The sequence below is a fragment of the Nothoprocta perdicaria genome, unplaced genomic scaffold (assembly GCF_003342845.1).
Source record: "Nothoprocta perdicaria isolate Ctin4 unplaced genomic scaffold, notPer1 scaffold_104, whole genome shotgun sequence".
Classification (NCBI taxonomy): Eukaryota; Metazoa; Chordata; class Aves; order Tinamiformes; family Tinamidae; genus Nothoprocta; species Nothoprocta perdicaria.
The window spans coordinates 538,488-682,666 of NW_020454139.1; the positions used below are offsets into that span (position 1 = coordinate 538,488).

At 38.0% G+C, this 144,179-nt stretch overlaps 1 protein-coding gene across 1 annotated transcript; it reads left to right on the top strand.

Annotated features, from left to right (window-relative positions):
• Positions 1–21,949: 21,949 nt before the first annotated feature.
• On the top strand, positions 21,950–79,133 carry LOC112951300 (coiled-coil domain-containing protein 171-like). Its single transcript, XM_026043963.1, has 5 exons — positions 21,950–22,091; positions 24,529–24,583; positions 35,985–36,116; positions 56,649–56,801; positions 78,843–79,133. The coding sequence occupies exons 1-5, from the start codon at positions 21,964–21,966 to the stop codon at positions 78,882–78,884; spliced, it is 510 nt and encodes a 169-aa protein (XP_025899748.1). The 5' UTR covers positions 21,950–21,963; the 3' UTR covers positions 78,885–79,133.
• The last annotated feature ends 65,046 nt before the right edge of the window (positions 79,134–144,179 follow it).

Sequence of the window (144,179 nt, forward strand, 5' to 3'; positions counted from 1 at the left end):
ACTGAGGTGAGAGTTACTTGCTGGAAAGTTTGAAACAATGTATAGACTGTAACATGTGAGGCTAATMCTGCTGGCCTGATGTGTTAGGCTGAAGATGTACTTTCTTCTTGCATGTGCTAAATGTTCATAATTACTCATTTATGTGGTTGAGAAGTAGCAATAAGCAGATGGGAACAGGGGGAATCTGAAAAATGGGTGCAGTAACGGGAGTRAAAGAGGGGCAATTCCTTTCCATTTCTTAACAATTTCAGAAGTTGAAGACATCATAGTGTGTCATTGGTTGAGCAGCACCAGCAGGACAAGTTTAGGACAGGTCTCATACTGTACAGACTTGCTCAGCTTCCTTGACACCAAGTGGCGACCATGGCTCATTGCAGATTATGATCTGCCCCAAGTCTTTCTGAATTTCTTAAAAGCTCAGATGTAACATACTGAAATAGATCTCCTACAAAGTTGAAATAATTCTCTAATCTCCCAATACCACTTTATAACAGTGCACTGACATTTTATTACTTTGCTATAGAAGTGGATTCAGTTTGAATCTGATGATAAGGATGGATGAATATTGTTATACATGGTCTGCCTTATTAGCTTTTGTAGAGGAAAGAGGTGGCTACTCTGCCTTTCCAGGTGTCAGAAAGAAATTTGGGTCACATATCTGGTACCAGATCTGCTCCTCAGATATAAAAGATAGACTTCTGGTAAGGCGAGTTATAATTGAAAGTGTTTTATTTTATTTTTTTATTTCTTTTCTTCCCAGGACTATTTTTTTGATGGACAGTAAAAATTATTTCACAGATTAAAAAAAAAAAAAAAATAATAGCAACAAAATTGACACTGATAGGTACAACTAACTTCATCAGGTCCATCAGGACCCCTGTAAGCTCTGGACTGGGCTTTCACAGAATGGTTAAGGTTAGAAGGGACCTCTAGAGATCATCTAGTCCAACCCCCCTGCTCCAGGAGGGACACCTAGAACACCTAGAACCTGTGACATAGGGTGGCATCCAGGCATCAATTTGAAGACCTCCAGAGAAGGAGACTCCACAGTCTCCTGGGCAGCCTGTTCCAGGGCTCTGTCACCATCACAGGAAAGAAGTTCTTCCTCATATGGAGATGGAACTTCCTGTGTTGCAACTTACACCCATYACCCCTTGTCCTGTCACTGGCCACYACTGAAAAGAGTTTGGCCCCTTGCTCCCCACATTCCCCCTTCATGTACTTATACATGTTAATCATATCCCTTCTCAGCCTTCTCTTCTCCAGAGAAAATAGGCCCAACTCACTCAGTCTCTCCTCATACAATAGATGCTCAAGTAACTTAAATAGCTTGGTTGCCCTCCGCTGGACCCTCTCCAGAAGCTCCATGTCCCTCATACCGGGGAGCCCAGAACTGCACACAGTACACGCAGACGCTGCTCTTCCACAGTTCCCCAAGCCGCACAATCTGCCATCCTCACAGCTGCAGAGAGTAGTAACAGAGGGTGGAGCCGAGTGAAGACACCAGAGCTGAGCCATGTTGTACTCCCTGTGCTGGGCTGCTGCTAAGCACCACAGTACCTGCCCCACTGGGAGATATGTCCACATGTCCAGTGCTGAGCCAGCCAGGGTTGCAAATCACTCCTCTTGCTTGAACTTTGCTCATTATAAGCTCATTATAATGTCAAAACACACCTCCATCCCCAATAAGCTCATTATAGTGTCAAAATACACCTCCATCCCCAAAGTGTTCCAAGATAGGAACACTCCTCACTGAGCATGTGCTCTAGATTTTTGATTGATCAATAACAACATTAAGTTACTCACAAGGTGAATTAAGGAGGAAAGAAGGGTGAAGGGAAGATTCCATTGTAAATTTTGGATCAGTCAACGGGCTGAACCCTTCCCTGGGGTTTTGTTGTCATCTGAGGAGACTTGAGACTGAGAGCCCTCTCCAGTCTTCTGGGGTGAGTGATGCTTGCACATTTGTACATCAGAGCTAGCTAAAAATCCCATGCTGTAGTAGAGAATTTCCTGTACTGACATCTAAAACCTGCTTTGTAAATGTTGCATTTGAATAAATATATTTGTGACCTCAACTACTTGTTTGAAAGGTGATTGCACCTACAGTTGACAGACTCTTCGTGAATTCATTACAGCCAGAGTCGAGCTTATAGCTAACACAGTATTTGATATCTCCTTCACTTCCACCACCAAAACTTCCAAATAGCAACATGTAGGAATTGAAAATTGTACACACAGAGTTTTACCAATCAAACAACACTCAATATACTATAAAGGGGAACCAACCCATAGGTAGTCCTACCTGTTTGAGGCACATGTTATTGTAGAAAGGGAACATCGAACATATTGTAGCAATGTCCATTGATCCCTTTCTTTAAAACTGCTTTTACTTCCTTCCTTGCAACAGTGCTATATTTTCTGAGGGAATGGTCTATATTTATTCTTAAAAGAGTTTTTAGTGTTGTATGTAACTACCTCGTCATGACAAATGGCCATATCTGTATGGATAAGCTGAAGAAATTAGTTGACATAGTTACTTATTCAGAGGGTGTGCACAGATAAATGCAGGGATACAGATCTCCTTTATTAAGAGATACATGCTTCCAGCATTTAATTTATGATGTAGGTACTTTAAGCAAAAAGGAATTATATATCTGAATGAAGGTAATGGCATACAAAAAGGAAAGAGTGAGTACTGCATTACTGTTGCTTTTAGCCTGCTGACTGATGTTTCACAGCAGAAGTAACACAACACAACTCAAAGCCCCTGGTGACTATAGCGGAAATCATGCCCAAGACCAGGAGAACCTGCAGCTTCAGAAATTCCAGCTCAGAATTCTGGCAGGGATAACTACAGCACTAGGTACATGTGCTGGGAGGGATGCGACAACTTGTGTGCACAGAGAGCAACATTTGTGAGCTGCATGACTGATGCTTCAAGCAATGACTGGCAAGTGTCAGGGAGCTGGAACTGCATTCAGAGACTGCAACAGTCTCTGCCATTTGCTTTGGACCTGTCACATGTCTTAAGGTTGAAATTCACAGATTTCATGGTACTGACATGCCTTCCTGCATCTGCAAGGCACTGGGAAAGATATATCTGAAATAAAAGTCTCAAGCACGGACCATTTTTCCAGATTGTTTCAAAATGGCACTATATTCTTAGCTTATTTCAGCTACACCAAGACTAACAATTTGTTGGATTCCATCTGGGATGAATTAATGATTTCAACTTCTACACTAGGCAATCACTACAATACTGGGAATTGAATCAGCAAGTGATTTAAGACTACATATTACATAAGAATTACCTCCTATTAACTCTACATATACCTGAGCTATAGTCTTCCTAGAATATTTGATATGAAAATATGATGTCTTTCTCATATATATGCATGATAGCATAAAATCTAGCAACTAATTTTGTTTTGGTCTGTCTATATTTGGAAAAATAACTACTATCTCTAGGCTATGAGAATAGGGAATGAGTAATTTGACACATCTCTATCAAAAGCTATGAATCAAAAGGTATGCGGACATACAAGCACTTAAAATACTGGCCTTAATTTGAAAAATTGTAGGTGCTGAAAATCTAGCCAGAGACCCAGTATAAAGTACAGCTACATAAGGCTATCATGTGGTATAATTAATGAAAATTAATGATATAATTAATAATAATTAATTAATTACATTACAGAACAGAAAAAACATGAACGTTTATTGTAACCATTGCAGCAAAAGTTTCATGTAATTTTTTCTGATTTAAAGTTTTTTGTTATAAATTTTATCTGCTGAAAGGAAATAGCCAAACCTGGAATTCAGATTTTCTTTCTGTTCAAGAAAAGTTATATTTTACCCTGCAGAAGCAGAAGAGAAATCAAGCTTGCTATGTGAGCAAGCTTAACCATTGAGTTAACTAGTAAAAGCCCAAAGAATTCACACAATTTTATTCAGGGTATTTATACAAGGCATATGCATTAGTATTACAAAYTCCACAATTTTTTAATTTCTTTTAAAGAGATATAGGAAGGAGACAGTCTTGCCTGTGACACCCATGTAGCATTTGCAGCATTCCTGGCATTTCCAGGAATACATGAGAAAAAAAGACAAGATTTAACAAACATATGGACTATATTGGCTAATTTATGAGGACTCTTACTCAGTATAGTGGCTTTCCTGGATCTTATTYTGTACTAGTTAAACTTTCTCATTAGTTTAACAAGTTTAATATCCTAGATATTTCTTCGAAGAGCAGGTACCAAATATTCAAGCATCTTAGTATCTAACATAGCAGCAGAGAATTCTCTTCTAGAAGCTGGGCTCAAGGTATGACACCAGAAATTTCACATTTCTGAACTGGGTTTGAATATACGTTCAATTTAATAGAAAATTGTGTGAAGCAGGGTTTTCAGCAGAAATTTATATGAACACTGAGATTCTTGTATATGCCTCCAAATTCTTACTTCTACTTTATTTAATCCTTTTTTTCTTTTTCTTTTTTTTTTTTTTCAAAAAGAAGACAAAAGAAGAAATACAAGTCATGTTTGCACAAGCACAAACTACTGGCATCTTGTTATGTTTGCATATTTTTAATGGCTGTGGGAATAAGAGAAATTACAAAAGTTCCCTCACTCTCCCAAATCAGCATATAGCCATTTGTAATGTTCTCCCCATATAGAATATTTATGAATTTACAAAAATAATTAAAAGGCCTACTAAAACAAACAATCCTTAGAAATTTCCAGTCTGTTAAATTGGAACCATTAATTTCCATGTTTTTTTCCAGATCTGTGGGTTTTTTTTTTTCACAAAACATCACTTCAAAATTAAAAARTAACTACCAGAATATCAGAATATCAAAATATTATTTTAATTATATTTATTATAAAATATGATTTATAATTCATATCTTCTCTATTTGCACTGTACTTTTTTTTTTTAAATCTCTTTCACACTCAGTGTAGGCAGAATAACACGATAGCAAACTATAGGCTTATTCAAATAGTAATTCAGACTTATGATAAATAACATTTTTGCCCCTTACCTATATATATATATATATATATATATAATTCTTACCTGAAAATAATATATATATATATATATTATATTATATTATATTATATTATATTATATTATATTATATTATATTATATTATATTATATTATATTATATTATATTATGTTTATATATATATTTCATTTTCCATTAAGAATAAAATTTCAGTTCAACTATTGTGAGAAGACATACGTAAAAGTTTATATCAGTTCAGTGTTAGCTGAAAAAAAAATGCATTAGAAACATTATGTCTTCAAGAACCTTCAAGAGCCATTTAAAACTTACAAGTAACACGATTACCAAAGCCAAACAGTGATCATATATAATTCATTCAAGATAATGAATGTTACATATGATAGAATCAATACCAGTGAACATGTATTTTAAAATGATGGCTGATGTGGTAAATGCTTAAAAATATTTCTCTACTTATATATCAAATTAAAAGAAAGACATCTGAAAATGCGTAATAGTAGTATCTTATAAAGATATTTGTCATTAGCATTGTTTTAAATATAATATGACACATTTATATATACTAAATCAATTATACTTTATAATAACATTATAAAAGATGTGTGGTGAGTACTTTGACTTATTAGTATCTTTTGATCAATCTAATACATTAATCCTCACCAATGAACATGAATAGAAAACAGAAGTAGACTACTGAAAAAGATCTATAAAACTGTCTACATCTCCGCCACCAGATTAGAAAGAAAAAATTAATTAACTTTTCTATCAATCCTTGGATAAATACAACTATAACAGCAAGCAGGTAAGCATATTACAAAAATCTATAAAGACAGCAAATTATTTTACCAATTAAAAATTAATGCAAACAGATATTACCTGATTTAAACAGAAAATGTGATTTTCTAGCCTATTTAGAGGAAAATGATCTGACTTAGATAAGTGGAATTCTAGGAATATATTAAGGCTGTAGATTCATAAGATTTAGGAGTTATGGGAAACCTTGCCTTCTGCAACCGGCATGCCTTTTCTGCTCAGGCTTTTCTTAAGAAATATATTCACAGCTGTCTTCTGGAATTAGACAGCAAGAGAGAGAAAAAGATCAGATAGTAAAAGTCTTTCAGAATCATATTTAGATTCATTTTTGTGGCATTCATTCAACATTAGTTTAAATTTAAGCTATGCATACAGGAAGCAGAGATCAAGCTAGTACCTGGATACATTAAAAATGCCAAAGTTCTGATGATGAACAGTTGTTCCATATATACAAGATATGCCAAATTTTATTTAAATTGTTTTTGCAACAAATCAAACATGGTAATTTATGTAGCAGTAATATTCAGGCTTGACTAAGACTCTTCTCCAATCACCTTAAATCTAGTCAAGTGACAGACTTTATAACAGTGCTATAAAACTGCATGTGATACAATGAACATCTGAGAAAGAAAATCAGTCATAACATCATGCTTGGCCTCATCATTTTGCATGTAACGCCAAAATATGTGTTGAGCTTTTTTTTTTTTTTTTTTTTTTTTTTTCCCTACAATATAAACAACTATGGAACGATCTGATTTTAGCAATCTGAGATGGCAGTTTGAGCTATTAAGATTTTGTTGGTATATCTTTTTTTTTTTTTTTTTTTTTTGCCAGCAAAGTACTCATCTACACTAGGAAATTGGAGGATGCAAGGGAAGAGCAAGATGGAAATGATAGATAAGATGAATTCCTGTTATTAAAGACATGTACCAATACAATAGTTTAAATGGCACTCTCAGCAGTAGAGGTGTATTTCTAGTATTGTGCACTGCCTTGGTAGATTCTACTTATTTTATTTGACAGCTAATGTTCATTAACTACTGCAAGCATCATCTGCTGTCATTTATCTCTATTTCATTGAAATGATTTTGCAGAAAAGCCATTTCCAGCCATGATTGATTGTTTCCATATTTTTGGCAGCTATAGGACAAAGAGACAGCATTAACACCATAATTACTAGCCTAGCTGTAACAACGACACAGGTGTGACAAATCTTCAGTGAAATTTCTGCCTGAATAGTTTACACAATGTATAGTTACAGAGACCTTAATAGTGGAATTCATTTCATTTTAGTGTCACTTAAAAATCTAAAATGTATAAGAAGTCTTTCTAATTTCCATAATTCCAACTATCTTATAAATTCTTCAGGACAAAGTGTGATAATTTTAGGTTAATTTCTTGGCCTTCTCTTGACCATAGGCTAAGAGAATTTTGTTGCCAGYTTTTGCACATCTGAGCATCCAGCATACACAAACTCAGCAGACAAATGAATAACTATGAGCATATTCTGGGTTTTATCAGAAGTGTTGCACAACAAATACAAAGATTTCCTTCAGTTATTCCAAAGGRAAGTTAAATTATCTACCATTTTAGAAAACTGTAATACTTTTTTTTCAAAACATCAAGTCATATCAATGATAATTGATTATGTAGTTCTTGCACAACTCCTTAATAAAATATTGAGTTTTACCTTACCAATGAAAATGCAAAAACCTTAACTTCGCAAATTCTAAATATGACACTTTTCTTCTTAGTTCATGATCTGTAACTCCACTGTCCTAAAACATTTAAGCAGCACACCCGAGCTGTTTGTGACAGATGTACATAGTGTCTTTATTTGCGAATTAGTTTATTTTGAAGATCTTAATACACATTATCACAGACATTTAGTGACCAGAAATTAAATTGTGAGATAGCAACAAACAAGATGGTGAAATTTTATGTCTTTTCTGCAGATTGTGAGTGAGCATTATAGAGCAATTAAGAGGAAATATTCTTCAGGGATACTCACAAATATTACTTAACAAACATGATGAAATAAAGTACAGCTATATATGAGAATGGCTCATTAATGAATTATATCTGTCATTTGAATACCTTGATATTCAAATAAAAGCTGTATGTGCATGCATGTTGATTTGCAGGTTTCAGACATCTGTGGTATTCAGACCTCTGTCAGATATGCATTACACGACTGACAGACCATAGACTTYGAAGAAATCATATTTAATTGATTCTTTTCCATTGTGCTGGACATAATTCATCTCTGTCAAAAAAAAAATGGATTCTTTTTATTCTATAGTGATATGAAATCTCTTGGTTATAAGTGTAACATACTGCAAGATATGATGTATTCCTCCTGACAAGACACCTTTCCTATTTAGAACAATGTCACTGACCAGACATATCCAGAGTTTATTTCAAAGACACATGTCATCCTCGATTAAAAGGCAGTCTAGGCATTTGTGCCTAGGCATCCTTCTACATTTGTGCTTATCCAACATGTCTGGAAAAGTCTAATTCCCAAAACTGTATTATACCACCTAAAAYTCTGAATATTTTAACTTCTAACAGTTATACTTGTCATTATATGTTGTCTTGATATCAAATTTCACTTAATGAAAATGACACTTCACAACTTTCTACACTAGTGTTTCTTAAGAACAGCTTAAATTAAACAATAAACTTAATAGAACACTTTGTGATTTTTATGTCATAAATCACTTGTCATAGATTTACTCCAATCCTTTCGATTCTTAAATACTTGATAATTGTAAATACTATTTTTCTTTTGCATCATATTTAAGGTATAACTGCAATATTTGAAGATATTTCAGTTCTACTACTAAGAAGTGTTAAATTTTAAAATGAAAGAAGAGAGAAATTTTGCCAAATGGAAAGCAAATATAAAAGCTAGTGAAAGTTTCYTTTCCTAATATGAAAGGAAGGGGAAAAATACAAAGTTTTTGACATAAATAATAACGACAAAAAGACGCTGGGCAGCTTGAGTGGAAAATAATTTAAAAAATGAATTAATGAATGAGAATTATGAAAAAGGACGCTTGATTTTGTTTATCTGACCATGGACTATTTATATACATCAAAAAGTTGCCAAATAAAATATATCAACAGTTATTAGTAGAAAATGTTCAGAAAAGAAGGCTTCTTTCTCAGAAGTAAACTAATCATTAGGCTAAGCCAGATTTTGTGTTATATTTAATGAGGTTCCTCATGCAAGATGAAAATTTTTATCAGCAGAACATTAAGACCTCTTAAACCCTTCTGTGTTTAAGGTAGTATCTTCAGACAGGAAAGCTATAGTCCGGATTTCTTTCAAGCATGGCAAGCATGGTAGGTATCTAACCTTGGACCTTCCACTTTTCACACATTTGACAAACCACTAAAGAAAAGTTGGGTTCATCTGGAAAAGACAAGCACTTTCTCCTCTAGTGTTTTTCATAGGCTATAATTCGTTAGAYATTTGTTGTACATTTTATACATAAACAAACATATTTATGTGTACAYGCAGATGGAGATATATAATCAGCCAAAGTTTCTGCCTACCTGATTTTTGATCGAGATTTTAATTAATATTATTATTGCACATTATTCTATTAAATGTAAGAAAATTATGTTTTAAACTCAAGGTAAAGATTAATGAATATAAAAAGAAGACAGAATGAATTGAAATTATATTGAGTCCTGTTAATTGTGCTAACAGTACTGCAAAGCTACACGTGCAGGAGCAATTCTCCAAGATCAATCATCTTCTGTGAAATTTCAAGTGATTTGCAGCCAAGAGCACTTATTCCACACATATTTTGCATAATAATTATAAGCACAGCTGTTGGAGTATGGCTTTGTGACCCTCTCTAGAGTGGACTGCTGTAATTAGTTATTCTTTGAGATACTTAGAAAGGAAAGCAAAAACATCCAAGCATAGGCATCATGCTGTGACCTGACTGCTCTGTGAACTTTATTGTCTGCCTATTGACTTTCCTGTGCAGCTCAAGATGTTAATTTTACTCTCAAGGATTGTGCAGTTAGGACATTAATTCTCAAAAAGATATCAGCAATCCATTCTATGTCAATTCATTCAAAAACAGATACTCGCAGTATCTAGATTTGATTTTATATCAAGCTATTATTAACCAGAGATATTTGCCTACTTATTGGTCAAAAACAAATGAGAAGGTAAAACATTCATGTGGCACATTTGTATATATACGACTCATTTACAAAGGGCATAAATATTGATTCTACTGCATGCTTTAATTTTCTTACACCTGAAGCTAAAACAGGTGAAGACATAGCATCATCTAACCATAGCAAGCGTATTATGAATTTATATGGTCTCTTTTACTAATTTACCCATTTTATAAATTTCTCTAGCTCTGAAATTCAGGCTTACAAAGGTTGTCTTTCTGTTAAATGCAAATATTACCAAATTTCATGGCATACCCTCCATATCACTGCATTTTTTTCATACTGACACTGGTGTCAACATATAATCCAAACATATATCCAGAATCAGCTTGCTGGTTTCTAAAAACAAACACAAAAACAAAAAAAAAAAACAGAAGCAATCAACTGGTGTTAGGTAATGACGTCTTTCTTGAAAACCATCTGATTTAGGTAAGTAAATGCTACAAGTAAGAAGTTACAATAGCTTAATAGCCACATTTTTTTTTTTTTCTTTTACCATTCCCCTCATTTCTTTACTGAAAACTTGAAAAAAAWTAATAATAATAACACAAAACATTTAAATGCCATAACTAACTCCAGAATATCATAAATATATTTGGAACAAAATATTTATTTTATCCTGAAAAGCCTTCTGCTGCAGCATGGTTTGAGGTGAGAATCAACAGGATTTAGGTTTTTTGGCAGTCAGATGGATTGTATTTAGAAAGTACTTTGAGGGTGTTTTACTGAAAGAAACAGGAATTGTCTAGACTGTCATGTCCTATATTCTTGAAGTCCTTATGTTCAAACATACTGGCAGATTTCTCTCAACTGCAAACAAACTAGTTTAAAAGCCAACAGGAAGCACCTTAAGTACACATGAAGGTGAGGAGTTAATTTAAAGAGCAGTAATATCAACAATGTACTAGAAAATGTTTTCTAAAATCCCATTTTATTCACAATAAAAATACTATTAGACCAATTTATATACTATCGTAGTAAAAATAGCTGTATTTGAGTAGGTATCTCTTTATAGGCACCTTGTCATTTTCCGTATAGGCAACCTCTCTAACAACACAAGGAAAATAAAGAAAGCTTAGTCCATTAGCCTGGGGAAAGGAAGGACTCCTGTTCTGCAGAAGGACCATTTAGCAAGATTTTTGTTTCCAATTCAATAGGTACTTTTCATCATAAGTCTTTACACATTACCATGTGGATCAGTGGAATAATTCAAAAAGAGTAGACTCAAAATAGCTGTAATGTGAATAACCAAAGAAAATTCCAATGTATCAGAAAGCTGTAATCCAGTAGTGTAACATGTGGGGTACATAGAGATTTTTTGTTACAGTGAAGTACATTTTACTCCTAAATTTCATTCACTACATATCCTTGGAAGAGCATTTATCTTAAATTTCAAAGAGGATTTTTTTTTTTTTTAATTAGGAAGTAATTATACATAAAACAATTCTACTCTAAAGCATAAGAGGATGTGTATTCAATTTCTGGTAGTTTTGGTCTTATAAATTATGTTTAAAATATAAGCAACTGTTTTTTCAATCTAAATTTAGAGAGAAAATCATTTTCTTTGATAAAAAAAAGCTCAATCAAAACCAGATCTCTCCTTGTTATAATAACAACAAAAAGTCCTCTCAACTTCTTGCATACATACATAGCTATCAACATGTTAATTAGGCTATAGTATTTAAGTTCACATACCAAATCCTCAAGTATTCTTAGAGTTAAATTCAAGAAAAAAAAAAGTGATTTTATGTCAACCTTTACAATTAGCTTAAACCAAGTTYGCACTGAAAATTTCCTAACACTAAATTCTAATAATCTGTAGTTCAGAYTTTTAATCCCTTAGAGCCACGGCAACCATCTCATCAAGATCTATTATGCTGTCCAAAAGGATAATGTCATAGGTAAAAGATGGTACATGAAATGACCTCTAAAGATCTTACAGAATTTTTCTGCCATTTCCTAGTTGAAATCAAAATAAATGTGCCCATTTCGTATTATTCTCTCAACTTTATATCTTATTTAAGACTTATATCTTATTTACATAGTGCAAAYGAGCTCAACAATGCAGGTGATTCACCTTCAATACTAGAGATCTAGCAGACTTAGTAACCTACTATTAGCAGTTTATTCTTTACTGGTAGCAGAGAGCTACAGCCAGGAAGAAACCAATTGCATTAATTCTTTCAGGTAAAAATCTGCTTCAGATATGAACAAAGTCTAAGGGAATAAATCAAAGTTAGAGTTCAGTACAATCATAGATATTACAAAATGCCTACCTTCAAAAATGAGATGAACAGAGTGTCCTATTTCTCTATAGGTAGAAGAGGGAAAGACAATCAATCTTGCTGTTTCATAACAGCTGCTAACCAAGCCAGCAGTGTGTACCGATGAAAGGAATGAGACCAAATTTCTTTACATAGCGTGACTGAAAGAACCTTTCTCAGAGCTGCAGATTGCACAAGTACAGGACAGAGATGAAGAGGCACAAATACTTTCTGGGCTGGTAATTTTCTTAGTGCCTTTGAGGACACTAGGAGTCCTTAACAGCACGGTATTAAGAAGATCATTAAGAAGTTCRTGCAATGGGACTAGGTTCTTTGGTTGTCTATCCTGATGATATTTGCCCCTACTGTTATACAACCCAAGAAAACTTTCTCTTCATTTGATTACATGTGAAGAGAGGTTAGAAGCCCTTTCTAAACATCTAACTGTGCCTTACTGTGTATCTAGAATGCATCAGCTATGGGTTTAGAGGAGATTAGGTAGAAGAAAAAATATCAGCTAAAGGCCAGATACAGCCTTAAACTCAAAATTTAATATTATATATATGCAATATTAATCTATCTAAATAGAATCATAGAATCATAGAATGCTTAAGGTTGGAAGGGACCTTTAGAGACCATCCAGTCCAACCCCCCTGCTCMMGCAGGGACACCCAGAGCACAGGGAACAGGGCTGCATCCAAGCGGGTTTTAAAGATCTCCAGAGAAGGAGACTCCACAACCTCTCTGGGCAGCCTGTTCCAGGGCTCTGTCACCCTCACTGTCAAAAAGTGTTTTCTCAAGTTCCTGTGGAACTTTTGGTGCCTCAGCTTGTGGCTGTTTCCTCTAGTCCTATCGCTGGCCACCCCTGAAAAGAGGCCGCCCCCTCCTCCTCACTGCCTCCCTTGAGGTATTTATAGACACCGATCAGGTCCCACCTCAGCCTTCTCTTCTCCAGGCTGAACAGGCCCAGCTCCCTCAGCCTTTGCTCATAGAGCAGATGTTCYAGGCCCCTGATCATCCTCGTAGCCCTGCGCTGGACTCTCTCCAGCAGCTCCCCATCCCTCTTGTACTSGGCAGCCCAAAACTAGACACAGTACTCCAGATGGGGCCTTAAAATAAAAACAAAGCAGTACACATTGCGTGGGACTATTTCACATTGCTGATTATTCTTAATCTTTCAACTATAAAGTTGGAAGATGAAGAATTTATATTTATATTATGTATATGTATATTGAATATATTTAATTTATACTTAGTAATTTATATTTAGTAACTTATATTTTAATTTATATTTAATTTAATGTATTTATATTTTTAATTTATATTTATAAAAATGGCCATAGCAAAAGCCTAATTCAGTGCATTTCATATCACATTTTCCACTGTACACGTCTGATAAGAACTCGTAACAACTATAACAACTTATAAAACAACTTATTTTTTATAACATCAAGGACAGATTTAAGTTAACATAATTCTCTTCCAAAATATATTGTGGAAGATTTTAAAATTTTAAATAAACTGCTATTACAGCGTCTTTTCACCATATCTATTTTAATTTTTTTTCTTGACATTTTTGTGCAACTGGAATTCTTTCAGATTTTTTTGCTTTGTATACAATGTCGTGCTTATTGCCAGCAGAAAAAAAAAAAAAAAAAGAGAAAGAAGGAATGAAGGAACGAAGGAAGGAGGGAAGGAAGAAGGAAGGGAAAGCAGGAAGAAAATAATATGCACATACACCTGTCCAACTGGCATATCTCTTTTCAAGATCGAAGATTACAAACAGTGAGATTTGTTTGTTTTTTCCCCCTTATGATTTCACGGTCTGTAAAAACAACGCCTTAACCATCATTTGACTGGGTTTATTTTGCCCCAGCTTTTTATGTGTTTTTAACAGATGTTTGTTTTGGATGCTCATTTCATGTATATTGATGAGCTGTATATTCTAAAGGATTCAAGCTTGTATTCACAATTAATCTCATAAAGCTCTTTAAGCTGTTCGGTAGCATCTTGTCAATAGTAAACATATCTTTCACTGAAACAATTAATCTAACTCCATTTACAAATGTTGGAAAGACACATTTATTGTTTAATATACTGCATATATTTAAATGTCTTCTAATCCATTTAACCATAGACACTTTTTTCCAATGGTGTTTCTTCAAAGCTATCTACCCATAGCAGATATGGCTTAGTATTTACCTTTCAATACGGCTGCCACATTACATGTACATTTCTCTCTTTGTTTCTGTCTCTCTTTTTAACTATACTACATTAAATTATTCTATACTCTTAAACCAGCTATTTCAAAAACCTTAAGATTCATTGTCAGTGCAAATGTTACATAGCTCTATTTTATGACGTTAATGAGTGGGCTAGAAAAAAATAAAATAGGCAATTACAACTTTGAACAAATGTTGAATGATGTGATTTAGTATCAACATATCATCAAAGGCTAAAGATAATCTACAGCAGTGATGGGAATGTCATAGCTGAAGAGTTGCATCTGTTACCTTCATGTTCTCTTTCAGTGTGCACCCCTCAAAGTGCAGCTCTTTTATTATATGCTCTTGTTCAATAGGGCAAATTGAGCCAAACATTGCAGACATTAAGTTTGGGTATTGTTACTCATTGAAAAAAAAWGYCCTTTTTTTAAAAAAAATGTTTATTTCAGCAAAAGAAAGGAAAAAAATAGGTGAAGAACTTTTATAAAGAGTCAAAACTTACAAGTATCTCTTGACTCATGCAGATAGCTTATATATATATATATACACACACTTTAATTTCTTAACGACCTCCTATGGCTTTTTAGAAGATCTAATTACTCCAGTCTCTTTCTCTATGGCTCCAATATGAACAAGGAAACAGTTTATATTGAACTATTTTTCCTTGCTTTCTTCAGTTTGGGACAAATTTTAATTAAAAAAAAATCACACAGTACGCAGCAAAAAAAAAAAGTAGGTCAAAAACAGCACTTTAAACATATTACAAATTAGCTTCAAATTCCATTATACAGTTTAATCACTGACCTCAGTTTTAGTAGTACAAGACTTTCATTCTATTTTGTATTTTTAAATACATTTAAAATATAACTATATTTAAGTAATTAATTATCAAGCATAATTAAATATAAGTATATTCAAATAGTACTCTATTTTCATGATTTGTTCATATGTTAAAAAGTGTGATGATATGTCCAAATATATTAAAAATAATAAAATGCTATTTTAATTGATAAATTAATAATAACAATTTGTTTGAGGATTAATAAAAGACACTCACAAAGGTAGTTATTACCAGAATAATTAACATTTATACCAATACTTCACAAAATTCTTGAAGTTACCATCCTGTGGATTACAGTTCTCCCTCCCCTAAAATAAGCTTAGCTGGAGAAGGAATTAGAATTCATGGTTGCATATATACATCAGTATTCGTAGTCATATCCTAAGCAAATCCTCTAATACAAAAAGCAGAAGCAAGATCTAGCTGCTCAGCTCTGCTTCTAATACAACTACCACTTTCTAGATATTTTATCTCCTTTTCATTTTAATAATAGTAAAATYTACCAAAATGTTAGTAGCTTATGAAGATGTAACATCATAGTTCTTGCTATAATTAGTACATCACAAACAAATCTCAAGGAGCCAACTATCACTTAGTATAAAAATAATGCCTTACGTGAAGCAAAATGCAAAGATAATTAGAATATCTTTATGGTAGAAATTATGTGAAAGCATTGAGATTAAATGGGTTGTCCACAGAATTTGACTGGATACTTAGGTAAAGCCATGAACTAAGCTTAAATCTCCTGGGAATAAATGCAGTGCTTTACTTACAAAACCATACTTTCTTTTCAGTCAAATCTAACAAAGTATCTCATAATGGTAACTCAGCACAGATAAACATAAATAAGCCTAACTAAACATTTTCTAGAGTCAGAAAAAGAAGGCACTGTCCTTTAAGGTATTGTTGCTTGCAACCTGAGTCTTTTGTTGGTGTTGTTAAGCATATTGTCCTGTAGCAAATGTATACAAGCACAAGAGATAAGATTTTCTTTGTGTGTTTCTTTGTTGATGTTGAGAAAAGGCAAATTGAAGTAATGCTAATACACTTCAAAGCTCAAAGCTCATTACCACTCAGTATATTTGATACTGTTTAAAACACTTCCTCTTAAGAATTTTTTCCTTCTAAAAACTGTATATCAAGACAGAAGGAACTTGGAAACTCAGAAAAAGAGCAAACAAATGTTTGTGCTCTTTTCACATTATTTCATTCCTTATTTTATATATTTTACTGTATTAGAAAAACTTTGTCTATATACTGACAGTATAAATAATGCTTTTTGGCAACAACAGCACAAAGCCAATTAATTACTGTTGCCGCAGTATGAGAAAAGTAGCATAGATTAAGTATCTTAAAATGGAATAAAACTCCAAAGTATTTATTAAGGCATACCTTTTTTTTATTTGTGTGCATGTTTGTTAGGGGCATCTGACCAGGCTCATAACAGCTTCCTTGACTACTATCACAGAATATTCAAGGTTGGAARGGACCTCTAGAGATCATCTAGTCCAACCGCCCTGCTCAAGCAGGGACACCTACAGCATGCGGCACAGGGTGCCATCCAGGCAGGTTTTGAAGACCTCCAGAGAAGGAGACTCCACAACCYCCCTGGGCAGCCTGCTCCACTGCTCTGCCACCCTCACAGGAAAGAAGTTCTTCCTCACATGGAGATGGAACTTCCTGTGTTTCAACTTATACCCATTGCCCCTTGTCCTGTCACTGGCCATCATCGAGAAGAGCTTGACCTCTTCTTCCCTACATTCTCCCTTTATGAACTTATACATGCTAATTAGATCCCCTCTCAACCTTCTCCAWGCTGAACAGGCCCAACTCACTCAATTTCTCCTCATACGAGAGATGTTCCAGTCCCTTAATCATCTTTGTTGCTCTCTGCTGGACCCTCTCGAGAAGCTCCACATCCCTCTTATACTGGGGAGCCCAGAACTGCACACCAGTACTCCAGGTGCAGCCTCACCAGAGCTGAGGAGAGGGACAGGATCCCCTCCCTCCACCTGCTGGCAACACTCCTCCTGATGCAGGCCAGGATCCCATTGGCCTTCTTGGCCATGAGGACACACTGCTGGCTTATAGTTAACTTGTTGTAAAGCAGGACTCCCAAATCCCTCTTCATGGAGCTGCTTTCTAGCAGATCAGTCCCTAATCTGCACTGATGCCTGGGGTTTAAAAGAATCCTAATAGCATTATGTCATTTAAAGAGACTTAGTTGCATCCAATTCTGCCTCTCAAAGCATCTTGCCATGAAGTGAGTAGCTGACTGACATAATAACATATATTTTTTTTTTAAAGTGTTAGAAATTTTACAAGTATCAGTGTCTTTAAAATCAGCACGGAAAAAAAAAAAAAAAAAACCCACTTTCTTGTGTTCATAATAAAAATGTTTATTTCCAATTACAGTTTTTCTGATCYTGAATTTTACCTTCATCTTCCTTTAATATTCTTGTCACAGGATAATCTGAAGGTGGAATATAGAGAAGATGAGGGGAGAAACGTAAAAAAAAGAAAAAAAAGGCTACCACAGCTAATCTAATTTTCTGGAACAAGCTTTAACTTACTGAAGTATACAAGACTTCCTTTATGTAAGATTGTAGGATTGTATATGTTGCCACATCTTATCCCCTAACAGGGAACTAAGAATAATGACTTAGACTGGAACTGAGTTTTAAGTGTCTTGAAGGAATGATTGCTCAATTTCTTCAGATTTCCACAACTAGATGCTGCCTGTGTATCTTTTATAACACAACGATATATTCTCTTATTTGTCTCTGTCTCTTTGTGATCTTCTTACTTTGAAAGATTTGGAAGGCTAAAGGTGCTTGTGAGAAAAGACTCAATTTATAACACTGAATTAGATGCATATAATGAAGCTCAGATAAATGAGATGACCTGGAAATACCTATCTTTTCCCACAGTCATTACAAGAAGCTGCTATTTTCCTTATCTTTATGCCTCAACTGGATGCCTGAACAGAGCTGTAGTCAAGGCTGAAGAGCCATGAAAGGGCTCCTTTGTGGTCATAACAGGGGGATATTCAAGAAGATAATTATTTTATTTTGCACTTGTATCCTTATTTTGCAAAATGAATAACCTCATTCCTGTTTTGGGCTCTCAAACTTACATGCACATTTAATTTTACTTATTGACAATACCATAAATTAGTTGTACTACTTGAGCTTTTTTATGATAATAAATTCAAGCTATATATTCATCAGTTTTCTCTGGTAAAGTCTTATTTAGGTTTTGTTTACAGAGCACTCTAATCATTAGTGCCTACAAAATTGTTATTATAAATTCACACAATCTAWTATTTGTTGAAATTTTTACATTACTGTTTTGCAGAGCTTCCATGAAGAAGAAAGACCGGAATTTTTAGTTCCATGGTTGTTGTATGTTGCAAATAAAATATTTTTGATTGTTGTTTTCAATAATACTGCCAGTGTAATTTTGTAAGAATACAGAATAGAAAGAAAAATAAAGCTTTTCATTTGATGATTAGCAACTCAAATTGATACATTATTAATATAAGCTTCTATTACAGAAATCAAGTACACTATTACCTAATTTCGGGGACATATATGCTAATTTTTCAGCAAGATATTTCCTAATTCCTGCCCTTTTCAGAAAAAAAAAGGCAACTTCAGCAATGTTGTGTGGTGTCTTCTGATTTATTTTCATTGATAAATTTGATAGACATAAATAGCTAGCATTAATACAAAACAAATGCTTTCTAGAAGGGAGAGGAAATGTTGGAATTTCACCTGTTGGAATTCACAGCCTATGAATTTGTCTAAAACACAAGAACATTCAGATGTTATTAGCAATTATAACTATAAAGCAAATTTTCTTTCTTTTAAATAATTTTTAGTTAAGAAGACAACTTAGATTACACTCATTTCAGCAAGCAAAAATATTTATTTACACATTGTAATGATGTAGTGCAGACTTCTCAAACTTAATGTTGTTTAAATCATCACTGACAAGTTCATATGCTTCTTAAAACAAAAATAACGATTAGATTGGCAAATCAATGAGTACTAGGGTAGGAATAAACCTAACCTTAAAAGTGGAGAAATGTCTCAGTTGAGCATTGTTTTCCACAGATCTACAGTTGCTGCTCTCCTGGGTATACCATCCATCACAAATCCCTTACTTGTAACCTACAAGCTAATAAGCTATAGTAAACCTTGAAGTTAAATATCAGGAACTTTCTATAGTAGAAAAAGAAACTTCCCGCTGAATTTCCTAAGCTCAAATAATCACTTCTCAAACAGAATGGTCCACAGAATATCATTAAACAGATAGAAATTAAACAATTTCTATTAGAACAACTAGAAGGAAACTGTACTTTCTTTTCTTTTTTGTTCCCATAAATCTCTATCATTTAAATGTCTTTACTGTCACTCAGATGTGCACACTGATCACTTTTCATKGACCAAACACACTATTTCAAAGAATGCAAACATATGTCAGTGAGTTTCAACAATCCTTACAATATGTGGAAGGCCTTTCTAACAGAGCAATCGACCAATTCCTTTCAAATGGAATATATTCCATCTAAATGGCTTCAAAAAACTGTGTTGGTGAATCCAGTTCAACACCTGAGAACTCACACAACTGTTAAATAGGCAGAATCTATCAGTTACAGAGAGACAGCCTTCATAATAGTTATTTTTTAACTCTCACTCTTAATCCTCACCTTCACAGGACACCTAGAAAAAAAATTCAGAAGGCTAATTTGAAAGTAAATCTGAAGTATTCAGTACTAAAGATTTGAGAAATGAGTTAGCTTTATCATAATTATATTACAGTTTTTCTTGTTACTTGTTTTATAGGTTGCCCCTCTGTTTCATCTTCCTTTTCATTTCTCACTAGGATGAGTAATTTCATCATCTCAGATACTTTGTTCCATCACAGAATCATGGARTCACTAAATAGCTGGAAAGCACCTCTGCAGATCATCCAGTCCCACTGCTTAAGTGGGGTCACCTAGAGCATGTTGCATATGTGGGTTTTGAGGATCTCCAGATGAGGCTCCACAATCTCTTCGGGCAACCTGTTTGAGTGCTCTGTCACCCTAACAGTCAAGAAGTTTTTCCTCAGGTTCCTCATGTTCATGTCCTCATGTTCAAGCAGAACTTCTCGTCCTTCAGTTTGGGCCCATTGCCTCTTGTCTTATTGCTGGGCAACACTGAAAAGACACTGGCCCCATCTTCCCTTCAAATACATATACATATTGATAAGATCTCCCTTCTTTCTTCTCCTCTCCAGGCTGAACCATCCCAACTTCCTCAGCCTTTCCTCCATCAAAATTTTAATCCTTTCTTTCTTTTTTTCTTTCTTTTTTTTTTTTTTTTTTTTTTTTTTTGGAGTGCTTCTGCTTCTTGATTCGATCTGGAGGTTTTTCAGAGTAGTCAATTTGTAAGTTTTCAGTCCCCTGCAAATGTGCAGCAGACATTTGTTTATACTAAATTCACAGTAAAATGCATATCCTCAGTGTTCCACAGTCCAAACCAGGTACTCCTCAGTACAAATTATTCCGAGCATTCTTAAAATTTAAGCAGAAAGTATATCCATACATTTTGAAAACAAGGTGCAAGAATTCAGTCTAGCAGCTATGCTGCCTTCTGTATTCTGTATCCTTCTAAACTACTTCAGTATTTGTCAGGAAATTTGCATCTTATGTTTACAGCATCCTATTATAATTTCCTTTTAAAGAAGATAAAAATGAGCAGGTATAAGTAAAATATAAAATCTAGCAAAATAAACACATCATGAATGCTCCAGTCACCAAAGCTAATGATTTATCCCAGCAGAAAGAAGTAGCTACTGACCAGGTTCTGTATTAATTAGTTCTGTATGCTATTTGTCATCTATTGAATTAATCTGAATTGATTTAATGCATATTGTGTTAATTCTAACCCAGAGATAAACACTAAGTAAAAATAGATGTACTGTTTTGTATTTTGGAAAACGTATGTTAAAACAGTGAAAATGCTGTAAAATAGTGATTTAGTTTAACAAGAATTTCAGCAAAAATATATTTACTTCACTAGCAGATAACGTTGGGTTCTTATTTTCTTATACCCTGAACTGTCTGGTTAATAGTGCAGAATATTCAAATAGATACTACTTTGTTATTTTCTGTGGTGTCTTGTTTTCTTTTGTTTTTCATATGAAATCTTTTATGTAATTTAAAAGGAACATTATTTCAGATTTTTTTATTAAATATTTCATTTTTGATTATTTTCAGTGTTTAGATTTGATATCTGTAAGTAAGGTAGCCGTAGCATAGTATATTTACCTATTGGGTCAACAAATCACGTCATTATATCAAATAGATTTGTGAATAGGCAATATACCAAAACTTTGGGTTTTGTGAGTTCATAATGTTTCTGTTAGAGAACTCATGAAACCTTAGTATGCAGTGGCCCAAATCTACTTCACAGCCAGTCTGTATTCCTCTTTGTTTAATAGCCTATGGCATAAATTGAAGTTAATTATTGGGGCTGACAAGTAACTCGGCTTTCTGTCTGCTTGCAGAGTCTCTCCAAGGCAAAGATGGAGCTGAGAAGAAAAGATCAATCTCTGCGTCAACTCAATAGACTTCTTACCCAGCTGGAGCAGGACAAGCGTCGACTGGAAGAGAGCATCCACGATGCAGAGAGTGCCCTCTGCATGGCAGCCAAGTGAGCACTGGGACCTTGGGGAGATCACTTAAAACAGACAAAAGATCAATTCTTACTTTCATGCACAGGGTTTTAGCCCTGGCTAATGTAAGGCTAAAAACAAAAGTACATCTGTCTTTCTTTGAAATTCAATGATAGTCTTATAAAAAGAAAACTCTTACTTCAAAATACTAAATGTGTGTTTTCTGTAGTAAATCTCCTAAAGTGTTCCGAATTCTGTGTCCTGAAAATAGCATGGGAATTATTTTTGCCCAGTTGTTTTACAGTTTTGACAATATGTTACACAGAACCTTGTATTCCTAATTATTTGAGAAATAAGATGGTTTCTTTCACCTAATGCCATATAATTTTACAGAATCATATGATTTACTTACAATACATATCTCTTGTACAGAAATATCAACTTGGGGACATGTCTTAATTGCAAAATGCATTGAAAAGCATTTGGGACCTGGTCCTGTCTATGGAATAGTGAAGATTTTTTGGATAATTTCATGGGAATTAGGCATAAAAACTGTGCCTATTTGTATACCATAACATGAAAAGTGGAAAAAAGTGTTAAACATGAAAAGATATCTATTTAAAAGGTGCTGTATTGATTTTAATGAGTTTAATCCTAACTTCTTACAGTCACGTAGTTAGATAAAAAGATGAAGCTTTGCAGGCTCTGTGTTTTAGCTATTACTGTTATTGTAGTATGTACTGCAAATATTACTGGTCACATGAGTAGGATTTGTTAACTTCTAAAATTTCTTATTACACCTAGGATCCATTTGACCTGTGAAAAGTGGTAGCCTAGAAACTCTAAGGATTTTATGCACAAGTAAAATATAATAATTACTGCAGGAATTTATATGAGATGCTTAGTGGGATAATTAAAATGACAAATGTTATTTATTAGGAGTGTATAAAAGCAGACCTGAAAAAGGATTTGTGTTCCCAAAAGCTTACCGATCTTTTCCCGGCCTTCAGGTGTTTTACCGACTCCAGAGAAGAACATGCCTTCTAGCCCTTCTTACATTCAGAACTTTATATTTTTCTTTATATAAAATGTTTTTAGCAGGTCATTTCTCTATACAGCAATCAAATATTGACCAAGGAAAAAAAATTGCKCTTGCTGTTCTACCAACTGTTTATAACAAGATTCTTTTTTCCCCTTGGTATATGACTAGAATTGGTTGAATAGATTCAAGTCTTGTCCAGATGATCTTATTTTGTTAACTCCTCCACAGCCTGTGTCACTGAAAGCAATACAGATTTATTTCCATGTTATCTTTTTGTGAAAATAAGAACTTGCAGTTGACTTTGTAAAGTTTCCGTAATTCTATTTAAAGATACTCTTCTTTTTGTGATGAAGAACACCTGAGAGTATACATTAAGTGCTTTTCTATATCATTAACTAACTTAAAAATCAATGCTGTTGAACTGACTTTTTGGTACTGTTTTTTTACACATAAAACAGCAGTTGCCATATAAATGAGGCCAGCAGAGAAAGTGACCAATGTGTCCCTTTCAATCCAGTCCAAAAGACGACAATATCCTGAAAGACAAAATCTGTGTGGCAGCCTTACTAAGAAAGTAAAGAACAATCTTACTTTTCTGTGCTTTTGCCATTGGAATAGTGTAAGTCAAGCTAAAGGAGGAAGCAGTTGTCATTCCAAGTAGAACACAATGGTTTTTATATCTATTCTAGAAAGTAAAATATCTAGAACAAAAATTTCAGATAGCTGCTGAGATAAAGGCATGCATTTCCTTGACTATCGTGTTGTTATTCCTGCTGCCTCACTTCCTAGAAATGTTGTCTTAAACTACATTTCTTTCAGTGCATCAGGTGGCGTGAGTATTTCTTATGATAGCATAACGCTTCAAAGCTATTTTTCTTATGGAATTCCTGAAAAAGCAATGASTTGTAGTCTGAACTTCTGTTTCATAAAGATAAGATTCCTGACTTTTGTCAGAAAAGACCAAGTGTTACAGTTCATGAAAGAAAGTTGTTCTTAGTATACAAGAAGACTTCATGAAAAGATATATTCTGTCATTCTTTTCTAGAATGAGACTCTCTTCCCTTTAGAGTCTGGAGACCATTCCACATGTTCTTTTTATGCAAGGCTAGAGATTTTTTTCTCTTAAAATAGAATGGTACTARACATAGTTATTTGATTATCTGTTGATAGTCCCATAAGCATACCTGGCTTAATGCATAGCCACAAGAGAAATATCTTTAAATGGAAACCTACACCAAAGGTTTTTTTAAATGGAAACCTGCACCTGTTGTTACACAGTTCATGTTTGGAGTATAAACAGAAGAGATAAAAATATTTCTGAGTTGCCCAGTATTATATTTAAATACGTAATAAAGTTATCGGTATAAAATGAATTTCTACATAAATACTGTTTCAATTTTACTAAAAACAATGTTTTTTTCCTCTTAAAATAGAGATAAGGAATTAATTGCCAGCCATATGAAATCTGTGGAAGCCACTCTTCAAAAGGTAAGAATTAGAAGTGTTCCCCCTGTTTCGCTTTTATTTCTGTTCACATCACACTTTTATAGCTGCTTGTTTGCAGGAAAGTGAGAGGTAGAAATTGTTGCAAAGCAACTTCTCTTTTTCAGAGTGTGAGCTGTCCAACATCAAATTCTTCCGAACTCAAAAAATTTTCAGATATAGAACTTAGTACAAAATTCTTCTTCCTTACGTCAATCACTGAATACTACTTCTGTTTACTAAGATTGTTGATCATCCAAACAATTTTTAATTGTTACTGTGTTATCTTTGTGTACTAAGGCAGAGATTTTCCAATGAGATCATAAGATGTTTGACTTTGTGCATGCTATTTTGATCTTTGTTAATTAAAAAAATAAAATAAGGGGGGATGTTAAGTTTTAACTCATAATCCAAGAAAAAAAAAGTGTATTTTTAAAGCCTTTTTTTCTTGACTGAATAATAGTCTTAAGTTGATGAGTGGCTTATGCATTTGGCTGTGTTACAGTATTCTTCCACTCTCCAGGAAGGCTGAATTTGGGAGGAACTATAGCTGTAGGGACTAGTTGTTCTCTGTGTATTTTTAGTCCAGAGCTGCACAGAGGAATAAAGGGTTTATCTCTTGTTTGCTTGGAATGCTTATTTCGCTAAAAATATCTTTAAATTCCAGAAATAGGTGAGTCTATATCCTTATTTGAGTTTCTGTAGCCATCAAAGCTGCTGTTAATTTTTATATTCCTTTCTGAAGCCTCCTTCTCAAGCTTTTCATTTTCCATGATGTTCACCAAGAGTCACACCATGTAAATAGCTTTTGTGTTATAGCTGCAGCATGCTGTGCTGATAGATAATGTCTTCTTGTATTTCTCTGTCTTATTCATATATACCTCTTTAACTGTGGGAGATCTATCTCTGTGTTTTTTACACTAAGTAGTGCATGTAGTGTCCTTGATCTTGAAAATGTATTGTTCTGGTTTAAGAGTTTACATTTCAGTGATTTAGAAAGCAGTACTGGGTATCCACAAGGACTGAAGTGTTTGGGGCAAGATAGATAGAAAGGTTGTATATATTTTCATTCTGCCTTGCCTAATGAAGAGAGAAAATCAAGAAACCGTCAGCCTTCTTTGAGAATATTAGTTACCACAACTGTTTCACATTTCTCAGTGTTTGTTAGAATTGCATATAGTTGCTAAATAACTAGCTACTAGCTACTGAGTAGCAGAGTCATTTCTCTTTTCCTGTCTGTCAACCTGAAGAATGAAGAAAAACGTAAGAAATGTCAGGACGCACCTTTCAGAAGGAATATAAACAATTGATTGTAAATCATTCAAAATTTGACACATCATTTCCCAACAAGAACAAAAGAAAATGATTGATCTTTGGGAAGTATAGACTCTACATCATAATAGTATCTTATTATCTAACATTAATGAACATGGCTTATTTGTAGGCTATCATGTTTACATCTCATTCTCATGATTTTTTTCCCATGCAGAATGAAAAATTAGAACATGATGAAGTAGATGAAATACTAGTAAAGGAACCAAGAGCCTATCTCTTCCCAGCTTCCCCATAGGAATTTGGGGGGTTGCATTTATTTTTTTACAGAGGAATCAAAGGAAAATGAATAAAGTTCTGAACCATCTTTAACCGAAGAAGTATTACTGTTAGTTGCAAATATATTGTGGGAGTCTGACATTGAGCATTCTGGTATKGATGTAGTCATGAGCAAGTATCCACAAAATTCCACTGCATCACTTGTAGGATCTATTATCAATGCATAATATTAACTTTTTGCTTATAGAGTTGATGGATTTTACAGTCATAGATAGTAATCAGTTAGTAAGAGGTTATACGTCTATATTTGTTCTGAGTTCACTCATTACAAGAGTTCCAGAAGGAGAAAATATATGCACTAGGTAATCTCCCTTTGCGTGCAACTTTCAACAAACAAGGTAGAAGATAGTAGGATCTGGGGAAATGCACTTGCTGCACACGTTTCTACTATAGTTTTGGGSAAGAGACTTCTCCCAGCGTTTACTGCTCTCTCCCAGGGGCTGTTTGGAAAGTCTAAGGTCATACATTTGACTTGCTGATGTTATATAGAGAGTTTAGTGTCTGGAATGGTTCTTCGAACCTGTGTTATGAGCATGTGCTATGTATATGTTAAGAGAAAATAGATTTAGCAGCTTGACCAACTGTCCAACAAGTCAGTTTGACACTGTCCAACAAGTCAGTTTGAAATCTTATCCTCCCTCTTTCTGCATTAGCTGTTTTCTTCTGAAATCTGACTCTGGAGCTAGATTGTTTGTGCAAGAATCCATGCTTCAATTGAAGTAAGGGAAACTTACATTTTAGACTTTTTAAGTATAGAAGAAAAAAATGAAAAGGCAAGTAGAATGCTGCATGAAAGGGATAGAAAGCAACAAGGAGCACATCAAATRCAAAAAAACTCACCTGKWTTTTTTTTTTACTTTTTCTTAATCACAATGTATTTAAGAAGACCAAAATATAATCCAGTCTTCAAAAAGGGCAAGAAGGGGGAACCCAGGACACAACAGATGAGTCGGCCTCACCTCCATCCCTGGAAAAGTGATGGAGCAGCACATCCTGGAGAGCTTATCTAGGCATGTGAAGGAGAAGGAGGTGATCAGGAGTAGTCAGCATGGATTCACCAAGGGGAAGTCATGTTCAAGGGGAAGCCGATAACCTTCTATGATGGGATGATTGGCCAACTGGACAAGAGGAGAGCCATGGATGTTGTCTGCCTTGACTTCAGCAAGGCTTTTGGCACCGTCTCCCGTACTATCCTCATAGGGAAGCTCCTGGAGTGCGAACTGAACAGGTTGACAGTGAGGTGGATTGAGAACTGGCTGGATGGCAGAGCCCAGGAGATAAATGGGGCCGAGTCCAGTTGGAGGCGTGTGGCCCGTGGTGCCCTCTGGGTGGGGGTGGTACTGAGCCCAATGCTGTTCAGCCTGTTCACCCATGACTTGGACGAGGGCACAGAGGGTGCCCTGAGCAAGTCTGTGGACGATCCCAAGCTGGGTGGAGTGGCCGACACTCCGGAGGGCCCTGCTGCCATCCAGAGGGACCTGGACAGGCTGGTGAGTTGGTCAGAGAGGAACCTCCTGAGGTTCAACAAGGACAAGTGCAGGGTCCTGCCCCTGGGCAGGAATAACCCCAGGCCCCAGCACAGGTTAGGAGCTGACCTGCTGGAGAGCAGCTCCGCAGAGAGGGACCTGGGAGTCCTGGTGGACACCAAGTTAGCCATGAGGCAGCAGTGCCSTYGTGGCCAAGAAGGCCAATGGGCTGCTGGCTGCATGAGGAGGATGTTGGCAGCAGGGGSAGGGAGGGGATCCTGCCCCTCTGCTCAGCTCTGGGGAGGCCAAACCTGGAGCACTGGGGGCAGCTCTGGGCTCCCCAGGACAAGAGGGACGTGGAGCTTCTAGAGAGGGTCCAGCGGAGGGCAACATCCGGAGTGACAGGAGAAGGGGCAATGGGTACAAGTTGAAACATAGGCAGGAAGTGAGGAAGAACTTCTTCCCTGTGGGGGTGCCAGAGCCCTGRCACAGGCTGCCCAGGGAGGCTGTRGAGTCTCCTTCTCTGGAGATCTTCCCAACCCGCCTGGATGCCGCCCTGTGCCCCGTGCTCTGGGTGTCCCTGCTGGAGCAGGGGGCTGGACTAGATGATCTCTAGAGGTCCCTTCCAACCTCAACCATTCTGTGAGTCTATTATAGCCAATTTTTGGAATCCTTAGGTKGGAAAACATATGGAAAAGTTTTTACTAAAATCTATTGGATAATCTTAAACCAGAGCAAAATAGATGAGGCTTGTTTGGCTGCTTATTAGCAAAATGGTAATAGAAATAAGCTAATTATTTTCRAACTGTTCTTTGAAGAAATTTTGTGTGCTCAGAGATGCAAATACATACAAATATTTTTCTCATTGAAGGAAAAAGCAGTTAAAAATATCTTACTATATAACTTACCTACAGGCACTTTTTAGTGTATATGAAAAAAAAAATATTTTTTAAAACATTTCCCTCTGAGAAACATGGTGAGAAGTGATTTTTGGTATAAATATAAACCAGATAAACTATACATCATTATTAWTTTTTTCTGTACTTCTTCAGAACAGCATCATGTCTTCATAAAACACAGTAAGAAACATCCTTTTAATGCAAGTAGATTCATTAGTGTGTGTTGTTAGTGACTTACTAGTCATGATTTCTTACATCAGTGGAAGAAACAGCTGAACTCTCTCTGCTAAAATTTTAAGCAATGCCTGTATATACTGCTTCGCAGTTTGAGTGTTGCAACTCCCTTTTCAACCTCTCCAATTCCTATTCTCTAGGCTGTGCAAAAGACTGCCATGGGAAATTATCCCAGTGAGTCAGTCTGCACAGAGCTATAAAATTGTTTGGTTTTCCCCTTGTACTCTTAACCATTAAAATTCTGATGAGCCTTATGAGTAAAATTATGAAGATTTTTTTTCAGCATGCYGCAACACTAACTGCTTAGCATTTGGCCCTGTTATAAACTTAATAAAATACCATTTCTTGACAGGCTTAGGCTGATACCTGCTATCAAATGGGAGGTTAATGATCTATGATAATAAGTTAGTTAAAAAAAAAAAAAAAAGCACAGTGTGCTGCCTTCCTTCTGGATTTAGGATTAGCAGGTTTATCCTCATCTCATTTTCTTCACWTCCTTTGCTGCTGTTTAAAGGGTTCCTTAGCCGTTTGATGGAAGTGCTTCCGCACRGACCCATCAACAGTCATTTCTCAGAATCTTGCTGCTGTTGGGTTGAACTGCCCTGTTGCTCCTATACTCCCCTTTTCCTGTTCTCTTCTCCCAGAAGGTCATTAAATGGCTAGGGTTTGGACTTCGTAGTATTGTCAACTGAAAAAATTCTTGGATGCTATACAAATAGTTCTATTAAATTTGCCAAATATGAAGGTGAAATCATCTTTACTTTTCCAATTGTGTTTTACAATGGTATTTTACTACCGGATAAAGGAGCAGTTGTAGATAAAGTGAGAGTATAGAACTCTTGAGGATTAGCAGCATGGTAATGTCAGCTTGCTGTTTCACATGTCATCCATAGCAAGAAAGAGCATTTCCTTGTGGTGATCTTTCTATGACTTGTAGAAAACCTCTTTATATATTTGCAAGTCTACCAACAAGTGACCACATCAGTAAAAATTCACTTTGTAAGTGGAATGAACTCTTAGTTTCAATAGGAAGATCATAAATTGGTCAGACTTGGAAAAATAAAATAGTTATGGTGCTGATGTTAGCTGCCACAATGAGGCTTCAGTAGGCATGAGAAGTTTTTTAATGTGCCCTTCAGCCCCATTTCTCACTTGATTGGGATCAGTAAGAGTCCATCATATTATTTAGGTATCTCAGTATTGATTTAGGTGGCCTTATTTTATAAATTGAAATGTGAAAATTTTCTCTAAGGCTGATTTCGCTTCTAGAGCTTGTGATTCTTTTAATGTTTTTTAGATACATTGACAGAGTGAAAGCCGCTCATGTGTCTTCAGGGTCTGTTTATCACTGTGGTCCTCAGTCGTTCTAAACTGGCCCTGTCACCAGTTTGTTGAAATAGTGAGTAAGTGCATATGAAAAGAAAGTACAAAGAAAASCCAAGTAGAATATCAAAATTCGCACTGACTGCTGTGTGGAATTKGTAATTGGAAACAGGCTATTATTTCACTATGATAAAAAATGCAGTAAGAGTTTTTTTTATTTTTCCTCTCACCCATCTCAAATTAACAGTTCTTCATTTAAATGTTTTATAAATGACTTCTGTTTTCCCCACTAGTAATCTGACTTTCTTGAACCCTGTTCCTAAAGATCAGTTGAGCAGGACATACAGGTGTTAGCACAGCTGGCTTGCTGATGACAACTTCGCCCATATAGCTGTCTAGTGTGTCATCACTCATATTGTTCAGTGTCATTCTGACCTAGCCAAGCTAAAAATGGTACTCCAGCTCAAGAGGGATTTAAAAACCTTGACAAACTAAAGATAAGACATTGCCGAATGTCATATCCATGTACTTAAGTGTTTTTAGCTTAGACAGATCTAAATAACTAATTTCAGAGCTCATCTTTCTCTGTGTGTGTGTGTTTTTTTTTTTTTTTTAATGCTAAATACTTTTATGTAATTTGTCATCAGTAAGGAAAAGTCCTTGTTTGGAGAATTGGAACTAGGGAGTGCATGTTATTTTCTCCAGATACTGATTCATTTTCAGCCCAAGGTCATTGTAATCCATTTGTAGGGGGTGAATGCGTTGTGAACTGCATCAAAGCTTTGATACAGTGGTCAGTGCTTGCAAAAAGAAAACAAAAACCAAACATACATCTCATCAAAAGGGCATGTAGAGTGTGTCTGTATGTGTCTGATTTGTAATATGTGAAAGCTTAAGCTTAACTTTTAGACAAGATCAAGATGGTATCGTCCTGCTCTTCTGGAAATGAACTTCCAAATTCTTGCATGGTCTTTTCTTCCAAAACACCAGCTTTATGAGTTATACCTCTTTACCCAACAACTGTTTATGYAGTAATTTATGTTCTTCTAATGAGGTTTTGTTTCTTTAAGTCTGTTTTTCAGTAAAAATACGCATTTTCTGGGTTATTTTCATAAAATTCAGGACACACTCCTTGGTGATTCTCTGCAACTGTGGTTAACAGATTGTGTTTTGGATCTGACAGGATATTCTGGTATATACTTACTTGTGTGTTTCTTGTGCCARATCTTTCAACAAGGCTTTTTGGGTCTATGTCACCTTAAAAGTACAAAGAAGTCAGGTGTAACTATTGTTTTCTAGTGTTCTGAGAGTCAGCAATGATTCTATGCGGATATCCTTAAAACATTGATCTGTAATGGTAGGCAACTAAAAGAACAGCAACCTACATATCCTTGCAGGGCCTCCACTCAACTTGCTTTTCAGGAGCTGTGGACATTTCTTATTGCAACTTAACCAGCTGCATACTTGAAGGACTGTGGTTAAGACTAAGATGTGGTTTGAATTCTAACTGCCTCCTTCCTATTTTGCAAAGTTTCTAAAAACATTATTGTTAATTATATATCACGCACAGAATACATGATGATGTGGTAATAAGGGTTTGCTGGCGCTTTTTTAGAATGATATGCACAGCATAGGCATAGCTTCTAATTACTCAGCAATATGGTCATTTCAATGTCAAGCAGACTAAATCATGTGTCATTCACTAACACCAAATCATTGAGCCATTGTAGGTTTTTGTTCTGATATTTTAATTGCTTTTGAAAGTAATGATAGGAAATGAAAGCAAAATGAGCTCTCATTACCTGGTAGGAACTATTTTTTGAATATGACTGCCCAAATTCAAACATATAAAAGTTTCTATTGTGTAGCTCGTATAGTCTTGTTTATCTATAAATAATATATTTTTTTCTTCAGTATGAGAAAGCAGTGGAGAATTAAGCCAAAAAAGAGGGAATATAATCTTTTATTTTTATTTATTTATTTTTTTAATCAGAGTGAAACTAGACAAGATGTTAAAGAGAAATAAGCACATCCTAATACTATTTACAACTTGCTAGCATTCAGCACCACGTCTCCATGGGTGTCATAGGACATACTAGCTCAAACTTTGCAGAGATAAAGCAAAGGAATTAGGACAAAATTGGCCAAAGTTATCTCTATCTCAGATAAGTAGGGAATTTCTAGTCATTTTTGGACATACAGAATTAGTACATCAAATGCATTTGCCTTTATTTAGTCAATAGTTTATTTTTTTTAGTATAAATTTTCCAGTTTCAGCTTTGATTTTARTTTATCAGCACTTTATTGTTTTTGAGTGATTATAGTGTTTTTTCTCTGTTATTTTCCTGGATATGTTCCACTGTTTTGAAAATGTTTTTATTATTACAGTAGAGTTGAGTGGATCCATTTATGGTTTTACCCATTTTCAGTTAGTAGTTATATAAATAAACTTGCTGCTGTGGAGCATGAATACTTTTGTGAAATTTCCCTCTGTACTCATTTTTGAGTATATGAAATTAGAACTTGTCTTAGATATTTCTAATCATTGCAATAAGCCTCATTATTTATTTAAATTTTAACTTCAGGTCTCTAGCCTCAGATTATTCTTAGATATAATAGTCTCATTTCAGATTTTATGTGCAGGGAAAAAAAGAAGTATCAATAAATGTAATAGAAGCTCCAAGATTCACTACATAAAACATAACTGTGTTGGATTTTTTTTTTCTCCTCCGAAAAAGTTTTTTTTCATAGAATTAGCTCACGCTAACAGTTTTACCTTTGACTAATAGTTCTGTAATGTAAGTGTATGTATAAATGCTATGTTTATTTGCTTAGAGAATGAGAAAATAATCACTGTCTCTCATCTACAGACCTTATCTTTCTAGCTGTCAAAAAGCCAACAGGCAGGAAATAATTAGAAATTTTAAATGAAGATTTCATGATATGATGTATATGTGGCTGTAATAACTTTGAATTCTGGAGTAAGTAGCCAGTTGGGAGGGAGAGGCTACTTCCATTTTTAGTGAAACTTGCAAGGATATTTGTGCAATGTGCACGTGGTCTTTTGTTTGTAGTTTTTTTCCTGAACCTTTCTGAGTATTTCTGAAAGGAAAGATGCAGCTTCATTTTTTTTAGGTAGAATTTTCTCTATGATTTTTGGTAATGAGATTCACTCATTAATTTCTAAATACTTCAATATCTGTATACTTAAAAAGAGAAAAGTTATTGCAGGTTATGTGGGGTTTTTTTCTCTTTTTTTGGGGGGGGGAATCTTCATATCAAATGTCATACTTTTTAAGGGTCATGTGTGAGTTTCTGATTTTGTGGTAGTAATATTTTACATTTAGCACCGTTAGGGCATTTATTTTTTTTTTCTTTTGTATTTTATTGTTCAGTGAGTGTCAGGCCCCTTACTGAAATGCAGAGTTTGATACTAATAGGGTTAAAAGGACCTCCACTGTCTGCATTGTGTGTGTATTATACCTACATTGCTTATACATTGTTTTTTTCCCCCTAGTATTAGCAATCTGCTTTTGTACTTTGACATAGGGATTTCCCTTGTGAATTTTGTCACAGAAAAAAGAGAATCATCAATATCGCAGTTAAACTTGACTTTCAAAGCTAATAGTATCTCATTTGGGGGCTCAAATTTAATAAATTTTCTTTGATTCTGGGTGAGTTTTTAAACATCAAACAATGAATTGGCCAGGGTGCAGTAAAATATTTAGATCTATTGACTACGGTTCAGAAGGGTAGAAGGCAAAACACTGGTGGTTTGATGTTGATAAATTCTTAGTACCTTAATCCACATTAATGTTTTCTTTTATCTGTGTGTATACTGGCAATGAAAAGACACTGAAAAGTTGGAAGATATATACATGTATTTTTACATATAAAAATGTAAATTGTGTGTGTGTGTGTAGGCTGTATGTGTGCATTTATATATGTATATTTAAAGTTTTTTTTTGTTATATTCGGCAAGGTTAACATCTGACCAGAATTACATATGCTGACTGAACACCCTGGAGATTGTGTTTGTTCCATAGGACTGAATATCCTGAACATAGTACACTATGTGTGCAAAAAAATGTGTAGAGGACCCTTCCTGCTATAAAAATTGCATCATAGTGCATATGTTTGGCAGCCACAGGTATTGACAGGAATTCTTTAGGTCAACCTGGGAAATGTAAGGCTCCCTATTCCCACAGAACAGGGCAAAGAATAAAATAAAATCTTTTCGTCTTTATGTCAGTAGATTTCAGTAGATTTACACATGCATACTTTTTTTAAAAAATCAGAGCAGATATCAAAGGCTGTGCTAGTATTTGAAATACATTCACTCACAATCAACATTAAAAAAAATCTAATTTTGTAAGTGGTTACAAAAAAGTAATCTGGGATTTAAAATGAATAGGCACATATTTTAATTCATGATTGATGAGTTCTTTTGAGCAAGAAGAGCTCTGAGGGAGAAAAACTGTCAAATTTATTTAAAATAGTATTTAGTAAGTGTATCAACTGATTTTTTATATATAATATTTGTAGATATTTAGTTTATTTTTCTGATGTTTTCRTATCAGGGTGTATATTGTTAATGGTAGTCTAATTATCTTTGCAGTACTAGATGTTTTTATTCTAAACAGTCTGTTATGTGAATGTTTCATCTATTCATTCACAGTAATATATATATATATATTTGTGTGTGGCTATTCATCTGTATTAGAATGTAGTCTGACTATGGGGATATTCTGGTGGTGGAYGTGATTTTTTTTATTAAATAGAACAAAAAATGGGTATTTGAAACAATGTATACTGTACATGAATGTAAGTGATCATGTAAGTGGTATGTATAAAACGTGTTTCACATCCGCATTGATAGAATAATTACATGTTGTAGTATGTGAAAGAGTGCTGAATTTCAGCTAATGATCAAAATATTCGTTTCAATCTAGTTGTTTAAAGAGGAAGGCGTTAATCGTTTCGTGTTGCTGAGAGTTTCTACTGTTCCGAAGGCAGGCAAGACTTTATTTTAGAAACAATTTCTCCCTTAGTCAGCAGGTGGCACTGTGACACCAACTGCACCTGGTTGTGTTCGTGGACATACGTAGAAAACGGTGGTGGTGTTTGTGGGTTTTGTTTTATCCTTACCTTTTGCACTGTCTGAGAAATTAAATAAATAAATACCAAGCTGTTTGAATACTCTACAAATTATATTATATTTGTCTCCAATTTGGTGTTTCTAAAAATTTTATAAAAAGTTGATCAATATGACGTGTGTCTTTTTTACATGGAAGTCTGCAATAGCAATTTTAAAGCTGTGTGATTAATAGCAGGAGGAAGAAATCCTACTACAACAATTAGTTTTATTTTGGTTGAGGGTTATTCATTTCATTCAAGGATTTAATTGAACTGATACTGAAGGAACCTTGTTGTGAAGGACTGGTATGATCCTCATGCAATAGACTGAACTCGCTTACCGGTTTCGTGTTTATGTGGCTGTATAGTACATCTTAATTTCACAGTTGATGTCTGTTAAGACAGAAGTACAATTACTGTTTCTTTTCTTACTATTTTTTTGTGGGGAGGGGACAGGTCTAAAAATGTATACACCAGTTGGACTTGTGATCYCTTAGCAGCTCTTCTTTCCTTCTCATTTCAGATCAGAGGAGGATGCTTTTTCTTCTTAACATTCACTCCCAGCACTCTGAATTAGAGATTTATTTGCAACGAAAAATCAATTAGTCCTAAATTTATTCATGGATTTCAGGTCCAGCGATCAATGCAAGTCCACTCAGTGGGCTCAGGGGGACCCAGTTCATCCCAGTTAATGTGTCTGGAGGGGAATTACCATTGATGCTGTTTTTTTCCCTTTAGGTCAGAGATCAGAGCTTGCTGTCACGGACTGCGGCAACCAGGAATGACTTCACCCTGCAGCTACCCAAACTGCACCTGGAGACCTTTGCAGTGGAAGGGCTGAAAGGCGGGCCAGAGGTTGTAGCATTTCAGGTTAGAATCTAAAATAATCGTGTTTCGTTTTTTCCTTTTTCTGCCTCTGAGACAGAAGGAGAAACTAGACTGTTCTGAATGTATAGAGGACAAAAAGCTTCAAAACTATTGTATTCAACAGTTGAAAGAAATATGTATCACTGAATATCATATTTCAGGGATGAGARGACTTCTAATTTTTCAGTTACAATGTAAAAAAAAATGACAGGAATGTGACCATGGAAAAATGCAAATGTTMATTTTCAAAATTAATTTCAGTGTAACCCATATTTGACTTGTTAGGCATGCAAAATAAAAGTATTTGTATGCTGCTTCTGATCATCACCAGGTATTTTTCTTGCTATGCTTTTTGAGGTYCTAGTGATTTTAGAGGATTTCTGATTTAAATGCATTTGCAGATTGGAATGATCAAACACAAAAGCTTCTCTGCTTGTGTGTTTAGACTGATTTGTATCAAAATAATTAAGTAAAGGGGGAACAATGCGGAGAAACAGCAGTGGACTAAAAATATACATATTTTCAGCTCTAAAAATGAATTTTATGCAGTATCTACTTTTTTTTTTTTTCGTAGGAGCTATCCCTGTGTCTTTTAATAGCCATTGAAAATGACTTCATTCTTGTGGTACATTATTGCTAAAGGCAGAACATTTTGTTTTCTCAATGAGTGAATGAAAGGGCTAGTGAGTAAATGTTTCTTTCATTGTGCTCTCCTATGTAGATGGGAGAGAAGAACGTCTGTCGCAGCAAATGTTGCATAACATGTATGCATTTCTGTAGCAATCCTTTTTTTGATTCAGTGAAGGTTGCCTGTTGTGGATGCAGTRCATCATTGCAGGAACAGGACCACAAAGTCAAATGTTCAAGAAATGTTCAAGTTCCTAGCTGGACAGTTCTCACCTTTGTTCTCTTGTATACATATGTTTTACTATGATAAAGTTTTAAATTTTGTGTTTATTGTYCTGTGTTCATAATGATTCTGTAAAGTGTGACACTTGAGTTTCTCCTGAACTTTAATTATGTAGAATCTTGTCTCTGCTTTATAAGGATATTGGCAGAGGATAGAGTTGAAATGTCTCCCCAGCACAGCCTTGATCACTTCAATGTGTATAGGAAAGCTTCTTCAGATGGTTTCTTTTGAAAGAAGGTGTGATGGCAATCGGCAACTTCTTATATACTGCTTTGCTTATTCAGTCGCCTGTTACATAGTACCTGCTGCGTCATAATCCAACTCACACTCATTTATTTATTTATTCATATTTGTATTTTTTTTTTATTTTGGGAATATTTTGGAAGTATTTGGAAGACAACTCATTCTCTTTTCCTTTCTAAGAAGATGAAGAGAAAAGGGGACATAAAAAGTTATGCTTAACATTTGTACAAAGTGCTTGTAACAAAGGCWAATGCACAGCAAGGAGTGCTCTGAGTGGCTTACTGGTGGCGCYGTGTTGCAAGATCCTTTATTTTCACCCAAAAGTTCCATCGCACCTGGTTACTCTGTGCATATATAGGCAGCATTAGTGGCCCACAGTCTGTCTCACCTTTTTTTTTGTTTTTCTTTTTTTTTTCCCCTATTCTAGTTATTCTCTGTCTGTTTGAAGAAATACTACCTSCATAAATAACTTTCTAGGTAATTTATAAGTTTGTTGTTGTTGTTGCTTATAGTTGGGAGCCAGTTAATTTATTTTAATTTTACTACTGTATGCAAAACTATATTAAGGGCAAGTCTGAATGAGGTAAGCAGCCAGTAATCACTTTATGGTCCCCCTTTATTAAAAATAATGGAACTGTTTGCATGTTTGGTCTCTGTAACAGCTACACATGTGTTTTGTAGCTAGTCTGTGACAAATACCTTTCAATTAAAGGCTTTATTGTCTACAAGTGTTAGACTAAAGGAGTTATTTTCTGAGCCAAGATATATTGATATTTGATAGTTTGATATTTTTCTTTAAAAATGCAGAAAAAAAAAGAAGGATGAAGCACTAGCTATCAAAACTGATGAATACTCACAAAAGAGAGCATTGTTTTATTTCAATCTATRTCTGGTGACTGAAGTTAGGAATTAATCTTCATTCTCTATCCAACATTTCAGTTTATTTCCCTATTTTATTATGTGAGAGGAATAAAAAAAAWTTTGCCCATTTGTATATGCATGTACATAGATAGGAAATTCAGTCCCATGAAAGTAGAAAAAAATTCTGACAGCATGGGAATAGCAGGTTATATTTCTACCAAATTTTTGTGAAAGCAAGTGTCACTTAAGGAATTTGACAGGGTGAAATCTTCTCCTCTTAATGTATTTGATAGGCTCTGAAGCATCAGGGAACTATATTTCTTGCCACTGGGAGTATATAAGCCTTGGAACTTTTAAATTGCAGTTATCTCTGTGTGAATATTGCTTGGGAAATATAATGCTTTCTTTTCCTGAAACAAATGCAAAGAAGATCTACATAATAAACTATGTTGTTTGAATGTGAGGTAGGCAGTTTGTTTCTGGCACACTTAATTGTCTTGTAAAATTTTTTTTTTCTAGCAAGTCGATTCAGCATTGCACAACCATGCATGTTTTACAGTGCTGAATAAATAAAACAAAACCCTTGCCATTTCYAAATGAAATAATTGTTAAACTGTATATAAGTGAAGTATATCTAATAAAGTTCATCATGCTGTAGTGGAAGACCTGTAGATTAGGAACATCAGGAACACAAGCTTCTGCAAAGCCTGGACTTTATGTTTTTCTATTGCAAAATCACATAATAATGAAATGCAAGTTATTCAAAAAAATATTGCACTGAAAGTCTTCTAAAAACTCATGCAAATAGTGAGATGAAAGACRATATTACATGCAGTTAACAATGAATATGACTTAATTTGTAGACATTTGTTGAATTTTTGGATGCCAAAAGAAGTATCACTGCAATTTGAAAGTATCAGTTGACACATGGGTAGTTGGAAGAGCTGAATACCTTCAAGAATAAAACCATACAAGAGCTATAGCTTTAAAATATATTCATTGGTAAAGGATGTTTAGTCATTAAGTTACATTTTTGGCTATGTAATTAAGTCTGAAAGTGYAAGATGCAGTACTCAAGTTACTGAAACTTTTGCCAACAGGATTTTAGGTCTGCTTTTCTGATCATGACTGAATGTTTCAACTGAAGACAAAAAGTGGAATTGTATGTGAAACTTGCAATGAATACAGTATATAGAGTGCAAAAGAAAACTGAAATAACCAGAAAGTCCTATATTTGGTAATCTCATTTGTCAGAACCAGTAAAGATTACCAACTCCTAAATAAAACATAAAACTGATTTTTTAAATGCCTTCACTAAGAGGAAGATAATATTCTTTAATTCTCTTTTTTGAAAGAGGTGTTGGGTCATTGTTTGATTGTTCAGAAGATTCATGTTGTGCTGTTGCAAATACTCTTGCATCAAATACATAATTGATACTCCTGGCAAACAGTTTGATCAAAAACAAAAACCATGAAGTGACCAAATGAATCAGATAAGATTCAAAGGTGTGTGCATGTAGAGTAAGGCACTGTTGTACACTTGAAATAATGCTGTTCTGAGATGCAGACGGATATAAAACACTGTTGAAGTGTTTTCTATGTTGAACCTAACATAGAAAAAATTCACTCCCATTTTCGGTGGTATCAAGTGCTTGAATCCCAAGTAGGCAAAGGCTGCTTACAAATCCATGCCTTTACTCAGATTACCAAGGCTGTGCAGTGTGCTTGCTGATGCAGAGTGGTTTTACAGGAAGTATGGGGACACCTCAAACAACCTGGAGGATAAATACTGTCTTTATGGAGGATGCCCCAATAGAGATGTTCTGGTGCCTCAAATTCATCCAGGTAATGACAAAGGACAGTAGGAATAGGAAACTAGCAGCACTTATCATATCCATATCTGCTGCCTGTCCAAAAGTTACTGTTTAAAGAATGGGTGTACGGCTGAGTGATGAGACAGCCACTGACTTGCAGATGTTCAATTAGAGAAAGAGTAATCATCATCTCTGTCATGGGAGCTACCCTGACCTCTTAAAAAATCCTTAAAAATTTCCATTTGCATATTTTATTAATTGGTTCTATTAATTTGTGGTGTTTTTGGTCAGAATTTTGGTGGGAGAATGAGTCATAAGGGGTCATATTCTGCTCATCTGTGGTTGCTAGAGGACATTATGCAAGTTCTAGATGTTGGTTTGAGAGAGAATTGATGTTTGCAGATGACATACTGTTACTATTGTTTTGTTGTTTTTTTTTTTTCTTTTTTACAACGTTTGTGTGAGGCAGATGTGCTGAATAGATTAGTTTTGTGGGTGGTTTTAATGAAGATGTAAATATTTGATATCCTTATGTTGTGTATGGAAAAGGCAGGTATAGGGAAGAGAGTATAAGCAGTTTTCTGGTGTAAAAAGGGGAGCACACAMATTTATCTGTACTTGTCAGCATTTATAATATACTAGTATGTAGATGTTAGGAGAGGTATGTTTATGTGCTGGCTTCTACCTTGAATGTGAGGTTGCTGAAAATCCCATTGCGTGTTTTGTTTTGTTGGATTTTGTTTTAACCTTTTGTTATGTGTGAGTTAAGTATGTTTGTATATATATGACATTGTATATATACAACAATGTGTATATTTATACCCAGTGTATAACAATAAGTTTTTCCTTAATTCTGAAATGSTTGCTATATGTTCCAGTCTGCTTTCTATCCTAGAGGTACCTGGAGATGGATCCTTTTATGCTTTTTGGTTTATTGCTGCTATTTATGTTTATCTGTTTATGTAGGTTTAGGAAGTTTGCATGGATTTTATATACTTCTTTCTGTTTCTTAAGTGTTTTGAGTTTATTTGAAAAGAGAAATGCAGTGTTAACATAAGAGCTAATTTACTAAGTAGAAATAGGAATATAGCTGAGTTACTGACATATCTTCTAGTCTTAGCATATAATCATTATAAATTCATAAAGCAGTAGGTTCTTACCATTTATTTTATGTAAATCATGTATTCATGTGTGATTTAGTCATGTATAATATGATTGTGTTGTAGGTCCATTTTTTTCTAATTAATTAGACAAATACAAATGTAGTTTAAAGAAATCGGAGCTTTYCAATTTGCATTTATTTTAACTTGCCCAWTAATTTTAGATTTTTTGATAGATTAGAAGATTTATGTATTAAAATATAATACATAATTCTATTTCTTTCACAAAATAATGAACTGTTTTTCATTCCCATGTTTACTTCCTRTCAATAAAAAGAAATCTTACCAAATTGATCAAGCAAGTGATTTCAAAGTTAACATTGCAATTCTGTCATCAGATTTTATTTTCTACATAAGGCAAGTCATTCAAACACTAAAAATCAAATTCTGATAYGAGGACTGAGTGGGATGAATGACTTGTGGAATAGCTGTTTGAAACTTGAGTTACTGTCTTTTAAATCAGATACTTCTGTGTGGGGGTCTTTTGTTGTATTTTTTTCTGGCATAGTTACTAAAAGAACAAATTATTATGTCTTTATTTTGCTCTTAATGCCTTGGAGATGAGAAATTTGCRTTGTGTAGTCTCAAAGGGTCTTTGCCATTTTATTTATATATGTATATATACCCTATATGCACACTGTTACATTTCTCATTTTTTATCTCCTGTTTTAATCACAGAACCTCCCCTTCTGAGGAGCTACCCATTTTACTAGATTGAAATACCGCCTTCTCTAGAATCCAAATATTGCTTATTATTGGTTAAAATTGAGCATTTCTCCTAAAAGCTACTTTCAACAGTGTGAGTTTCCTTCCCGCTCTTYGTTCTCCCCTCCAAAGCAGCTGAGTGCTGTCTTCCTAACTAGTATCAAATTGTGCTGCTTCTGAATGGACTACCACCGTATCTACAGTCATTGTGTTAAAAGGGAAAAACACTTGTTTGTTAATATACTGATACCTTGCATGTGCACCTTGATTTGAAATACTCATAAATACATAAATGTTTTAAACTCGTTAGAATTCTACACTTTCTACAAGCCTGGTGTTTTTCAGAATTAAATTTATCAAATTCATCAAAAATAAACTTTGTGAATAAACAAGGATTAAGAGTTACAGCAAATCTGAATTACGAGGTTAAGGAGACTTAATGCAGTGAACTCTTACATCTTTGAATGTGTTGCAGCTGATATTTGAAGATGTAGAAAGTAGGTTATATCATGATAACAAACATTTATTTTTACCAAATGTTTTAGCATGCTATATTAACTATAATTCTTTTAAAGACAGTATTACTTGCAAGTAGGTATAACTCATTGTATAGATACATATTTCCCCAGTGTTTCCTCTTAGTTATTAGACTCTTTCCCACACTTTGTCACTCATCTTTGACTTTTCTCTTTTTCCTTTCTTCATTCTAAGAAATAAATGGAGAGTACATGAATTTTTATTGGCAGGCTTTTAATTTAGAATATAATTTATTGTACCCCATCTGAGTTGCTGGCACTGAAGTCGCTAAAGTTGACTGAACTCGCTGGCACTGTGGCCCGGTGTGAAATTTAGTGTCTGTAATCACTTGTTAGATCATGTACAGAAATCTCTTTATGTCTCAGACCCCAATCTAGCACCAGTAACTTTTGTACACCTTCTTTCATAAGCATTATCAGTTATATGGTCAAGATATGATAATGATTTTCACAAATTTCAAAGCTAGTATATATTTATTTAACCTTTCCACATCTTAATGSAATTCTTTCTTTCTTGACTGTTTCAAGTGATTTTGTAATGATCTGTCTTTCTTCACTTTGAATTTTACATACATTTATATCCGTAATGAGGGTAATTTGTAACAGTTTAGTAGGTGTAAGATTTGAAGAAAATAAAATTAGATCCAGTGAAATGTGAGGACAGATAGAATTCAAGCAAACTTGACAATGAATGAAGAGAGCGCTGAATCAAACATTGAAATACCTCACAGTATTTCATTTTTGCATCTCAGGTGCAGAAGCTRTAGATGGATCTCTACAGAAGATCTTAACAATTTGCTTTTTTTGTTGTTGTTTTTTTCCTCCCATACATTTATGTACAAACACAGAATCTCAGAACAGTTGAGATTGGAAAGGACCTCTATAGACATCATCTAGTCCAACCCCAGCAGGGTCACCCAGAGCACGGGGCACAGGGCGGCATCCAGGCGGGTTGGGAAGATCTCCAGAGAAGGRGASTCCACAGCCTCCCTGGGCAGCCTGTGCCAGGGCTCTGKCACCCCCACAGTGAAGAAGTTCTTCCTCACATGGAGGTGGAACTGCCTGTGTTGCAACTTGTACCCATTGCCCCTTGTCCTGTCAGTGGCCACCACTCAGAAGAGTTTGGCCCTTCCTCCCTAGATTCTCYCTCAGGTATTATATGTATTAATCATATCCCCTCTCAACCTCTCCAGGCTAAACAGGCMCAGCTCACTCAGTCTCTCCTCATACGAGAGATGCTCCAGTCCCTTAATCATCTTTGTCGCTCTCCGCTGGACCCTCTCGAGAAGCTCCACGTCCCTCTTGTCCTGGGAGCCCAGAGCTGCCCCTAGTGCTGCAGGTTTGGCCTCCCCAGAGCTCCCCTCCCTGCCCCTGCTGCCAACATCCTCCTCATGCAGCCAGGAGCCCATTGGCCTTCTTGGCCACGAGGGCACTGCTGCCTCATGGCTAACTTGGTGTCCACCAGGACTCCCAGGTCCCTCTCTGTGGAGCTGCTCTCCAGCAGGTCCACCCCTAATCTGTGCTGGTGCCTGGGGTTATTCCTGCCCAGGGGCAGGACCCTGCCCTTGTCCTTGTTGAACCTCAGGAGGTTCCTCTCTGCCCAGCTCTCCAGCCTGTCCAGGTCCCTCTGGATGGCAGCASRGCCCTCCGGAGTGTCGGCCACTCCAGCCAGCTTGGGATCAACCGCAGACTTCCTCAGGGTGCCCTCTGTGCCCTCGTCCAAGTCATTGACGAGCAGGTTCAACAGCTCTGAGCCCAGTACTGACTCCCAGGGAATACCACTTGCCACAGGTCTCCCACTGGACTGGGCTGTGTTTATCACCACCCTAATACTTTTCTCTTTTAGAAAATATCCTTTCATATATGTATATAGGTGTTAGTAACTAGTTAAGTAATTATTTTTTAACATTAAAGAGCAAACATAATTATCCTAACCTACTTTCTGTCTGCTCTGTCAGAAGACAAATCAAATTTAGTTTTCAAGAACTTTACTTCTGGATAGACAAGGTCAGATAACAGAACAGTTATTACAACTTTGGTCCACAAAGTATTCAGTCTCTGGAAGTAAGTGGTTAATTATAATGGAAAAAATCTTTTCATTATTACATTCTGGAGAAAAGGAGAAGGGAATGAATCTTATTTTTCCTTTCATTTTCTGATGTCGTATGTTAACTTTCCGTATAACTCCATTTGGCCTCTGTTTGTAATCTTTAATTTTTTTTTGTTCCCAGGTCCTTCTACCTTTCAGCATAAGGACAGGTGAAAAATCGTCTTTATTATTTTCTAGCTGTTAATTCTTTCGTGAGAAAAAATAATGAAGTGCTGGTCTCAAAATACGTCCAAGACTGCCTAAGTCTGTGACAGCAGTCTCCTAAAGGTTTTATTACAAGACTTAAACATTGTCCAGTGTAGAAGATAACAAATACCATTAAAAGGTTTCTTGGCTCTTTCTGAAGTGCTAGAATTTTTCTTGCAGTTGAGAAATCCCCGTCTCAGAAATGATGGAGTTACCTATGTGTAATATCTTCTGAAAAAGAATCACTTTATCAGATAACCACTTTGGATGTAACTGTAATTTTTCTTGTATTGTTACATGCAGTGTACAGTGTTGTAACAGATAAGGCAATTATCTGTTGAAATTGTTGAACTACTGTAAATCATAAAATAAATATTTATGAATACAATAAAAACTTAGGAATTGTCCAGGGTCTTACTGTTTTTGACTGGTTGATTTAATTTCAAAACCTAGCAAGAAATGCTGAGCAAGCAGGTTTATGCAATAGGTGTTAATAAGGCTTTATTACACTGAAATAATATTAGGGGGTACAGAATCAAACCTTTTCCTGTTTTTGCTTATGTTAATGACAATTAAAAAAATGCTGAATTTTTTGTTAAGTCCCTTTTCATTTAACCACTTGCTWTGTCATCCTTATAAAACATCTTGCTAGATGTTTGGTTTATAGTCATATATATAGTCTGTGGGTCTAAAATTATGAAGAAATGGACTATATTAAAAAAAGAATTTTGTAATGGAGTCAAAGGAAACATTTCTGTCCAGAGCATTGGACAGAGTGCTCTGGTCCATGTAGTTGCAGACCTGGAAAAGGAAGAGTTATCTGCAACTTCAGCAAGTTTATTATGGTTTAGTGATTTGCTGATTGATTTCATTTGCTGTCAGTTAAAGCTCTCTTAATGTCAGTTTTCTTTGCATAATGCTTGAAATAAAGACTGATGAAGTTTTTCAGATTGATGTCGCTTACATAAACTGACCCTGATTTGCCCTATTCTTCATGACAATATAAGTGACAGCAGCTACAGGAAAATAGAGCAATGAATATGCAACTTAAGGATTAAGCAAACTKCCACAAACTGTTCAGAATATAAAACCAGACATAAAAACCAGGCAATTCTGTTAATTTCACAGTTGTCATGAATTTGAGAAAGAGAGAGTAGGATAGTATCCCAAGTGGTGATCTGATGAAGTATAATTCAAACAGAGTAATTCCATTCAAATCCTGAAAGGATTAAAAATTAACCTTTTTTTTTCTTCTAAATTCCCCAAATTTGTCACTAATTAGTCAGAATGTTCTTTTCTTTCCATAAATTATTATAGCTTAGAAAGTCAAATATCTTGCAACTTGAGATTTTTCTCTTTCATATTGTAATCTTGTGGGAGTCATGATGAAGTACTTCGAAACTGTTTTCTTGATTTGGGAGACTGTGAGTTGATTGTGGTCCTCTAGTGATAGAGGTCTGAGGTCACAAGTTCTAGCACTCTTTATTAGATTGTGAAAGCAGAAGTTCTTATGGTTGGTAAGCTCCCCTCCTGTAGGCATTCTGGGAGGAAGCATACTTGAAATGGGACAGTGTTTTTAACAAATATCTTTCATTAAACAAACTTTTAACACGTGTCCTTTGCAGTACGATTTCAGAATACTTTGACTGAAATCAAATGAATAACTTTACTCATTGTTATTTATAAATGAAAAGGTGATAGGAAAACATGACGAGGAAGGGAGAGAAAGGGTTAGGAATGTTTATGGAATGCTAAAATAATGGAAAGAGGGTAAAAGGGATATTGTCTCGTAAATGGAATAATAGGGAAGACTGTTAGGAGGATTGTAAGTTAATCAATGAAAGATAAGGTGCAATGGTTTCAAAAAATCCTAATATCCAATAAACACTGCTGCTTATTTATCCTGTTGATACTTGATACAATTTGTTCTTAGCGTCCTTCAGATTGCTTCCACATCATGCTTTTTCTTAAAAAAACCTACAATTTTAAAATAAAGATCAGGAGAAAAAAATTCATTTGTTCCATCTGTGAGGCAAATTTTCAATGTTCACTTCTTTTAATGCTTGAAGACTGCAGTTCGATTTTAAGCCAGTTTGTTCCTCCTCAGAAGCTGGGTTTGTGATCTTTACCAGTACCCAATTGTAGTAGCTCTTTCCTGATCCTAAGACAGCTGAAAAATACAAAAGAGTAGAGAGCAAAGTATTGTGCTCTTGCTACAGGCTACAGTGTCAAACTTTCTATCTTGCTTCCTATTTTCAAGGAATCRATTATTTTATAAATGACTTATGCAAGCTGAAGTTTGCAATTTAAAGTTGAAATTCTGAAATTTTTATGAATAATTACAAAGACTACAGGACTGGATTTTCAGCAGCGAATCTCCTGCATGTCAAAATTTGTTTTTTACCCTACTTTGGCAATGTTCATTATCCTAGGTGCTTGATTTCTTCTGATTTACTCGATGACAGATTTCTCTCTTTTGAGAAATAGATGTTGGAAATAAGTAAACATTCAGTTACCAGAGGACCCATAGAATTGCAGTGAATGTCTTCATTCTATGGCAGGATATGTCTGCTTAAAAAAGTTGTATGGGGGAAGTAAACAAYGAAAGAATGTAAGAACGAAGGATCTCTTCCAGCCTCTACCATTTTAATTATATGACCTCCTGAACCAAAGCCGTATTTTGTTATTTCACAGCTTTCAGYGGATTTTTTTCCATTTATTTATTTATTTATTTATTCCAATTACTTTTTGAACTCATGTATACACGGCCTGTGAAAAGCCCTCCCACAGTCTAATTCCTTTTCTTTTGCTTTGAATATGCTGTTTATTCATTTAATAATATCTGATTGTTGTATTGCAAGGACTGAATAATAATTACCAATTCATTTTCTTGAAGCTGCTCATTCTTTGGGATCATCTCATAACCTCTTMCATTCCACCAGCAGTTGTTTCTTTTCAGGTTACTTTCTGTTACTATCAAACTACAGAAAGTCAAATACCCTAAAGAACACCTGTAGCTTATAGATTTGATAAGCAATGGAAGTGATCTCTGTCTTCTCAACATAGAAGTTGAGCTCTGTAGGCAGAATGACACGTAAATGACCTGGCTGCCAGTAATGATCCAGCTCTCAATGAGAGACTCAATGAGCTCTCAATGAGAGTAATGTGCTGATGAGACTGTTACCTTCATTTTCATACTTTTGAAAATGCTGTTYTCTACTGTATTTTTAACTTTGGTAGCCTCAGCGTAAAGAGGATTAGAGCTAGACTTCCTTTTGGATACTTCTATGAATTTGTCAAAAATATGAATGATATTACCAAAACTGGTGAAAAATGAAGGCTAAGGTGGAGGCTTTCTCTATCAAATAATGACACTTTGGCCGGTGGTATTTTTCTTTTAACAATATTACCAAAGACTGCTCCACGCATTTCAGGCAACATCATCCCGTCAGTGTGTATCTTGCTTATTTTTATTTGATTATTCATATRAGCATCTAGTTTTACAAACATTTTTTGTCGTCTGTCTTGCTTTTAAAGAATTGGACACAACTTTTGACTATTGGCCAAATAATAGGAATTTCCTTATGTTGTTCCTTATATTTCAGTCTCTCAACCTAATCCTATCCTGCATCCAATTGTCTGTTCCATTTAATGCATAGGAAAACAAAGCAGTCAATTGATTTTTTAAAGTTATTTCTCAAGTATTATTTTTAAAAGCTCATCAGTAAACAGCACTTCATGATGGTTGGTCTGAATGATGACAACCAGAGCTCTGCCAGCAGAAGTGTTAGCATTTCTTYAGTTTGTATTTCACATTGTTCCAAATGAACAGCATTCTCATTTAACTTACTGAAAGAATGTTGCTTAATTTCTTGCAAGAAACAAGACTTCAGTACAGTGAGGTYTCTTTATCTACCAGTTCTTTAATGTAGTAATTGGGATTCGTTCTTTTCTGATTTGAGATAATCCATCTTCTCTGAAAAGACAGACTCAGATTCTCTAAGAAGAGTTTTCTTCAACTCTGAATTCTGTGTTAATAGGAGAACACTTCATTCACTTTTTTTTTCCCTGCCTTGATTATGATCTTTAAAAGCAAGGCTTGAGAAGAAACTGTTACTTGTTCTTCATACTCACCTCAACAATGGCAAATTCTCAAGGTATATTGTTAATATTGTTGCAATATTAATGCCACTTTTGGCTATATTCCCCAAATCTTGCTTTGGACAAAAGATGCTAATCCTTTGAATAAAGGATTCCTGTGCATTATGAAGGCTGGTGGCAGGTGTAGTTGGCTCTTACCGTTGCCTTTGAGTGTTCAGCAGACTCTACAGCAAGAGCTGTTGTCTGTGGAGTTTCTAAAGAAAGCAACTTAAAAGCTTAAATCTGGTCTTGAAAACAGTTTAATTGAAGATCCATCAATTTGAATTTTGTTTTAATACAACTTTTGATAAATTCAAGAACATGGGAARCAAACCATGTATTTGGCTAATATCCAAGTTTAGACAGATACTAGAGAAAAAACTCTGCATCCGATATGTGGCAGCAGACATTTAATTAAAGGTTCTACCATTTTGTGATAGAATGTAATTCATTTTTTTCTACATCATTACTTTCTCTTAAGAGACTGAGGCTTTTTCCTGTATTCATATAATATATGTGTTCATGTGTATGTGCACATAACTGACTTTAATTCAGAAGCCAAATGACAGATTATTTATTATTCAATTTAGTAACAATATTTTGTAGTTTTCTTTGTGTAGGATTATGTTGATTTATATTGCTGTATGTGAAATTAAATATTTCTGTTGGCAGTGCTATCTTGAGCATTGTAAGAAAAGCAAAAACAATGAAATAACTATATCACAAAACTTTAGTTTTTCAGCCCCTGAGCTCCTTTAGACTTGAGTATTCACCTAGACTCTGATACGAAGCAGGACTTAGTAGTGATTATTTATGTCTGAGCAATGCAGTCATATACAGTAGTATATTCTATCTAGTCAACATGATAGTGCAGATCTCCTAACAAATGGCAAATACCGCTGGCTTTATTTACTGTTGAAAAGCACAGTACAGAAAAATTTCTTCTTCTGTCTTACATAATTTGGTTTGAAAATAGTGTAAATAGTTAAATTTGAAAAGCTTCTTCCTGTGGCTAGAAAGTAATAATATATATCCCTTTATTGACAGGATATTTCTTACCCTGCTGAACCCCGATATTGGGGGGTGATCATTTCCTTCTGTTGGATTAGTGACACACCTTTTCTGCACTATTTAAAAAAATAAATGATTCTTTTTAGCAAATTTGTTAAAATATTCATTATAATTCTTTATAGCCTCTGTTTGTCTGCAAAGGATTTTTCCTTACTATAAGGTTTTGAAATGTGTATTTAAAAAGCTAAAGAAGTATCCTTAAAACAAAGAAAGAAATATCTTTAATTTTCCTTTAAAATATTGTTACTGCATTGCCAATTGATTGCCTTCAAATAAATTACCCATGTTGGATAGTTTGTGCACAGCATTTCTGAACGAAAGTTTTCTAGATATTACTAACCTTCCATGTAAAGTTAATTTAGATGTTTCCTTTTTACTAACTYGATAGATCAGTGTGTGCTTTTCTCCCACCCTTAAAAGGTTCTCAGATGATAATTAATCCATGAGTTTTTAGACAGTTTGGACTTACTGTTCAGATGATATTTACTTTTAAAGAAATCTTCTGTATGTTACCTGCTACGCTTTCTTTGCTCCCTGTTTAGAGGACAGACTGCAGGAGAAGGTCAAAGGAGCTGTAGAACAAGAGGTTCCTTCCATTTCTTTTTCTTCCTTGTTCAAACTGTTTTCATAAAGATTCTCTTATCCCTGAGACACTAAAGAACTATTTTGTATGGGCACCATTAAGATGAAATGAGGAGTGGGGCACAACATTTTCATTGCATTTTCCCCTCGTCTTTTGTGTAAACTGAAATTGGTTGGGCAACAATTTCTTTTCAATCACTTGGGTTTTTCAGTTGGTTGTTTTTTTTGATGGATTGTTTTTTCTACCTCTTCCATGCAGCATATGTGCAACATACAGTGAGAATAAGCTTATATATGTAAATATTATTTGCTTATAAAAAGACACATTTCCTTTATTTTCCTAAGTGGCGATTTCTTTGCATGGTCAGAGGACAATCCTGAGTAGGAGAGCTGCAGTTGACTTCTTTGCTATAAAATTCTGGGGATCCTTTGTACTTTACTGTATCAACAAAACCATTGTTTCATGATCCTCTATGTATCATTTTCTGTAAGATCAATGTTATTTTTTAAACTGTTACACTTCTGTAATAATTTTTATGGCAATTGTTTCTACCTACTGTGGTTTCCAGAAGAAGCACTTTTGTTTCAGTCTCTGTCAATTTCAATTCTCCTTTTCCAATTTTCTTGTAGGAAGTCATGTCATTACTTCTTGCGGAGAATCTAGCCTTTTATTTAGAGCTTTGTTCCCTTGGGCTATCTCCTTTGAGACCTTTGGGGTAAAGTAATTGTTATTGAAGCGAAGGGGATAGAGTTAGGCCCCAAGTGTGGCACTGAGTCAGCTTTGGTTGGAAAAAAAAAGTTGTAACAGAAGTGGCCTGCTTTTTGGCACATTTAAATTGTGCATGCCACGCTTCAGTGGAACCCAACAGAAAATGTAGTGTTGAAACAAGATACAAGGAGAATAGATCATTAAAGAAGTGCCAAACAGCTGCAAAACTGCAATTTTGCTGAATGTTGTTTCCCTTGAGGTTTCTTTTTCCTGATGCCTGAGAAGCTGCTATATTTTACATCTTCCACTGATGTTGCCACTAGACATTTTAGACAATGGGACACAGAAGCCAGAATGGATTTTGAAATGATAAAATAAGAGGCAAATAAATTATAGTCATTCTTTTCCCAAAATAATAAATACCTTTAAATCTTCCTTCTGAAAAATATAATTATTGGCATATAATTTTGTTTTTGTGAACTTGTTTTAACTAAACTAATTTATGTCAGTTCGAGRCACAGTAGCAATGATAGGCAGCGATAGGTTTTCCATTAAACATAGGTTTCTATCAAACACCGCGGAGTGCGGTTTTCACACCAGTTGCTTTGTCCGTATTGCGCTTCAGCCAAACTCTGTGCCAGATATAAAATCTTAGTCTTTTCAGATTATCAGTTGACCACTTTGTTGTACAAAAGTTAACTTTTCATTCTTCTGAAGTCCATTTGTTATTTTTTCTCTTGCTATTTTGTGTCTCTTTGTTTATAATGCCCTTAGGTAAATTTACTACCTGCTAACATTCTTTCTAGTTCAGGAATTTCCTGAAGCAAGAACCTAACACAAAAATGTTAATTTTTCCTTTTTTATGTATACTTTTTTTTTTCTGTTTCTTGAGCACATTGTGCAAGTAGATGATCCTGTTACTTTGGCTGCTGCATTTAATGTTACAAATTTAATACTTTTGTTGTTAGGCTKTTAACTCTGATGCTTTTTTTATAAGCATCATTTCACACCAGGTTTCGTCCCTTTTTTTCTGATTCCCTTCTAAACAGGCAATGCAGCTGAATGACAATATCAGGCAAAATAAGATCCATAGATGTAAATATAAAGAAACTACTTTTTAATCATTGAAAATTTTCCTTGTGATATTTGTAACTTGGAAATAGTCTAAGGTTTTAAATGGTTGCTTCCATTTACAATTATTGATAATTTATAATCAAAATAAAATGGTTGTTTTGAATTGTATTCATTCTGATTGCCYAAGTCTTGAGTGAATGGATATTTTTGGTAAGAGGAAAAGGGATAAAAAAATCTGTCATTTTATTCTGTGTAATGAAACAGACAAACTTTCACCAGAGGTCTGCTGCTAATTTGCATATACTCATCTATATATTTATTCTGACATGTTTCTACTTTAAATGAACTGAGAACAACTGAAAACCGAGTAACCTTTGGTAAATTAGTTTTAAAAATAAGGGCTAGTTTTCTTTTTATGTTTCACATTCCTTATGTGTCATTGTATTCTTTATCAGTACCAGCTAGTAAAATACCCTTCTTTTTGCATTAAAAAAGAACTCCTAAAGTTTTAAGTCGCCTGACAAATTTGTAGCTAATAGTATATAGTATAATCTTAGCTAATAGTATATGAAAATATATATAGCTAATAGTACATGAAAAAGTGTTTTAAAAGATCATAAGCACTGTGCACCTAAAATTACTGGTTCTAGAAGCACTGTAAAGCAAAAGAAAATCATGGATTATTCATAAGTAAACAGAGGGAATATGCAAAACTACTGTTCTTACATGTCCTGCAAAGACTGCATCTAATTTTTACGTGGTTTTGAGTTCTTTTTAAATTTGTGTGAAGAGAGGAATCACGACTTGCAAGTTTCTGTTTTGCTCCACAGTTCATTGGTTTATAGCCTATGAAGAGCACTAAATTAGCTTATCTTGACTGTCTTCCCAAATTTCTCAGCTTGACCAGTCTGTACCTTAAGCCAAAATTTTTCGTTAGTTACCTTGTACCACAGATGTGTCATCTGTAATCAAGGAAGCAGCTATTCCTTCCTTATGCCCTCCTCATCTGTTAAACCTCTTAAATTTCTTAAAACAAAGGTTGTTTAATTTTGGTTGAGTTTTAGGTAAGTTCATATATCTAGTTATGTCCCTCTCTACTTATCTTGAGGTTATTGGAGCCCACTCCAGCAGCTGCAGCAGAAAAGCCTTCTTTCTTCCTGCCCATCTTCTGAATACATTTTTTATGTTATGTRTTGCAGCCAATTATGTAAGAAGGTCAGGCTTCTGTTTTCATGAAGCTGCTTGTGGCCTGGCTTGAAGTGTTGAGCATGGGTCTGTTCTCACACTAAAAACATTTTTGACATTGAAAATACTTCTGACATTATAATTTGCTTCTACTATATCAGTAACACAAGATGTAGAACTTTTTATATACTATTGAAATCTTTTGTAAAAGAAATCTTCTATAAAATCTTTCATGAAACTGTCCATTGTAGGGAGCAAAGGGAAAAGGGARGGGGTGAATGGAAAAGCAGTACGGCTGTTTCCCTTATTTCTTGATGAATTCAGGATAATCCATTACAATTTCTGTTCTTAAAATTGACAGTCCTCTGTAMATTTCAAACAGTATTCAATTGCATCCTTTGCTACATCATTAGAATGTATTTGTAATGATTAAAATCAGTATTCTCCAGCCCTCAGAATTRCTCTGGCTTCCTCAGCTAAGTCTTCTCCTCACTAATATTCCTATAGTAAGTTTTCGTGTGTTCAAACATGTCTAAGGTTGCAAAGATAGGATCCCTGTAATGTTTAGGGATCGCTACGTCTGGCCTCTCTGAGAAGAAATCAATTTCTGGTGGTAATATTATTAGAAGTTTTTTATTAGTAATGAAAGAAAACTTGTTATTGTTTCAGATGCTGTTTTCCCAGTTTTCATGTTATACTACTATAAATATATTCAAAACTAGAAGAGCTCACTAAAATGTAGCTCCTGCACATGTGTCTGAATGTTAAATTTTGTACTATAGAAATTATTCAGGAGGGTCCTGACATATCTTAACTCTGCCTACTTTATCGGCTCAAAACAAACAAACCAACAGTCTCTAGCGAGCAGGAGAGGAAAAAAAGTTTCGTCAGAGCCATGTGTYTCTTGAAGTTCTCTTAGCAGGGGCTGTCCATCAGAACAAGTTCAAGAGTTGCAGATGTATTTATATCTGAAACTTGCCAATAGTAATCTAAACAAAAATACTGAATTCCTTTAGCAATTTGTTTAATTGTTATTTGACAGATTTTATAATATGCAAGTGACCTGATGTTATCCATTTTTTCCTCTGTACCTAGCTCTGTAATGGATGGAACTTTTGCRAGATGTATTTGTGATTCAGTTTGTAAATGACATGAATTGTGTAGAACCTAGCAGTGGCATCTCTAAATATGTATTTACCAAGTCCCAGACTATATTTAAAATCCGTGTTCTGCATGCTCATTGTCAAAGATTCCATAGGTTGTTTCAGAAGGTGAAGAAAATGTTGTTCTCCCTGGGATGAGTGAAGAGAATCTTGAGTGGAGTTTGGCTATTAGCTAGGAGATTGGAATATGCTGGAAAGAATCTCAGGTTGTAAGCTATCCAAGAGTRCATCTGAGACTACCAAGGATGTAAAAATACTACCTTATGTACTGGTACTGAAGAGTTAATAATGGATAAAAGAATTCTTCCATACTAAGAAGAAAAAGGAATCTACAAGCCTTAGAAAAAAATGTTTGCCATATTTGGAAATTTGTAGAATGACTACGTTTTTCCAATGATTGAAAATATTTTTCAACTTGTTTAACTTATATTTAAATTTGAACAAGGCAACAAATGAGCTGAGTTGAGAGAGCTTTAATACTCTGTAGAAATGGATTTGGTGAATGAAGCACAATTTTGGCAGTTTTCCCACAAGGAATTGCTACAGACATTTCAGATATCTGGATGGTCTTCCTCTGGCAGTAGCGGTAAAGGATGAATCTGTATAGCTTAAGAGTTCACTAGCTCTTTGGTGCTGGAAAAGAGAGTGAGAGGTAATGAATCCTCTCACTATATTCTAATTTAGAGGTGCCTTTACATTTCTCCTAGGAAGTATCAAATAAAAGTAAAGAGTTGTTTTTTCCTACCTATGAGCTTTGAGGTGTAGCTTGTTGTAAGATATTGGTATGATCCTTATTTATGAGTTACAGCCTCAGTCCACTAACGTATTTCAACRTCTGTGTAACTTTTAGCATGTGGGCAGTTGCCATGTGAAGGGTCCCATACAGTTTKATATGGGTGTGATTTGTATCCACATTCTTGCTCACTATTGCCCGTCAAGAGCTGTGCCATTTTAGGCAAATTGAGTGTAAATATAGTCATTTTAAATATAGAGTGAAATTTTAAAAGTTGAAAATGAAAATCATTTTAAATATAGAGGCAAATTTATAGATCCATGTGGATCCACTTTCATAGTGTAGATCTATAGTAGATAGGATATTATAGATATTCTTTCTGATGAGGGAAGATATGGTGGTAATGATTTGCCATGTCTGTTTTCTGCATTTGGTGGTGAGTTAACTTGACTGACTTTGGCCATGTTACTTTTATTTTATTCTCAGAAGTAGTAATGTCTTTGAAAACAAAGAAAGGAAAACTGTAAAAATCTTTGTGAACATTCCGTTATGGTACTAAGGGATTTTTTGACTATACAAAGGCTTTACATTAGAAGGCCAATTTCATATTATCTGTAGTATGTTCTTGCAGTAGAGACTTGCTACAGGTCATTTCAGAAGGGAAAACTATATCCTGTAAAGTGTGATTAACCAGTTGTAAAGAAGTCCAATAATCTCAACAGTGTTAAACTACTTAGGGTAGATATGAAGTTACCAGTACTGCCAAATCATTTGTACTCTCTCGTGCTGTTAACTTTATTATCAGTCTGATCAATATTACACAGTTGGGACATCCTTCCACTGTATACATGAAAACAATTATATTTTCCTAGCTATATTGTAATCTCATTATTTACTTCCAGATGTCTATAGGTTTACACTTTTTCTTTTATTTCTGCTGATTTTTTTTTTAATATGGAATGGGAGAATTAACAACCTGACTGATTTGGAAGTAAACTTTTACCTGAAACTGTGTGGTGGTTCTTTATAGATAGAAAGTGAACTTTGGTGCAGAGTCCTTTATTTAAATACAATAAAAAGTTGTATCATCTTTTGATGCCATAAAAGGACATCAAAACACCTTTTGCTTTAGAGCACGGTCTTTTGCTTTTCCTTTAATGCAAGATAGTAATTTCAATAATAGAGGGAGTACAGAAATCATTGCTAGACTTTTGTAGGACCAGAGATTGAAATATAGCCTGTTTCTTGAGTGGATAAAAGATAGCTGCTGTTCAGTAATGATGTATGGTTATATGCTATGTGACATTTAAGAATAGCATCACTGGCATTGATTATTTATTTTACTTTTTAAAGGGTGTGATTAAAAGTTTTATGGATGTCTACCAACTTGCGAGCTCCAGAGTTGGCATGTTAGAGAGAGAAATAGCATCTCATCAGCTTCACATTGCAGCCTTGAAGTCCGAGCTCCAAACAGCTTGTCTGCGTGAAAGTGAGAGCTTACACTTGGTAAGTCTGCTTTTCAGGTCTTCTTTATCATTTGCATATACAGCTTCCTAGCTAGCATCTCCCTTCATGTTGCATAGTTCCTCTAGGGAAATGCATAATATTTCATTATAAATATAATAAAGCAATAAAAATAGTATCAACAAAAATTGTTTTGAGATTTCTTCAGAAGTGAATGTGGGATGATAAAAGTTAGAACTATGATAAATCTTGCTGCTGTATCTTTACATAGACGTTGCTGCTAAAAGTACTGCATTGTGATTTYTTTGTCTTTGGGAGTACAGCCAAAAGTTGGATTTTGACCTAAAGAATTCAACTGTCTAAAGATAAAGAACAGTGCCCCATTAAAACAGAATGTAATTAATTGTACATGTAACCAAAACATTAGTTAGGATACATGATTACTTTTTAGGCAACTGTGCTTACAAATAATACATCTCATTAAAGGAAAATACTATGATTGAGTTATAAGGTAAAAACTCAATTTCAGAAATCATTTCTTTTCTATAATGTTGCTTCCCGCAAAGATACTTGGACTTGCTTAAAGCTAATAAGGTGATTCTTCAGATCTGGGATCCGTCTCTGGGGGGATTATTGAATGCAGATGTATTTGTGTCACACAGGCAGGAGGCCAGGCACATAAATTGTCACAAATATGTAGCCAAGTATGTCTAGAATGAGACTGTCTATGCAAGYTGCATAGCTGTTTTTTTCTCCTTCCTTTACTTTTCTACACAAGATAAAGAGGAAAGCCTTGGAGTTTTTTTGTTTAGTTTATTTTAGTTGGTTAGTTGATTTTCTGTCCTTCAACATTTTGCTTCTCAAGAAGCAAAAGAGTGAAAGAAAATACTATAAAGAAAACAGATTTTTTTTTGTCTTTTTTTTTAATATAAGGGAGCAATAATTTAAGACAATGGCATAAATATGAACAAATAAGTACTGGAAGGCTGTGACTGTGACTTTGGTTGTGTCCCAAAGTATTGCATTAATTTCTTGTCATGCTTCTAAATTGATCATCACAAAGGGAGATTAGCACAAATTGAAAATATTTTCCTTGCTGCTGAATTTCCATTTTAAGACCACTAGATGATAGTTGGTGCATGAAACCATTGTTTCATTTGGGACTTTGCAGGATCTTTCTAAGAACTCACTGAAATTGCTTCACTGAGATCTCATCTCCTCCAACCATTTATTTTTTGTTCTCTGCTAGGTTTGCATGTGTCCAGCTGAGCTTCTGCCCAGTCTAAATGGTTCTTCCTTTGTCTGCATGTTATAATTGTTTTTGTTGTTCAAATGAAGATGACCACATTTATACCAAGGGTTGAGAAATCTGCCACATTTCCTGCAGTGAGGTTTGCTTTCATTTGAACTGAGAGTGCTTTCAGCAGGGACAATGCGAGTGCTGTCTTTGAAGGGCTGTGCTGTGGCTTGGTGTGCCACACTGGAAAAAAAACAAGCACCTCTCCACTCACTCTCACTAATTAATTGCAACTCATTGTAGGTGATCTGTGTCTCTGTTTGCAGGATCAAGGCAAAGATTATACCATTTGGTGTTGTAGGATCTGTAGGCTCACTCTATGGCCTAGTGGGGTTGGGAGGAGGAGGAGGTGCAGCTTAATTGTAATGTAAGCATAGGTATTAATAGAAATTGTAAAATTTATTTAGATTTTTCATAGATTAAAAAAAATCTATGAAAAGATTTTTTTAAAAAAAATCTATGAAAAGCAAAAAATAATGTATTTTCTTAAGTTTCTTAAAATATGACAAATATTTATGGAATATTCTGTAATATTTACATTTTCTGTAGAGTTTATCCTTAATATTGCAAATGTATCAGTTTTAGTGGCATCATAGCTTCCCAGAGTGGCTTTTACCTTTTTAACCATTAGTCCATATTGTTCTGTTCCATTTCGGAAGAGGAAGTCTTGCAGAATTTCCTTCTGCATGATACAAAAAAAATACAACTTTTATTTTCTTGTAATGGCGGCACTCTCTTYGATTATTTTTAAAGGGAAGTGATGTCTTTTCCCAGGCATCTGTCAGGTTTCAAAATTCTACATACTTGGTTGCTTTCAATACATGTGGTTTAATCACGTACAGAATAACACTTGTTAGACTGGCAGAATGTTTTGTCAGGATGCAAACACTGCGCACCTGGACTGTTTTGGTTTATCCTGTATGTCAGTTTGTAGAACTCATATCCTATGTCATGTGTTCCTAGAGTAATACCTATCTAGAACAATTACTCAGTGCTGAAAACATTCTGTGAAGTCCTTTGTGAACAGATATGGTCTCTTTTCATGTTAGTTCTGGCTTTATCTTATCATGTCCTGTTTCCTGATGTTTTCCATGCTGTTTGCATGTGATTCAATGCCTTCTCAACTGCCCGTTGCATCTGCATCAGAGCCATTTCCCAGCAATGGTCTGTTCAGAAGGTGCTCTTTCCCCAACTGACCTCTTTACACTGATACCTGCTAACAACRTGACCTTTCCTTCCACACAAACGCCTTGGTCCTCTGCTTCTGCATAGGGTTTTGCTCATTATTTTACAAACAAAACTGATGCCATAAGCCAGTGTCAGGTCTAAGYCTCTGAAGTGACATCTCCATCCTCCAATCTACTTCTAGTGCTACTGCCTTCCTTCTTGTCGATAGTGTTTAAATTGCTGCCTGTGCTCATGCTAGTGCCTACAAAGGCACTAGTTTTTGTAGACAAAGACAGGACAAGACAGACAATGGTGAGGCAAACCATGGTTACAGAGAAGAGAAGAAGAGAATAATTATGTGAGACTTCCCTATATTCTGTGTACATCTCTGTCCTTGCACCTTACACTTTCCTTAGGAAAKCTTAATGCACTTAAAGTTGACCTTAGTAAAAGCAAGTCACCAATAATATTTGTGCACACAGTTTGTGAATCTTTGTGAAGAACAGAACTAGCAAAGATGTTAGCTGAAATGTTTCCATATTTCTTTTTCTCCTGCCTGTTTCTTCAGCAACATCTASTGATGTAGACATCACAAATGGACTTCCTACTGATGCTTCCTATTAAAGGACACTTATCATTTACTTCAACAAGTCCTTTGATTTCTTCTTCAAATATACTGGCTTATTATTATACTTAACTTCTATTCAGAATAGCAGTAATGAGTAGTCTGAGAGAACTGAGAGCTTTTGAGTGGTCTACTGTGCAGTGCTACAGTCATAAGCAATTACTTTCAGGATGCTTTGGGGTAACCTGTGGCATCATATAATTCCTGTGGCAGGCTTGTGAATCCACGGTATCTATCCTGCCAGGGGAGAGTCTGTTGCTGCAAGCACAGTGTTGTGAGGAGTGGATATAGTGACACTGTATTTTCCAGTGTGATCTCTGACACATATGAGGAAGTGACAAAATTCAATTCATTATAGTAGTTATCCAGAAGGTGTTGTTTTCATAGCTTTCAGCTTTGAGATTTCGTGCACTGGTGTCAGCACTAGTGTCAGAATTTTAAAAACTTAAAATATCCTGGTATCACTTTTGGCAGACAAAAGAAGACTCTGTTATTCTATTTCAGGTAGTGAGGTGTTTCTCTGATCCTGAATATGCTGCTTTTTCTCTCTGTGGCCTTTTCTCTTCTTCTGCATTGTCTACCTTTGGGCAAACCAGCATAAGAAGAAAGAAATAGAAAGTGATACTTAAGTCAGACAGAATCATTTGGCTGCTCTGTTGAAAACACTTTCCTCCTCTGCTTTAACTTAAGAATGAAAGGACGGTAGAAAATGAGTGGGAAAAGARAGTAATGTACAAAGATGATGAGGAAAGAAAAGTCTTGTGTCCAGTGGAGAAATGGAAATTCAGGAAGCCAGAAGGAAAACTTTAACTGGAAGGCAGGGAGGGAAAGTGAGTGTAAGATGTCTGGAGGGAAGGGTGAAGTGAAGATCTGTAAGAAGAGCAGAGTTCTCAAACTGACCATGAAAACARGAAGTGTTGTTTTTGGATGCTGATCCTAACTTGGGTTGAAAATCAAATCACTCTTTGCCTTATGCGGCTTTGCATCATCCTCACCCTTCCTTTCACCACATCATGGCTGTGATTGTCCCTTATCTGATAATGGAACCATTGTCTGATAATGAGCTCCTGAGGTTCAACAAGGACAAGGGCAGGGTCCTGCCCCTGGGCAGGAATAACCCCAGGCCCCAGCACAGATTAGGGGCTGACCTGCTGGAGAGCAGCTCCACAGAGAGGGACCTGGGAGTCCTGGTGGACACCAAGTTAGCCATGAGGCAGCAGTGCCCTCGTGGCCAAGAAGGCCAATGGSMTSCTGGCTGCATGAGGAGGATGTTGGCAGCAGGGGCAGGGAGGGGATCCTGCCCCTCTGCTCAGCTCTGGGGAGGCCAAACCTGGAGCACTGGGGGCAGCTCTGGGCTCCCCAGGACAAGAGGGACGTGGAGCTTCTCGAGAGGGTCCAGMGAAGAGCGACAAAGATGACTGAGGGAGTGGAGCATCTCTCGTATGAGGAAAGACTGAGTGAGTTGGGCCTGTTTAGCTTGGGGAAGAGAAGACTGAGAGGAGATCTGCTCAATATTTGCAAGCACCTGCAGCGGGAATGTAGCTCTTCTCAGTGTACAAGTTGAAACACAGGCAGATCCATGTGCGTGTGAGGAAGAACTTCTTTGCTGTGAGGGTGCCAGAGCCCTGGCACAGGCTGCCCAGGGAGGCTGTGGAGTCTCCTTCTCTGGAGATCTTCCCAACCCGTCTGAATGCCACCCTGTGCCCCGTGCTCTGGGTGTCCCTGCTGGGGGTTGGACTAGGGGATCCCTGAGGTCCCTTCCAACCTTAACCCTTCTGTGATTCTATGAATTGCTAATGATATCCTGTAGAATATTGAAAGACGAGGACTGTAAGTTTTGGCAAGGTGAGAGAAGTAAGTGGAATGATCTAATGTGTGAGAAAGCCATATTTGTTGTTGAGATGCTGGTAACTGAAATATACTTTCATGGATTTTACTGAAGAGCCACATTAAACACAATGCAGGCTTTTCTTCCTACCAGCAGTCAGCCCTCAGCTTTCATGATGTCCTTGAACCCAGTTAGTGGGGGGACGGGCGAAAAGAAATGTTTTAAACTCAGATTTATCAAGTAACTTCACCACTGGCAGGTCCTTCAGGCAGTAGCCACGCTGGTGCCTCCGTGCCTTTACATGCGTCTCTGCCATGCTCCTGTTTCCCATGTCACCAGCCTTCACCAGCCTATCAAGGCTGTGAGACCTGCTTAAACTGGGCAGCAGTTTTAAATGTGTCTTGCATTTAGTGTTACGAAGAAGGAACAGGAGAGCAAGAAGGAAAAAAATGCCTTTTAACTTTCGGTCTGGGAGAAGGGCGCTCACTCCATCGGTGCGAGCGTTAAATGTCAGGGAATGTCTTTCATGGGCAGGAGCCATATCTTTTGTGTTAGAACATGGAATGACTGATGTAGCTGCGAGAATTCTTCCCAGATGTTGCAAGAGCAGATAGGTCCTGGATGAAAACTCTGCTTGGCTTTTCCACTACTTCATACTATCCTGATGCACAGTTGAACTGAAAAGCTTTTTAGAAGCCTTTGGAATTTTTTTTTTTTTTTAAGGCCTGGAATTGGTTCCAGGGACCAATTTGGGTGTAAGAGGTACTGGTTCTTAATTTGGCCTGCAGAAAATAATCAGACTTAATATTTTCATTGTTACTTCTTTTCTTGCAGTGTTTTTTGGCAGTAGTCCAGGATGGAATTCAGTAAGAAGTAGACTTCAAATAATTACAACTTTTATTCAGTGCTCAGTTAAATACCAATGCAGGTTTATTTACTGTGAAAAATAGGAATGTTCTTAAAGTGATAGTAAGTAAAGAAAAAAATCTATAGGTACCAAAGGTGAATTTCCTTATTGTTGACACAGTAATAGACATGAGGGACTGACATTCCAGTAAAAGCAAAACTAGAGAAACACATTAGAAATGTTTACTTGAATTTAATCTCCTACCAGGATAAATCCAGAAAGCAGTATTATCTGCTAGAGAGTTTATTATTATTATTTAATTGAAAAGCTTGCATTTCCTACCTGATTGTAAGCAACTGTCCATCAGTTGCCAGCCTAACAGCATGGGCAAGGAATACTAGTGTAAATGCCTTGTCATGTGCTATTGCTTACCTAGGTAATACTTGTAACCAAACAGTATGAATCATGTAATTTAAACTGTTTGCTTACTATATAGTAAATGTAATGATATGAAAGTGATAGTATAAATCATATAATATGACCTGAGGCGTAGTGTTCAAAACCAGTTATGGTTATCCAACACTGCTTTCACTTTTTTTGTAAAGAATACTTCATTTTCTACGCAAAATGTTTTTGATGTCAGTATTCTAGGTAGGTGAACTTTTAACTCGTTAGACTATTGTAACATATTTGAAAATTATAGTAATTTGATTAAAATGTTGCCTATAAGGCAAAAGGTTCAGTTAATAGAATCCATATGTAATTAAAATGCAGAACTAAATGTAATCAGACCCCAGTGACTGGTGCCTTCATATTGATAGTTTTACAATGGCCTCTGGGGTTGAAAGTTTATATTAAAGTTACTAATGTAGCTGTGCTCCAACAAATGAGGAAGACGGTGCAGCCATTTCAAGTATGACAGTGCAGAGAAGTGATAGTCACAGACGCATAGAAAAATCCCRTCCTCCGAGTTTCAGGGGGTTCTCTCGTTGGCAGGTGGTGGAAATGCAAGACTGCGTTAGTTGCTAGTCAGAGAACTGCACTCAGCGGCAGCACTCTTATATAAACATCTCTAAATGAAGGATCATGCTGTGAGCAAGTGACGGCGTGTTTTTTTTAAATACTATAGTTATTTAATTTGTGTGCATTCATGTTTGAATCATCTGAAAGTTATAGACACAACACTATGTACCAAGCCACACACACACACGCACAAAAAAAAAAAAAAAAGAAGTTTTTTTTTAAAAAATCTGAACTCAAAAAAAAAAAATTATTTTCTCTGGACAGTTTTAAGAGTCGACATCCTGTGTTAGAGTTCTCTAATCATCACCAGCACAATTTACAATCAGAACACACAGAGAGCCAGTTCAGACCAGCTCATCTGTTGACTTTGGCAGAAGCCCTTAATCTCACTGTGTGCAGCTGCCACTTGAGAGATGGGGACTCGGCAGAGAGCCCGAGGAGGGTGGGATACAGGGCTGGTCAAGGAATGAATACATAGGCCTGCTTCATTTCAGCAGTCATACACTGCTTTTTTTATAGTCTTTTCATTTTACTGCTGCTTTTTTTTTTTTCTTTTTTTTCTTTTTTTTCTTTTTTTTTTTTTTTTTAACCTGAAATTAAATGAGGACTTCTCATGAGCCACTGCGCTCCAGGCATAAGAAATTGTAATGTCTGGCTTCCAGAAACTGTCCCGTCAAAATGTGCTTCTGATTAGGTGGCTTAATTACAGCTGTGAAAACAATGTTGATTTAGGCCTCAAGATTCCAGTGCATGTCAGCCGTTATTAGCTAGCCTTGGAATGAAGCCACCATTTTAAAACTCTGTACCACTAAAGTCACACACTGCCTGACAACTTTTTATTTAGGCAGAAATGTTGCCAGAAGCAACACATTTTATGCAAAATATTTTTCATTGCACAAATTTCAAATGTGACACTATTGATGGACATAAAATGGGTAGTTACAGTTGGACTTCACCAAGTCCAAAGCCTAACTTGTGCAAAAATAAAAATAATAATAAAAAAACACAACTATTTCAAATAGTTTTTATAAAGTTTGACTGACATAATGCTTAATTTTAATTCCTTTAATTCAGTTTTATTCCAAATCCAGCATGTTGGTTTAACCACCCAATTTTATTGCATCTAAATTTTCCTGACAGTTTCATTTGCTGTTGGGAAATAAAATTGCCATTTTTGCAACATGGGAAATAATGGCTAGTTTCAAAACCAATATGCTTGAAACTTCCTTTGCCTGAAGCAGGTTAAGGCACACACTCAATTTACTTAAGGGGAAAAAAGCTCATTAAATAGTTTTTAATATTTTAATATAATTTAAGTAACTGCTTTCACAGTGGGAAGGCTTATTAGGCCCATGTATTTACACCTGCAGAGAGGTAAATGTTTGGGTAATTAGGTGGTTTCCAATACTTGAGCTTTTCAGAGCAGCTACAGAGTTAATATTGTAAATACTGCAAAAGCACATAATGCATTCATTGCTTTTAAACTTCGCATATCCACTGACAGTAGTTTGTAGTTTGCTTTCAAGTGCTTAAGAAAAACTTTTGKTTTTTTTTTCTCTTTGTTTTGTCTGTTTTTGAAGTCTCCTTAATGACATGAGTTGGCTAAGGAATGTGAATGAATGTGTGTGGGTGTTAGCTCAAGGCAGAGGCTTGTGCTTTGGAAAAGCAAGATCTGCATTCTCACTTCACAGTTGCCATGAAATTCAGCATGTCCACGCTGTGCGGTTTAATGGAAACCATGAAGTTCCTAAATGACCGCAGGTTTGTTCCAACCTTAAGCACAAAACAAATCTTTCAAGTCATTGGCTGAGTCGCGGAAAAGGAGGGTCGTGTTTTCAGGAAGCTAATCTCCTTTCCCTTTCTCTAATCTCCTTTCCCTTTCTCGTTCATGGTTTGCATTTCTATGGCATTAGAAATGTGTTTCTAGTGAGGCACTGGAACTACTAGCGCACACACAACGCTCTTTAGTTCCCAGGACAGAAAATAAGCCTCTTGGAACCTAAAGTTACATTAAATGCTCAGGCCAGTGCAATAGCTAGACCTCCTAGAGTAACTAATTGGAAATTATTTTGGAAAGACTAATGATTTGGATAAGGGAGCAAGTCTAAGGTTTAAATTCAAGTTTGCCCCGTAGGAAAACATCATGCATTCATTCCGTTGTCTGGAGCAGATTAACAGAGCAAAAGGAAGTGAATGCCTATACTTCATTTTGTTCAGCTTTTGAAGGGGAAAGATAGCAATGAACTAGCCTTTTATTTTATTTTCTTTGCAGAATGGTACTTGGAGTTTCCTGGAATTGAGTGTTTCAGAAAGGGCCCAGTGGCAGTGGAGGGCAACCTGGAGTCAAGAGACAGCTGCGTGATACTGTTTTCCTTATCAGACCTTTTTGCAATAGTCTTACAAAACATTTCATTAATATTAAACAATAAGTTTTACTCACCAGCTTCAACATAGTGATATGTTTGCTTACTCTTTTCTATGGGCCTCCATTTCTTTTTTGCCTTCCTCCCATGCCTCTCAAAGTGCCATTTTCAGCACATGAAGACAGAAGAAATTTTTGTATATTATTACCCATACTGTTAATGCTGCAGTAGAAATGAAAGAGTGTTAGACAGGCTGTTATTTTGAGAAGCGAATATTATAGACCAGGACATTTAACCCCGAGAAAAAGTTTTCACAAAAGAACAGAGCTAAGGACACAATTTTACTGGCTTTATAGAAGAAAAGGAATATTCTCTACAAAGGCAGCCAAATTCACTTCTTTCCAGACTCAAGGACTTTTACTCGGGCCATAAGGTGCTTCCTCCTCCCTTTTGAAGAAGTTATTTCAAGAAAGGGAGCYGGGAAGCTGCTATTATTCCCTGTTAAACTGTGGGTTGAACATAAAGGGAATGCCTGTTTGTTCTGTGACTGTGAATCTGCTGAGAAATTTTTGGAGGGGATTAAAGCATCGCGGTGCCTGAATGAGTCCAGCTCAGATACTTAAATGGCATATAAATCCATGGAATCCAGATTGTTGTCTTCCTGATATTTTCTTGACATCCTTAATTTGGATCATACAAAGTATACTGTTATGAATAATTTTCTTSTCCTGACACCTGTTCGGTTTTGCATTTCTGTCCATTTTCAGCTGACTGTACAAAGTAACATTTATAAARAGAAAATTCAGTGCTTATCTTCCTTCATTAGCTTTAATATGTAGCGCAAGATGTGTATGAGCTACCTCTGCCTAGTGATTAGCCTTACTGGGAAAGCAGAGAGAGGAATTATTGCTTTCTTTCATGGCTGTTTCTGCTACCCTGCTTCATAGCTCACTGTGCAGTATGCAGAGAGAAGAGACAAGAGAGCTCCAGGACCCGGTGCATGTTTGTAGAAGGGGTGTGTGCACTCCAGACAGTCACAGGAATGCATGGATGTGCAGCTTGCTCCCTTTTATAAACGTGGCGTTGCGTGACACTTCACCAATCCCTTAGGGAAAAAAAAAGGTAGTGCTGACATTTAACCAAATAGTGCTGGAGAATATACTTCAGTATAAAACCACATTTTTAAACAACAAGGAACAGAATTTTTCTCTCAAAAGAGACATTTTTAATATTTTATATTGAAATCTCATGTTTACTTCTTAGTTATTAGCCCTTTGGATGGCAGGGATAACACTGCCCCGGAATTAGAGCATTCGGTACCAGCAGGGTGGCAAATATTTTTTCAGAGGAGACAGTTCATCTCCGTAATGGCTTTATTCCTCCATACTTCCCCTGGCCCAGCTGTRGGAAAGGGCCAAGGAGCAAAGGCCTCTGTGTCACCTCCAGGCCTGGTCCTGCTGTCGGGAGTGGGTCCTCCCATGGGTAGCAGCGCGTCTCTCCCCAGGCCAACGAGACGTGATGGGAGAGTAAAGAAAGGCAGCAGGAAAACGCAGCAGCAGTTCCTTCACTTTGTGCTCGTGTGGAATCAATAGAATCAAAGTATTTCTCTAATAGTTTGCCCATGATTTTGTTTTTTCCTGCCTTTTCTTATAAGCATGATCTCCTCATCCTTTTCTATTGGTGGAAGGGGTGAAATAGAAGCAAAACAAAACAAAAAAAAAGCAAAAAATCTTCACATTCTTTTTTATGATACTTTTGTTATGGAGTAGTATGTTTTTGTAGAAATGTGTTTGCTTAGATACTTCCATTACTTAATCTTTTGCATTCTGTATTTTAAGCATAAAACTTAACAGTAGAATTAAAAGCCCCTTCAAAATACATGACATTTGGATTTACAGATTAAAAGACAAATACATACAAATACCTGAGGGGAGAATATAAAGAAGATGGGGCCAAGCACTTTTCGATGGTGGCCAGTGACAGGACAAGAGGCAATGGGTCTAAGTTGACACACAGGCAGTTCCATGTCCACATGAGGAAGAACTTCTTTSCTGTGAGGGTGCCAGAGCCCTGGCACAGGCTGCCCAGGGAGGYTGTGGASTCTCCTTCTCTGGAGATCTTCCCAACCCGCCTGGATGCCGCCCTGTGCCCCGTGCTCTGGGTGTCCCTGCTGGAGCAGGGAGTTGGACTAGATGRTCTCTAGAGGTSCCTTCCAGCCTCAACCAGTCTGTGAGTCTGTGAAACTCAGCATTAGGTCATAACATGGATCTTCGCTTACAACTTCTTTCCTGTAATGCTGACATGATTTAATAAATCACAACTTATCAAATTATGTTTAATGTCTTATGTCTTAATAATAGATTTTACATTTTTTAATGATGCTTATATCAACCCAACATTTATTTATTTATTTATTTATTTATTTATTTATTTATTTATTTATTGTTGCTGTTCTTAAATATTAAAATATTTCACAGAAGTCTCTGAAACATGCATTTCATAGTAGGCATAGATTTTCCAGTTGATCATAGTGGGGACCCAGTTCCTCTAGAGCCTGGGAAGGCTCTGTGAAAGAATTCGGCCAGATAAATTAATTGTTACTGAAACAGATTTTTGAAATATCAAATGAATCCAGTGTAGCATAGAGATCTTAATGTCAGTGAGAATGATATTATCATGGTAGGAGCAGAGGAAATGGTCCCATGTTCCGCCAGGGGAGGTTCAGGTTAGACATGAGGAAGGATTTCTGCATGGAATGAGTGGTGAAGCCTTGGGACAGGCTGCCCAGGGATGTGGTGGAGGCACCATCCACCATCCTGGCTGTGTTCGAGGAACGTGTAGATGAGGCATTTAGTGATGTGGTTTAGCGGGTGGCATTTTGGAGGGCCTGTGGTTGGACTTGATGGTCTTGAAGGTATTTTCAACCATAATKATTCATAGAATTGGAGGAGGTCTGTGGAACCTTCAAGGATAGATTGTTTTAAGAACTTTTTTTTAATTTGGTTTCAAATGCAGACTATATTTGGCCYGTAAAAACATAGTTCGCCCATTAAATGTCACTGTAAAGAATCTCTTTGTTTAATCTATATGCTTTCCTCCAAGCTTAGGARACCTTTTGTCCTATCTAGTTATTACAAATATGGTTAATTTGATGAACTAAGCTCATTTAGGCCTGAACCACCATACTGAAATAGTTCAYTAATTTTCCAGCTTTTGCTTTATACTGAAGCACATTTGACCACAAAGCAATAAACTTATGCAGTCATTATAGACTCATGGTAAGGGGCCATGCTCATCTTTCAGATTGAGTGAGACTTCAGCTTTTTCTGTTCTTTTTTTTTTTTTTTTTTTTTTTTTTTTTTTTTTTTTTAACAAGGTCTTGTAAATGATTATAATTTCTTTTGGGCATATCTTGCAAATTAATCAGAACATTGCAAAGCTTCCTGACACTAGAAGTCTTCCAGTTGCATTTTAATTTGAGTATGTCAAAACATCCTATTGCTCTAAGAATTTCTAGCTGCATTGAATAACTCACAGAGGTTCACTGTAAGTAAGTGATTTTTAAAAGAGCATAATCTAATCAGGAGCTCTGAGTACCAGGAATTTAAGGTTTCATTTTGTGTCTTGGAAGGTACACCAAATTACTGAAATATCCTTGAAGATTTTTCAAAGTTATGCTACAACTTCCATGCTAAAGAAACAAAAACATTGAAGGAACATCCTTCAAAGTTTCCTWTGTGTTCCTCATGAAATTTCTAATACTCTATATGCCTGGTAAAAGTTCCTACTATCACATCTGGGGTGATTTTCTGTTTTTTTGTTTTTTTTTTTTATCTCTTCTGTGGTTTCAGAACACACCCTTGGCATATGAATGCCAAAGGATGAAGTTCCATTAACATTTTTTAATGTTGATTCACATAAGATATGACTGGTATGCAGGAAATATTAGTTCCTTTTGTGTCGTAGTCTTACCCAGGCTGCATGTTCAGCCTCACAGAGGGTGATGATCTAGTATCTAAACCAAGAGCAGTTCTAAAAGGCTGACTGTATTCTTGAGTCTAATAAGTACACAAAGTTTTCTTGAAGTAATAATTTTTTATTTAATCTTAGTATGAACAATTACTGTATATAAAATTGGGCCAAGAACGATACAGACAATAACCCTAGCTCACCCACACTCAAGCTGTTTGTAACTGATAAGCTGGATTCCTTGCCCAGTTAATGTATTTTAGTTCTTGCATTTACAAAAGACCTACATGTTAGCCACCAACTGAAATTAAGCCTAAAATATCTTTTTGGGCCATTCAAATAGAGAACTGATACTTTTAAGTCATGTTGCAGAAAGGCCAGTGCTCTGCCTATTTTCTGATTGGAAAACTCACAAATGGTGACGAGGTCTTAATTTCTCAGCACCAAGTGTCAGGAACCACGTGTCATTACTCTGCTAGAGTAACAATGTGAGTAAGATCTGAGTTTGGCCCTGTCAGCTGAACTTTTCGTAACRTTTTGTTTGCAGTTTGGGTATACCAGGGGCACTTCAGAACTCAGTTTTCTCTGTCACTTTAAAATGGCTCTGCACTCTTGATTGAAATCAGATTGAATGAAATGAGCTGATACAGTTTCCTTAAATGATTTACTAGGTGCCTTTCTCCAAAATGTTCTGCTGTGTTCCCTTAGCTTACTGATACACAACTACCCCTTACAGCTCTCCARTGAATACACACTTCATCAGATAAAATATATAATTGGAGGTAATTGGTAAAAATTATATATTTTTCCAAAAAAATGATAAACCTCCCAAAGTAAGTTTTACTGGACGTGAATGAACATCAATACATTTGGTTTGGATAAGCAAACAGAAGTGTGAAAARTGTCTTAAACCTATGAGGAGCCAAAAGGTGCCTTTTCCTGATGAATCGTTCTCTGATTTAGCTTATGAAGAGAGGGAGAGGGATGGAGCCCTAATCAGGATTTTGAATGAGAGTTTTCCCTAGGTAGTCCAGAAAATGCACGCGGCATTAGCAATAGTAGGAGAATGTRTCCTCCTAAAACAATGATGATTTCCTTTCAAGAAAATAAGATAGACATCAACAATAGTTCACTGATAAGCATGTGGTGTAATTGTGCCGTTTTTTGTTCTACCATCCAAGCATTTTCTAAGTCTTTAAGTCCACACCATTTAATACTGAGTTATTTTGGATGAGCTGAGTTGTATGATGACTGTAGCTTAATGCAAATGCAGATTTTCTTATTCTACATGCAGATGCTTAAATAACAGATTGGAATCAGCCTTTTTTTTTCCCCCAGATAGGTTGCATTAACCATGTCTGCATACAGTTTGATCCTAATTCCCTTGGTCCCTGAGAGCTACCTTCAATCTACAATTTATGATGGGATGTTAATGGCTATCAGTTTATGAGATCAACATGTCCCTTTTTGCGTCAGGTTTATAGACAGAACAGCGGGATTGCATTTTCACAAGCAAGTGCAAAGAAATCATTTTTTGCTTATCTGTGGGTTTTTGGAGAGATCTGCAGTTATATCCTCCACAAAAAGGCATTGTATGTCCTTAGCACTTCAGTTTAAGTCTGAGTAATACCATTTTCCTACTTGAAGCCTAAGTGAGATGTTTGCTACATTTTTTTTCATTCTCAAAAACTACCCATTTTAGCACCAGTTACATCTTCTGGAGGTATGTGAATTCCAAGTCCTTACGACTTGCTTCTTTTCACCATGTTTCATAAAGAGAAGTCGGTTCTGTGTCCTTGCTATAAATTCCTGTTGAGAGAGGTTTCTGCTGTACACTCAGTCAATAAATTTCCTTTTTGGTTTTCTTCTCCTATGTTTATAGCTTTTTTTGATCATCTGCTTTCTACAAACTGGATGTCTGCTTCTGTTCATAGAAAATACATTCTGGGTATGAAAAATGCTCTTCCTGTGTTTTTAGAGAACATTTCATTGGGACTAGTCAGTGTAAATATGCTGGGAAAGCGAATGGGTAACATAATCCATCTGAAGTTGCTGTACTTCACCAAACACGGAAACTGAAAGGAGTTGATGGAAAATCTTTAAACTCTTGCCTTTCTGAAGTTATCATAATTAAAACCCATCAGGTTACCACAAAGGTGTTCACTGCAGCTACTCTTGTAATCGCACAGTACAGATACCAGTGCTCCCCTACACTGTCCTCCTTTTGTTAGTTGGCCTCTTCATCAAAAGGTACTCAATTTTTTACCAGTACATATTCACCTACATACAGGTTTTCAGGGCCTTTCTGTACTAATTCATATATTTAATGAAAATAACATTTGAAAGAAATCAGGAAAGAAAGCAGGCATATTTTCAGTGTGTCTGTTTGCAAAGAACAGCACATAAGTTTCATGTTTGAGTAGGTTACCAGTGGAATCCTACAATATTTTCCCCATTTTAATAATTCTTTTTTTTTTGTTAGTCACATGAATTCATTGCTCTGAACATTATTCTTTAAAAATACTATGTTTTGGCAGATATATATAGCAAAAAATATTTTTCTGAATGCTTGAAGATTTTTTAATGCAAGAGACTGAATCATAAAGAGGCTTTCATGGTTCCTAGACCTTTTTGCCTTTCTGCTATAAAATATTACTGTCAGAAATAATTACTTTTTCTTTCTTTCTCTTTATATCCATATATACTTACACGATATCTTTATTAATTATAAACTGTTCAAAGCATTTTACTGAATCATGGTAATATCTTTTTTTTTTTTCCAAAATGTTTCTGATGATTAGCTGTAGGATTTTGCTTTAAAATTAGCCGTCAGCGCAAGATACATTAATGTACAGCTGGCAAAGCTCAAGCTTCCTTGTCGGGCTTAGTTACGGGATGACTAAATGGTAGTTGCACCGGTTCTGAGCAAACAGACAAAAGGGAAGGTAGCTGAGCATCTTGCTGTGCGTGAGTAGTTAGAGGGCAAGCAGACACCATGCACCTTGACCACCTATTATGAAGCTTTTTGCTGCAATGTCAAGTGAAAGCGAGTTAATTGGGTGAAGCTGTAGAGCATGTTAGGGGCATGGTAAAGGGTTGCTGTCTGACAGCTGAATGTCAGCAGAAGCCAGTCAAGTGTGGCTGAGAGACAGAGACCTGTCACAAAGTTCATGTGGACTGTAGCACAGTTAGGGAGATGAAATGTGGTTCTGTCTCACTTTCTCCCTCATTGCATTCAAGCACCTTAAGATTTCACACTGTATGTGTCAACCCTTGTTCTCTAAGCTGTTTTCTTCTAACACTTCTGCATTCAAATGATTGGACAGAAGATGCTAATGTTTGGCAAAATGAATGTAAATACACTTTTTCCTCTTTTTCTGCTAGAACGGCAGTATACATGCAACTTAAGAAACTTTGAAGGCTTACGTCAGACAGTCACACTGCCTAGGAGTTCGGCTGATGACTGAATATATTTCTCAGGAGAATATGAGGCTTGACACCTTAAACTGCTAAATAGGGAATGTTTTCCTGCTATCACTGTCAGGAAAAAAGGCTAAGTGGAGGGGATTAATCACAAGCTGTTTGTGCCTCAGCACTGTTTTGAAATCATGTATGTTTTAGCCTTTGGTTGTAGTCTTTTTCTCCTCTTCTTGCTGGAAAGAAGGAAGGCTGAGAAAGCAACCATAAGAGATGCACCTCCTGGTCAGTGAGAATCCATGGGAAAGACTGTGAACAGGGAGAAGCTTTTCTGGAACTCAGAAGAGCATTGGTTGGTGATGACTACAGTCTCCTACACTGATGCAAAGCACTGAAAGTGGCTCAGCAATGTAATAATAGTGCAGTATCCCCTTCAGTGTTTGTTGCAATACACAGCATAACTAGACCAACAGCTGCTCACGTTAGCTAGTCAGGTTGAAAATCACAGAACCACAGACTGGTTGATGTTGGAAGGGACCTCTAGAGATCATCTAGTCCAACCCCCTGCTCCAGCAGGGACACCCAGAGCACGGGGCACAGGGCGGCATCCAGGTGGGTTGGGAAGATCTCCAGAGMAGGAGACTCCACAGCCTCCCTGGGCAGCCTGTGCCAGGGCTCTGGCACACAGACACACAGAAAAAAAAATCAGTAAAAGTTGCCTTTTTTTTTTTCTTGAGAAACTGGAAGGATACTGGTAAGTTATATGGACAAAATGTCTGTCATTGTGATGAGGCTGTGTTCCATTACTAACCCATTTGGAAAGTTGGATTGAAATCAAAATGCAGACCATGCATTCCACTGTGAAAATAGTGCACCACAGAATTTGCCTAATGATTTGATGTAACTAAAGTGCAGTAAGAGAACTTGACCTGAAAACTGGAAACTTTCATGTACTTTGCCAAGACAGTATTTGGAAAAGAAACATACAATGTAGGCTGTGTCATGGATTTTTGCCAAAATATTTGGAAATTATGAAAATTAGCAATGTAAAATCAAATTCTTACTCAKACAGTCAACAAAATATTGAATATARGGCGTTCATCTGTGATAATTCATCTAATTGCATGCATTCTTCAAACATACCAAGCTTGAAACAGAACAGGTTTGCATAAAGTAGGAGTTTCTTTTGGAAAAATAAAAACCACAATTTGCTAACCACCTTATAATGACACTGAGTAGCTGCATTCCCATTCGAAGCACAAGTTCGTAGCATTTCCATCAATCTGCTGTTTCTGTTATCTGACAGAGAGAGAGAAATGGCTTTTGACCTACTTCCAACAAAGGAGATTAAGCAACATCCAGGGGATGGCCACTGTGCAGAAAAGGCAACTCAGGGTCGCTAACAGAAGTCTAAGAAGGAGGTTCTGAGCAATCTGAAAGTTTGCACCTTTTTGTGGGGAAGAATTTCCACCGTAATGCTGCAAAATGGCTATTAAAAACAAGCTCTGTCTCCAGCATTGGTACAGCCCAAAATGAGAAGCTGAAAAGAGCATGACTTTGGTTTGCAGTTTGTCCATATTATTCTGTGTGTAAATATGATCAAGGGAAAGAGATGAGAAGGAAACACTTAAATCGATTATGGAGAATTATACTGATTCTCCCTCRCTCCCCGCTATTGGTCTCTCTTTCCTGCTCTTGAGTGACTGGGCTACAGGCTCCTYAGGAGTTTTAGGGGATACTGGAATTCCAAAGAATACACTGGAGTGCTGCTCCTCTGTTTGCTGACAAGCATCCTCATGAGCCAGTAGACATCATGTGGTCTGCTCATTTTTGGTAGATCAGCCTTTGGCCATTGCATTTCAGCAAATGATGAACTGAGCTCATTAGTAGCCTCTTTGTTTGACCTGCCCCATAACTGATTCTTCATTATATTTATTGTAATTTCAGTGTTCTTTCTGCCCTTGTATTCTGTTCCTTTCCACTGTCATCGTCTCTTATGGCTCTCTGTGGTTTCTTTTCTTACTTTGGTCAAAATGATATATATAAACTTGTTGTTCACAGCTCAGAAATCTTAACTCTTTAAAAAGTGCATTTTTTTTAATAAAATTAYGTGTTATAAGTGTGAATGTTAAGAAAGTGGAAGGAAGCTGTAGTGGTATTCTGAAAACAAATATTTGAAAGCACTTTAGAAGAAGTGACCAAAATTAATGGTAGGAAATCACCAAATTGGAAGGAGGTATTGTAATATACATATACTAGAGGAAAATGGAGAAGTTGCAGACAGTTATTGTAACAAAGATTATTATTCAGTAAAATTTTACTTGCATAGACTTTAAAGGCTGAAACCATGGTATCTAGTTTGTGGTTTCAATTCCGGTTATAGATTTTGTGCTGCTACAATTGAAGATAAACAATATACTACTTTTAGTGGATTGTACTTACCTTCTTGCACCACTATCAAAATGCATGTAGTCTTCTAATTCCAAGTGTCAAACTGTGTATTTTATTCTATAAGTATTCCTATTTATARGTGAAGTGGGGAGCTTTTGATCACAGCATAATGTTTTTGAAGAGACTGACATTTCAGTAAAAACATACATATGGGTATAGTATGTGACTATATAATATTCCCKCACAATATCGTGCATACTAAAGCAGCACATTACACATCAATTTTAACTTTGGTAAAACAGCTTATATATCATGAAGCAATCTGTAAACTACTTTCTAAGCRTGATCACTGGCTGTTATATAACAGTAGAGTAGAATAACAGTAGAGTGTAATTGTTTTAGAAACCTTTTTTCCATGTCTATTACTAAAAAAATGGCTTAAGTTAAATCCAGTTCAGAGAGCAATTATTTCATAATCTAGACTAACCTTTCATATTTCGGTGTTTGGGAAGACATGCTTTATAACATTTGACTACTAAACTTTGAAAAATGACCATGAGACATGACCAATCACTGTGTCTCATAAATATTTTGAGAGACTGTTTTGTCTGGATACATTGTGTCCTAAATATCTATTTACCTCATGTGTATTACCTCAAAAGTAGCAGTTTAGACAAAATCATTTACAACTTATTGAGTAAATAAGTGCTAAATCCAAGATTTACCTGAACAGAGCCCTTGCTTAAGATACATAATTCCTCTTCTAAAAATTACCTAAATGCATAATGTATCATCATCACAGTTCTGGCATAGGTATTTGAGTTTGTCAGCTTAATACATGTTTTAGAAAGGTATCCAAATAAATAACGTTGAGAGGGGATTGTTGTGGATATTATAACTGCCTTTGAAATTTCTGTATTCCTGTGTTTAACTGATGTTTATTTTAACATTTCCAAGTACATTCTTTTTTTTTTTTTTATTGACCTGTAGAATAATTGAATAAGAATAAATCTTATTCATCACAAATGTGCATAATAGTATGGGATCAAAATAGCTCTTATCAATAACAGCCTGGGTATTTCTACATCAGTCACATTGCTGTAAGATCCTTTTCCCTTCCGTTCAATAAATAGTATTCTGTTCTTGGTATGAAGTACAGCATAGAATCTGGGCAACTAAAACAGAGCTTTTTCCCTCTATAGTGAAGCTTTTACTGTAACATAGTCTATTGACTTGCTGCCAGTCATTAAGTTTCATACTTTATTTTTTTTAACTCTCAAAGGAAATCTGATTTTTTTTATCTCCTTACTTAGGTTTTTGATGACATGTTCTTAAAAAAAATCACTMTGCTGGACAAAGCGTAGTGTGAGAGTGCAGTTGTAGCAGGTGATTCTTAATCATCATGATACTCCACTTAATTGAGACAATGAAAGCAATGCAAAYCAATATGTGTCAATTAATCTTCAATATTTATTACCCAGAATGATACCAGTTTATAGCTTATGGCTTAGTGACCTCATTTGCTTACACACAAAAAGGTCTTTTAGAATTACACAAGTTGTTTGTCTATTTCAATATTGTCATATTTTAGATAGAATTTTGTTTATGTGGTCACATAATGAAATCATGTGAACAACAAACTGTTAATTGGTACAATAGGTGGATATTGTTAATGAGACCTCATCTCAAACGTGCAGATACAAATGCAGCAAGGCTTTATTAACGCTTTTAATAAGTGTGAGCACTGACTGCTCTAGTGTTCTAGGTCAGTACCTGTCACCAGCGTTGATATCTCATCCTTGTAACCACCAGAGTTCAGCAAACCCAAGACACTATATCCTTTTAAATATCTCCCTGAAATGGTCATCTAAATCTGCTGCCAAGTGGGTTCTTCCTGCTTTCATGAAGTCAAGCACAACCTGCCTGCTTTGAGTAGCTGCGAGAGAGCTGGTGGTGTATGAGGAAATCAAACGAGTCCATATCAAAGGGAACTGTTGAAGTAGATGTTAGAGGCAACCATTGATTTTTCTCTGGCGATAGTAACAGAGGAAGGGAGAATCTCATGTGAATATCTGCTTATACATGTGACTGAATGTTTAGATATGTTGAAATATGCATATGAAATACATGTGAATATACACACACACACACACACACACACACACACACACACACAGTCTCCTTTTTGGCTGTATGTGAGTCTGTATATGTCTGTGTATTCATATCTGCCTGGGGATGTATGCACATATGTTCTTGAAATGCAAAGGAGTGTTTAAAAAGTCAAATATACAGCAACAGTCTTTCAGTATCTTAATTTTTATCTTTCTCATCTTTATGTTTTTCATGTGAAATTTTCACAAGTTTATGACTTGATGAAATAATTCTTTGAATTCATTGTAATTTCCACAGCCATCTAACACATTGATTAAAATACCCGGGTAGAGGACAGAAGAGCCATATGATTTTTTTTTTATCAGTGGCTATTTGAGGCAATGCAGCGTGTCTTTATTTAGTATTTTAGACAATTATTGTTGATGATGTACTGCTATTATATATAGTCTTTAAAGGTAGGATGCAGAATGTTTTGGTACTGTGCTAGTTCTTTAATGATGAATTTAACTGGTCTAACCTTTTTAACTGACTGAATGTCTAGWCTTGTGGAAATGTGAGTCGTGCTCCCAAATAACATACACTCAGTGCATATTCCCTTAACACATTCTAACAGAACAACATTGAAAAGAGTACTAAACATKTAAGTAAAGGTAAAATTTGTTTAAGATAATACCCTTCCTGGTGGGCATGGCATATTCTTCTAACAACAGTGATATGGAGTTGGTAGAATAAATTTGTTTACTTGATTAAAAAAGCACCCTAAAAGTGATCATGATGAGGGAAAGAAGTTTTCTGTAAATATTTGAAATATTGTGGATAACATAACATAATGCTCTTACTAATTCAGAATTCACAACTTCATATCCTTTTCTGCTGCTTATCAAAGGATAATACAGATTTTTAGTATCATGTACTTGAAAAAAGAAACAGGTCCTTGCAAATGTGTYTATATACATACAAATGTATAAGGTGTATAAGGTATAATTAAATTATTTTCCTTGCTTGTTTCTTTTAAAAATATGTATATATATTATTTTTCTCCAGGAATCAAGAGACAGTTCAAACATCACCATGGCTTCAAGCTAGGAATCCAGCTGGACAAGAGTTATATCCCAGATTTTTTGGCATTGCAAGCTGAACCTGACACATCCTACAGTTGTATACACAATGTAGCCAATTCACAGTCTTCAGACTATTTCTACAGTCTGAATGTCACATCCAGTCCCAAAACAACAATGGAAAATGGATTTTAAGATTCTTTTTATCAATAATCTTTTCAAAGGAAAAAATTGTATTAATGGAAAATGATGCAATTAAACTGCAATTTTGTTGCTACCTTTGAGTTGTAGTCCAGCATATGCATTTTTTACATTAATTTTACATTTTTATGAAAATGTGAGTTCATATGTTCACATTTCTATGCTTCTCATTCCCTGCATACCAAAACAGTTATTTTTTCAAGTTTTATTTATTGCTGTTGCTCATTTTTTATGTAATATATTTTTAAATGTTAAAGAATGACACATTTTGGGTAATTTTCCTCAGACTTAAAAAAAAATCAATAAGCCATTTTAGTCTCTATCTATCAAAGTTGTTTCATACTTGTCTATTTTAAAGCAGGACTGCAATACTTTAATAGGATTGAGAGAGCTATTTGAAATGTATGCCAATGATTCCTGTCATTTCATGGCAGCCCTGCCATGGTTCACTGAGCCCCCTCTTTTCTCTTGTCAGCTCAACTGAAGACAAGCATTTAGTTGCAAACTTTAAGCAGGTTGTGCAAAACAGAAATGATGTGACTGCTTCTCTTCCTGCACAATAATGTCACTGCTGGTCAATGTGAGAAGGTCAGGTTGCTCCTTGTAAAGCTACATGATACCACTTGCCTATTTGAACAAGTTAAGTTAACTGCTGAATCTGGTCCCTGCAGGCGTTGAAAACTCACCCTTTTATCAAGTCTGCATTACATAAGAAAGAACAATTGTGCAGGGAGGATTTCTGATTATATGTTTATGTACTTTATAAGGACAGTTCCCAGACCAGTGTTGCAGGTAATGTATTTAGTTTAAGCGGAAAGACTTTAAAGTAATGGCTGTTTTGACCTTCAAATAGACTCCTTTTTTGTTATTGTTGGTAGGACCCAAGAGTGACGCCCATCTTTGATGCTGACAGAATTTAAAGCAAGGCCATTGCCCTGCATTTTCTGCCTTGTAGCACACAAAAGTAAAATTGTATGTCAGGCCGAGATGTCGGGGAGCTGACAAGATGCCCCAGTGACATTTCAGCTGGAAAGAGCAAGTGTCTTGCAACCAAGTGGTCAAATATCAAATAATAGGTCAAGCAGGAAGGAGCTGAGTTCTAACCACAAAGAGGTTTCTGGTAACTTACTTGACAAGCTTTTGGGTGCTTTGTGGCTTGACAAAGTGATGTTCTGTTGGGTATCGCTAGACAGACTGTTCTTTATCGCCTTCAGAAGATCAGACATTGACATTGATTAAACTCTTTAACCCTTAAAGGTTAAATCCTAGCAGTTTCATCATTGTGAATGAAGAACAAAAGAAAAATTGTAATATACCATTTGTTTTTGTATTAATCACTGAACTCCCCAGTGTTATTAATTTTTGATGTGCTATGTTGTTTTTGACAAAAAGATTGAATGCAAAATCCATATAGTAGATTGTTTCTCATTATGGGCCAATGATACATTAGAAAAATAATATTATGTATTATGGAATTTGTATTTTTTTCTGATACGTCACTAGCAGCATTTTATTTTAAGGAGTTCAGAATTCTGAATTACCACTTTAGCTGGAAAACATTTTTTGTGTAGATAATAGCACTACTTCTAATGATAAAAGTCTTGCTAATACCCTTCCTTTCAAGTACTGAAGAGGCTAGCATTAATCCCCATTTTAATTAATTAAATTAATCCCCAATTTAATAAAAGATAAAATAACTTTAATAGAAAACACTTTGAAGTTTTTCAGGTATTTGTCTATTTTTCCAGTCTATTGTTTGTAGCCACAATGTACATGTATGTATATATGCTAAAACAGAAACATACAAAAAATTCTACATCAACAAGAACTCTCAAATGTGAGAGCTGCTGATACAGGAAGAACACTGTTTTCTTTATGGTAATGTATTTAATCTCATTGCTGACATGACCTCAAGCTACTAAATAAAATCACAGGCTGAATCTTTGTGTTCTCTGTCATCATTGGCACTGCATGCTGTATAGTGTACATATGRGAGGATTTTTTTCTGAGTTATGTTTCTAATCCTGAAACCAACATTTCACTGACAGTGGATCTTACCTCCTTTAATTACCATTGACTGCTCCATGCATTAACTTCGTTATGGTTTCACAGGGGCCACAGCTATGGCAAACTGCCCTAGTTAACAGAAATAGTCTAGTGGTCTGTCATTTGTTATGAAAACTAGTTTGAATGCTTTTACTGAAAGAAGGCTGCCTACGTCAGTTACTACATTGAAGTACTGACCAGCTGAGAGTTTCAGATTGTTCTTCTGAAACCAGTCACTTTGAAGAGAATTTCCAGTTTCAGACACCCATTTGAAAAGGGAAGCCACTCATTCCCAGCTGGTGAATAAGAAGTTGAATACCRGATCATAATTAGTAAACTATTCTTACATTGCTTTTCCAGGCATCTAATAAATAGGAGTTTGTGATAAATTCCAAAAGAACAGAAAAAAACAGCTGGATGGATTCTCCATTAGTAGTCTACAAATGCCCCTACCAGAGCATTTCTTTTGAGGGATGCAGTGGAAATCATCCTCGTGTAGAATGTGACRACACAGGAGCTACCAAAAGAGCATCTTAACTGATCTTAATTTACCCTCTCTGACTTCCAAATTCTTTTCTTAGAGAGGAAGCCTCTGCTTGATGGGTTTATTTTCCCTGTTTTCTGGAGCACAAGGCAAGTAGTAGGTCACAGATACTTTTTCAGATAGGTCTCAAAACAAAGATCATATTCATCTATTTTCTCACCAAGCAAGTTTCAGAGACACCAAAATGTTTCTGAAAAACATTTTTTTTTCTCTACATAGACTGCAAAGTATATGATTAACTTTGTTGGAAGAAGAAGTTTTAGAGTARTTAGTATGAATCATATGTGTGCGTTCTTCTTAGCAAAGAGCTTGTGTATTGAGATGACTGTACTATAAAATTACTTCTCATATTGTTAGCAGTCAGTACTGCAGCTGTAGACAGGAGCTTTATGGCTCTCCTCCTCCCCTATTTGCAAATTCAGAACACTTTTGACAAAAAATTATGGGAATCTTGTCCATTGCTGGAAAAAATCTTGAATCTCCTTAGTAAGGTGATGGTATGAATATTTACCTATGGATTACTGCTGCCTACAGGACTCTCAGAACTCAAAAACTCTGAACCCCCTCTATTAAATGAAAGGCATTATTTTATATTATGTTTTTGAATTTAGTCAATTTGATCATTTGGTCACTTGCTGCAGTGTTTTATATAATTCTCCTGTCATCCAATACTTCAAAGTTTATCCAATTTTTCCCAGGCTTTTGTAGGTCTGCATGTTCAGTGGTATATCTTAGCTCCTAAGAATCTGTTCTTTAAAATACGAAGTTGCTTTAGGGAGGTTTTAGAGAGATTTTCTATATTGTTGGTGTGTTCTTTGGTGCCTGAAAGCTAAGCCCTTGGACAGTACTGACTGCTGGATAGAAATCTGTATGTAAAAAGCATCCTGCTTCCACTGCTGCTAATGAGCACCAGGCTTACTTCTGCCTATTTATACTTGGCCTTAAAATCTAACTTCATAAAAATAACCTTTCCTGCCCTTCTTGCTTTCATCCTGCTTAGTAAAGTTATTAGACTTTCACTAATTTGGCTTTACTTTGGCCTTCATTAGCCCTTGGTGATCCATTTTGAACAACCATCTCACATCATGTCTGCCCCTACACGCACCTCAGTTCCATTTGGAAATATTTAAGTATCAGCTTTCCTCCATGCATGAGGTTCCTAACCATCTAAAGTAATGCAATCTAAAGGTATCTTTTTTTACATATAAGTTATCTTACTGTTTCATGTGCAGTACTTTTGGATTGAAAGTGATGTAAATGCGGTCTCAGATAGATTCTTCACCTTTATTTTGACTTCAGTTTCATGAATGTAGACTTGGATTTCAGTTAGGTCTCTGCAAAAAGACCTTCCTTCTCCAGTGAAAGATGGAAGGTGACATGTTCTTTGTTACACTAATGGGGATCTGCTTGCTGTCATGGGGAACATCATGTAAGGTTGTATACAATTTTATGTATTGTAGTTGGATGTTGATGTTTAAAAAGAAATTGTGTCTTGCTTTATGAATCAGTTGTTCATGATTACTGCATATGAAATTAATCTTTGACTACCGTTTCTGGTCTCTTTGACTACCATTTCTGGTCTCTTAACTGCCATTTCTGGTCTCTGGTAGTATGATAAATCTGAAAAAGGACAAAGGCAGAAAAATGAGAAAAGGTCTTCAGAATTAGGMAGATCCACTTGAAAATTTTCCTTCATCAAAGAGATGTAATAAAAATAAATTTACCACTTATTAACGATACCTGCTGTTTCTTCATAGAATAGCAATAGTAGTGATCATGGACATAAATCTCCAGCCTTCTCATGTCCCCACTATGCCCAAGCTTCAGTTCTTGAATTTTGTTTACCTAATTCAATAAAAGAGACTAATTTTGAAATACATTGAGTTAACTTTAAGCACAAGGATTACAAACATTACTGTTGAAATATTTGATCTTGAGGGTGGACAGAGAATTTTTCTTTAAACCTCTGCTCAATGGTAACAAAGCAGATTGTTCAAAGTGAAAGCAACAAAAAAATTATGGATAATACATAAGCATTGCTTTCATAATTGCTTTGCATTCATTTGTGTGTCGTACATAGCAACTGATGCTTTGTTTTACTCAAACAGCAGTCCCATAGCTGTTGGTTTGTAGGCACTTTAATACCTTAGTTCACAGTGGTGAGTCGGATTCTAAAAAGTCCTGGCCACAGGAACCATARAATCATTAAGGTTAGAAAAGACCTTTAAGATCACGGAGTCCAACTGTAAGCCCTTCAACATCCTGCCTGCTAAACCAGGTCCCCAAGTGCCTCATCTGCACATTCCCTGAACACTGCCAGGGATGGTGACTCCACCACCTCCTTGGGCAGCCTGTCCCAAGGCTCCATCACTCTTTCCTTGTAGAAATCCCTCTTAATGTCTGACCTGAACCTCCCCTGGCAGAACTGGAAGCCGCCTCCTGTTGCAGAACCAGACTATATCCTTGTGAACAGTAGTTTAAGTGAACCATGCACCTTTTACACCACACAGGGAAAATGCCTTCTGCTGTAGGAACCTGCAACAGCAGCAGTGCTGTCATGTGAATCAGGGAAGAGTTTCAATGATTTTTGGTGACTGTGGATTTCCCAGCCCCAGGCAATATTGACCCCATCATGGCTTCATAGAGAAAGTCTTTATAATGTGTTGGGATCCTGCAGACATAGGCTGAGACCCAAAGCAGTGCCCCATTCTGTAACCTTCTGATAGCACTTTAGATTTTTACTTAGTAATAATAAAAGAAACAAATTAAAGAGAAATATCAGAAWCCTGTGTCTATATGGTAGTTAACCATAAAGCATCGTAATTAGTAATTAAATATGGAGCTCTTTTCCTGCCTCTGTGCTATGTGAATATTGATAAACTTTGTTCATATAAACAAGAGCTTGGAAGAAATCTGCTTTGCAGCATGTTGGCCGCACAAGGTAGGTCCCGGTTTCAGTCTTGATTTTCAATTGGCTTTTGTTACAGGTTTAAGTCAGACACTTGTGGTGGGAAGCTGTATATATTAAAGCACTGACCTTAACGAGAGTCGTGCAGCTAAAATCCTGCACAGTTCTTTTAAAATGTCAGGGGTTAATGTTATTTAAATGCAGTATTTGATGGTTTAATTGAGTCATGGTTCGTTGTCTTTTACTGCACATTAATGCCAATGAAACACTGATTGTTGACAGAAAGTTCTCTTCAGCAAAGTATCCACTGACATATTCTGCTGCTATAGAAAAATAGTGCAGAAGACAGAGCCGTTTTACTCTGCTGGAGTAAGAGACAATCCTACATTGTCTCGATGGTGGCAACATTCATTATACATTGACAAGAAATACGAACTTTTTTTTTTCTCATTACATTTTCAGACTGCCTTTTCAGAGGACAGTAAGACAGTATTTTTCTGCCTTTAGATGAATGCATTCAARATTTTGTGATGAGTGTCTTAAGTAAGTTAGCAAATAGACCTTGAAAAGTGCAAAGGCAGCTTGAGAAGGCAAGTTTGTTGGAGGAGCATTTTCTGATGGCTCCTCTAACTTGCCTTAGGACAGGCAAAGGGTCTTTGATTTTATCTTTGTCTAAATTAGAAAAAAAGTAATTTAATGTCCTTTCTTTGCGTACTTCTCAATGTTAAGTCTCCATGATAGTGTAAAAGGGAGCAATAGAGACTAGCACAGCAAGTGAGGTACAGAAACACATATAACAGTGCACTTAAAGCTCTTAAAGAGGTACCTGGGAGGTGATACATATTGGTGAGCATAGAAGGGTGGGGGCAAGACTGGCATAATATTTCATGCCGTGCTTGTGCACAGTAGAGTAACTCTTCCAAAACAACAACCCTCACATAGACAGCTGCTATATATTTCCCTATTTTGGCTGAAGTAGAAGCATGCTGTTTGTCTATTCCCAAAGAGCTTTGTTATGCTTTTAGGTTCTGTGCTTTCCAGGATTTTTCTCATGACTGCAGGTTACTTTCTGGAAGTCATTAGATTTCTGTGTCCTGGAAATAAGTTTGTAAATGCTCATGAGTTATGACTTCTTCGATTTTTGCAAGCCAATGCCATTTTTCACATTGATGGCAGGAGCCTGGTTGAAGCTTGCAACTGCAGATGGACCTGACTTACATGGATGTGCACAGCACATTTTGATGTGCTGTGYGAACTTCCCAGTTCTAATACCATCTTATTAGATCACATCAGGAACGTTGACTTTGGCATTTGGGTTAGTCAAAGTGAGTGGTAAATCATATAAAATACCTTGAGTGTCAGCTTGTTCTGGAAGTAGCAGCTCACGTAAAGTTCCCCTTTTTTGTGTATTTAAATAAATACATTTAATTTTCCTCTTAGTGTGCAAGATCTCATTAAAATGTTTCTAATCTGGTTAGCTGCTTCACAGTCTTAGTTCAGTTTGCAGCTGTAGGTATTCTTTTTGAGTTCCTATGTGCTGTGGACATCTGCAGGCAGGGCATATAGCACATTGTCCTGTGGGAATGGGACCTGCATCTTCCACCTGCCACTGGCCCAAGGGAAAAACAGTTAATCTGTGCAGATTCCAGAAATGCTGCGTTCTCCTGAAAGGAGTACTGGGCAGTAGAGAGGGGTGAGCTCGTAAGCAAACGTGGAGGATCCTACGGTAGATCCAACACACTAACATGCAGTGTGTTAATGCAGTGTGTTAGCACATGAACATTTTTGCTGAGCACTGTCTTTCTAAACATGTTAATGCTTTATTTTATTTAACATGTTCTTTAGCACTCTTTGGTTTATGTGCTGTTAGATATRTTGTATACATTGTGTTGAACTTGGTATTTTTTTACCCAGAAGCAGTAATGGCAAGCAAGTAGAACCAAGCGTTGCTTGGTGAACTTCCGAACCTCTTTTCAGGCAGAATGTGTTAAATTGTTAGCAGGAGRGTGGGGAGAACTTGAGTACCAGCAAGCTGAGAAGTTTACATTGTTTGGCATTGGAGATAAMCCCATTTTAAAGCCTTGTGAGCCAAATAACACAGTGCTAGGCCAGTGGCAAAACACTTCTCGTCAGTTGCTCAAAAAGCTGGAAAAGGAAGACATGTAAAAACTAGCCAATTAGAAAAAGTGTGCTAGCATTTTCCTGACTGACATCCTAATTTACAGAAACAATGCAGTTATAATTGTGAAGGATGAGGAAAAAGAACCAGGAACCTTTGGATGTCTTCAGAGGACATTGAGTACTTTTAAAAACCCTCAGATAGAAATGTTATTTTCATGCAAAGTTTTATATTATCATTTGTTGTGTATTAATGCCCTGTAGTCTGTGAAGGTATTCTAATTTACTGAAAATTCAAATATTCTCCAGTGTAAAACAATCACTTCAGCAATTTTAACTACATCTAGTACATTTGTTAAGTATTTGTTGAATATTTATTTTGTTTGCATTTACACTCCTSTACGTCCACAATACATTGATCACTGCACTGGGAAAGGTAGGGAAATCAATAAACATTACTACTGGGGTATTGGGTTTGCTAGAATTTCAAACAAATTGCTTGAAAACTAAGGGTGAACACCCTGACGATCTGACTTTGGACTGTCGCTAAGAGTGCATTTAAAAGGAAGCAATAAATAAGACTTATTATTACCAGTCATGTTTTCCTGTAAATTAAAATCAGAAGTTTCCAGTTTTCTACAGAAATAAGATCAAATAGCTATGTTAATGGATCTACTTTCCACTTTCTTTGCAGGAGAAATTTGCTCCCTGTGGTCACAGGTCCTGACCAGGCTACTAAAGTATAAAGATTGATAAGCCTTATAATGCCATTCTCTGCAAAGGAAAATTAGGTTCCTTCCCCTGTCAGAAGCAGCTAGTTTCACTGTGGACCAGGCAGAACCATGAGATTCATCCTATTTCAGCAAAAATGTTTCTCTCTCACGTACACACACAGCTTGACTTCGTGAAGGGTACAGATTAAACAGCTGGGGTTATTTGAAAAAGTGTCTGAAGTCCTCCTCCTGGCCAGAAAGAATTGCACTATAAAGATTTATAATTTGAAAGGGAGGAGTTTCCCCTTTCTGGTGCTGCACAAAAAGAGTTGGTTTCTTTTAATAACTGAAATGATTTCTACCTCTGTCAGAGTCTGCAAGAACCTCTTACAAAGTTCATAGAGTAGTTACAGTTCGCCATGTGAACTAGTAGAATACAAACTTATTTCTTTGAGCAGCTGCTAGTGATCTTTGTTCATTAAACCAGTTGTCTAATTCGCATCCAATTCAGAGACTATAATTTTGTAGTCAAATCTGAAGCTCTCAAGAAGATATGAATCTTAGAGACAGGAAGATGATATACGTATAAGTTATTTGGACTGATTTTAAACTGGAATCTGGGCCACAGTCCTGAGGAAAGTGTTGACATAGAAATTTCTGCATAGCTTCCAGAGTCTTTTCTGTAACTTTCCCTTCTCATTTTGCTCCGTCTGCCCTGCTCCTTTCATTGTGTGTATATATATTTATATTTTTTCACTTCAATAATATTGTCTTTTCTGATCTTTCTTTTTTCTTTGCCTTTTCCAAAGTGAAAAAGTCTCCTATGAGAAAAAGAGAAGAAAGAAAATGATTCTAATTAGTGCAATTTTAGGAGTTTCTAGGATAGCTGCTATATTAAAGCAGAGTTTAAACATTCTGTGAGAAATATAGGCTAACTCAATTAGCTTGTAAATTTCATATCCTTTTCTTACTATCAGTGTAAGAAATTTCTAAATGATATTTTATTTTCTTTGCCTCAATTATGCACACCATGAAGAGTCTGCCTAAAAAGATGTCCCGTCCCTAGGGACAGCATTATTTCATCATGATTACACAAACTCAGCTGCTTTTATTAAAAAAAAAAATTACATCATTTAGTGTTTGGTCTGTCTTGCAGCCATTTCTGGTTCATGAACATTACCTCCACAAGGTAATTGTGCCCAGGATATTACCACGAGGGTGATGTGACTAAAGTCATCAAATTTCTAAAGTCTTGCAGYGAATAAAGGCAAGCAAGCCTATGGCAAAAAAAATTAAAAATGAATGAAATTATGAAAATGAATGTAGGAGATGAGCACGCTAAATCTCTGGTCCAATTGAAAATAAATTGTGTGAATAAAATGGAAATAATGTTCAGTCAGAATTTTTCTCCTAAATCTATTTAKAACTGTTGATTTCCTTGATTAACAGAAGGAGAGAAATATCCAGTCATGTCCACAATTATCCTGTGCTACATGTGACCAGCGATCACCAGAATATGGCTATTTGTTGACACACTATGAATGGACAGAATTTCAAAGACTTTCATTTTGATGTATTTAATTATAACCTAGGCTTTTTTGAGTTAGTCTGTGTCTGAAATTGGTTGCTTAACAGTATTTGTGGCAGGAAAAATTAGTATGTTTTCATTATCCATGCCTTAAGCAAGTTTGAAATTTATTTTAACTTCCTTTTCCATGTCAAACATAAGAAATTCTGAGAGTAATAAGGAAATTTTATTAAAAAATTATTTCATGTTATTTCTTAATAGAAACTCTCTGCAATATAAAAATATACTTCAGAAGTAAGTGGTGAATAAGAATGGATAATATACCACATGGATAAAAGTGGAAATTATAGAAATTGCTGATGTTCAGAAAATGAAAGGGCTGGTAATGGCAATTAATGATTGTGAAGTCTGCTTCTCTGTTCTGTGCGATGTTAAAACTGTATCTGAAAAGGGGAGAAGATTAAAATACATATTGATTGGCTGATGGGCAAAAGGTAAGGTTTAAAAGCAAAGAATTGACTAATATGCTTTGTATTAATTAAACTCTTCTCATCATTGTGAATAAACAAGGGCTGATAACCTAAATCTGTAAATTCCTGAATTGATCCCAGATTGAGTGTACTTCAAAGGTCCGGTGCTGTATAAACCAGAAATCACCTTCAGAAGGTTCTTTCCCCACAGCTCTGAGAAACGGTGAGATGCAATGTTTTCTGCTGCACCATTTGCTGCCTGAGTTCTCCTACTGATTTAACAGGGAATATGTGGTAAGTAGATAGAAAAGGTAAGCCCTAAAGTGTACTAGTTGTCCAGAAAATAAGCACTTCCTAGTAAACATGACTTTTGTGATCATAGAATAGAATCATAGAATGCTTAAGGTTGGAAGGGGCCTCAGAGGTCATCTAGTCCAACCCCCCTGCTCACGCACGGACACCCAGAGCACGTGGCACAGGGCTGCATCCAAGCGGGTTTTAAAGATCTCCAAAGAAAGAGACTCCACAACCTCCCTGGCAGCCTGTTCCAGGGCTCTGGCACCCTCACTGTCAAGAAATGTTTCCTTAAGTTCCTGTGGAACTTTTGGTGCCTCAGCTTGTGGCCGTTTCCTCTAGTCCTATTGCTGGCCACCACTGAAAAGAGGCCATCCCCTCCTCCTCACTCCCTCCCTTGAGGTATTTATAGACACTGATCAGGTCCCCCCTCAGCCTTCTCTTCTCCAGGCTGAACAGGCCCAGCTCTCTCAGCCTTTGCTCACAGGGCAGATGTTCCAGGCCCCTGATCATCCTGGTAGCCCTGCGCTGGACTCTCTCCAGCAGCTCCACATCCCTCTTGTCCTGGGGAGTCCAGCACTGGACACAGTCTCCAGATGTGGCCTCACCAGGGCGGAGTATAGGGGGCCCAATCCCCTGCCTTGATCTGCTGGAGACGCTCTTCTTAATGCACCCCAGGATCCTGTTGGCCTTCTTGGCCACCAGGGCACACTGCTGTCTCATGGTCCACTTGTTGTCCACCATGACGCCGAGGTCCCTCTCTGTGGGGCTGCTCTCCAGCAGGTCAACCCCTACTCTGTACTGGTGTCCGGGGTTATTCCTCCCCAAGTGCAGGACTCTGCACTTGCCCTTATTGAACTTCATGAGATTTCTCGCCGCCCAGTCGTCCATTCTGTCCAGGTCCCTCTGGATGGCAGYACAGCCCTCAGGGCTATCAGCTACTCCTCCCAGTTTGGTATCATCGGCAAACTTGCTGAGGGAGCACTCCAGCCCTTCATCCAGGTTGTTAATGAATAAGCTGAACAGGACCTGACCGAGGACCAACCCCTGGGGGACACCACTAACCACAGGTCTCCAACTAGACTCCGTGCCACTGACTACCACTCTCTGCACCCTGCCGCTGAGCCAATTCCTAATCCACCTCCCCGTCCACTCATCTATCCCACACCTTTGGAGCTTGCCCAGGAGGATGCTGTGAGGGACGGTGTCAAAAGCCTTGCTGAAGTCCAGATAGATGACATCCACCACTCTGCCCTCATCTATCCAACTAGTCACTCCTTCATAGAACGTGATCAGATTAGTTAAGCATGATTTCCCCTTGGTGAATAATGATGGACAAAGATGATGGACAAAGAAGGAATAGCCAGTGTGTCAGTTTAGGCAACTGCTGTGAAATAGATTTGAAATAATCTGAAATATGGGAGAAAGCCCTGGAAGCATGGAGATTGCACGGTCCTTGAGAGAATGGACGGTGAGGGTGCCCTTTGACAGCACGGATGATGAACCRGAGAGGGACAAAAGGGAGACGCTTCCTATGGGAGACACTGATTCCATCGAATGAAATCGGTTTTGGACTTTGATTTCACCCAGGCCTATATTACACCCAACACTATTAGGAGAAAAAAAACAATGAATGGATTGCTTTCCTACCAAGATGCTCAGCGCTTCAAGGAGTTACTGAGCCAATGGTTGTCTCTCCATGTTTCTCCTTCCCTTTGGTGAGCAGGTTCTATAGATTTTTTTTGTTAGCAAAAATAACAACAAAGTTTTGTAATTTTTTCCCTCCTCTGAGGCTTTGGAAAGCTTTTTTACACAGTGAGGAGGGCTGCAAGCTCATTTGAAGGCTGCTGTAATGTGGCCCAGAGAAGTTTAAAGGACCTGCCTATGCTCCACCATGTCCTACTGTGTAGTAAACAGACTCCAAGTATTTTGCCTCATCTCTGCTTTTAATAATTTAACTCTTATTACCCTTATCTGTAGTTCTCTCATGCTCTCCTTTAAACTATTTTTTTTTTAAATAAAGAGAAAGAAACCAATTTGGAAGAGTTATATGAAGATGACTGAGGGATTTGCAACACTACTAGGTAGTGTTTTCAGCTGTGAAAATGGAGCTTAATGCTGGAGAGGGTGGACTGTGATCCATGTTTTCCCATTCTCCTTCTACTCCTTCCCTATACTCACTGACATTAAAGACTATCCTGCCATAGAGTTGTTATATTTGTGGAAAAAAACAGCAAAAAAAGGCAGGTAGAGAAAAATGGGTCCYTCCCTGCTGTCAGCTGAGTGCACAGAAGGATTTACGCTGTGGTCCAGCAGAGGCCCTATGTGAAGTATTTAATCAACACTTGGCCCACGTAAGTTGAGAGGACTCAGTTTTGTGTATTGACTAGTTTGGCAGTTGTTTCTGAAGCTAAACAGGAGTAAACTGCTCCAACATGTTCCTGAAGCCAAATTTAGGACCTGAGCTGTAGGCGAGCGCCCTGCGCTGCCCCTGAAAGCCCTGGCGGAAGGGCCTCCTCACTCCCCTCGGCACCGCAGCTCCGGGCACATGTCCGCACTTGCTGTGGCCAACCATCCACTGGGCTTTCTGCCCAGTCTTTGGTGTGTTTTGCACTTTCCAGTGGATCCATCGTGTTTTGCAGAGCAGCGTCAGGCCTGTCCCTGCAGGGCCGGGCCTTGCCGGGCCTGCACGGGGCCTGGGCCTGTTCTTGCATTCCCCGCACACAACCGCAGAGCCKGGCCATGTCAGCTGCAATCTTCCTCACTTGCTCCCCTTCGTTCGTACCCACAGCCTTATTAGAGTTTTCGATTGATTTCTGCTACTGCGTCACCCAGTCAATTGCAACACTGCACAGTGCAAGGCTGAAGGAAAAAGAAATGCCTCCCTGGTTACTCCCCGGGCTGTCTGTAAGCCACTGAGGATCCCCTGCTGCTTATTTTCACATAACATTCACCTCTGCTTTAAAGGCTTCTGGCAAAGCTGCTGATCTCAATAGCAAAGTTGCAGAGGTAGCATTGCTGTGGACAGCTCTCTGTTTCTCCTGTCCCAGCTCCTTGAGAGAGAGAAAAAGCTGATTATGAGACTGATTTAACTACTTAGTGCCACTCTGCACGGTGTATCAGGCATACCAGACAGTTCCCTGATGTGCATTTCCAAAGGCATCAACTCTCAAGTTAGCACCCCTACTTCAGCAGGCAGTTGAACACATTTCCCATATTTTTGCTACCGAGCAACCTGAATTTCCTCCTGTTTTTCATCAGGAGATCCTGTGAGTCCGTGGGAGGCAGGGAGGTTGGAGTTTCTCCGTCTTTTGCTCACGGAAGCTCAGGGCAGGGAGGTTAAGTGACTGGCCCTAACTGCTAATCAAGAGCAAATTTTAAAAAGAGCTGTGGGATATGGGCTCTATGCCCCCTTTCCAGATACCAAACTGCACTTGCTTTTTTTTTCCTGTGTTGTTATTTCACATGCTTTCCACTCATAAATCAAAATGCACCAAATCCAGTGCTAATGTATAGCTGAGGCTTTCAAAGGAGTCTAAAGAAATTCAGCGTTTGCTTCCTAGTTAGTTTCAGTCAAAGCTGAATTGTGACTGCCTTAGAGATGGAATATTTCAACCTCGGAGCTAAATGAAAGGCAAGACCTAGTCCTGGCAAATCTGCTCATAAAAGCAGCCCCTTTTTCTCCAGTGGAGCCCGGTGCAGGAAGCCATATTCCTAGCARAACCTCGTTAGAATTTGTAAGTAGTCTGAAAGCCCCATTCTTTGTTTGAAGGCACTTGTATAATGGAGGAGCAAGGATCGTTCCTGCTGTGTCTTTTCCACTGCATCAGTTCAGTGAGTTCCTTGTGAAGGCCATCGGGAAGCATGGGGGGGAAAACACATGTGCAATCTGACTTTTATGATAAACTGCCTGAAAACGATGACTGGATAAATATTTTTGAAAGCGAGCAAAGTGCATTTACTTGCCCTTTAAATCCACTTACAAAATTGGCACCGATTCTTCTTTTTTGTTTGGTTTCTTCGTTCTGTCACGTTAAGAAGTGGCCTGTGCTGCTAGTATCTGTCAAGCTTCCCCCTCGTTCTGGAAACATGCTGCAGCTTGTCCCACTGGAGATGTTTAGGCATATTGTATCCAAATCTTACTTTTGCTGAAGATGTATAGCTACAGCTCATCAGGCTAATGCAATGAATAATTAGAAGCAATTACAAGGAAATCTAGCAAATTACTAGAACCAGACAGGAGTTGAAAAAAAGGAGGGCAGAAGGAAGAAGTCAGTGTTCACAATTTTAATTATGTATTTACTGGGCATGGTGCAGGTCAAACGCAGAGACCCTCAGGACCGTACCCTGCTGTGTGGGGAAGGATGAAGGGAGCAAGAGAGCGCGGAGGGGATGCGGTGTGGGAAGCTTGGCGCCCCGTGGGAACCCTTGCCGGAGGATGAGGCTGGGGGGTCTGGCTCCGGGCACATGGACAGGGCTGGTTTTGCCTCCTGCTCCAGCACCTTCCCATCTTGCAGCCTGTGGAAGACGCTGTCTCCTGCCTGGTGCTCCCAGGTCATAGCTTGCACCTGGCGCTGGCTCCTGCTGCGCCCAGCGCGGTGCTGCTCTGCTCACACACATCCCGGGCTCCAACACCCCAATTCCTCCCTGCCTCTTGACACTGCCCACGCTGCATCTGTGGGGCTCTTCAAAAGCGTCTGGTTTAATCCTGGTGTGTGGCCAGGGGAAGGAGAGCAACAAGTGCTGTGAAACTTCTCCAAGGCAGGCAGAAACTGAGAGAGGTTTAGAAATAACACTACCAGGGGAAAAAAATAAATCTAATTGCATGAAGTCTGATTTGCTTCTTGGGTGCAATTTCCTGGGTTTCTTGCCTGGTAGGGTCGCTCCGGGTGGGAGCAGCACCTGCAGCAGCGTGTGGCAGCCTCAGACCCTCCAGTTGTGCTAATGAGTGGAAGTCAAAACGAAACAAAATGTTTGCAGGAAAAATGGCCTCCTGCAGCAGCAATTGCTCTGCTCCTGCCCAGGGGAGCTGGATGCAGCATTTCCCGGAGGCAGACGGGGCTGCTCTTGCCTCGTCAGAAAGAGAGATCATCTTGCAGTGACAGGGATGTTTGGAGCGCTGTCAATCCTGGCCTCAGAGAAGCAGATCCCCAAAATGCTGTTTTCTCACTTGCCTTTCAGAGCAGAGACATGCCGTGACTCCGAGTGCGCTGCTACCTACTGCACTTGAGCATTGGTAATTTAATGTCTGGACCCCGGTATGTTGTAGGCAGGGTGATGCTGCATTAGTAAACAATCCTGCAATGCCTCACAGATGATGCTGCCACATTTTTATTATGTTTTGTTATGTTTAGCCTTCTTTGCTGGAACATTGCAAAACCCAAGATAAGTTGATGAGTAGGAAAACAAAACTAAACTAAACTAAAATTAAAATTGCAAATACAGCATTGTGGGGAACTTTCAAAAAAACCTGTTCAAACAAAAGTCTCTGTGCATTAAACGCTGTGCGATACCTGTGGCTCGGACACAGACTGAAGTGTGAGAAAAAAAAAGGAGAATGAATCCCACATGAGCATGTGTGAAGCTTTCGGGTGCTGTGTGTGTGGAAACTGCGCGGTTCTGTCACAGCCCGTGGTACCGGGCACGAGCGGGAAGGCCCCGGTCCCGGCTGGGCCGCAGGGCGCCGCCACCGCTCCGCTCGTGTCCGCACACCCCATCGCAACGCTGTAATTACACACAATAAGCGCAAATGTTTAATTAATCAGGTCTCGTGTCCTTATTATCCCCTCCCTGAGTTTCGCTAATAATGACCCAGAGGAAAATTCCTCTCCTGTCTGTGAATTATATTTTATTTACAAGGGTTTCGTTTCTTAGATGGTTTCTTTTTTTTTTTTTTCCCCCCCACTCATTCCTAGCAGGAAGAAAATAAAACCCCCACGTCCTTGAAAAGTGTAACTTGCGATTSGCCCTAAAACTCGGAATCAGAGAGGGCTTTGTGCTGCTTCTCATGACTCCTTCCACAGAATAAATCAGAATAACTTAGCACCTAATACCTCTCCAGCCTCACATTTCACGTGGCGCTCAAATATTTGTCTCTAATCCTGTAAGCAAGGCTGAAAGGAAGAGAAAAGATGGCTTGGATGGGAAGCTTTTCTGGATGAGCGGCRGGTCTGCAACCCGTTTTAAGGGTTAAATGTGCTGTGAGGTCCGGGGAGCAAGGAGAGAGCCCAACCGCCTACCYGCCACCCCCTGCAATTGGCTCATCCCTGGAAAGAAAGTGTTAAAAAGGATATTGTTTGCATTAAGGGGCTGAATTTTCCACTGGGTWATCATCAGTGAAACCCAGTGAAGGGCAAATGAGGATGGCAGGCCTGATTAATTAAACATGTGCTACGGTGCTAAAAGCAAGACTTATGCTATTGGTTTTACAGGAGCCCCTGATATTAATACTGCTGGTGGAAATTGCTGTTTACCATGCTCGTTTCCCATCGCAGTGCTAGTGTTGGGAGTGCGAGCGAGGGGTGCAGAGCGTCGCTGCCAGGCCRGGGTCCCTCCAAACGCTACCCTTTGCGAGGATGTTCCTGCAGTCTCTGCAAGGTCCATTTCAGGCTCCCTCTCTGAAGGCTTTTCCACTCGATCATAAAATTTTACTCGGGGCTTATAAAGATCTCCATCCAAGATATATCTATTTGCTTATGTATACATAAGTACACTCCCATTTATGCAGAGCATTATGTGGAACTCTTTTAAAAAAAGAGAAAGTTGAAGGGAAAATGGCAGTGTATGCATTCCTAAGTCACAGTAATGCAAATACAAACCTGTTTGCCAGCAATGTGTGAAGCTGCACATATGGTGGTGCATATGACATGCTGTCCATATGACACAGGCTGTTTGACCCGGCAGAGACAGGTGCCATTACAAAATGTGGGGCAGCACTAAGTAAAATCTGGGGTGCAACAAGGACTACTCCTGATGGACACCTCCTCCCCCAAGCTGAGAGGAGCTTTGTGAACCTGCCAGGGGTTTTCCTTGCTCACAGGCCAACACGTGGCACGTGCGGGAGCATCTGTGCACCGGGTGYCAGTGGAGCCGGAGCTGAGCATCCTTATGCCATGAGTGCGATTTGGAAGTGCGTTTACAGCAGTTCTGGCTCTGCTCATTAATGTGCCACGGTAAATAGTGAGGTACGAAGTGTAGGGGTGCACGTGTGTCCCGGCTGGCTCGTCCTGCCGTCACGAGCAAGCGCCCTGGAGCACCCACGTGGGGCGGCCGCGTCGGGGCCCGCTCAGCCCTGCCCTTCCTGACGGGTACCCGGCTGTGCGCTGGCCTTGTGCACCGCACTAATGCGGAGCACTKCCTTCAAATTGTCCCCCTTCCTCTGGTGGAACTTCTTATTTTTCTAATCTCTCAACAAGAAACTAAGTAGTCAAGCTCAGCCCAATAAATACTGCATTTACTGTGTCGCTATTTCTAGTAAAGGCTGTAGGCCCTGTAATAAGTTTGCAAGGCGTCAGCTAACCTGAGGGTTTGCTTGGGTCTTCTTGACTCACCTGGGGCTTTGTTTTAGCTGATTTCGCTGTGATAGCAGCTTTTCTAATAACCAGGTGGCTATTGCCTAATTCGTTTTACTTCTGCTTATCTGTATACACTAGTGGAATAGCCATAGTTCCTAAAGGATAGTATGGCTATTCTGTGTGAAATGAAGTATTTATGATGAATATAACAACCTTATGGCAGACAGCAGAGGTCTTGGGAACTGAAGAGGCCATCACGGGATGATACAGCAGAGGGTTGGAACCGGGAGCCCGGGCTCGGAGCTCAGCCTGTGCACAGGAGCAGAGCTAGTCATGGATGTAACAAATATACTATATTTGTTATATAAAAACACTATATCCCTATGTAAAATGCAACTTATCTAGCATATGCGACATGGCACTGCAGAGCAATGCAGAAAGAAAAGTTTAAAAGTGTTAGAAGATGTGTAAAATAGTCCCAAGTGGCCTCTAGGGTGAAGAGGAAGAATCCCAAAGGATCATGCTCTTTCATCCCAGAAGAGAAGAAATATCATGGTCATCATTGCAGCCCCTGTGCAAGTGGTGCAAGGTGAGAGCCACCCCTGTCCCTGGGTGCACCCACTGAAGAGGGTGACACAGTACCAGGAAAAGGGAAGCTACAGGGAGGGTTTGTGTAACAATTATTAATCCATGTCATTAGTGAGATTTATATTGCCTTATTTAGACAATTTGGACTCTTAGTGTTGTTCTAGCCAGGCTGCCCAAAAGAAGTATTTGCTGCAGCTTAGTTACACTGTAGGATTTTAATTAAACTAACAAGAAACTCTTGGCTTCCCATATAAGGTGCGTTGCCCTTCTTGCCCCACAGCAAGTTTTTGAGGGCAACATCAAAGCGCTGCTGCAGATGAGAAATTGCTGTTTGTTTGTTTTGCTAAGTTTTCCCTTCTCATGGGGCACCATGCAGGAGGATCTAAGTATTACAGCACAGATAGTGCCTGCCTTGAAATGGTAACTCAGTTTTTTTTCTATAGCAACGTCTTTCCTATATTTATCTTTGTAACACAGATAGATAGAGTGTGACAGCTTTGATGGAAAATTCATTATAATATATATTTTAAAATACTGAACAAGCTAAGCCAGTAACCTCAGAGAAGTGTCTCTCTTGATCTAAGCCCAGAAAGTCTTAAGGCTTKTGGAGACCTCGGTGAAACCTAGATCTTCGGGCAAGCTCAGCGGCTCTAGGGCACCTCTCTGATGTGAATTTTCTGAAGTACCAGGAGGTGGTTTCCTCCCTGTTAGAMCTTTCCCTGTCCGTCTGGGGCTGCCAGGACGCCAGCCCAGGRTTGTCATTGTCATTTGTGAAGCACAGACAAGGCTCTGGAGGAGGGTGGCCTGGCTGGGGCTCCCTTTCTCTGTTTTCATGGCACCTGGGGCCTACTCGGTGTGTCGGTGACACCCTCAGCTGGAAGCTGTTGTGTGGGGCGATGGGGTGGCTGGGTGGTGCTTGTGGTCACAGGCCCCATTGCCGGATTCTGCTGCTGCCTGCAGGGGTGTCCTTGCAGCGGGGCCGCTGCCCAGCACGGGGCACAGCCAGGGCCTGCGAGAGCCACCGCAGCGGGGCTGACGCGAGGCRAAGCTGCTCGTCACACGTCCCCTTCAGAGGCRCTTCCAAGCACGGCACAAACCCAGRCAACCCTGCTGAGACGTGAGGGCTACGTGGTGCTTGTTGGGTGACACTTTTATCGTGAAAAAGACTTTTCAGTCTTTTTCAGTATGGCGAAGTAGTGTGAGCTGAAAACTTTACAGACTCAGACAAGTGTGCTAACTGCAATACAGACATGATGTCCATCCTGTAGGGAACCAAGTTCTCATCAGGTGAACTTGGTGTCAACCATCAAGGAGTAATTTAATCTATCTGTATCTCAATTTTCCTCATCTTTTTTGGTTTTAAATGTACATACAATTCATGTGATTGTACAACTGCAATTAACCCTTTGAAAATTCTTCATCTGTTTTCAAAGGAGTCATTTTTTAAAAGAGCCTTGCACATATATGTGGATATGGAAGACAGGTAACAGTTAAAGCTGACGTGTCTGTTGTTTTGCTACTAAAAACAGTGAACCAGCCTGAAGAGAAAGAAATTACCTTTATTCTTTGTTCCACGTTTGCATTGGACTRTGATCAAGTGCTTTCATTTCCTTTGAAGCTTGTTGGGGCTCAGTGCCTCCTGGTTCTTGCAGTTCAGAAGTCCAGAGGTACCAGAAGTTTCTTATGTAGGTGTAAATTGAAGTATGCAGACATAAACTGTGTGTATCTGTTCTCATCTATTCAACAGAGTAAATCAGATCTGGAGCTTAAGCATCCCAGCACAGCACCCAGCAGTATTTGTCTTGGAGGTTCCCTAGGCATTACATTGAGAGTTTCACATTAGATGTCCAGATTAGGTGTTTGGGTGAGATACTCAGATTTTAGCTCACCTAGTAGCCAGCTGGGTCACTCTCCACAAAGTCTGTCCCCAACCTCACCTGCAGCATATTTCCAGAGATACTTTCTTACCTTCCTTAAATCAGAGTTCACACTCCCATGTTGGTACCTGAATCAAGTGATACGCATTTGSTGAACTCTTGGCATCTCCCTTGGGCATGGAACTGCATGTACAAATTACACTCATTCTGTTCTGAAAAATAATAAAAGTTGAAAGCTAAAAATATTTTTGTTTTGTTTTCTGAATGGCTGAAATGTGGTACATGTAGTAGCAWCTTAGCAAAGAAGAACAAGTTAGTTAAGATGAATAATGTAGGTAGAATTTTTTGGAGATATTTCAGATATTTAAGGTATTTACAGATATTTCTCATTTTTTTTCTGTTGAATCTTTTCTGTTCCTTTAAGAAATTTTTGATAAATTTGTGGGTTTTTTCAAATTGTGTTTTATTTCATGTTGTTGGCTTTCCTTCATGTTTAAAGCCCTGTCTTTACATTGCCCTTCTGTAGATGCCAGGCTAGTGCAGCCACCGGCTGCTCTGCACCCTTCTCTAGSAGGTAAGAATGAGTTCATGAGTAATCCATTATTTTCCATAGACAGGTACCTTATGTGTGACTTCAGTCCAATTGCCATGTGCAGCCAAGCTCACACTTCCTGTTCTTCAAATTTTTAAAAATAGTAGGTAGCAATTTTTTGGCTTAAAATGTGCTATATTAGAAGTTTACATAGAACTCAAGGGAGTTCTGTGTTAGACTTGACCTTGATAGACAAGAAGAAACTGATCTCAGAAGTGGAAATTAGAAATTTTTTGAATGCAAGTGGTCTTCACTCGATTACAGTAGTTACCTCCAAACAAAATATGGTTCACACCACCAGTACTTGTACAAAARGATGCTGAAGGGCCATTTCACAAAATTAAAATAATTATGAGTTGAATCATCTGGGAAAAAGAATTCAAAAGGAAAAATGTAAGTGATAATTGGAATCTGTTATAAAACATTTCACTAGCTGTCCAACAAACTTGCAGTCGAAAGGGCTGATAGTGTTTAGACTTTTGACATTATTTTTGTTTATTTTATGGGCTTGGCATAGAAGTGAAAGCAAACATGTATTTTTTTCCCAGTGATTTAAATATTTGGAGATAAATGGAAAAAAATAAAAGTGAACATGAGTTAAAAGGCAGGAAAAAGAGAAGATTGGCAAGGGAACCAAAAGTTCACAAGGCAAAGTCTATGGATCAAGTCTACTGAGAAACAAAAGAAATCAGCAATGACCCATTACTAGTTGATACACTTGCTATTTATAGTGCAGCGAGACATGACAGCAAATATTTTTGTTCCAGATTAAAAGAAAAGTGCATTTTTATCATGTAGTGCAGGATAGTTATCAGATGTAGTGGTAACTAAAAATGTTAAAGAAGAACATTGAAAATTAATTTTTTAGTAGGCTAACTTATCTCAGAGAATTTTAAACAAAACAAATGAGTGATTAGTTCTGTGAAGTGTTAACATTGATGCTTTTCCCCAACACATAATACYATAATCATTCCAGTAGACTTGAGTACAGCAAACATTGGGTCAGAATATAAAAGGGCTACTAAACCTGCAGTTTTGGGAAACAAATACCTTGCAATTTTATGGAAAATCAGTATAAACTGGCTTTTAAAACATGATAGTTCTATTAGTAACAGTCAGCATAGGCTAGGAAAACRAGCTCCAGGAAATAACTGATGACATGAAAAAATGTTAGTTTCTGTTGTAGAAAAGCTGGTAGCCCAGAGAGGCAGAGGGGACTGTGCTGGGTYCAAGGCTGAAGGCCCCATGGGACATCAGGCATCACTGCAGTCCTGGCCCAACCCAGACAAGACCGACAGAAAATAGGGTGGCTCATGAACAGCAACAGTCACCAAAACAACAGGACCTGGTCTAAGTTGTGACTGGGCAGTCACTTGAACCCAGATTGCTGTTTTTTCTCTGTCCACAAAGGTGCTTTGTGGTTCAAGAGAACATGGCAGGTGGAAGAGGTGATTTTTTTGAGGAAAGTTCTGCCCGTTTTTTTTTAGGACGAGTCTCTTCTGACATTAAAACCTATCGATCTATTCGCAGGGGCTAAAGTCAATATTTAGGCATATCAGTAACAAGCCTGACTTTTCAAAATTCTTCATTTGATTTCATTAACCTTAACTTCTGGTTGTTATTCTGCTTGCCATTGATTACTTCTAAACAAACAAAAATTAGGATGTTTATGGTTCTTACAACAGAAAAATTATCACCTGTAGCATTAGTATAAAGAAATAGAATTTCAAATGTGTTTTTGTTTGTCATGGTTCTCTCATTTCCTGTATTTTACCACTAGAAGATGATATTGGTAAAGAATCTGTATCTCTTCTGGTGAGTTAGCAGTAAATCTAGCTGACTCTGACTTGATAAGTTAAGTATTGTTTACTTCTCCAATGGAAGCAATGGAGTAGCATGAATTGAAAAAAAGTTTCATTTACTGCTGTGTTGAACTGACTTGCATATTTGTTTTCATTTTCATTCATGTTTTCATTCATCTTTAAACTATCAGATGTCTGATGCTGTTTGAGATCTATTTCCTGCTGTCTCTCCTTGAAGGTTTCTGTCAGCCTGAAGCTTAAAAATTTTTCATTTCATGAAGAGTCAGAGAAACTCTTTGGTCCAGCTAAAATGATTCTAAATTTCTTATCGGTCTTCACTTCCACGAGCTCCTCTCCAGAAACACTGCTATTCAAGAGTAAGGCTAAAACATCAATTCAAAATAATGTCAGTATGTTTTACACAAATTCTTCAGGTAAGAGGTACATACTGGTACCTCTTCTAGTACAGGTGATATTTGCCTCCACAATGATGATAAATGAACTCAAYTGTTGCTAAAAATAATATTCATCCTGCTGCAGATCAGGCATGGACAGCAGAAACCTGCAGCGGTCCCTGCAGCAAGTGACTGGGCCATGGCCGCGAGTGAGGGCACTCACAYGTCCCTCCTTGGCAATGACAGTCCCAGTGCTCACAGAAAGGGGCTCTGGAGCAGTTACGTTTCCCGAATATTTTTGCTGAATGACCCACATAGCAGACTAATTTCACAGGAACAGGCAACTTGCTTCAGTCGTATAGGCTGATAGCAGTAATTTTAACATAAGGCTGCAAATTACCTCTTCATTGAAGACATAATCCAYCTGTAAAGGAAACTTTAAGCCACTTTTTTTTGGAAAGTTTTTGAAACTTTTAAGTGCACTTGTAGTATTTTACTCTCAGATGTACGGTGACAGTCTTACATTGGTTTCTGTCCCTTGAAGCTTTAGACTGTCCATGCTGTCTCCTTTCCCAGTATTTTTTTACCCCCAATCACTCATTGTCATAGGAATTCTGTACATCCTAAGGAGATGCTCACTCAGCTTTTGTTTCTATCTTCATTATTTGCTTGAAGCTCTTATTCTGATCTAACACTTYCTTCATAGCTTGGCAAAATGACTGAAAGAAAAACAATGCCTTCCCATTTCCCAGTTTACGGCCCGTTAAAATGAGAGATTTTTCTGAACAATGAACAGTGGGCTGTTGTTTTTTAATTTTCTGCTTTTAAACTTATGAATTCCTTTATAAGGCATGACAAACTGACTGGTGAGAAACCACAGGAAAATAAAATCTGGAATGAAATATGGAAAAAGAACATGTACAGATTATTTAATATGATTTTTTGTTGTTGCTTTCTGAGTAAGCCATGGGAGAAATTCTCTTTAAGTGATACATCCTGTAGCACTAGATACATGTAATCCTCTGATTATCTACCTTAATGACTAATTGAAAGCAAGTTTGGGCACTTTCAATAAATTCATCAATCCTTTTGTCCCTCACTATATTCTGGAGGTCTCCATGGCAAATAGCACCATTTGCATTAATAGAAAATTAGCCAGAATTTATGGAGGCTGATTGAAGTCTACATTTCATGAGCCAATAACAGATACAGAAAAATGTCTTGCATCTTGGATATGAGCTCTACTTACTAACCTGAAGAACTTCCTTCTTTAAATTGACCCAAATCAGATGTGGCATAAATTCCTAATTAAAAAATGCCATTATATTCCAGAAGACACTTAATTTGGGCACATGCATGAAGTTGGGCATTTAAGCACTATATGAAGTACTGTGTGATAAATCTAATGCTAAAATACTGCTAAAAATGTSAGAAGGCCTCCCTTTCAGTCCCAGAAAATTTGCTCATAGGTTGAGGGCRTAAGATTCCCTTCCCTTGCCCCCTCAGTTTCCTTTTAAGTCCTTTGATATCACTGGAATATCTGCTACAAAGCAAGCAAAAGCAAGGTTTTCCTTCCAGACATGTACTATCAGTGTTGAAGCTGGCATGATGCAGAAATTTAAAATATCATCGGATATGAAAGGTTCATGGATGACTATGTCATGAACATATAGTGTTTAGGTTAGCAAGAAAAAGCATAGAGTTTCCCTTCAAGCCAGTCAAGGTAGCCATATTGATCACCACAAGCCTTTGGTTGATGTGAAAGAAAGAAACTAGAAATGAAAATGCAGTATGTCTGATTTTAAAGGAGTTACAGCCACTTTTGTTGTCCAGAGTATCAAGGCTGCCGTGTGTCATGGGGCTCTTCTTGGCTGAATGGACATCTTGGGATGACTCCAAAGCACTTGAACGAGGCTGAGCTCTGTCAAGGTTAGATGTTCATTCAGGAGGATTTTGCAGCTTGTATAACTGGAGGAGCTTGTCGTCTGGCAGTAACTGGCAGTGAAACATATCAGGTTATAAAATATGTGTATATGGTATGTGTATATATATATATATATATATGTATATAAATACCCTACACCTGAAGGAAATAACTTCCTTATTTGATTCTTAACTGCTTGAAGTTGACATTAAAAATATCAATACAAATTTTTGTTCACATAGCTGCTGAAGGCCAAGGTGATGGAACTACAAAACATTCAAACCCTGGTGCCTTTTGGCATTATTCAGAAAAGCCTGTGAAGAGCAGCTTTCTGCACGCTTGAATGTAGACTGAGTCATTTTGGGAAGAAGCAGGGAGGTAATGCTTTTTCTGAACTGGCACTTTGCCACAGCCCTCTGTTGAACTGGAGGATGTGTTAAGTGAGGTTTTCCACAAATTCAGTAAGTAGGTAAAATGAGAGCAAATTTGGCACTGTTGTTTGTTAAAGGTAGGAAATGGGATACTTAAGGAAGTGAACTGGATGTGCAGCCACCACTGGTGCTGTGCTTCATGGGAAAGCTCAAGCAGAATAAAATTTCCACTTTCAGAGAGATGAAGGAAGGACTTCCATGTTGAGGAGGAACAGATATATCTCCAAGTGATGTCAGTTGTAACTAAGCCCACACTCTACTTTTCAATGTTAAGGCTGTCAGAAGCTTCTTATAGAAAACCAATGAATGGCTATGTTAATTAAAAAAAAAAAAACAGAATATAAATCAATAGCTATAAACAAATAAAATGAGTAGCAGCAGAAATAACTGTGAGGAAAATTCAATTAAAAAGAAAAAGAGAAAGAATGAGCCAGTGACCTTATATATGAACTTCAGTGCTCAGGTTTTCCACAGATGCCAGCTAACTCGTGCATATATGTTATGCCGAAAGCATTTCAGAAGAATAAATAAATAAATACCACATGGAGACTGAATTGGCCACCATGCCAGAACTAATCTATAAACCAAACTAGGTTCTAAATATGGAAAAAGATGGAAAAAAAATAAGTAAAAAGAGAGGGAGAGGGAGAGAGAGAGAGAGAAGAAAAGAGCTTTTGTTTTCTTTATGGAAAGGAGACAGCTCATTGCTCCTGGCTGTCCCAGAGAGAGTTTGCTGTTCTGGGACACCTTGTCATTGTGGTGTAGTTGCTGGGCTCCTGCTCTTTGTCATATTCCATTGTAGACTGGGATTCAGCTTGACAAGAGGAAAGGGTTTCTCTGAAATGGATTCATCTGGTTAGCACTGCATCTACCCACCCACATGCAGAAAGCCCCAAAGTGTCAGCAGTCACTGAAAATTTTCTGAAAAACACCAACTCCTTGACTCCCACAAGAGCAATGACAAAAAATGCAGCTTTAGCAATGACTCAGTTATTGAAACTACGCCTTTTTTCTTTGTTCTTCCCCAGTCTGAAAAAAAAAGAAATATTCAAATATGTATTCTTCTCTAAAATGGGACAGAATTCAGATCTTTTCCACATCTGAGGATTCACATGCATTATGTTTAGGCAACCGTCTCCTTTTGACAAGAGAAATGGGTAACTAAACATAACCCATCACTCTCTATTGGGATGTGCCATCTGAAACTTTGTGTATGATAGAAAGATGGATGTTTCTTCTCCCTTGCCACAACAGGATTTTGACTAATCTTCCTAACACCACAATTGAACCCCTGCTGTAAACCATTGCAACCACAAGAATTTCCAGTGACACTGATATTTATATGTTAGTGTCAGTGCACTTTATGTGAGTGTCAAGTTCCATGTAAGCTGATCCAGTTGCTGATCACATTGTAGATGTAATGGGAAACCTGACTTTGCACATATTGTGATAAAAGTAATGTGAATCTGTTCCCCAGCTTTGTGGTCAGGAACTGGGGAGAAACTGGTTTCCCTCTTTCTTTGCAGAGTGAATGCTAGTGGGCAATAAAAATTTACCTCTTGATCCAACAGAAGTCCTAGGTAAAGTAGTTGTGACCACCAAAGGAAGTGTGCAGATAATATGTATGTATGTATACACACACACACACGTAAGTATGTATGTAATATAGATCTATATATTTATCTAGATATCTGTGTATCTAACAGATATATATACTGCTTTTTTTGTATATTTGTGTACATGTATGTATGTATATTATATGTATATGCAAGTTAGTAGGGGAGTTTTACTCTATATTCCTGCTAAGTACAAGTATGAGAGAGAAAAAAACTCTCCTGCTGTGACTGTGGCCTAAAACCAGCTGAGTAAAGACATAAGAGGTATGTGGAGAAGAGGGAGTTGGACTGTGAGAGAGAAGCAGAGAGGGTGCCTGGGGACCTCCAGACAAATCAGTGATTTCAAGGGACATAGCTTCACAGTGTGCCTTAAAATTGAACCAAGAGAAGGAGGTGACTGAGGGAGGGGGAAGTGGGAATGCTCATAAAATACAAAGAACTCATTTAAAGTGTTTGGGGATATACGAGGAGACTGGCTCCAAAATAAACAATATTTTTTCTCCTCATTTGGCAATTACTAATTTCTAATGCTATTAACTTTTGCAATGAACTCGACATACATCCTCCTCCTTGGTTGTGTTTATTTATATAGGTCATGGAGAATAAAAGTTGCTGGGATATATCATCATATTCTAATGGCCACCCATGAAGTTACATAACCATGTCAATATCTATGTTACATATGCAGTTGATATCTATGAAGTCCTACCCATTTACAATACTCAACCAACTAATCAAGCTGCGGTGGGACTGGGAGGGAGAGGAGATTCTTTAAATTGGTCAAACTTCCAGCATTTTGAATTCAAAGGATGCTTTTCTGCTGCTAGCTCAAGTTAATCAAAAATGTATTGAAGCAGAAATGGCAATATATGGAATTTGGCTCAGGTATTGAAAATTCTACATGAGTATTGTTATATGTGTGATTTTTTTTCCAGAATTATTACTTAATTCTTGCATAATCTGAAAATAAAGTTAATCTGCTTCCAAAACATTTATGATTTTCATAAATATGGTCAACTGCATTGGGATTGGTAGACTTGTATTCTGCTGGTGATGGGTTTCTGTCCACAACGCTGACAAAACTGCCTTCTAAAATAGTTTGAAAGGGAATAGTTTGTAAAGGGCTAATAAATGATTCCTATGGGTGAAATGGAGACATGAACATTGGAGTAATTTGTGGTATAGAAGGCTACAAGCCTGACAATAGAAGGTGTAATGCGTGGTTTATAACAATGCTTCACAACCTATAGACTGCCTGGGTTTTGTAATAATTGATTATTTATTATAGTATCTATTAATTTTCATTGTTACCAATCATTTATTAACCTTCCATTTGCTATTTATGTAGAGAAATTTGATATAAAACCAAGTATACAATGGCAATAAAGAAACCAAACTAAATGCAAATCACTACAATATGAAAAATGTATGAAAAGATCGAGTTTTAATAGTTCATTTTTGTGTCTCCATCATTCTGTATAGTATAGATTGGTCAGGTTATTTTTAGCTCATGCAAATACTTATAACCTGTAACAACATATTTCAGTTTGTCAAGCTAACAAATTTAGATTTTCCCTTGTATTGGGTTGAAGAACCAAATTTTCTCCAGGAATCCTTATGAAGTTCCCTTAATGGACAAAAAGAAAAAGAAAAAAAAAAAAAAAAGAGTGAAAACCTGGTCTTAGTCCTTTTGTTTTAGGTGCTAGAAAGAAAATCTCATGACTCTGAGCAAAAATTTGGGGGATCCATTTGATTCGTATTCTAAGAGAAGGTGCTAATGAGCAAGGCAGGAGCACAAACCAGAGCTGGGTCTAAGYTAACGTGGAGCTGCTCTATGGTCTTTTTTATTTCAAAAAAAAAGGTTTGTTAAGAAGGACATCTAGTGGGTCATCTGGTTCAGCAKCCACGGCATGGTTATTTGTGTTGGTAAACACATACCAAGGCTGAGGGGCAGGAGCTTCAGAGGGCAAAGGCTGCACAGAGTTCTTCGTTGCTTCAGCACGGCCCCTCACACACTCCTTGAGATATCAGCCAAGCCTCGTCTGGGCTCTCCACAGCACCCTGCAACTTTACAAATGGCCTGTTTCAGTGGTTAGTATTGAACCTTCTTCTAACTCAAGGAAATTCCCAGAGACTAAATCAGACGAACCAGCTATTTCCTGTAACAGCAGGAAAAGCTGCAATTGATAGGCAGAAATCCACCACAACCACCACTGTTTGAATTGTGAGACAGAGGGCCTGGCCTCAGAAACATATGTAGAGGCTTTTATTTTCCTTACCGCTCTGATTTCCAGTCACATATGAAGCCAACGCTACCCTTCTGCTGCACTGAGAAAAAAACCCTAATGTTTCTTTAATTAACAGTGCCTCCCACATCCTGCTTGCCTATTTATAAAACAGATAGCTCAATCCTGTGGTGCTCTTAAACCAGTATTACTCTCTGTGACAAGAAGGGAGCAAATGCTTTCAACATAGAACTCAACATGGTAGTGGACACAGCCCTCTGCAAAGCTTGACCCACCAAGTAGCCTGTGTGTCCTTTAGCACTTCTTAAGATTTATGGGTGATTGCAGCCTAAACTCTGCAAAGCTGTGCCTTGGTGCGTCCTACAGACTCAGAGCGTAAACAAATAACTCGATGAAAAAATTGTGTCAAAAAGAGGTGGCTACCTTAAAGGAGTCTGATATTTTAGCATATAAATGGAACTCCACCACTTCCATCCTTTCTGCTGTCCCATCACATCTCATTTGCTCCTGCGTTGTGTCAGAACGGGCAACTGGAAGAATTTGCTTTGCTGCTACCTGATACACCATTATTCACCTCTTATCATTTTAGTGAAGTGGTTACGCTGCTGTCAGAGGTAATGGAGACTGTGCCACTAAGAAAATTGGCTGTAATTTATTTATCAATTGTTTCTACATACCACAAAAGAGACCATCTACTTTATGGCTGGGTCTAAGGTATCTGAGAGCCCTTGAAGTTCATGGTTTTCCGGTATTCTAAGTTCTGCTTATGGCTTTTCCTGTATATGACACACAACACCACCCCTGTGGTCCTGAAGGCCGATTTCTTCTTTGCTTTCTTTAGTCACAAATCATTCTGAGGCATCCCTTAAGTGCATTTGTATTGTTAAGTGCACCGGCCTGATTTGGTGTTAATTCAATTTGAGTGCCCTTAATATCTTGTGGGGGTGAGGCAATGCATGCACACTGTACCTTGTAAAAACAGGTTCCAGGTCTGCCTGAGAGCAAAGCACCTTTCCCACAGCAATTTACCAAAGTTGCTGATAAAATTTTCATAAGGAAACCTTTTTAGCCTGACCCTATTGTGTTATTCTACCATTAAGACTCGGGGAACTGAGACTCTCTTCTGGTGACAGTTTATCACATTCTCCATTATTTCAGTGCATACACAGCCTASTGATGGGTCACCGTCTACCTCCCCTCCTCTTGCAGCAGGGAAACAGCTTTCAGAGCAGAGCCAGGAGGCCCGAGCCTGCCAGTTGCAGGGTACGTGTGTCAATATAGTGGAGGTGAACTCTAGGTAAACCACTCACCTCTAACCCTCAGATGATAGGAGATGGGGCATGCAAGTGCATCTGGGGCCAAAAGGGGAGAGGGAAGAGGAGAAATGAGCCACAGGAATAAAGAACTAGCCCTGTGAAACATGGAAGAAACCAAACACCACAGTTTGATTRCAGAAAATGTGTTTGACTAATAAGATGAAAAATCATTTTAAAATCATTTTTACGATAAGCAAATACTATCTCCATACGCGTGAGGACTGATTTTACTGTCATATGAACCACCGTATATCCTAAACAGGTCTAGGAGTAACTGAAAGAGTTTCTCTTGCAAGGCTGCCGTCAGACGTGTCTGTGCACAACACTGAGCAAAGAGAAGCCTGCCCACATGGCAGGCTGCCTCCCACACAGGCAGATGTTGGGGTGTGAGGAGGAGCGGCAGGGGATCCGGACAGTGACTCCGCTACTGCCTACACGTGTGAAGTTCAAGCATGCACCATGTTGCACCTTGAGTTATTACAAACATTCTTTCCCCCAATTGGGTTATGGATAATGTAGCCACACTGGTTACTTAATGGGTGGCATCTGATGATCTGAACACCTCTTCTGAATGCCAGCCTAGCATTTTGAGGCAAAACAAGAAGAGCAAGCCCTCTGTAAAAGAAAGGAAGAAAGGTGGGGAGAAAGGGATAAAAGAAAGAGGAAGGAGGGAAAATTGAGAAACAAGAGAGAAATAAAGGGAGAGCAATAAAAAGAGAATGAACATAACAGTGAGAGAGAATGGAAGAAGAGGAAGAAAAGGAAGCAAGCAGGCAGAAAGAAAGGCAAAAACAGAGGCAGAGGGAACATAAAGAGCAAATTTGCGCCAGGGTTACACGGAATTGAAGAGTCTGGACCAGGTCTGGTGTGCGCAGGCCGCTCCACGTGCGTCGTGGCTGCCGCAGAGGCGCTGGCACCGCGGGAGCACCGTCCCCACGCATCGGCCCGGCCCAGCCGGCCTGCGCGAGCGCCGCCGAGCGCAGTGTGAGCGCAGCAGGCGCTGAGCAGGCCCCAAGTGCAAGGCAGTGACTTGGCTGCTGGTGGGGCCCAGCCGACGAGTAAATCAGAGCTCTGCGTGCGTGGTGGGGCCAGGGCGCCTTGCGAGGGTCTTTTGCAGAGGCGTTTTGCAGCCCCAGCATCTGTGACCAAGGCAATCCGCTTAATTACTGGATGAATCTGGAGGCAAGCACAGAGTTATGGAGAGCAGCCTGAGAGCTGAGTTGCAGGGAATTTGTATTAACTTTCACTATCTTGAAGATCAAGATTTGACTATCTTGATCCTTAGGGGTATGTGAGGAGATGGAGGTGAGGCAATTCTTCCTGTGGGTTTCTACTAGGGAAGGAAAAAAGGTAGCAAATATATACAGTCTTTTTTCTCTTTGGCACTCAGTACTGTGCTTTAAAACTATATTCTACTTCCAATTATTTTCAAAGAAGTAGGTAAGTTCCCAGGGAAGCCAACCAAATTGGTTTACTGTTTTGTCTGTCCCCTCCACCAGATCCCAGAGCGAGAAGGTTGGCTGGAGCTTTCGCTGCTCACCGTGCCACACCATGTGTCAAGGAGGCAGGAGCTGCYGTGGGCAGGATCCTGGCTTGCTGTGTCCCGTCCTGCTGCATCTCTGCGCTACAGAGATGTCCACTCTGCAGCAGGGCAGGGACTTGTGGCCGTCCAAACAAAGCGCTTGCAAGCTCAACTAGTCCCTGGCACCTCGGTCTCAGTCTGGGGCTGTTTTGGCCATCAGGGATATGCAGAGTCTCCTCACTGTTTCTCCAGAGCTCTGCTGTCCGTTTTAGAGGGAAAGGGCTATTGTCTGTCCTAGCTTTGATATTTGAGATGCTGCTGAGATGTGTGTTTGTGCATTTAAGKTGGGCAAAGAGTGTTAGTGATTTCGGGAAGTGGAGCTCACCGGGATGTTCAGGTGACCTCCTGACCACTATATGACTTCAAACCCTAGTGAGCTGCAGCAGCTGGGAAGAAGTGGGGTGGGCAGGTGAAGTGTCCAGGTGATGTCCCACGATGCTGGGAGGCCAGCTCAGGCAGCATGTGCACAACACATGTGTAACCCTCAAGGTGTGAAGGTGAATACCACGATGGCATTGACAGCGATTGTTCCAGGAGTGACAGTGRGTGAGTCAGGAGGCCCTTCCTGGCATTCCTGATGGATGGGTCAAGGGAAGGCATAGAGGGAGGGAGGGAGGGACCCTTTGCTGGAACTCTTCCCAGCTGAGAGAGGGGGTAACCTGCTCCCCGCAGACACTGGGGCAGGGGGAACCATGCTCCGAGTCTGGAAAGGCAATTCTAGGCAATCTCATATTTTTGGTTATTACAGTAGGCTCTGTGTCTGTTTAAAAGTTAGTGGTTGAAGGTTATTAGCAGGGAACTTCAGAGGAGGGAAGACTGTGTAGGCAGGGTTTGTGCTGTCCTCCAGGCAGCAGAGAGCGAACGCTATGTGAGAGGTGGGACATGGCACCAGGCCTTCCAGCATTGTTTTCCTTCCATCTAAGGATAATTAAATTCCTCTGTGTATGGTGCTTTGTAAGAGAAAACTCCAGCTGAATCAGGGAAATAGTCTCTGACTTCCCAATCCAGGGAGAAATGGAAATGGTCTTCTTCTTTCTCCCTCCCCCTTTATTGGCTCTCATCGTATTTACCTGCAAAGAAATGGTTTCAGTATGACTGCTCTCTTTGTAGGTTTTCCTATAAAAACTTCAAGCCCTGTTGTATAACTYAGATGGAAGCTAAATAAGCATTCAAATGAAAGAAAAAAAACTCAGGAGATCTTGCTGCCAGGGCATAAGTTGTGTAGTTAGGAGAAAAATAGCCCAAGTAAGAAGCTATGGGCCATGCCTCACGCTAACAGAGACACAGGTGTTTCCCCTGACTATTTTGAAATGAGGCCTGAGCCAAGCCCTCTCCACATGGCTTCAGGTGGGAATGTGCCTCATTGCTTGAGATGCTAAAATATTTGAGTGATTTGCATGCTTCTAAGCCTCCTCTGCACTTCCACCATTAATCATGTGCAATCCACAACAATGTCACTCTCTTTGTGCACCGTGATGAAAGTACCCGTGCATCATATATTCAAATTACATTGTGCGCTTGAGGGAGCTCATGATCCCCTGCAAACTTCTGTGGCAGCACAGCTTGCAGGCTCCGCACGCTACCTGCGAACTGTCTATTGTGCGTGTGACTGCCAGCTTGAATCCCTGCCTGGGATTATCTGAAAACTCTGGAACTTGCTGGCAGGAAAATTTACAGCTAAACAATTATATTGTTGAAACTCTGACAAATCCACCCCAGTTTATGACTTTGAAAATAGGGCTAGGTGTGAGCAACTGAATATATTATACGCTGTAGCGTGGCCTCCTGGGGGCTGCAATATAGAATCTGTTTACTTTGACTGACACTTTTCATTTTTCTTTTCTTCCAGACATTATTGGTGCAAACGATATTTCTGCTCAGTATGGATTTGTTCCTCAAAAAAAAAAAAAATGTTTAGATATTTGGATAAACACCTTCTAAACAAGTTCTCTTTATGATTAGGGTGATGATTTTTGGAAGCAACCCAGCAATAATGCAACAGGCAAGCAGCACGATGAGCAAAAGCAAACAGACATGTTATATTAGTTAAGCACATTCCATGAGGGTGGGATTTTCAATTTTTTTTTTCAATGTAAAATAGTTCTGAAAACTCCACATCTGGACACATAGGAGAGCTGATTTTCCCCCATCATTCTTCTGCAAGCAGAAGTTTAAGCCCTTCAAAATAAAGMGATGACTTCTTGTCAAGGGTGAAATGAATCTCAGTCAAGCACAGAATGCCAGAGCCCATAAGCAGGCAGGGGCACTCTTACAAAATAAGACATGCAGAAAAGGGAAGATTTGTTATTAAAATCAACAACATTACTTCCCATCAGAAACAGCACCAGGTGATGCAAAGTGGCAAAGTCTTTTCCTGGTATGTTTGTACCAGAAATTAGAAACTAAGTATATGTCTCTGAATCCTTCCAAAATTCCAGTATTTCGGATAGTGAATACAAGGACAGATAGCAATGCCTCATGTGAACTTTYGTGAACTGTCGACCTAACTAGAAGAGTAGTGTTTTCCTAGTTTTGTGGAAGAAGAGGAGCAATGTTTCTTTTCCAGAGYATTCCCTGAATGACAAATAAATCATTCTTCTTCTCATCTGTCCAGGACCAAGAAATAGTTTTCAGATAGACATGGCTAAGAAAAGGGAGTTTTTTGATGTGTGCTTGGATAGTAAAACACAAGTTTATCTTTTTAATACAATTTTGTGAACAAGCAAAAATTTTATTTTGGTCTGATGAAAGAATCTGTCATCTACCTTAATCATTCCACTTCAGTTTCTAGATGTTGGGAATATCCCAAAATACCTCTGTTTCTCTGTGTGTCGTCTTTCTGCAGTTTCTTTGCTTTGGCAGCTAGCGCTAATGTTTCTTCCAGAAGTTGCTTGTGGGTTTGATGTATCTTGCCCTGGACTTGGGATGGGTACCATGCTTTCTAGAGTCTTTAAGAAGAAAATTCCTCCTGGTTCAAGCTGAGGAAGGCTAATTTCGGTGTTGAATTCTTGCAGGATGTGAGAAATGCACAAGAACTGCTGAAGTAGCTTCAAAGCTGATGCTTGGAGGGCCGGTGAAGTCCCATGAYGAACTCCCATTTCTGTGGTTCCTCCATGACTTCTGGTAATGGTCTTTGCTGCATAGCACAAGGGGAAGCAGACAGTCTGCTCAGGGAAAGAGAGGCACCCTCTGCTCACTGCAGGAGACGCTGTGAGCCTCTTTCTGAAGAAACTTAGAGATGATCTTAGAGAAGTCTTTACCCTATTTCTGGACTAAGGCAGGTTTCCACTCCTGTGCTATTCTGTGTGGAACTCCTCCTGTCAAGAGGAAATCCCAAGAAATTAAATTAAGGCAGCATTCATACAAATGCAGCACATGCAAAAGCTCACATTTCTTCATCCCCCTGGATTCATGTTGTTTATTTATGTTTAATGATGTAAAATGTGACTAGAAGTTCAGGCAATAGATTGCATCTTATAAATAAAAATAAATAATCATGCCATGTACATATCACATTTTCACCTTTATTAGAGACTATAAAATCCTGGGAGGAGGGAATAAGGGGTAAGCCACTCAATGATCTTTCAGGCAGCATCTTCAACATAATTACTGCCATGTGAGAATTTTCAGGGCTGGTCATGCATTCAGAGCTGTCCCTACCAGTGATAAGTGTGAGCTAAATCTGGCTGACTCTTTGCTGAGGACTGAAAAGGAAAGGACACTAAGCAGTTCTTGTGGCAGCAATGGCTCCCTATTTTGGCTTAAAGCTTGAGTAAATTAAAACAGAACCTTGCCAGCAAAGGACAATTTCACCTGAAAATATTCTACTGTCTCAGCAGGAACTCTGCACTCCAAGCACCTTTTGTAAGTAGCACTGATAATTTACTTTGTAGTGGAAAGAAAGGTAAAGTTGTAGAACTGAGCAAACTTGCCTAGCTGACAGAGGTGTCATTTATTTAGAGTGTTTTCCCTGAAATTTTAAGGTTGGGAAAGTGAAGGTACTCCCTTTTTTTTTTTTCCCCCTACTGCCATCTCCTCCAGATATCCTACCATTTTTTTCTTTTTCAGGCCAGGAAATATACATAGATATACGTTATATAGACCTTTTTATTCCCATATCCCACAGCACACAGGAGCTCATGCAACTTGAGCCACTGGAGTTGGAGAGAGGCACAGTCACCACTGTCCAGTCGTTCTGAGTTTTGCATACGTAATTTATGGCAACAGTTAGCAGCAGGCAAGGTGCGGTGATTTGCTGAGGGTGCCAGTGAATAGTGGCTTGTTGCATTTGTAATTCTGAGCAAGAGGCTTTGGAGAATGTACATAAGACCTAGAGAGTATTTAAAACCCAACATTCACCCCTGAAAACCCCTCCTTGCTTTGACATCATGTGTCAGCTTCTTAAATCAAACTCCTCAGATTCAGGAATGAAGTAAATAAATTATAAGCTTTATTGATTGTGTCTGCTGCATGAACGTTCTTTAGCATTGACTAAGCAGTCCAAACCCGTGTCCCAACATGGACCAGGTTCCCCATAAAATCTGAAATGGCTGCTCAGGAGGGGAGAGAAATGTTTTCCTTGGTTGATCCAAGGTTCTGTCAGGGAAGGTTTTGATCTTTAGGACTTTACAATATCCATATGGTCAGGAATGAATTAGCTGGCTTCTTTCAGTGGGATATGGGACCAGAGTTTTAGATTGGACAAATGCCCACTGTGATACAGTCTTTTCTGTCTCTTTTTTTGAATATCAGTGAATTTCTTATGATGTTTGGAACCAAGGATCCCATTTGTCTTTCACTTTGTCTGTTCTCCCATCTGTATAACAGTGTAGACTTCAGCTGAATTACTGGCATAAAAGTACCTCAAGCTCATGCTCCAGCTAATGGAGGTAGTGCTGGTGCTGGCTCATTTGGGTTGTTGGCCAGCAGGGAGGTTGTTTTTGCTTTTGCTTTAGAGCAAGGAGGTGTGGTAAATCACAGGCATTTTTCTCAGGATGGAGATAATAAATCACTCTTCCCAGGTGAAATCTTTTATTTATGCATTGGGATTCCRTTTCATTGAAGAAAGGTATGTTCTTTTGGCTTCAGCCGGTCTGCACTTTAGCAAGTGATTCAAATCAAGCTGACACTTATTAGTGAGCATGCTGAACACTTTGCTCTCAGGCACTTCACTGGGCTGCCACCATCCTCCCGTCTTCACAGATGTTTGTTCTCCTCAGGTTTCATCTGGAACCAAAATCACTGCCTGCTCCTCATGTCAGTGGGAAGTCAACTGCAAAGGGCAGCTTGATTTTAGAGACAATGGATCATTCCTGTCCATAAAAAACAAGCAGAAAGGGAGAAGAAACAACACGCTCACAGATCAGCTTGAGCTCATTCTGCTGGTCTGAAAGTGAGCAAGCAAACCTCTAATTATCATTTATTAGGTGTTGAGTTCTGTCACTCTGCTCACTGTTGCACAATACATTTGGTAGCAACAACTCCAGGGAGAGTATTGGCAAACAGAAGGACATTAGACAATAATTACYTAACTGCAAAGCAGTTAGTTTTAAGACATTAATATACCTACAAAGTTTATATAAAGCAGTATCTCCTAAAGCATTTAGCAAATAAACTGTCCCTGCCAYAGGAGGCAAAGTAACTCGGCTTTGCCAGAACGAAGAAGGAGCAAGTTCCCCAGGCCAAAGGAGGCAGCTCTGGGAAGTGCTTGTCCATGAACCTTTTCCACAGCAAAGTTACAGGTGAGCGGTGCTGACCAAGGTTGGTGTTCATGAGAACCTTGTTAAGTAATAGCAAGTATACACTAAGTACACAGTCGATACAGCGGACACAAACACGGTGGATACAGCTGCAAGCCATCTGAAGACTTGCTAGGGGTGGAGGAAAGGGACTCATCCGTTTTCATGGATAGCAATAAACTGCTCTGTGAGAGCTCTAGAGAAAATGGGGCAGTCCATGATCTTTGGGAAAGGCAAATGATGATCAGCTCTGTGGGCCAATGTATGCAAGAATATCTTTATGTATGTGAAAACAGTCTAGGCAAAAGTATCCTATAGCAGTTTCGATATTGATAATAAATTGTCCTGCTACATGAAGGACTTTCTTYCTGCAGAATATTATTCTGTTCACAAAAGGTCCTTTACTACCTTCCAAAAAGTCACCGTAATTCATAATATTATGTGMTAGTGCCTCCTTATACTTATCCTTCTGGCTATCTTGAGACTGACAGCTTTCAGTTGAGATCAATGGAGTTCTGGCACTGAAAAAGGAGTAAAAATATTGTAATTGGGAGTCTATCTACTAGAAAAGAAAATGCATTTGTGATTAAACCAGTGAGAGGTGGGTTCCTCTGAATCTTGACATTTGGGGGTTTGTTCATGCTGTACCATTGAAAAGAATGTCTGCCTATATATGTATGTCTGTCTGTCTGTGTTGATAGCAGTATTATTTAAGGAATAATTTTTATTACCAAATATAAATATAGCATGTGTTTGTTTTTTTAATTATGTGTAACATTTAGTAAAGTGATACATTATTAAGAAAGGTCATTGTTCCCAGGATGTGACAGTAAAATATTTACTATGCACTAGAATTAAAACTGCTCTAAAACTAGTTTTAGAGCACTGTAGTGGGGGAAAATGCACAGCAAAATGGTGCCAAAATTAACAATACATAAATGGATTGAAAAAAAAAGAAGAAAAATTATATCCTTATATCTGATGATAGTCTGACTGGATTCAAAATTAGAGATGCAAACAGTTTTTATGAGCCTGTCCTTGTTCTTTGTAAGATAAGAACAGACTGATAGCCTGAAAGACATTTTTAAGGTTTTCATGACTTGTTGAGAAAAAGGATTGCTGGGGTTAGGGACCAACTAATTTAGTGCGTGCCAGTTCCAATGAAAAATCTTTGCTCCTAAATTGCTTGCATGGTTTTAAAAATGCCATATTAACTCTTTAAGACCCTTCCACAAAAAGTTGAAATAAGCTTTTTTTTCACTGGATAGGTAACATCTGTCTTCTTCCAAGACAGCTTCTAGTAACTCCCCCATCTTCCTCGTCACATGAAAGTCCTGATCTTGCAAGCAAAGAGATTGTACTTTGTAAGCATATGTGACCACTACCATGAATTTGATGATCTGAAGAAAGATTTTCTGGTGAGGCTTAAATGATATCAAAATTTCTTATATAAAGGTAAGATTCATAAATAAGTATGATGATGAGTCTACAATATTTATAGTATTGTAGTATCATTCTAAACAACTTCATAGAAATGAGGGCTGAGACCACTTAAAAGGCCATATTCAGTTTAATAAATCTATAAGGAAAACAAAAAGAAATGTTCATTTAGATTTCTTTTTTTTTTTTTTGCCTACCCTTTTAACTTGTATGGTAGGTTCAATGACTATTTTGTTGAATATGTAGGAGAATATCGTTTAAATAGCATGATCATTGATCAATTTATTTTCTATTCTTTTGCTGATGAGACCCTTGCAGCAAGTACAGCATTTGCTTACATGGACAGCAGGTATTGGGAAATGCACTTTTTGCTCTTTAACACAGTCAAGCAGCTGGAAACAATGAAAAAAAGAAATTCCATGTGATCAGCTCTTTATCTGCAGAGTGTTTGCATCACACCTGCCAACCTGCAGAAAAAAATCCACCTAGCGAAGGGCAGCAGAAGGCTAGGGCAGAGGCCGCAGAGGCCACAGAGTTGCCCACAGTGCAAGAGCAGAAGTGAAATACTGAAAATCTGGAAYGGTATGGTGACAACAAATTGTCGGTTTCTATCTGCCCTTTCCTTAAAAGAAAGTGGTAAGYTTCTCAAAGAATCTGGGAAGTGATGAGAGAAAATATTAATTCAATTATGTGTAGTTTCTGGTGACGTCCCTTACTGGTAACTTTCGTTTCAATTATTACTATTCTATGTTCCYATTAGTTTTGTTTATTTTTTTTTCTTCCTAGAAATGAAGACTTGAGTAAAATTCACCCCATATGCACAGATTATGGTGTCAGCATGGGAATCCCAGAGATATTCTGGGAAACGGAGGCAGCTGACACTGCAGTGGCCAAGATGGGGATGATCTGGGACACACAGCATGGTGGCATGTGGGGAGGACTGCGGCTGAGGGACAAGTGGTTCAGGGTTGTGCACAGAGCTGMATAACCTGGCCTATTTCAAGTTTTGTTCCTTTCATGTAATATTTGGGGGAGAAGGGATATCTTTTTCTGCTGTCTAAAGTATGAAGGTAACCTTAGATTCAAAACATCCTGATGGGCAGCGCAGTCTATCACTTAGACGATAGAGCAGAATGAACTCTATGAAAGCATTGGACAGAATAAGGAAAATTAGAAGGTCTGTTGTACTATGCGGACAAAACCAAATAAGTCCTATAAACCTGGAGCAAAAATTAGCACTTGAGAGGGTGTTAAGATTAAACTTCCCTGGAAGTCAGGCTATCCTAGGCCTCCTCTATTACATGATTGTTCAGACTTGTTATGTGCACTCAGTGCAGTTTGCAGAGGACAGCAAATATTTCACCAGCAAGATCAGTACTCCCTCTTTGTGCACCTGTACTGACCCTGCCCGTGGGCTTCCAGCAGATCCCCAGTGAATTTTGGTCTCATTCAGAAGGAAAGTCTCTTCTTCTGTGGATCACAAGTTATGCCTTAAGAATTGATCAAATTGTATGAAATGGAGAATGATTTGTGAAAAATTCATTGGACAGGATTTCTGTGTTTTCCTTGAAACCTATTGTGCTGTGCAATTGAAAGATACAAGATGGTGTTTCTTGAGAATGKCTACATGGAAATCTTAAACTATTTTCTTCTTTGGAAAAACATATTCATATAATCTGTAAATTCAACTTAGACTCTCAGTGCATGACCACTGGGCTGAAGGGACTCATGATAATGCAGAGAGGAAGAGTATCAGCAAATATTCAGAAGTGATGGTAATTTAAATATATATAGATATAAATAGATATAAATATATTTGTAGGCTCCTGATTTGGGCCTGCAGCCCAATCTGCCTGCCATGTTCAAGACAACAGAGGCTGTCCCTGCAGTCAGCTCCCAGAGTCYGGTGCTGAAGACAAATTCCTTCCTTGGTTGCAGAGTGATTGATGCTCTCCTTGCCTGTCAAGTRTCAAGCCAGCCCTAGGGACATCATCCTCACTTCTGAAGCAACCACAAGCCCCATCCAGAAGTTCTTGATCACTATAAAAGCTTCAGAGGAGACCTTAGGGAGATCCTGTTCCAAAAACCCCTCCCTGGGGATAAGTTAAGTGGCTCTAACTACTTCAGTTCTCACATTCTCTCCTTCCTTTGGTCCCAGTCCCGGTCCCACACTTCTTCTCTCCCTGTCCTCTCCCTGGAATGTGAATTGGAGTTACCATCGACCATGGCCAGTCCTGCACAGCCCCAAATTGTAGCATCTCCCTCCTATGCTGCATGACACAGCACCACACAGGGYCATCTGCAAGGCAAGGGGAATGGTGGAGGGTAAGAAACTCTAGAGTTCCTCTCTAGGGGTATTGACACACATTATTAAAACAATTTTATTAGTGCCCAGCTCACAAATCTTCTCCATCTGTGAAACACAAGTCCTGGCCTGAAGGAAAACATCTTGGCAGGGCTGAACTCCASAAGGCAACTCACCTCGTGGTGCCCAGGGGTCACCCATTCATCTGGGAGACATCAAAAAATAAGAAAAATAGCCCAAGACAAGAGAGGACATACACTTACAAGGTCAGCATGTGATCCTTAACAGGATCAAGGCAGATTGGGTGTAACTCACTCCGGAGAAAGGAGAAGAACATCCCCTTGTCCCACTGCTGATGATCCAGCTGGGATCTTTCAGCGCCCATCAGATTAAACACAGATARACCCTGGCCTGGGGCAAGCTACTCAGGCAGAGATAGGAAATGTAGATATACTGCAAATCTTGACCCTTTAAGGCACCTGAGAATCCAAGTACATTGGTAACATCAATCTGCATTCACCAAAATTGAGTAAACAGGGAGAAGGGGCAATCCCAGGCCACAGATCCCAGCTGTGGGCTCAGTGTAGGGCACTGCCAGGATGGTCACAGCTGTCATGCAGAGGGCTGCATTCCTGTTGCCTCGTGTTCTGTGCCAGCAGCATAGTGCAGCTAAGCCTGTTGTCCTAAGTGTTCTTCCTGGAGGCATCTTCTGATTCGGAGGCTTCAGCATTGCTTTTCAGTGAAACAGGCTGCACATAGAGATTGTAGAATCTCCTTCTCTGGAGATCTTCAAAATCCACCTGGATGCAACCCTGTGCCCCATGCTCTGGGCAGCCCTGCTGGAGCAGGGGGGCTGGACTGAATGATCCCTAGAGGTCCCTTCCAACCTCAGCCATTCCGTGGTTCTGTGTGATTCTCTCCTTGCTGTGGCTAATGGAGATCTGCTAGCCTTGCAGAGACACTCATGGGGGATGATGCCGGAAACATCCACTCCTGAAACAGTTGTGCATTCCCACCCAAAACTTTTCCCCTACTTGGCTTGGGCATACTCATGAATAAACTTTCTTGTCCTGGTGCCTCACTGTGCCTATGATTTTGCAGTCCCTTCAGCCAGGGTGCACAAGCTTTTGAAAATTTGAAAACCTATTGCTACTACATAGAAAAGAGCAYCCAGGAGCTTTCCCTGATCTTGTTGTCCCCCATACCAGGTCAAGTTCACTGTGATGATAACATGACTTTAGACAAGGGTTACTTCCAAAATTAGATGTTGCAAGTGTTCAGGGATCTTCTATATAGAACCCATGAAGCCAAATCTGTAGATAACACATCATACACTGGTAAAATTACAGCTGAGAAAAAAAATGGAAATTCACAATCTATTTCCTGCAGCAATTATAAACTCTGCAGAAGGCCAGATAAAAGAGAACAACACTAGTGCTTAACATACAGGACAGACAGGAGACTTGTCTTTCATCAGGGACATTGACTTGTGTTCTCCATGGATGCTTTTGAAGAGAGCATGTCCTGCTGTTCAAGTGTACAAGGGACATTGCCTATAAGATGTAGTATTAGAAATCAGCCCAATACTTCCAGTGCAATAGGATAAGAAGAATAATAGAATTTTAAGTGCAGTTGTCTTCTCAAAATTTCATGTGGTTTTGTAGACAGAAAAAGTTATCCTGTCATATTTTTCCAGGCAGAACCATAGGATATTGCAATGCCACATATATTTCCAATGTTTACATACACTGTGAGCTGAGAACAGGCTCCAGCCCTCCAGAGGATTTTACTGCTTGATGACATCTTCATTGTTATTATTACTTATTGCAAACAGATTTCTGGGAGTGAGGTCATTCAATGGCAAACCCATCACTAATATTTCCCCAAAAGTGTTCTTGGAGAAACGTTCTGGACACATTGTAGCTACAGTGCAATGAATTTCTGCAAACAAGAAATAAATAGAAGAAGATGGTACTGTCTGTAGTTTGCAAAACCTACAACTTTATTCTAGTCTTCTGCCACATATTGTCCCATCCCTAAAATAATCAAACACAAACACTGAAGTCTCTTTATATTTCTTATAAAAACAACAATGTATCTGTTTCAAAAGTGGAGTTCATCCTGAAAACACAAATTTGAGTTTGGAAATAACTCCTGCCTTTTACCTTTCTCAAGGACTAAATAAGTGAAATATTACCTTAGAGGAAGCAAAYCACTAAAATGAAGCAATGGAGACTGAATGTGAGCAGCAGTGTTTATAGCCCTTTTCTGAACCCCAGAGCTTCATTTTCTGAGTGAGACCTTACAAATGAAGGTGGGCAGCTTGGGGAAAGGGAGTCTTGTGCCACACTCATCTTCCGTGGATGTGAAATTATTTTTCTCTAGTTATTTTTCTTTAGGTAGGCAATTTTAAAACTGTGTCTCCTTGTGCTATTTGCGGTCTAAATACAGCTTAAAGTCCTGGCCCAGGCCCCTCTGAATATGAAGTACATTTAATCATTAATTTATGTAGAAGGAGGTTCAAAGTTGATTTGACTTTGAATTTTTTTCTTTCTTTTTTTTTTTTTTTTTTGGTAAAGTTTGATGACTCTTTGTATTTTCTATCAGTTGAATATTTAGCTTTTTCTTTCTAGGTCATCCATGAAAAGGTAAATAAGAGATTTTTTTACATCAAATTTTACAGTGTCCCTTTAGGCATCTACTCCTGATATTGATTCTTGTCCAACAGCAGCTATGTWATACAAAGTTCAGCATTTTTGATTAAAATAAGCCTTTCATTCTGCAACTGTATAGCTGCTTTTGATCATGGAAAAAGTGTGGCAATTTCATCAATTACCTTTATTATTTGAATAGGGAAGAAAAATACAAATCTGCTTTGCCATTTTGAATCTGAGTGAGTTTAGGTGCTCTGTGTTGCTTAAGTCTCTTGCTTTCCTTTGCCTTGATAAGATCTTTTCCTTTTCTCTTTCCCTTTCCCTTTCTCTCTTTCTCCTTCTCTCCTTCTCTTCTTCTCCTTCTCTCCTTCTCTCCTTCTCTTTCTTCTCCTTCTTTCTCCTTCTCCTTCTCCTCCTTCTGCTTCTGTTCTTCTCCTTCTCCTTCACCTTCACCTTCACCTTCACCTTCTTCATGTTTTTTTCCTTATGAGAGGAAGAGCAGCACAGGAAAACCACTGATAGTAGCAATGACCCCTTTTCCAGGAACCAGCAAAAAGATAAACTGTAAAAAGACACCAAAACAGGATGTAATTTGCAACAGATAGCATATATTCTTTATCCTGTGTGCAGTAATATTAGGTACAGGTTGTCTTTATCACCAACTTTATTCATTGGTGAAATAGTTAATAATAAAGATTTACACAGAATCATTGTAAAAATTTGAACTTGAAACATGGTGAAGAAAATCTTTTCTCATTTAAAGAACCCTGTCTTCCCAAGGGTGTTGTTTTGGACTGTCTGCTGGCTCAGGAAGAGAAAATTGCATTGTTTTACATTTGAGTCACAAGCTGAAAGTTAACTCTGGTCTTCTAGGAACTGCAGAGTAGGCCAGTTTTTGCTAATATAAATATTTAACTCTAGGCTACTGTCGCTAGTTTATATCACTTTCTCAGCAGCTGTATTTTAATTTTTAGATATATCGAGCAGCACCAGCTCCAATTACATTGCATGGGACTGTGTGTGTATATCAGCCTTCATTTTGTGATTAATAGGTCACTGAATTTGGCTCTTATTTGAGACCAAGGGCATGAGAAGGGGAAAAAAAAGAAAAGAAAGTGTTGGGCAGATTGTGAAACCCACTGCACTTTCATTAGGGAAGCTATTCCTTTTAGAGAGAAATTATTTAGAAATAAATGATTTTCAGAAGACATTTTCTAATTGTAAGATCAGCTTATCTTTTCTGAAATGAAAAGAAAGGGAAATTTTCCTCTCAGAATGACTGGAGTGGAGTTATTTTATGGAGTTACCTTGCTTGTCTGCAGTTTGCCATACAAACTCCTTGAAACAAACTCCTGGAAACAAACTCCTTGAGTTTGTTTTCTACCTGTGTCTATCATAGCCCATTTCTCTGCTCTTATTCCTTCACTTCCCTGCAAATTTTGTGTCACCACCAGGCTCCAAGAACCCTTGTTTTTTTCTTTTGCTTACTCCAAGAGCTAAAAAAAATCCATTTCCATTTCTCTCTCTCTCTAATCGTATATTTTTACACATTCTACTGGTCTTATTGCATGTTTTTGTCTGGACAGCTGGTGAAGTAGCTTGTTGAGGGCAGACACTTTCTTTTTCTTTTTTTTTTTTTTTTTTTTTCTGCTCTCTCCCTCATTACTCCCATTCATCAGTGCAGATACTACTTCCATCACTTTCATGCTGGGAAAAGAAATACATCTGAATTTGTTCTCTCGTCTGCTCAGACTGCTTTTTACATTCAATGTAAAAAGCAACAATAAGATACTAAAGGTGAGTTTTTATGAGCTGTTGAGGGTACTGGACCACTAATTGCTTTGCAGGAATTGATAGTAGTTCCTCTGTTTTTCACATGAATACTGAACTGTGTAGGTGCTGGAAGTCAAAAAGTATTCTAAAACAATACCTTATATCTTGGCCCATGTTCATCCTAACCAATGTTAGACATATGAAGAGAAATATCTAAGTTGAGGATTACATTCCAGCAAGCTGACTCTGATATAGATCAAGAAAAGATAGATGAGACTCCTTCAGCTCTGAGCCACTTTTCATGATGGCCATTTCACTTCATTGATTACATGAAACATTTAAGGTGTCTTTTACTTAGTTTTCTAAACTCTCTGACAGTTGGGTGGTGGAGATCAGGGCCTAGGTCTGGCACCCGGCCCACCAATACTGTCCAGTGACCACAGGAAGGCCAGACTATCAAATAAAGTGCAAAGTGGAGGAGAAGGTCTGGCTTTGGCGCCGTGTTCTTCTCCAGCCAACATTAATGGAGTCAGCCAAGAGAAAACTGCCACGTGAGTAAGTCTGGTTGTCATGTGAGATCCAGCAAACAATGATCCAAAAGCCTTGTGTTTACAGCATTTAAGTAAGCTTGTTATTCCACAGAACCTACACTTAACACCAAACACTTTGTCAGCAAGGTAAGTCTCACTTCCATTRCTGTATGTCTTTAAAATTGTCACTGGAATTCTACTTGGACTAATATACGGTAATGAACTCATCTGATGGCAAACCTGACGGACATCTGTACCAATAGGATTTTTCCTACTAATGGGGAAAGAAAATCATGAGCATGATTAAAAAAAAAAGAGTATAAAAAGAAAAAGAGGATTCACTTTTTATTTAAAAAACAAAACCTGTTGAAATCTGCTTGTTGGAACCCCTCTCAAAAAATAATTGACCYTTTGCTAAGCAACAGAGTTTCCATCCAGAACCCTGTTGACACTGGTGTTTAACATTGTGCTTTTAGTGTGCAAAAAGCTCTGAAAAATTTGGAACCCCTTTTAGAAAAATTCCATGCCAAGGAAATAAAAAATACAAGCTAAAAAGTAAATGTGTATGTGGAGAGCTCTGCCATATCCCGTGTTTTAATATCAGTTAAATCAGCAAAGCCATGATGTCTGACCCACCATGATGYTGGGTTATACTCCATTTAAAATGAGTGCTCTCTAGTACAAGCCTGAGAGTATATCTAGGGCACTTGCTGTTCAGGGAGGGTTGTTTTCTCATGTTCTTCACTTTCCATTTTAAACCTCTCATACAGCATTGCTCTGTGCCATTAAATAGTTGCCAAGTTTTACCACAGGGGAGGCTGTATTTCAGTGCTGGATAAAATGATCCCTTTACACAAATATCTTAAGCAACCACTCAAGGGACCAGGAAATACATCAGTTGCTTGGACAAGCTAGTCTTCAGAACTGGCTGAATCTTTGGGGATGCTATAAAGTGGTTCCTATGAAGCAGCAGAAGGCTACCCACTGAAAGGGCTCAATCTTGTGAGGTGCTGAATGCTCACAGATCTCTCTTTGGTGAATAAGAAATGAGGATTTTTTGCAAGTGTCTCTTAAATACTTGACATATTCCAGGACAGCTCTGAATGCAAGGTTCACTGTAGAGTTTGTTAATCCTTTGCTAATATTTGGGTATAAGTTTCAGCTGCACCGGCAGTAATGGGGTGTTAGTGGTGGTGGGGGGTGTGTTTCCTGAGTCCAGTTCAGTGAAATGTTCCACCAGTTAAAGGTCTCTCCAGCAGAAAAGAGAGAAATGTTTTCAGCCCCCATGCCTCTGAAATTCTGTCAGGGTCTAGGGGATAACTGAAAATTAGCAATGCTGATGAGTCTAAAATACCTGGAGCTCGTGTAGCCTTCTCCGTCCTGAAATTTCCTCAAACTTAACAYCTTTATGAGGTTTTATAAATTAAATTCTTGCATTATCAGGAGATACATGAAACACATTCAACTCAAAATTATTATTATCATGTATGGAGTAAAATTCATAGTTATCATGCACTGAGGCATCAGTGACAGTTTCATCTCTCTAGACATTGTTTGGAAATTAAACTATGTTTTTGGCTTTGCAAAAATGAAAAGTGGCCTGAAAAAGTGTTTTCTTTTTGTTTGAATGAAAAGCAAGAAGTACAGAAAGAGCAGTTCATTTACATGGGTGAACCCAAATGGGACAGTTCTCTGTTGCACCAAGGAAGGTTCATAGTGGGCTCAAGCCCCCCTTGCTACTGTCCTCACCCCTGGGGTCACAAAACAGGGCATGAATGTAGGCACCTGAGACCATTCCTCTTTTACTGAAACAGTGTATATTTAATACCAAACTACTAGAGTTCAGCACTTCTGATGGCCAATGTTTTCAAACACATGCAAAATCCCACAAGTCCTAATCAGAGAACCTGAAACACTCTCGAACCTCAGAGTCGGCTTGCCAGCTGATTTAAATTTGCTCAAAAAAAAAAAAAAAATTAAGATTCAAACTTCAGAGATGGACCTAGCTGCAGTGCTGAGTTTGGGGCAAGCAAGAGCGTTTTCTAATGTTGTTGTCAGTACACTTGTGTTCAGCTGTCCTAACAACCACGATATTATTCCTTTACATTGGACATGAGGCCTTTCAGATACACCAGGAAATTCAGTCCTGTCACAGATCTAAATGGCACCTGCAAGTTACATTTCAGCAGCAGTGGCGCTTGACAAGCAGCTCCGACCTAGAGAATTCTTTATGGTAATGAAGACATGGTACCAACTGCTGAATGCTTTTTTCATTYGAGACGTTTTCAGGAGTACAGTTCAGTTTCTTAGAATATTTACCAAAAGCCCAGGTGGAAAGGCTATGTAACTTCTGTCACATTGAAAGCATTTCTCAGGTTCCTCTGCGACCAGCTTATTAATACACATCTTTGAGAAACCATATACTTAAGATTTAGATTTATCTATGTCTACAACTGAGTGAGATTTGGTGGCGCTCAAGGATTGTATGGCAATATATTCTCAAAAGTCTGCTGTTGCTGTCGTATATTGTAAATTCCAAATTAAAGTATCCCAATTGCATATCTGTTATGCTTCTTTTTTCCTTCATAGTAAAAACTACATACATATTTCTTACTTAGAAAGAGTTTCCTAGAGTTTTTGATCAATATTATTTAGGCCTGAGTATCCTGCTTTAGAGAAAAACAAGGAACAAGCTTATTTTTAAAGAAATAGAGGAGACAATTTCTTTTACATGGCCTATATGCAAGCTTTTCCAAGAACACACATGACCTAAGTGTTTACACTTCCCTCGAGTGGTAAATATGATGCCTGTTGTCAGCGTATAGGTGCTTGGAAAATTAGGTGCCCTTTTTCTTTGCTTCTGTTGAAACAGGAATGGCTTCAAGCACTTCCCACCGGAAGGCTGTCCAGAGCTGTGGCTGCTCCTGGACCTCCGAATTCCTCKCTGAATAGTTCCATTGTGAGCTACRGTAGCAGCACTCCATAAATCATGGGAGATGCCTCTGCTCCCTCCTGCAGCAGCAGCATTAGGCGGAGGTTAGGTTTCTCTCCTGGTTGTGGTAGGCCACATTTGTAATAAAACTGGGGTGCACTGGAATCCTGGCATAGGCTGTCTGTATTCCCTTGCATTTCCTAGGGAAAAAAACACTCTTAAATGTATGAAGATTGAAAAAGAAATTCTGTATTTTATAAATCTTTTTAGATTAGTGAACACCTTTCTTCATTTAATGATTTAATATACAATCTAAACAGTCCAACAAATGCTTGTAATAGGTACTGTAGGGATATATAAAAGGTAGCATTCTCTTCTGTAAGATTACATTTTAAGAGTCAAGATGAAGGAAGGAGGAAGGAATTACTGATATTTCAGCTTCACATAGAGGGAACTGAGGTAGTATTCATTAATCACCTTGCCCATAGTCACCGTGATCAAGAAGAGCAGAAGCAGAGCTTTACTTGCTCCTCATGGCACAGCACACAGTATTTGTGCATTCTTGTTTTTTCCTAGACTCATCACATCATGGTAATAATGTATTAATGTTCATGTGTTACTACAGTCGCTTAGAAGAGTAATTGTAAACAAGATCTCGCTGACTTCAGGGTACAAACACAGGACAGAAAGGTCCCTGCCACCATGGATTTGCAATCAAGATCCTCTCTAATCCTGAGGAATAATAATATTTTCTGGTGCTACCTAGTGTTCATTCTCATGCCATTTAGAGTTCATTGAAAGCCTCAATTTTTATTCCAGTCAAAGATCCTTGGAAAGACAGCTTTATTCACTAAATTCACAGATCAATGCAGCAGGAAGATTTGCATATAGGCAAGTATATAAATCCTGCCTTGCAGTATATTTTCCTTCTCTTGCGCTGTGAATTTTTAAAGAGTCTCATGGCAGGAGGAGGCAATAGCCTGACAGCACTAGAAAATGAACTTCTTTGTTTATCTGAAGAACAGGTATAGCCTATGCAAAGCAGCATAAGCKTTCTCTGACCATGTCCACCCATCTGGCAGGAAACATTTCAGGAAAAGAGAAGACAGCTCAGCCTGTATGTTTGTTCAGTCTTGGCTGTCTTTCCAGGAGTGCAATGTTGCCAAAACTAGGTTCAAATACCAGGATGCAGCCCTTTTCCTATCCAAACAGTGAATTTAAAAGAAAAGGAAGGAGAGTTCTTACAATCACCTTCAGTTCCAAGCTTTTTGTAGCGATGGAAAAGGAAATTTTTTAATGTACTAGAAGTTAAAATTACCTTCTACCTATGCTCTTCAGAGAGACAGAGCTTTATGAAAAGTACCAAATCCACAGAAGAATGTTGTGAAGATTATAACATTATGGGCGACATTTCTGATTCAGCACTTTTTTTCTCCGAAACTTCACCTGGGAACACACACCTATTTTGTGTAAGTCATTGGGAAAAATGAAATAATTTTTGGTCTTCACACCTAGGACTGAACTGAGACTAAAGACCGTAAGGTCAGCGTRGCACCATCCCCTGCCAGTTCCACAAATGAGGTGTTTGCCGCTATTTCCCCCATCCCTAAAGGCACATTTCCTTAAAGGACATAAAAGGCATTCCATTTCATTTTTCCTAATCTTGTATTCTGTTTCAGGTCACAAAGCCATCACTCTATCCCTTTCTGAAGCAGCAAAATCAGTGTCTTGGTCAAAAATATATGCAGTTACTTTCTAGATGCAGCCTGGTCTGAGAAGGAGTCTGGTTAATTAACATTGATTACAATCCACCAGCTGCAAGTAAAAATTGATTGCCAAGGTTCCTAATTTGAATGCTATCCTGTCCTGATTTCACTATTTCTGTGCCTGTCCAGTGAGAGAGACAKGGAGGACAGTGGACTCACTTTTTACAGCATTGGATACTGCCAGGCTCCCTTGTGTAAGACATCAGTGATCCTTTTGGTCCTGCTTTATCACTCGTGGGATGGTCATTTGTTAGCACAGCATCTAATTGCTGCAAATTGTCAGTGTGCACATTTGGACCCTGTTCAACACTCCATTTTTTATTGAGAGAGGAGCAAATGTATTGATTTTGGATAGCCAGGGAGAATGCCAGGGATATTAGTAAGGAGCTCAGAGAACACAGCACATAAACTTTTATGACATGATGTCAAACTGGATTGCGCAGGCATAAATGAAAAGGACAACATCTTCTGTAATTACTGMAAATGCACATTGTACATTAATTAGCAAAAGGGTATATTTGAATGAAAAAGAGATATTTTGGAACACAGGATCTGGAAATTTTGCCTAACCAAAATGGAACAGGAGAAAAAGTACTGGCTGGTGCTTAACTATGGAAAAGGGGCTKCAGTTTGAGAGCTGCACTTCTGATGCAGTTGCTGTTTTTCTGTGGCTTAAGTGCTTATTTGTATAGACCTGTGACCCACTTTCACCTTCCATGGAGTGTTTTTTTCCTGCATAACCCTGAGCAAAGCACTGGGGATCTCTCAGTGAAGCTCACACAAGTGCTGGGTGCAGTAAAGCACCTACTTACCTCTGCTGTGTGAGCCTCGTCCCGGGCCCCCATCCCAGTRTGAACATCACCCTCCATCCCTAATAGATTTTGGCCTCCTTTATATCTGTATCTGGCTTTTTTGTCTTGCAAAGTGGATGCACAAAACCTGTGCTTAAGTGGTGGGTACCAATGAACATCAGAACCATGGATATAGATCAGAATCACCGTTTCTGGCTGTCAGTGACCCTGACTTGCTGAGAGCCAGGAGCAATAAATCTGATGCCCTTGCTGGTCCTGACCACTTCTACACTGTGCATTGGGAAGGCAGCATGTGCCTCRTGTAATTACAGCTCACCTGTAATTACATCCATGAAACCGGCATAGCCCATGTTTAAGGTGGCAGAAGATGCCATGTGGTTGAGTTGGTAGAAATCACATAAATATTCTTGCAGTTCCTGTGTATTCTCTTTCTACTTATATTTGTTCATTTGTGGTATTTATCTGAATTCTTGGAGCTCTGAATGCTCAGAGTGAAAATTTTGAAGTTATGCATGGCTACTGAATGTCATTTTTACATGGGATCAGTTACTTAGTGCAATAGAGAAAAGGTGCAGGAGTTTCCAGAAGAATATCCCTAGCGATTGACCAGACCTTCCCCAAACTTTGAAATACAGCTTTAAACTCAGAGCAGCAGTAGATGAATGGGGAAAACTGAAATGATGTCAACAACTTATGTGGAAGCCAAAGAAAATACAAAGGGGCCCTCAATGGCTTCATCTCTGAATTTGTTGTAATGCAGCTGTGAGTAATAAGTTTTCTTTCTTTTTAGCCACAGTACAGTACATTTGAAATAGTTTCTGAACTTAGCACACAGTTTTCTGACCATCTATTATTTTCCCTGGGGATCAGGAACCATTCAAGCATTGCGGTGAACAGTTTGATCTGAGCATATCGTGCAACAGGGAGATGGGTGGTGGTCTGTTGGCCTGATCACTTTGATTGCAGGACTTGGGGAAAGTCACTAGTTAGATGTATAAATATAATTTCCTTGCTGTCCCTATCATTTATTTTAACTCATTTGAGCAATGGCCAATTTTGTACTATTTTAAGCATGTGTACAGAGAAGCTATGCTAGTATATAAGCTTTCTGCCARTGTGGGTTTAGAAAAAAACTCACTGGAAATAAAAAGCTACATGAAATATATCTTTCTATCTTTAAATACATAGGAGTTCTGTACTGATAGTAGTGGTTACCATTTGGAGGTCAATATGGCTAACGGAAAGGCACCTTTTCCTGGTACCTTTCCAAAATGGTACCTATTGAAAATAATATGGATATTTTATATAAAGCTTATATTTAAAGTATTTTTTTTTCATAGCCCTGAAATCATAATGGTATTCTAAGCAATAGTACATATTTATCTTTGTATTTACACTCTTCATTGATTTTTTAATGCCTCCTGAAGATGACTAAGTAACTGAAGTAACAACCCTCAATGTAATTTGCATGAAGGTAGTCCATAAAATAAAATCAAAAGTAAACAGCACTATGGAGATGAGACAAACTCGTGACATTATTTCATGCTGCTGGTTTTGCTTCTGACTTGTGGCAACAGATTCTTGTGGCAGCAGATTCTCCCAGATYCTGTCTGACCTCTCGGGTTAATCTACTACCAGACTGGGAGTCAAAGGAGACTTTTGGTTCCTAGCTCAGGCAAGGATGGGACACTTCACCCCCAACCTCTGCCTCCCATCTGGATTGGAGGAGCATAACCCCCTAGCTGAAAACACCTGAGTRTTTTGCTCAATTAATTCCCTCTGCTACAAAGGTTTCGGGATGCTCCTCTCCTAGGTACATCACAGCTTTTGGTCTTTTTGATGTCTCCAAGGTTTGCTGTAAAGTGGGATATAGTTTGTGGCTGGTGTGTTTTATCAGGAGGGCCTTTCTCCTGCATAGAGACTGCAGGCTGCAAAATCCTGGGGGGCAGAGATATGTCTTTCTTGCCTGAAATATACCTAATTTGCAGCATTGTCAGGCACTTGGAGAATAATACTAGCAGTAACAATGCAGATAGATAGATATATTTGGTCTTATTCTAGCGATCAGACAGAAAATCTATTAAACTGAGTGAAAATGCATAGGAGGAACCCAGGTATGTATATGAGATCTGAATGTGACCCAGGGTCTGCTTCCTTCTGCCTAGTCCATCAAAGATGTGTCCACCACGATGATGGCCTCCCACCGGCTCCTTCTCCTGCTTCTGCAGAAGGTCTCCCAACACAAAGAAAGAGGCAGCAACAAATGGTTTCACAGTGGTTGTGTGAGGGCTGGACAAACTACAGGGAGGTTGGTTAGGGAGTGGGAAGGTGGAATGAGTTACCAGAGAGGTGCCAGCACTTCTCTGCCAGAAGGTCATCACAGCCGCTGCTCTGCATCGTGTGCTCTTCTTGAGGACCATGAAGAGAACAAGAACTTGGAATAACTGAGATCTTATCAGTTATATTTCTCAATCAGCATTTAAACATTGAAGCCATTTTAATTACTGGAATGAAAAAATATGCTATTGAAGAAACTTCACACAGATAACTGTAAACTAAAAATGTTGTGATAATTTTTTTCATGGTTTAAAACAGAATTCCTGAAATCTTCTTCCTTTCTGGTTATTACAATAACTGCCAGATGGTAAAAGAAGGGACTTCCCTGCCCAGTACTGCGTGTTAGTGCAACTGTTAAATTAATCCAATGGTTTGGATGATTTAGTACTGACGAAGGGCTGAAAGACTGTGAGGAAAAACAGTGTTTTTAGGACAAAAATAAAAGGCTCATTGGGAATTTTGGTCAGAGAGGGAAACAATGACTAAAACCACAGAGGCCAAGAGAAAACATCTGCAAGAGTAGAAGTTAAGACATACTGTCCCCTTCTGTCATTGCCAATGATCCTGCCTTTCTGGTAAAGAGGTTCAAGCGTATGATTTCTTAGAGAGAAAGCATAAAAAAACCTCTTCAGAAACACAGAAGAGATATGAGTGGCAGAAAGGTATGATGAGTCAGTCGAAAGCCAAGTGAGAACATGGATAAAAGCTAAAGCTGTGAGAAATTCCTAAGATTTGGTTGGCAAGAATGTAAGTTGTTGATAGGCTTGAGGTGCTTTGGATTTGAGGCTGTTTGATCCTGAAATCCTAGAAGCACAAATTCAAGTAATTTTCATCAGAAATGAAAGTATTCATGTCAACCCTGTAGGTCTTTAGTTTCTGAATTGCTTCTGCTATCCAGCCAGCCTTTTCCCTGGCCATCCTCAGTTGCAGCTGAGYGTTGCAGTGCCGCCTTTAGCCTCCAGCCTTTTCTCTCCCACTGGCTCATTGGAATATGAGCTACAAAACTCCAGATTGTTGTCTGTGAGAATGGATACATACCTGGCAGACACACCTACATACACAGGAGCAGTATCTTCCTGCCTTCGCCAGATCTTGTTGTTGCTGGGAGTCTCCAGGTCACAAGAACATATACTATATACTTGSTATACACCAAGTTTGCTGCAGTTGGTACAACTGAGGAGCATAATGGAGAAGGTGCAATATATACTGCAAGCAACATATATTAAATATTCCAATTAAAATTTCCAATAATTAATGAAAATATTGGAAATATCTATTGATACCTGCTAACACAGCATGTTGGAAAACATAAGTTGTTTACTGAGTTTTAGAAATAAGTTTTAGTGAGGGCACATCCAGAAAAATTGCTGCCTTGTAGAAGCAGTACTCTGGCTGTGTCTATACGGAGCCTTTAAGTAACTATAATTATGAATTTTACAGGATTGTAGTTCTCAGTTATTCTTTAAATTTCTGTRTTCAGTGAGCACAAATAAGAGATAAAATAATGCCGCTATATTAATAGGATGCATACTACAACAATAGGAACATACAACAACACCTTTAGGAAGGTGTTATTTAGATTCATTAGAGATTTTTGAAGTCCGGAATTCTAGATGAAAAGCATGAGAATTTTTCTTATGCAGAGAAGAAAACTCAAAAAAACAGAACGAGGACTATCTTCTAGAAATAGACACATGTTTCCCTAAAGTAACAGGGAAGAAGAAATTAAAATTTTATCACAATAGTAACTGCGAGACTGGAGTTGTTCAGCTGGAAAGATTATAGAATCTGAAATACCTTTAGAGATCTGGCTATAAGCATTTAAGGCATTTACTTTCAGTATTTTTTTCTGTGTATGGTTGACAGCTTTATTTTGCTAACGAGTAGACGTAGTTTTATATGTTATTCTATTCCTTGGATATCAAAATCTTTGGTTATAGACTAAATAGATATCTATCTAAATAGATAGCTGAGTCTGTTTTCCAAAAAAAGAAAAAGGTGGACAGTAAAAACAACATGGAACATATATTTTGACTTACTCTGATGCTTACTCTGATGCTTACTCTGATGTTTGTATTGTAATTTGTGACATCTTTATATCAAAGAAAAAGATAAGTATAAATGAGTATGATTATAAATTGTTTGGCATGTTGTGTGATTCTCTGTAGAGATCTGCCCATGGGAAATAGCTTCACCTGGCACAGAAGATGTTGAAGCCACAGCAAGGTGATGTACCACTCTCAGGCACCTCTCCTCTGATCAGTGTAAGTAGGACTTCCCAGATCCTACCAGAAGTTTGATTCCCGACAAGGTCAGTGCCAGATTGATCTAGGTAAAGAGTAATCAGACTCTTGGCTTTCTGCCTTCCCTCTGGCACATTTATGCAGTCATGACTCTGTCATTATTTTCCAAAAACGCTAGGTATTGGTCCCTGAGGTGAACTGGAAACCCACCTTTGATCTAATGAGCCAAATGAGTCCTTTGTCCTGCTTGAAATGATTGTGGACTTCTTGGCCTGAGGGAGCTGYAGAAAGGGAGAGAATTTAAGGAACAGATTGCCCTCACAGAAACATTCAAGAACAGCTGTGGATTTAGTGAAGCCACCAGAGAAGATTGGAAAGATTGGACCAAACTCTTTTATATTTCCCTTCTTTACTGTGTAAGCAAAGCCAAAATCCCTTGAAGGATCGAGTTCAGACTCCATAACATATATGAGCTGTACTTAAAAAGAAGGATGGAGCTGAAACCCCTCACAAAAGCTTCTGAAAAATGCATTCTTATATGCAAAGACTGAAGATTTGTCCTAGAAAAAATAATGAGTAATGTTTTCATTATGCATAAGTTAAATACTGTCAGTCTTCTCAGTTTTCCTTCTTGCATGCACAGTCAGGCTGTCTGTACTTTGCCTATTTTTCTATCATACAGCATAGCCTTATCTATGAGCAGCTCCTGCCCATGCTTGTTATTTAATAAGTATTTTTTGCTGTGTGCACACAGTCCTTAGGGATTCCTCAAAAACCCTTTGTGCAGTGATAAGGAAAGTTTTCTCCAAGGCGAAGTGGAAGAAACTGGGCAGAGACCTAGCTGGGGCTTCCTCCAGAACAGGCATGTTTCAAAGCACTTAAAACAGATCTGTCAGTTCCTCCAGGACCAGCTGTGCTCTCCTTTGCAGGACATCCCAAGATGAGGATTTAATGCTGTTAATCAGTGTGAGCCAAGTTGATCAAATCTGGATAGGTGAAACATACATACCTGTATGCCTTAGTAATGGAAGAGACGTTCAAAGATCTGAGGCAACAAAAGTAAAATTTCTGTTGAGACTTTTTWAACAGATTTTGTTGCATTTTGAAAAAAAATAAGGCAATTTCTTCTTTCCTGATAAAAGCATTCAATTATACATACCTGTCTATTGTAGTTAGTAGGGTGGAGTCCCCATGGAGTAAAGAATTTAGGATTAAGACTGGGATAAATGAAATTATTTACACGGACCCTTTTTAAGTTTGGACTGCRTAGCTGCATCCATCAGGTTTTTCATTCGCCTTGTCACCAGTTACAAAAAGCTAGGCATATGGACTGATCTGTTTAGCTATTGCTTTGCCAAAACGCACTCTTTATCTTACATTTTACATAAAGTCAGAACAGAGGGATTATAGGAGTATGCAGACACATCTAAATTATATTAAAAAAAAAAAAAAGGTTCCTCCTTGCAGTATATATATGTCATTGAACTAAGCTGCAAGTCTATCTGCTGAMATGTGGTTGGTGTTTTCCCTTTCCACCAGGGTTTCTGGAAGACTCTGTATGACTGACTGTAAGACTTCAGCTCCGTTTTTCCCATTTCAGCTGCACTTTTYCTGGCCAAAATCTGAGTGAAGGATGGATAACGGCTCCAGCAACATTCTTGTGCTAGCTGTTTTAGCCTGGCTACCTGTATGGTGATGTCCAGAAATAGGTGATAGTGCCATACTGAAGTAGAAAAGAAGAAGACAATAACAACCTTCAGTCAGAGCAATTTATTTTAAATAAACAAACATGCATTCACCACACTGGACTGGCTGCCAGATTTCGGCAGATGACGGCGACAGAGCAGGGTGTGATATCTGCACCTGACTTTCTCTCTGCTGCTTCCTGCTCGGCTCCTGCTTTGATCTCCGTCTCTCTGAACATAATTATGAAGCCTGAATCAGAACCAGGCCCTCRTTCTGCTGCCCCAACTTGCCCTCCTCCCTGACTCCTAAGGAAGACACCGTGATTCTCAAATGCTTGCCTTTTATTTTTAGTCCAATAAAAGGGACCACCTGCAAATTCAGGTTGCTTTTTTCTTTTTATTACCTGCTTTTTATTATGTAGCCAGCATACCTCAAGAGTATCCAGTAAGTATGTATAAAACATAATTAATCTTATGAAAGGAATGTATCTACTTCACCTGAAATCATTGCCCTGAGCCCACAGTTGCACCCTGGCAGAGCTCCACGGAAAGCAGCCAGGCTGCCTTCATTTCCCTGCTGCATCTTGGGCCCAGTCCTCTCATTTTTGGTGATAACTGCATGTGAATMAGGAGCTCCGAATCTACTGCATGTGGATAGGGAGTTCATTTGCCCCACTTGCAACCAAGTGGGACAAATCAGTGTAGCTGTGCTAACCACAAGGAAGATATCCTGATTTACAGCATTAAACCCCCGCAGGTTCTGTTTCAGTGTTCAGTACTTTTAAATATTCTTGTTATGGATAAGCAGATAAGCAAGTACACTTACTATAAGGTTTTGACTTTGCGAGATCAGGACCTTGATGTCCTAAACCCTGTGTTCTAGGTACCCAATATTAAGTAATAGAGTAACCAGTGCTAGTAATTAGTAATCATGAGTATTTAGTTACACTAGCTTCCTCCTCTCTGCCAGAAAATGAGCAAAACCAAAGAATCACTAACTGAAAAGGAAGATACCATTTCTCTTAGGTTTATCTCAATAAAGATAAGACTTAGTCCATCATTTAAATTTTTTATTCTTAAAGGACTAAGAAGATACCTAATCAGAACACACACACTCACACACATACATATATGTATGTATTATGACATATGAATGTGAGTAACTGTGTTTATGTGTGTGGTTACATGTGTATATGTGTATATATATATATATACATATATACGTACATATAGATTTACACATACAATACACATACATGTGTATACATATATGCACCCACAAATACATACAGATCTGAGGCTGATGCTCTTTTTTTTCTAATTTTTTCACTAACTAAATTCAGCATAAAAGCAATTAAAAGAAGGGAGGAATCATAAAACATACCTCTAATTTTAGAGCTTTGCTTTTGTAAGAAGAACTGTCAAGTTTGCCCCAGACATGATTGTTGACAAAGAGCTTAGTGCTTCATCCTTTATTAACCAGAACATTTTGCTGTAGCTGATTTCATGTTACCATCACAAACAGCGCACGTCAACTGCTTGTGCCTGGTGACTGGTTATAAATTCTTCTGGGAGAGTTAAGGTTGTAAAACAAGAACATTAAGTGCATGCATAAAAAGCGCAGGCCAACTGTTTACAGCTCCTACATAAATGTCCTCCTTACATTTCCTTTATTTTTTTATTAGAAAGTGACAAGGCAAGCTCAATGCCCACCAAATGCCCACCATTACCRACTGTTGAACTGGAGCAAACTGAGCTTAGCTAATCTCCCCTTCTCTCCGTTGTTGAAAAGCGGCTGAGGGTGAGGGAGGAGGAGGAGGAGGAAGGGAGCACATCAATCCACCGGTTTCTCTGTAGTTTTAGGAGAACAGTTTGGGTGCTGGGAGCCCATTCTTAACGCTAATATCAGSCAGTGCCACTTAGCTGTGGCCCTTAATGGAGATGCTCAAATTTCACAATGGCTTGAGCCTGATGTATTTATGGAGAGATAGTTCCATATTTTATATTTTAAATCACCAGGATAAGCTTACTTATAAAATGATCGTACATATTTAAAACACCGACTCTATCCTGTTATACTCACTTTCTGCTGCCGTAGCTCCCCTGACCTTTTAAAGACAGAACTCTTCATTAAACAGTTAAGCACAGAGTTAAAGGGAAAGCATTTCCATCTCTTTTCTCTGAAGTGGCTAACTTTGAAGTTTTGTAGTGCAAAAGATACAGTTCACAGTGGAGTCAAATACTCACCGCAGGAACTACTGTTCTTACAATAGTAGAGGGTGTGTTACAATGGAGATTTGCTGAATATACAGCCTTTTTGAACACAGTCAATACACACTGTTCTGCTAACAAGTTGATCTCTTCCCGGAGCCATCCTTTAGATCCTTTATTACAGGAACTAGTGCAAAAAGAGTTTCACTGAAACGGGGTAATTCCTTTGACAGATGTGGTAACAATAACTATATTTCCCTTTTTGATATGTGGTTTTTGGTTTCACTTCACATTTCTATATTAAAGGATTTTTGATGGGTATTTTATCCTACTACTAGATTTTTCTCTTAAGTTTGGATCTTTTTGTAATCACTAGTGCTTCAAACTGACAGAAACAGCAGAGAACATTTGAGAAGTAATAAGCCAGGCTTCTGCAAGGTATTTCATAGAAGTTTCTATGAGTGTGTCAGAACCATTAGAGGAGTATGCAAACACACTAAAAGAYTCCTCATTTTCCTACTACAAATTCTCTCCCAGGGACTGTTAAATTTTCCCAGTGAGGAGTGGTGCAGAGAGGTTCTTGCTATGTTTCATAGATACTTCTTTAAGGAAGTGTTTCTATCCACTAAATCCATAGAGAACCCACCACAGAAGYGTTTTAATAGGACAGACTCCCCCTGCTGCACAGCCCATCAGTATGTGACAGTCATGTGAGGGGTTTCTCACAGTGAAGATGGTTTTGGTTTTCTGTAGAGAAGCAAATACACTAGAAACCTTCCCCAAAAGGTCCACCTACCTGCCCTGCAAGGTTCCCTCTATCRCATATTTGCAGATGTTTGTTTCTTCCTTAAAAAAATTGCAAAAATCTCTTTTTGTGTATATGTGTGTTTGGTTTTGTAGTTCTTATCAGTTACAACACTGCACCAATGGCAGACTATACAGTATACCTGCCCTTTCTATCACTTAGTTAATTTATATTGGTCAGGGCACATGTCAGAAATCTGCCAGACCAACTTAGATTTTTAAACACATCCACACACTCACACATATATACACAAATATGTATACAGATACACGTATATGTGTATGTGTGTGTGTATATATTTGTTTCTTCCATTCATGGCTCTCTGTTGAAACTCAGATCATCTGAAGAGTCAAGTCAGTAGCGTTACTCARTCATTGGCAAATCAAGGTGTGAGCAGCTGAATGTCTTGCCCAAGCTTCATCCAGTGCACTGCTGCCTGCCTGCATAGCTCTGACTCTTTAACTGGTGACCAYGTAAACATCTTACTCTAATTTTACTCTGCCAGGACAGTTTCTCTTAGCAAGCTAGTGCCAACAGCCACCAAAGGAAAGAGCAAACTATTGCTAATGAAGAGAAATTTTCTCAGTGACAGCCATCCCTGAAGAAAATACACAGTGGCCACCTATTATTGCAATGTAGAAAAATTAGCTGTAACAATGTAATAGTATTAAGCTGCTGCACCAACAACCAAAAATGGAAATAACACACATTTCCCATCCATTACTCTAATAGTATCAGGGCTCTAGCAAAGTGAAAAACATGTTTAAGTGCTGGTGCTCATCACATGAAGAGATCTTACGCAGGAATGTTAACTTGTGCTACTGCCTGCTTCATGCCATGACTTGTTATGCTTTTTAAAGCAAAAATCAGAATAATAGGGTATATTTCCTTTTCCTTCCTTGCCTCCTTCCTGCCTGCCTGCCTGCAAGTTTCATGGTTATCTTCTACTCCATGAAAGAGGATATATAGATCTCAAAGCAGTGACTCTGAGAGCATAGTAAATCCTTTCCATAGGCCATATATCTGCTGAGGGGAATTTGGGAATTTGGATCTTTTTTTTTTTTATCCTGACATCTCTAAAGAAAGCAACACTTACTTTTGCTCACTGTGCTATGTTGATCAGTTCCTTAAAAATAACTGCATGTAGAGAATGGAATTCTTGTTGTTTTCTCTTGTGGCATGTACTTTCTTAGGCAACAGCTCCCATTAAGCTGTTTCATTAAATCTAATTTCAGGTTTCCTTTCACTCTTCATAAGTGCTATCATTTGCATCCATTTTGGATTGTACTGGTTAAAAAAAAAAAAGGGGAAAGAGAAAAAAAATAGTAACGTTTAAGACTCAGAGTCCATCAAGCAGTTTTGACAGTACTCAACATTATAACATTTTTAAATTTACATTTGCTTTCAAGAAACAGTTTCCTGTACATTATGTCTCTTTGTGTAGCTACATATGGTTAAGTAAAAATATTGTTTATTAATATATAATATAACATGGGCACAAAGAAGAGTATCTTGTCTGCCAGACAGGCACTTTCTGGTAATATTTTGATATATATGGATACAGCCATGATCCTTATCCTTTGGTAATAAAAAAGGATGAAATATCAACTAGAAATGATCTTCGACTGGGAGTGACTGCCAAAACCACTATTATTATCCTACCCTAGGTCATCATTTTGAAATGGCTAGATTAGAAAAAATCACAGGACAGTATTAGTCTAAACACTGACGTCCTGACGCACAATTGTTCTGCAAAATGAGATTAAGAGATTCTGTGTTCTGGCTTGAAGACACTTAATTTCTGATTAGATGACTGGAAGAAACTGTTATGTTCAGAACAGTTGACTGGAAGAAACTGTCAGAGTGTTGATGTTTTCCAGGGACTGTGGCTCCACAACGCACGTTAATTCTATTTGGTGTTGTGAAAAAATAAAAGCGATGTATATGCCTCTTCAGGAACTTAAAAGATTTACTTGCCACTTTGCAACTTTCCTTAAAAAATTCAAGGAAAGTTGGCATAAACAGGCAAAAATGAGGCCAGATTTCAGCTGGCCACAAAGGTGTTTGTTAGTCCTGAAAGTGAAGCTTGCTGGCCTCTGTTCTCCAGCATGGAAGCCAGAAGATGGTTGGAGAAAAACAAGAGGTTGCCACTTAAAAGTGATCACCCATGCCACTCTCTCTCTGCCATGCACACATTTCTAAAGATATTCTGACAGGTCTAAAAGAGCTTTTCAAAACCTGTATCAATTTCTGAAACAAACCCTGTGAAATACCTACCACTGTTCCTTAAGAAGAATGAACACATTTTAGTGTCTGAACACCGCAGTAAAACACAAAGGCAGCACTCACTAAACAGGCTGTTGAAGAAGCAGCAAATCACAGTCCTAGTGCCTACAGACTTCGACATTCAGCTCTATTTACCTCTGCTGCCCTGTGTTGTTCAGCTGCTGCTAAAGAGATACTAGACTCATACTTATTTGCTTCTGCTATGCACACGAGCAGCACCAGTGTGGTCATCCCTCAACAGACATCAGTCCACATCAAGCACCAATGTGGCATTGCTTCTGTGAGACACCTAGGCCTGGGGAAGCCTGCAGGTTCCATCCCAGACCTGTCAAGAAGCCCCTCTATTAGCCTCTCACTAGATGGTTAAAGRCAGCAAACACACGGGAAGGAATCCACTGCTGCTCTCCTGGAGACTCACCTGTCCCCTTGCAGTGACGCTCTGGGAGGGACACTTGTCCACGTTTTTGAGCATCCTTTGATTACCCTCCAAATTCCTGCCAAGGCAGGACTATCTGGGCCTTATATATTAGTACTGGATAGCATGTAAGGACTCACTGGATGATGTTAAGCTCTGTTCTTCTCATTATTCTCATAATTATTCGCTTCCGCTAGTGCTTCTAATAATCACAGCTGCTGCAAGCAGTGTGCTTTCTTGCAATTATCTTGCAATTATCAGGAAACCTAAGAAAATAGCAAAGGGTTTGCTCTCCACTGGACATTTTATGGTACTTAGAGTGCATGTTTTAAAATGTGTCAGCAGATGGAAAGACCTTTACCTTTAAAAAGTTGTTTTAGAGGTTGATGGATTTGGTTGTAAAGGAATCAGTTACAAAGAGGCTCAGTGTAACTGTGAGTTAGACCAGAGGATGAGTTAACCTTAAAACAACAAGACTTACCAGAGGGCTTAGTATTAAACACTAAATATTTACCCATTTAAGTACTGAATGGAAATCTGGGGGGTTTGGGATTGTTTTAGGGAAAAAGTCATTCACGTGACCATGTACAAGAAATGCATTTGTGATTTGGGTTGGAAAGACACTTCGTTTCTGATGCTAGCTTTGGGAACACAATAGAGGTCAACCAAGTATGGAGGTTGACATC

Bases quoted from the DNA above. Each gene is read 5' to 3' on its own strand.
- LOC112951300 (XM_026043963.1), top strand. From the start codon at position 21,964: ATGGAGCTGAGAAGAAAAGATCAATCTCTGCGTCAACTCAATAGACTT. The intron at 36,117-56,648 runs GTTAGAATCTAA...TACTTTTTAAAG, and splicing joins CAGAGGTTGTAGCATTTCAG to GGTGTGATTAAAAGTTTTAT. The intron at 56,802-78,842 runs GTAAGTCTGCTT...ATTTTTCTCCAG, and splicing joins AAAGTGAGAGCTTACACTTG to GAATCAAGAGACAGTTCAAA.